Source organism: Haemorhous mexicanus, chromosome 4, assembly GCF_027477595.1.
Source record: "Haemorhous mexicanus isolate bHaeMex1 chromosome 4, bHaeMex1.pri, whole genome shotgun sequence".
NCBI lineage: Eukaryota > Metazoa > Chordata > Aves > Passeriformes > Fringillidae > Haemorhous > Haemorhous mexicanus.
Window position 1 is genome coordinate 77,150,151 of NC_082344.1, and position 109,592 is coordinate 77,259,742.

At 59.7% G+C, this 109,592-nt stretch overlaps 7 protein-coding genes across 11 annotated transcripts; 4 read left to right on the plus strand and 3 right to left on the minus strand.

The window, feature by feature from the left end:
- Window positions 1-3,673: 3,673 nt before the first annotated feature.
- Window positions 3,674-6,146, plus strand: LOC132327015 (homeobox protein not2-like). The gene is made up of 3 exons (XM_059845686.1): window positions 3,674-3,866; window positions 4,966-5,150; window positions 5,913-6,146. Exons 1-3 carry the CDS (start codon window positions 3,674-3,676, stop codon window positions 6,144-6,146), a joined length of 612 nt encoding a protein of 203 aa, XP_059701669.1.
- Window positions 6,147-16,901: 10,755 nt separating this feature from the next.
- On the plus strand, window positions 16,902-21,213 carry NOTO (notochord homeobox). Its single transcript, XM_059845687.1, has 4 exons — window positions 16,902-16,967; window positions 17,097-17,463; window positions 19,996-20,204; window positions 21,017-21,213. Exons 1-4 carry the CDS (start codon window positions 16,902-16,904, stop codon window positions 21,173-21,175), a joined length of 801 nt encoding a protein of 266 aa, XP_059701670.1. The 3' UTR covers window positions 21,176-21,213.
- Window positions 21,214-24,656: 3,443 nt separating this feature from the next.
- On the plus strand, window positions 24,657-31,460 carry SMYD5 (SMYD family member 5). The gene is made up of 13 exons (XM_059845580.1): window positions 24,657-24,808; window positions 24,977-25,085; window positions 25,692-25,831; window positions 26,041-26,162; window positions 26,786-26,855; window positions 27,014-27,118; window positions 27,558-27,620; window positions 27,779-27,849; window positions 28,462-28,568; window positions 28,792-28,848; window positions 29,112-29,206; window positions 29,468-29,538; window positions 30,066-31,460. The coding sequence occupies exons 1-13, from the start codon at window positions 24,743-24,745 to the stop codon at window positions 30,202-30,204; spliced, it is 1,215 nt and encodes a 404-aa protein (XP_059701563.1). The 5' UTR covers window positions 24,657-24,742; the 3' UTR covers window positions 30,205-31,460.
- A 350-nt stretch (window positions 31,461-31,810) lies between these two features.
- On the minus strand, window positions 31,811-35,400 carry PRADC1 (protease associated domain containing 1). Of its 3 annotated transcripts, none has more exons than XM_059845581.1 (5): window positions 35,355-35,400; window positions 34,166-34,266; window positions 33,742-33,843; window positions 32,952-33,119; window positions 31,811-32,267 (listed from the first exon to the last, which is right to left on the minus strand). In XM_059845581.1, exons 1-5 carry the CDS (start codon window positions 35,383-35,385, stop codon window positions 32,076-32,078), a joined length of 594 nt encoding a protein of 197 aa, XP_059701564.1. In that variant the 5' UTR covers window positions 35,386-35,400; the 3' UTR covers window positions 31,811-32,075. The 3 variants fall into 3 exon arrangements, with proteins under 3 accessions (XP_059701564.1, XP_059701566.1, XP_059701565.1); XM_059845583.1 differs by having other exon boundaries at window positions 33,742-33,851; XM_059845582.1 differs by lacking the exon at window positions 35,355-35,400 and adding an exon at window positions 35,243-35,310 and having other exon boundaries at window positions 33,742-33,851.
- Window positions 35,401-35,452: 52 nt separating this feature from the next.
- CCT7 (chaperonin containing TCP1 subunit 7) lies at window positions 35,453-50,820 on the plus strand. Of its 3 annotated transcripts, none has more exons than XM_059845578.1 (13): window positions 35,453-35,587; window positions 37,134-37,287; window positions 38,831-38,937; window positions 39,598-39,723; window positions 40,314-40,366; window positions 41,952-42,123; window positions 43,095-43,259; window positions 43,877-44,065; window positions 44,560-44,657; window positions 45,318-45,450; window positions 46,860-47,066; window positions 49,558-49,829; window positions 49,975-50,820. In XM_059845578.1, exons 1-12 carry the CDS (start codon window positions 35,582-35,584, stop codon window positions 49,798-49,800), a joined length of 1,653 nt encoding a protein of 550 aa, XP_059701561.1. In that variant the 5' UTR covers window positions 35,453-35,581; the 3' UTR covers window positions 49,801-49,829; window positions 49,975-50,820. The 3 variants fall into 3 exon arrangements, with proteins under 3 accessions (XP_059701561.1, XP_059701560.1, XP_059701562.1); XM_059845577.1 differs by having other exon boundaries at window positions 49,558-49,814; window positions 49,961-50,820; XM_059845579.1 differs by having other exon boundaries at window positions 49,558-49,814; window positions 50,400-50,820.
- Window positions 50,821-51,551: 731 nt separating this feature from the next.
- Window positions 51,552-71,048, minus strand: FBXO41 (F-box protein 41). The gene is made up of 12 exons (XM_059845576.1): window positions 70,327-71,048; window positions 66,548-66,776; window positions 65,687-65,769; window positions 65,262-65,569; window positions 64,267-64,535; window positions 63,756-63,871; window positions 63,350-63,502; window positions 60,313-60,408; window positions 59,059-59,177; window positions 58,088-58,246; window positions 57,010-57,125; window positions 51,552-56,241 (listed from the first exon to the last, which is right to left on the minus strand). The coding sequence occupies exons 1-12, from the start codon at window positions 71,046-71,048 to the stop codon at window positions 56,179-56,181; spliced, it is 2,433 nt and encodes an 810-aa protein (XP_059701559.1). The 3' UTR covers window positions 51,552-56,178.
- Window positions 71,049-76,876: 5,828 nt separating this feature from the next.
- On the minus strand, window positions 76,877-79,495 carry EGR4 (early growth response 4). Its single transcript, XM_059845659.1, has 2 exons — window positions 79,105-79,495; window positions 76,877-78,825 (listed from the first exon to the last, which is right to left on the minus strand). The coding sequence occupies exons 1-2, from the start codon at window positions 79,241-79,243 to the stop codon at window positions 77,513-77,515; spliced, it is 1,452 nt and encodes a 483-aa protein (XP_059701642.1). The 5' UTR covers window positions 79,244-79,495; the 3' UTR covers window positions 76,877-77,512.
- Window positions 79,496-109,592: the final 30,097 nt, after the last annotated feature.

A 109,592-nucleotide genomic window follows, 5' to 3' on the forward strand; every position in this document is an offset into this window, starting at 1 on the left:
GGGGAAGGGGAAGGGGAAGGGGAAGGGGAAGGGGAAGGGGAAGGGGAAGGGGAAGGGGAAGGGGAAGGGGAAGGGGAAGGGGAAGGGGAAGGGACCCTCAGGAATCCCCACAGTTCCAAAAGCCCCAGGACAGAAATGAGGAAGATTGTGGAGAAAAGCCCAAATCATCATCAGGTGCAGGGAAGAAGCTTTGAACACCACACAGGCTGTTCTGCTGCCCCAGTTCCTGAAGGATCCATCCCAGCCCTGGGGTGATCACACCCAGCCTGGGGGGCCCTGTCCCAGTCCCAAGGGTCCCCCCCAGCACCCAGCTGCTCAGCTCTGCTGCAGGACCCCCTTTGGGATCTGGGGCACATTCAATCCCATATCATTCAGCTATGGTTGTCATTATTTGCAGAAATTCCTCTGTTGGAGCTCCCACCTTCCAAAATCTTCTGTGCCAGGAGTTTCTCAGGTCAAGCAAATCTACCAGGGCTTACAAATAATTTTTTTTCTTTATTTTTCCTGCATTTCCACCCTCAAAGAGCCGGGGTGACCTGTGCACATCCAAGTCCTGCTTGGGAAAACCTCCCTGGAGCTGGGTCAGGTCTTTGGAGAGAAGAAGTGGAGCTGCATATCTTAGGATGCTTAGGGAGGGCTTTGCTTGCATCCCAAATGCGGCTGTGAGACCTTTAATAACTGGAAAAAAGAGAGGATTTTCTTGGGGGTGGATGTAGAACTCTGATAAAATGATCCCACAAAGGACTGGGGTCAGGTCTGGACCCTCCTCAGCCACTTGATGGCAGTGGGTATCCAAACACTTCCCTCTTTCCCAGTGATTTTGGCTGAATTGGTAGAAAATGTCTCTTTTCCCCCAGACTGGGGGTGTCCCTGGCCCCACAGTGCAGGGCTGGCAGTCGGATGCAAAGGGGGTTTGTGGAGGAAAGGGATGGACACGTGGACAGATGGACAGATGGACAATGGACAGAGGGATGCTGCAGGACAGGGGGTGGACACAGAGCCCAGGGGGGTCCTGGGGCTCTGGGATCAGCCCGAGCCTGTCCAGGGATGGAGCTCCATCCCTCTGCAGTGCACACCCCAGCCAGGGCTAATGAGCAGCTTTGTCACTAATTAGCTGAGGAGCCTTCAGCAATTAATCCTCAAACTCAGGCACAGCCATCCCTGGGCTCACATCCCAGGACCCAGGCCTGCTGGAAGGAGTCCCTGGGTTGGGGGGCTGTGACCCCAGTTCAGCTCTCCCTGCTCCTCGCCTGCACAGCAGCACCCCCAGATTTCTGACACCTCCCTTCCCTCTCTCCAGGACAGGATTCTCCCACCTGCAAAAGAGCTGAACCCAAAACTGCTGGGTACCTCTGTGTCCATTTCAGCCCATGGGGTCACTGGGATCCCCTCCCATGGACCCCAACACCAGCTTGGGGCACCGGTATCCCCATTCAGCCCCAGAGCACCCCAGTGTCCCCATTCTGGCCCCATACCACCTGGATCCCAATCCCACAGGTGCCACCAGTGCCCCACCCAGCTCAGGGACGCTGAGCACCCCCATCCTGGGGCTGTGTGGGGGCTCAGGGACACTGAGCACCCCCATCCTGGGGCTGTGTGGGGGCTCAGGGACACTGAGCACCCCAATCCTGGGGCTGTGTGGGGGCTCAGGGACCCTGAGCACCCCCATCCTGGGGCTGTGTGGGGGCTCAGGGACACTGAGCACCCCCATCCTGGGGCTGTGTGGGGGCTCAGGGACAATGAGCACCCCAGTCCTGGGGCTGTGTGGGGGCTCAGGGACACTGAGCATCCCCATCCTGGGACCACCTGGCCGTGTGAGAGCTCCAGGGGTGTTTGCTGAGCTCCATCAAACAGGGGAGAGGAAAAAGGGAATAAAAAAGGAAAAGCACCTCCTATCCAAACACAGCCGGGCCCACCAAGGGCCTCCTGCCTTTTTATCTTCCCAAGGCCGTCATTAAGGCTCAGCAACACCAAACCTGCCACCTTTTCATCTGTGCCCCCTCCCCAGGGCCGTTATCTGCCCCCAGGGCAGTGGCAGGGCCGGTGGGAGGGGTCCCCGCGCTGCTCCAGGGAATGAATGCGGTGCCCACCGCGGGATTTTGGGGAATTTTTTGGAATTTTTTGGAGTCCAGACCCCCCTGGGGAGCTTCCTCCTGCAGCTCCCGGCTGGGGGTGCCCCAGCAGCGCGGCCCTGGGGGTCCCCTGGGTGCCGGGGGAACAGAGCAGAGGGCGCCCTGGCCACGGCACAGCCCCTGATGACTTTTCCAGCGACACTCGGGGTCGTTCCCAGCCCGGAGCAGTTCGGGTTTGTCCCCAGGCCGGAGCAGTCCAGGGTTTGTCCCCAGCCCGGAGCAGTTCGGGTTTGTCCCCAGCCCGGAGCAGTTCGGGGTTTGTCCCTAGCCCGGAGCAGCTCGGGTTTGTCCCCAGCCCGGAGCAGTTCGGGTTTGTCCCCAGCCCGGACCAGTTCGGGGTTTGTCCCCAGCCCGGAGCAGTTCGGGTTTGTCCCCAGCCCGGAGCAATTCGGGGTTTGTCCCCAGCCCGGAGCAGCTCGGGTTTGTCCCCAGCCCGGACCAGCTCGGGGTTTGTCTCCAGCCCGGACCAGCTCGGGTTTGTCCCCAGCCCGGAGCAGTTCGGGGTTTGTCCCCAGCCCGGAGCAGCTCGGGGTTTGTCCCCAGCCCGGAGCAGCTCGGGGTTTGTCCCCAGCCCGGAGCAGCTCGGGGTTTGTCCCCAGCCGGGAGCAGTTTGGGGTTTGTCCCCAGCCCGGAGCAGTTCGGGTTTGTCCCCAGCCCTAAGCAATTCGGGTTTGTCCCTCGGGAAGGCCGGACGAGGGGGCTGCTGTGGCTGCTGCGGTGCAGATGTGGCCCCGGGCCAGCTCCCCCTGCCCCATTTCCTCCCCAGTAAAGCCCCGAGCCCCGGGGGAGGCTGGGACCGGCCGAGGTGTGACTTTTCCCAGCTCATTAGGACAAGCTGCGGGGTTTTTAGGAATCTCAGACCCTAATGACCATCTGAATCCCATCAGCCGAGCTGGGGGGTGCAGGGAGAGCCCCAGCTCCTCGGGGCCGGGCTGTGCTGACCCCCCAAAATCAGCTGGGGGGGGGGTGCAGGCTGGGGACAGAGCTCAGGGGGCCAAAGGGGACCCCCAAGTCCTTGCCCTGGGAATTTGGTGGCCATGGGGTGACACTGTGTTCCTGTGTGGTCCCACTGAGTGATTCAGGGCCAATGTCACCCTGTGGGAGGACACGGGGGTCTCCGCCCCAGGGACAGGGGGACGTGGGGGACATCCCAACGAGGGGCAGGGGAACAAGGGGGGACACCCAGTCTAGGGCAGGGGGACATGGGACAACACCTCAAATGGGGACAGGGGCCATGGGGGGGGGTACCTCCCCATCGAGGGTAAGGTGACACGGAGGGACACCCAGCCGAGGGCAGGGGGACATGGGGGGACATTGCCATCGAGATCTGGGGACACCGCGGTGGGACATCCCTGCTGAGAGCTGGGGGACTGGAGGGGACACCCAAGGAGAGCAGGGCAGGGCGAGGGCACATCGCCAGGCGGGCAGAGGGACACGGAGCGGACACGGAGCGGGTGCGGGCGGGGCAGGGGCCATGCCGCGGTCCCGCCCCGGTGCCCCGGGCGCTATAAAGGGGCGGCGGCGCTGCCCCCGGCCCCGCCATGCCGCCCCCGGCCCCGGCGCCCCGCGGCCGCTCGTTCACCATCGCGGCGCTGCTCGGGCCCGCCTCGCCCCCCCCGCCGGCCCCGCCGCCGCCCCGGCGCTGCCCCCCGGTACCGGGGCCGCCGCTGCCGCCGCTCCGCGCCCCCGCCTGCGGGCTGCCCCCCGCCTGGGCTGCCCGCCTCGGGGCTACAGGTACCGCTACCGGACCGCACCGGGACCGCCGCTGGTCCGGGACACCCCGCCGTGGGACCCCGGCCCGCCCCCGGGGGTTCCTCCTTCTCCCTGGGGACACCCCGCCGTGGGACCCCGGCCCGCCCCCGGGGGTTCCTCCTTCTCCCTGGGGACACCCCGCCGTGGGACCCCGGCCCGCCCCCGGGGGTTCCTCCTTCTCCCTGGGGACACCTCGCCGTGGGACCCCGGCCCGCCCCCGGGGGTTCCTCCTTCTCCCTGGGGACACCCCGCCGTGGGACCCCGGCCCGCCCCCGGGGGTTCCTCCTTCTCCCTGGGGACACCCCGCCGTGGGACCCCGGCCCGCCCCCGGGGGGGTTCGTCATCCCTCGGGCACCCAGAGCCGCCTCTCCCGGGGACCCCCCGCAATGGGGACCCCTCCCTGCTCCCCTCTCCCCACATCCTCCTCTGCCGGGGGACACCTGCAATGGGGACCGTCCTCCCCAGGGGGCACCCCCAAACGGGGACCCCCTTCCCTCACTCCAAGGGGGGACCTCTGGCCACCTCTCCGAACAGGGAATCCCATTCATGGAAATCTTTTCAGAGGGATCCCAGGTCCCTGGCCAGCGGGAATACCCCCAAATGGGGACCTCCTTCCATCCTCCAGGGGCGACCCTTGCCTGCCCCTCCCAGGGACCCCTCTCAAGGGGAGTTCTCCCACGGGAATAGCTCCAAACGGGGGCCTGAATCCACCTCTCCTGTGGGGCCATCTGCAATGGGGATCTCCTTTCACCTCTCCAAAGTGAGGGATCTCTTCCAGGAGAATCCATGCCCATCTCTCTTGGGACACCCCCAAAAGGGACATCTCCAAATGGGGGCGCTCCTTCCACCTCTGCATGGGAAATTCCCTCTAAGGGATATTTCTCCATGAGGGACCTGTGTCCACCTCTCCCAGGAGATCCTCAGGAAATGCAGCACCCTCTTGAAGAAAACCCCTTTAAAGGGGACACCTCCAAATGGGAAGATTCCTTCTGCCTCTCCAGGAAAGAAGGACCCCAGGACACTCTCGAGGGGACCCTTCAAGGGCTCCTCTCCACCCTGCCCCCTCTCTGTGTCACCGCAGGCTTCCTGATCTCCGAGTGCTGCTTCCCCCTGCTCAAAGCCGAGCCTGGCAAAGCCAAGCGAGCCCGGACCACCTTCAGCAGCCAGCAGCTGGCGCGGCTGGAGCAGGAGTTCTCGCGGCAGCAGTACCTGGTGGGGCAGGAGCGCTGCCTGCTGGCCTCGTCCCTGCAGCTCACCGAGGAGCAGGTGAGCCCCGCCTCGCCCCCTCCCGGGCCACCGGCAGCTCCAGCAGCTTCCCAGGGAGCTGGGACATGTCCCTCAGGGAGCTGGGACGTGTCCCTCAGGGAGCTGGGACATGTCCCTCAGGGAGCTGGGACATGTCCCTCAGAGAGCTGGGATGTGTGACCTGTCCCCCAGGGAGCTGGGACATGTCCCTCGGGGAGCTGGGATGTGTCCCTCAGAGAGCTGGGACACGGTCCTCAGGGAGCTGGGACATTGGGGCATGTTCCTCAGGGAGCTGGGACATGTCCCTCGGGGAGCTGGGACACTGGGACATGTCCCTCAGGGAGCTGGGATGTGTCCCTCAGCTCGGCACAGAGCCCCGGGGTGCTGATTGCACAGTTTCAGTTAAAAGGGTGGTGGATGGTGGGTGGGGAAACTGAGGCAGGGTGTGGCTGTCCCAGAGCCAGGAGCTTGTGTCCCTCTTCAGGCTGGGCTCCTCCAGCAGGGGCAGGTGCAGCTCCTGGGATGCAGGGAGCAGTTTTCCATCTTGGCAGGGCCAGACTGGACTCTTCTGAGCCCAGGGGGCCGTGGAGCAGCCAGGCTGGAGAGCCAAGCTTGACCCTTTCCCGAGGGGGAATTGATGGAATCTCCATCCTTGGAAGTGCTCAAAAACACGAGTGTGGCACCTGGGGACACAGTTCAGTGGTGAAGGTGGTGCTGCTGGGCTCATGGTTGGACTCACTGACCTTTCCAGACTCAGTAACTCCAAGATTCTGTGATCCCAAGGTGAAAGTCTGGTTCCAGAACCGGAGGATCAAGTGGAGGAAACAAAGCCTGGAACAGCAACAAGCCAACCTGGCCAGAATGGCTTTGGGCACCCCAAAGAGGAGCCCAGACTCACAGAGGCACCACGAGGAGGACAAGGACTGCCCGGCAGAGTCAGGGGACAGCCAGGAGGACATGTCCTTGTCCCCTGGCCCAGGAACAGCCCCTGCACAGACTGTGACAAAGAACTGCTGAGCCACCACGGGCCCTTTGTGTGTGTGTATTATAGGATGTATCATAGCTGTAATATCTAATATATACAGGATATACGGGGCACTCCTGGGGCTTGGGGGTGAAATAAATTATTTATGCAACTCTTGGGCTCATCTTTGCAGGAATAGCCCTCATCCTGCAGGGCTTCTTCCTGGGAGCTGACCTGGGGGAGTGGGAGCCACTGCAGCCTCAGCTCATCCCAGAGGTGTTGGGAGCCTGGAAAGCTCCCAGCTCAGGAGCTTCACAGAGCCCCTGAATCCTGGAGAGGATCTGTTCCCCACTACACCCTGCTCTGCCCACAGCTCATAAATCTCAGTGCTGCCTTCCTCTCCAGGGATGTAGAGCCAGGACAGCAGGGAAATGCACCTGGAGACAGAGCTGGAGAGAGCTCCTCCACCTGAGCTCCTGGGGTGACATCTCAGCTGGGCAAGGATTAGCCAGGCTTTGATTTTCGTTGCTTGGCTCTGCTTAGGCAGAGGTGGAGGTCTCAAATCCAGCAGTTTTGGGATGCACACTGAGCAGGGGGTGATCCAAAGGTGGGATCCACGGGAGGCTGGGCAGCTCCTTGAAGGGTGCGAAGCAAGGGAGTACCTGGGGTGTGCCAGAGGAGAGCAGCAGTGGGGACGTGGGGCACTCAGCTGGGCAGTGCCAGCTCCTGGAGCTCGGCTGTGTGTCTGGGTTTGGAGCTGGGGGAGGAAGAGCCTCAGGTGTGGGATTTGTTTGGGCAGGTGTGAAACGTGGGGCAAGGACAGTGGGGACAGTCCAGGAGAGGGGGGACAGTTAAGGGGATGGTGCAAAGAGAAGAGATCAGTGCAGGGAAAAGGGGATGATGTGGGGAGAGGGGATGGAGCAGGGAAAAGGGGATGGTGCAGGGAAAGAAGACAATATCAGCAGAAGGAGACGCTGCACGGGGAGGGGGAATGACGCCTGGATGCCGCAGGAGAAGGGGACAATATAAGGAGGGGCAGTGCAAGGAGAGGGGGAGTGTGAGAGGGGGTGATGCAGGGAAAGGGGACAGTGCAAGGACAGAGGGACAGTGCAAGGAGAGGGGGACGCTGTGACGGAAGCTGCCCTTTGTCCCGGCTGTCGCAGGGATTAGCCAGCACATCTCAAAGAGCCCAAACTGTGCTAATGTCTTCACACGTCTGCGGAGCGCGGGCTGGGCGCGGCTTTAAGGCGCTAATCTCGCATGCCGGTGCTTCATTACAACCAGCCCCGAGACAAGAGGGCTCACGGGGCTGTTTCAATCCCGCCCGGCCGGGGGCTGAGCTGATTGCGGCAGTCTCGTTGTTCTCAGGACACCTTTAATCCCCCGGGAGCTGGCGGGGCTCAGCACCGGGCTCCTCCCGGGAGCAGCGGGGGACCCGACCCCGCTCCGGGGATGCTCCCGCAGGGTCTGCCCGGCTCGGCCCCCCCTGCGGGGAATGTCCGAGCCGGGAATGATTTAATTAAAACCGCTGGGCTTGGTCGGGTTTTTAAAATTGCGTATGAGACGGATTAAATCACATTCCTCTGGCACCTCGGGATTTGAGCGGGAGGTTTTTGTCATGGGGGTTGATAACCCCTGAGGGCTCGGGATGGCTCTGTCCCCTCGGGACTGCTGAGCCACAGGGAATGCCGTCCCTTGTCTTCCTCCCGGCCAGCGAGCGACCTGTTCGCAGGTTCCTTGGGGTGGGGAAGGGACTGTGCGGGACAAAGCAGGGGATGAGGAGAGCCTGATGGCCTGCAGAAAAGCTGGATTCATCCAGGTCATTTCTGTCCTGCTGAGCCCTGCCAGCCTGGCCAGGGGGTAGGAATGCAGTTTCCTTCCTCTCCACTGCTGCTGTCCGCAGCTCAGCCCAGCTCCCGGCAGCTCCACCGGGGCCCGCGGGTTGGGATCAGATCTGGGCACTGATTTGGCACTGTGGAAAATAAGGGAGAGAGATGCTTGGGAAGGTCTCGTTGGGGCAGAGCCTTGGTCCTCTCATCCCCCAGGAATCCGTGTATAAAGAGGAAGAATGAAGAAAGAATAAGAGCTGTGTGTCCTTACCCAAATCCCCCCACATCCCAAAGACCCTGCCAGTCTCTTCCCCATCCATGGCTCTCAGAAAGACGCTGGTTTTTCACCTGTCTGCAGAACCCGAGGTGGCTTTCAGCGACAGATAATTAAAAGGAAGTGAGAATTAAGCAGCTTTATTAAGGGGATAGAGGTTATCTGCCAAAGGTGCGGCGCTGAGCCCTTCCCGGCAAATCTCTCGGCCGCAGCGATAAGCGGGAGGCTCGTGGGGCAGGCAGGGATGGGTGAGGCTGACCAGGGAGAGGCGCTTCCCGAGGGGGCGCAGAGGGGCAGATGGACGGGGGATGATTGGGATGAATGCAGGGCGCTGCTGAAGAGGTGCAAACGGCCTGGCTAAATGGGATGGGCCTGGGCTGGAGAGATTGCACGGAGGATAACCGGGCGGAGCTGAGCGCTCAGGCTCTCGGGGTGCCGCCGTTCCTGCGGGGATGGTTCCCGCCGTGCGCATGGAGCGGGCGCTGTTTGCAGGACGGGGCGTTTGGAGCAGCGGGACCCCCGCACCCCCGTCCTGTGGCCCGGCTGCTCTGCAGGCACCTGGCGCGTCCCTTGCCGGGCTGGGAGCGCCGTTCCCGCTTTGGAGAGGGTCCCTCAATGGGATTAGCGTGTCCCGAGCCGGGGCCGGCTGCCGGGGGGAGCCGGGAGCCGCGGGCGGAGGTTCAAGGCAAAGCCCGGGCCGGGGGCGGCCGTGCGTGCTCCGGGCTCCATCCCCTCGTGTAATCTTGTTAAGTGGTCAGGGAGCATTTCCCCTGCCTCTCCCTCCCCGCTAATTCCAGAGTGAAACATCAAATGAGTTTCCCGAGGCTGCTGAGCGGCTCGGCCCGGTTTCAGTGGGAATATAAAAGAGACATCATGAGCAGTGGATGGAAATCCCACTACATCCCCTATTCTCCGGACTGTCTGGGATGAATTTACCCCAAGCTGCCTTGTACAGGGAGCAAAGGCATCACATTTTAAATTAAACCCTCCTGGATACATGAAAATAAGGATGAATTGGAGTGACCTGCCTGGAAATGCAGCAGGGGAACCGGTAAACTGAGGGCTCCCCTTTATGGACTGAGACCAAAATCTTCGGGGTTAAAAATCCCGGCTTTAGACCAGTTCTGGTGAAATGAGCTGTTATGGGGAAAAAAAAAAAAAAAAAAAAAAAAGGAGGAAATTTCACCATCTCCCTCTTCGCAAATGGTTTGTGGCAAAAAAATTAACCCCCTTGTCCCTGTGGCACTGCCATCGCAGCATGGATGAGCCAGGATTTCCTGGGGAGAACCTGGCACCAGACCTCCCTGCCTAGTGTGATTTTTATGGTAAAGGCTGAATAAATCGTTCGATCAAGTGATGTCTGCTGCTGTGGAATGAATTTGGGTGACCTTGGCACCATCTTTGCATAAAATCTGTTTGATTTTATTGTAAAAACGGATTAAATCGTTAAATAAGAGAGCGCTGGTGCTGTGGGATGGATACGGGGATCCTGACGAAGGTGTGGGACTGGGGGGCAGATAAAGCCCTTCCCAACCCTGCTAAAACCTCGTCCTGGGGCTGGTTTCGGCTGTGAAGCCCCCGTGCCTCAGTTTCCCCGCCGCAGGAGCTGGGTGAGCAGAGCCCCGGGGGCCGGGCCGGGGGTGACCCCGCTCCCAGCCCGCACCCCGCGGAGAGCAGAGCCGGATCCGAGCCTGGATCGGCCCCATCCTCCCCCCGCTCCATCTCTATTGATTTAATAAGATGGAGAGGAATTAACGGGGCCGGAGCATTGGAATAATGAAAGATGAACAAAGGGGCAGCGCTAGCAAAGATGCTGCCAGCTTTTAATGATGAGGCCGGGCAGATCCCCCGCCAGTTGTCCCTTTGGAGTGGCGATTAAGAACATACTGTTATTGTTAAGGCCGAGAGATAAATCCCTGCACCGTTTCTGATGTGATCAGCCGGGGTTTCTCCCTACAATTTGCGATCCTATTGTGGACGGTGTTTGCCCTGGGCAAGGAGAGTCTGGGAACCACTTATGAACCATCCTTTGGTCATTAGTCTCCTCATTAGGAGAGAACAATGTGGGAAAAAAAAGATAATTGAAGGGAGCAGCGGGCTGATGGCGCACTCAGGCCCGGCCCAAGGCTGCCTCAATGCTTAGTTTGTTTATAATTCCCAATTAATTTTAAATGCGCAGGTTTGGGATGCTCTCGACACCTGGAATTGCAGCCCCCGTGAGCAGGGTCTCCGGGGCTGTGCGTGACGGGAGGAGCGCGGAGAGTCTTGAGTGTTAATTGATTTTTGGGGGTTCTCCCAGGCTTCGCTGTCAGCTGGATGCAGCCCCATCACGGAATCACGGAATTCTAGGCTTGGAAGAGACTTTTAAAGGTCACCCAGACCGTGGACACAACTCACGCGGTGTTGGGGAGGGACCCCGGGGAGCCGCCGGGCGAGGGCGGGGGTGCAGCACGTCCCGCTCCCTCACTCCACATCTGGCTGAAGTATGGGGCCAGATGTGCACCGAGGAGCGCGACACGCAGGAAGGAGCCCGCTGGGATCGGGGGATTCTCGCCGAGGAAAGGCAGAATGCGGTCCTGCCCGCCAGGCTCCGGGGGCTGCCCGCGGCTCCTGCCTGGACATGCCCGGGTGCCTGGGTGATGAATCAGCCCCGGCTGGGGAGGAGGGGGAAAAGCCCTAATTCCTCAGGATGCTCGATATTATCAAGTGCTAATGAGCCTGGATGGGGCTGAGGTGCTTTGCAGGCCATTATCCCAAATTAACCTGACAATGAAGCCGGGCAGCGGTGTCTGAGGGGCGGCCCGGGTGTGTATTGGCTGTCTGGGCTGGGCTGGGGGGCTGCTGTCCTCTGCCTCCCCCAGCACAAACCCAGGGCCCTGGGCACTGCAGGGAATCCTCCACTGCATGAACACAGCAGCACGGAATGGCTGGGGCTGGAGGGGACCTTGGGGACCATCTCGTTCCACCCCTGCCATGGCAGGGACACGTGCCACTGTCCCAGGCTGCCCCAAACCCCGTCCAGCCTGGCCCGGGACATGTTGAGTCAGCTTGGGGACGTTTGACAGGCAGGACACAAAATGAGGTGACAAGGATGGAGAGAACCTGCTCGACCCCTCTCCAGACCAGCCTTTGGGATGACCTATGACACTGGCATGTCCCCAAATTGTCCTGTCCATGCCATGCTTTACTGACACCTGGCTCTGGCAGGGTCCTTGGGGGGTGGCCTTGCCCTTGTCACCTGGAACCCCCTTGCTCCTATCCTCACCCAGTCTGGGGCTGTTAGTGGGACCCCGTGAGGTGCTGAGGATCCAGAAGGAGGCTTGGATCCTCCTGCAAAGGGAGAGACAGGATTCACCAGGGGCAGACAACTCCAGCACCATGGCTTGCAGCTCCCTGCAGCTCCCAGGGGCCTGCCTGAGGGGGACAGAGCAGAGGCAGGGTGGCTGCTTGGCTCCTGTCACAGGAGGGGGACAGAACTGAGGGCAGGGTGGCTGCTTGGCTCCCTGTCACACGAGGGGGACAGAACTGAGGCAGGGTGGCTGCTTGGCTCCCTGTCACAGGAGGGGGACAGAGCAGAGGCAGGGTGGCTGCTTGGCTCCCTGTCACAGGAGGGGGACAGAACTGAGGCAGGGTGGCTGCTTGGCTCCTGTCACAGGAGGGGGACAGAACTGAGGCAGGGTGGCTGCTTGGCTCCTGTCACAGGAGGGGGACAGAGCAGAGGCAGGGTGGCTGCTTGGCTCCCTGTCACAGGAGGGGGACAGAGCAGAGGCAGGGTGGCTGCTTGGCTCCTGTCACAGGAAGGGGACAGAACTGAGGCAGGGTGGCTGCTTGGCTCCTGTCACAGGAGGGGGACAGAGCAGAGGCAGGGTGGCTGCTTGGCTCCTGTCACAGGAGGGGGACAGAGCAGAGGCAGGGTGGCTGCTTGGCTCCTGTCACAGGAGGGGGACAGAGCAGAGGCAGGGTGGCTGCTTGGCTCCTGTCACAGGAGGGGGACAGAGCAGAGGCAGGGTGGCTGCTTGGCTCCTGTCACAGGAGGGGGACAGAGCAGAGGCAGGGTGGCTGCTTGGCTCCTGTCACAGGAGGGGGACAGAGCAGAGGCAGGGTGGCTGCTTGGCTCCCACCTCCAGGTGCTCCCGGTGCACAGAGCACCCACAGCTATTGCTGTGAGCCAGAGGAATTTACCTTTTGTAGGTGTTACTCTGGAGGAATAGGAACACATCCCTCATCCTCCTCAGATAAAACCTGCTCCTCTTCCCACTGCAGAGAGGGATCCCCATTCCCCTCTCCTAGAGGACACAGTGGGATCCAGTTTGGAAAGGGGCAAAGCACCAGCCCAAGGAGCCATGGGGCTGAGAGCATTCCTAATTTCCCATGACTTGTTCATGGGTTATCATTTACTGTCACTTTGGATTAGCACGGGAGAAACCTTTGCAAAAATCTGATGTAAGGCCAAAACCTGGTGCTCAGAATCCCATTATTAAGGCAATTTTCATAAAAAAAACATGAGCTCAGGATTTCAGCCCCCTCAGGCTGGCAGTGTTGGGCCATTTATCCCAACGAGCAGGAGCACCCTCCTGGCTCAGCAGCACGGGCAGCCTGGGATCCATCCTCTCTCCTGATGGCAGGGAGCCTGGGATCCATCCTCTCCTGATTGCAGGAAACCTGGGATCCATCCTCTCTCCTGATTGCAGGGAGCCTGGGATCCATCCTCTCCTGATTGCAGGGATCCTGGGATCCCTCCTCTCCTGATTGCAGGGAACCTGGGATCCATCCTCTCTCCCTGATGGCAGGGATCCTGGGATCCATCCTCTCTCCTGATTGCAGGGAGCCTGGGATCCATCCTCTCCTGATTGCAGGGAGCCTGGGATCCATCCTCTCTCCCTGATGGCAGGGAACCTGGGATCCCTCCTCTCCTGATTGCAGGGATCCTGGGATCCATCCTCTCTCCCTGATTTCAGAGAACCTGGGATCCATCCTCTCTCCCTGATTGCAGGGATCCTGGGATCCATCCTCTCTCCAGATTGCAGGGATCCTGGGATCCATCCTCTCTCCCTGATTGCAGGGATCCTGGGATCCATCCTCTCTCCCTGATTGCAGGGATCTTGGGATCCATCTTCTCCCTGATTGCAGGGATCCTGGGATCCATCCTCTCTCCCTGATTGCAGGGATCCTGGGATCCCTCCTCTCCCGTTGCAGGGATCCTGGGATCCATCCTCCCCTGACCGCAGGGGTGCTCCCGATGGATCGCTCCCGGCGGTGTTTCCCGCTGGCAGGAGCACTCACGCTCGGATTACAGATGCACCAAATCCCCGTCACGTTTTCGCGTGTGCTTGCTGCGCGTTTGGGGAAATTTCCGCCGCCCCTCTCGCCCCGCTGGGATGGGTTTGCGGCTGGGAGAGGGATGGAAGTGGAGCCGGGCTCTCCCCACCGGCCAGAGGCGAGGTGTGAAATTTCTCATGGGCAAACAAGTGAGAGCTGCGGGGTGCCCAGAAGAAGGGGGACAGAAAAGATGAAGCGGGGAGGGGGGGAATGAGGAGGAGGAGGAGAGAAAGCAGCAGCCAGGGAGGAACAAAAATCCCTAAAGCACCAACCTGGATTGAAGAGTGGGGCGTTTTCTATGGGGGGATTGTAAAATGCGCTCTCTCTTTCCCCTTGGCAGGGGGAAAAAGGGCCCCCCCTCTATCTGATAGTCATTAGCATCAATTAGCCCCGTTTGAAGTAGGCAACATCTTTGTCTCTTTGCAAAAAAAAGAAATAAAAAAACCTTTCAGGGAGCCCATAATAACATCTGGAGTAGGAGAGGCTGAACTGAGTTCCCCACTTTCATCTCTTGTCGAGGGACTTGGAATGTTAATGCAGCCTCATTCTTTAATGGAGTTATCAGGAAATGCTTTTCACCTCCTTCCCTTTGCTCAGGGGGGATGTTTACAAAGGGCTGGGGGCTTTTTGGGGGGCTTTTTTGGGTTGTTGTTTTGTTGTTGGGATTTTTTTTTTACCCCTTCTCTAAGAAACTCCCCCTAAGAAATTCCCCCCTTCCCCTTTTATTTTCTACACTCTCGAAAAACAAAACAGGAATAAAATATAATGAATAGAATAAAGTAAATAAAATAAAAAAATCACCACCACCAGAAAACCAAAGAGGATCAGATCCCATCCTTTCATGTCCCCTCTCTGGAGGGTCTGGGGTGGGTGGCTGGAGCAGGTGTGGGCAGGGGAGGTGGGGGGTCCTGGCCAGAGACCCCCGCCCTGCCTGGCTGCTGGGTGCTACATTTCCCAAGTCATTACCAGCGGGTGAAAATTTCCAGCTTTCCCACCAAAATGCATTAGCTGAGCACACAGCACTAATGGGAAACAGGACACGTCGTTAGGCAGCGGCTGCGGCCGAGCACGAGGAGTGAAGGGAAAAGTCAGCTGGCCTTTGGCTGCTGGTGCATCCCTCCGTCCATCCTTGGGGCTCCCTGTCCATCCCTGGGGCTCCCTGTCCATCCCAGCAGCTCCCTGTCCATCCCTGGGGCTCCCTGTCCATCCCAGCAGCTCCCTGTCCATCCCTATGCTTCCCTGTCCATCCCAGCAGCTCCCTGTCCATCCCAGCAGCTCCCTGTCCATCCCTGGGGCTCCCTGTCCATCCCAGCAGCTCCCTGTCCATCCCTATGCTTCCCTGTCCATCCCTGGGGCTCCCTGTCCATCCCAGCAGCTCCCTGTCCATCCCTGGGGCTCCCTGTCCATCCCAGCAGCTCCCTGTCCATCCCAGCAGCTCCCTGTCCATCCCTATGGTTCCCTGTCCATCCCAGCAGCTCCCTGTCCATCCCTATGGTTCCCTGTCCATCCCAGCAGCTCCCTGTCCATCCCAGCAGCTCCCTGTCCATCCCTATGCTTCCCTGTCCATCCCAGCAGCTCCCTGTCCATCCCAGCAGCTCCCTGTCCATCTGTCTGTCCACCCATCCTGTCAGGGGGATCCATCAGCGTCCCTGCCCTGCCTGCAGCTCGCCCATCCCAACAACCCCAACACAGATCCTTTAATCACTGCAGCAGCTCTGACATTGCTTTCCCTGGGAATCACAGCACCAGTCAGGACTTCTGATAAAGAGCAAAAATCATGAATTGATTTAATAACCTTTTAATAACCCTAAACCTCATCTAATGACACCCATGTTCAACCCCACACATCCTCTGTGCCAGCAAGGCCAGGAGCTGTGAATCTCTGAGGATGTTTTTTTTTCCCAAGGTGACTTTTTCTGGGAGAGGCTTCAGCACTTGCCCAGCTTTGAACGTGTGATTCCAATTAAGGCCGTGGCTCCACGGCAGCAGGATCAGAGCTGCCTGTTTGGATAAGGAGCAATAAAGCAGCAGCTGTATTTATTCACTTATTTGGAAGCTGCTGGGGAAGGGAGGATGCTAAAAGGCAGAGAAAAAACACGTTTTAAAGGCAAACTTCAGGGACTCTTTTGTCTCCTGTAGCATCCTCCTCCCTGAGGATCCTGTAGCCATCACCAGGGTGCTTCCTCATGAGCAGGATAATCCTGCCTGTGTATTCCCATCTGCTTTGAAATGCTCAAAAATACAGAGATTTTTGTAATTATTTCTATGCATTGTGCAGGGAAAATAAACTTTAATGGCATGAATCCCTGTTGAAGGCAGGATTTACTGGATATGGCCTGTGAGCCTGTGCATGCAGGGGTGGCTAATGCCAGGTTATTAAAGCACAGGGGATTTTTGCTCTGTGTTTATTAACCTGGAGACTCCAGGGTTTCTCTGTGTTTGTACACACCAGAGTGAATTTCCAGTGAGAATTTGGTGGGATTTGAGCAGGAATCCCACCTGGAAGAGGTGTCTGTGCCATCCACAGCTCCCCACCAGCCATGTGGCTGTGCCCAGCTCTGAGGGTGTCACACAGGGATGGCACCAGTTCCATTCCCAGGGCATGGTCACCTCAGATCCTGTGTGAGCTCCTGAGGTGCTTGTCCCATATCCCAGATATTCCCACTCACTGTGGCAAACCTGGGCAGGTACAGACACATTCCCCTTGGCACAGGGGCACCATGTGATGTGCTGGCACAGCCTGGGGTCCATAGGCTGTGCCCTGAGGAGCGTGGCCAGGAGATGGTGTGGGGGGGTCCTGTGAGGCCTGGGGATCTCAGGGGGAGTTTGGGAGTGGGACTGAGGGATATATTTGGGAATGGGACTGAGGGATATGTTTGTGTCCCTGTGGGTGTCCGTGGGGAAGGGATTGGTGCTGGTGTGAGGAGTCCATCGGGAAGGGGTTCAGGTGCTGTTCTGGATGTCTGAGGAATGAACAGGTGTTGGTGTAGGGGTCCATGAGGAAGGAACCATTATCCATGGGGCATCCTTGGGGAAGGAGGGAGTGCCAGTGTGGTGATCCATGGGCAAAGAGTGCAGGTCACTGCAGGGGAAGATGCAGGGCAGGTGACACTGGAGGTGACAGCATGGAAAGAGGGGTGTCCGTGGGGTGCCAGGGCAGAAGGAGCAGTGTCTGTGGGAGTGCTGCCATGGAATGTGGGGTGACTGTGGGGCTGTCCGTGGGAACAGGGGATCCGTGGGGCTGTCACTGTGGAAGCAGGGCTCTCCATGGGGGTGCTGGTGTGGAAGGAGGGGTGTGCATGGAGGAGCTTGAGTGTAAGGAGGGTTTCCATGGGAGTGTCGGTGGGGAGGAAGAGGTGTCTGCAGAAACTGGGGTAACCTCGGCGATGTTGACAGGGAAGCAGGGGCGTCAGAAGGGAAGCAGGGGTGTCGGTGGGGAGGCAGGGGTGTCGGTGGGGTGTCGGTGGGGAAGCAGGGGTGTCGGTGGGGTGTCGGTGGGGAAGCAGGGGTGTCGATAGGGGTGTCGGTGGGGAAGCAGGGGTGTCGGTAGGGGAGCAGGGGTGTCGGCAGGGGTGTTGCAGGCGGCCAGCGGGGTGTGTGCAGCCCCCGCCGCCCCCCCGCCGCCGCTTTGCATAGGAGCACGGCTGTCCCCGGCCCCCGCCCTCCATATAAGCGGCCGGGGCGGCGGCGGCCGCACCGGCCCGGCCATGCTGCAGAGCCCGGCGTGCCCCCGGCCCGGGCCGCCGCCCGCCAAGACCCCGTTCCACATCGAAGCGCTGCTCGCCCGGGAGCCGCCGCGCCGCGGCCCCGCCGCCCCCGGGAGCCCCGCGCCGCCGGCCCCGCGCTGGCCCCCGCCGGGACCCGCAGCCGGGCCGGCCCCGGCCGCAGCAGCGGGGCTGGGGCCGCTGCCCGGAGCGTGGGGCTGGCCCTGGCCCTGGCCCGGTGCAGGTGAGCGGGGTCCGTGGGCGGGAGCGGGGATGCCGCGCACCGGGACGGCGCTCGGCCGGCACCCGAGCGGGGAAAGAACGGGCTGGGGTCACCCCAAAGCACTTCGGTCCCCGCTGCCGCTGGGGTTTCATCCCTGCAGCCTCTGGAGCGGCCCCGAGCTGAAGCGGTGGGCTGCGGGACAGGGACGAGGCAGAGGGAAAACTTCCCTTGTAGTTTTCTCCCCTCTGTAGGTGATCGATCTAGCGAGACTAAAAATGAACGGTTTGTGTGGGGGTTTTTGTTTGTTTGTTAATTTTGCGAGGCAGTTCCTAACACACACCTGGTGTCTCTAAAGAGTTTGACAAAGAAAGAGCCTGCGGTTGATTCCGAAAGATGCTGCAGGATTTTACTAATCCGCTATTCAGTCCCCAGTCCAGAACCTGGTGCAGAATATCCAAACGCACTGTTTGCATTTGAGATGGAGCCAGAAATTTGGAATAGATCGAATAGTGAAGGGCAGAGCTAAAACCAGTATTGCAGTGCCTGGGCTAGTGGAAGGTGTCGGAGGTGGGAACTGGATGATCTTTAAGGAGCTTTCCAACCCAAAGCAGGCTGTGGTTCCATTCGATTTTACGGGTGGCTTTACACACGCTGGCATTTATTTCTCCTATAGCAGGAAGGCACTTCACTGCCAGAGTTTTAATCAAAAACCTGCTGTAATTTCCCAAAGCCTCGCTCCCAAAATTAATTTCTTCACCTCTGCTGCTGTGTGGGTCCCTCTTCTCCCAAATTTGCCCTCAACCCTCTCTAATTTTGCTTTCCCTGCAATTTTTCACTCACTAAAGTGAAACTGCCAAGTGTTTTTCAGCACTTGGCCCTGAAAACTGCATATTTTTAGTGCAGAAGCATCTATTTTCGCTGGAACTTTATAAGGACAACGACCAAGTGATTTTAAGAAAGTATCTCTATTCAAAGTATTTTTCTTGCAATTAAGTATTTCGTTTTTAGCATTCAGAGCGTGATCTTGCTGTCGTCCGGGCAAAACCTGCAGCCGGGTTTTGTATAAAGAACTCCAGATTTGATCCTGATGCTACAATATTCAGACTCCAAAAGCATTTGCTGGTCTTTTATTAAGTACTTAGCACAACTATTTAATATATTATTTATTTCACGAGACAGCATCTGCAGAATTGTGTTAATCTTTGTATTATATCAAACATCCAGGTATGAAAACACAGTTAAACAATTTGCAGAGCGATTTCCACTCAGCGTTTCATGTTGGAAATTACACTTGCTATTATTCCAGTGTTAAAATAGAAACAAAAAGTGATGGGTGAAAAGATTTTAATGATGAAAATAGTTTAAAGTGCAATTACAGCTGTTAAGCTGTCAGGTCTCCGTCCCACAAATCCTTAAACACACGCAGAACTTGCACCCAATTAATAAAAATAAGTAGGTCAAGGTGCAGGTTTGTGCCTGGAGAACGTGACAAGATCAGTCATTAAAGGAGAGATAAGTAGCAGGTGTGAATGGGGATCATTATGTGCAGTATTTCCATAAAAGCTAGAGAAACCTGGCTTGCCACAATATTTAGGAACAGCAGAGATGGGGACCATTAATGATCTGATCCTGCCAGTGCATTCGGTGCTTTCCACAGGGAAAATCCCGCTGGCTGTAATTAGTGGGTTATGTTAAAGGGAATCTGGTGCTGGAGAAGCCGCGGTGCCATCAGTGCTGGCCTTCCGTGGCTCCTATGGCTCCTAAACCCTCCAGGCAGTGCTGGGAGCCCTGGAGGAGCTCTCCAGTGCAATCACCTGGGCCTGGGGTCACGGTGGCTGGGCTGGGAAGGGATTTCCAAGGACCTGCTCGGCAGTGAGCAGGGCCATCAGCTGGATCAGGGAGGATGAGGGGTTGGGGAAGGCAGACCTGCTCTCAGTCAGGTGCCAGTGGCAGTGCTGGTGCTGGATTGTATGTTAATTTATGCTAATTACGGTTATCCTTAGGCCACAGCTGGAAACCAGACAGGTCAGATACACTTGTTAGTCCTGCTAAATCATCAGCAGCCCTGGGAACCTGATGGGGAGCAGAGGGGCAGGATGTGGTCCTGCATGAGAGCTGGATCCTGGACACTGAGCCCGGGTGCCAAGGAAAGGGGAAAACCAGAGGCCAGTCTGGGGTCAACTCCCCCAGACTTTGAATATTTGTGTTTCGGTGATTCTGGAGACACATGGGAGTTTGTGTTCTGCAGCTCTTGATGCAATTTATTATCCTGTTACGAAGGTCCTGTGCAGGCAAAGGTCAAATCCTGCCCACCTCACTGAGTGCTCATTTCTTTGGGTCTGGCTGCTTGTCCAGGACTGTCCTTGGTGGGCCCTGAGGGTAAAACCACAGAACAGGCCCTCAAAAGTTCTTCCACTCCAGCTTTTCATGGGGGAAAGAGCCTGGATGATATTATCTGGGTAGGGACAAGGCAGGCACATCTCTGCTGGGTTTGGTGCTACTTTCTCCCAGCAGACCCTGCAGACCCCTTCAATTTTTGCTTCTTTCTGACAGGTCTGGAGTTGTCTCACTGTGTGGGGACCACCCCGCTGGGTTCTGCTGGGCCTTGGAGGTCGGGAGGGCCCTGCAAGATGAAGAGAGTGCGCACGGTCTTCAAACCAGAGCAGCTGGAGCGGCTGGAGCAGGAGTTCCTCAAGCAGCAGTACATGGTGGGCACAGAGAGGGTGGACCTGGCTGCAACTCTGCATCTCACAGAGACCCAGGTAAGGCATGGGGGAGCTGAGCTGTGGAACTGATCCTGGGGCTGCTTTGTGCTGATGGTCCCGCTGCTCTGTGCTGACCTTCCCACTGGGGAGTGTGGTGGGAGGAGGACACTGTGCAAAGTGACCTGTGGGACACCCTGCTGCCAGGTGACATTGAAGAGATGTGCCTGGAGTTTGGATGGTTTCTGGATAAGACTTCTGAATCCACAAAGTGGAACAAAAAGCATTCAGGAGCACAAGCCTGCTGTGCTTTAGAGTTCGAGCTGGGTTGGTTGCTGTGTCTGCATTGTCATGGTCCTCTGGAGACTGTTTCAAGTGTCCTTTTATGACACTGGATATAATTATTTCCCTGCTCTGCCCTGTGAGCTCCTGCTCCTCCCACAGTAAACTGCTTGATTAGTGGGAAAAGAAGGAGCCAGGTGATCTTCCACAGTGGAATCTAAATTCAGCTGGGAAAAAGGGAGAGCAAAACAAGGCCATTTCCTGGGGACAATGGATAATTATTGGGGGTCTCATGCCCTGTGGCAACTGCAGTCCTGGGGATGGGTTCAGGGGCTCCTTAGGGAGCTGCTTTCTTCACTTCCCTGGCCAGAGCCTTCTCAGTGTAGCTGCTGTCCCCTTATCCTTTCACATCACTGCTCTGCCCTCTGTAGTTTCACCTCCTCCTGCTCTCACTCACTATTCCCTGAGGGAATAATGCACGTCCCCATTTCAGGAACCCTGCTTTTTGAGGATACCCACCTCAGAAGCACGTGGATTGGAAAAGGGCATCTGGAGCCCTTGGATTAAGCTGTTGTGCCATTCCCATCCAGGTCAAAGTGTGGTTTCAGAACCGGAGGATCAAGTGGAGGAAGCAGAGCATGGAGCAGAAGGCGGCAAAGCTGTCCCAGTTCGGGGTGATCCAGCCGGCGAGCGCCGACTCCACCGACAGCAAGGACCACGAGGAGGACCCCGTGGACGTGGAGCTTTGAACAGCCCAGGAGACTGGGCTGGTTTTTGGTGCCTGGGGACATGTCTGGGCTGCTTTGGTCCAAGTGAGACTGATCTGAGAGCTGGAGCCACAGGACTAAACTGCAGCTGGCTGGAAGGAACCCCTCGAATTCCTTTGGTTGCTGTAATTCCTGGGGCTTCAACACTTGATGGCAGGTGATCTCCTGTTTGCTCATGAAGCACCAGGACACACCAACAGTTTCCAGCAGAGAGGCTGGGCTGACAATCAGGGTGTCTCTGGTGCTGAGGTGAGAATCAAGAGTGACTGATACAGGCGTGACAATCAGAGGGTGATTCTGATGTTGGGTGACAATCTGCTGGTTTCTCTGGTGTGGGGGTGACAATCAGAGGGTGTCTCTGGTGCTGGGGTGACAATCAGAGGGTGATTTTGTTGCTGGGGTGACAATCAGAGTCTGTGATGCTGGACAGGCAATGGGATGCTGTCTCTCATGCCTCTGAGCACAAGGGCATTTCAAACCAGAGTCACTCATGTTATGTGTGGCTGTGTGCCCCAAGGAGGAAAGAGGAGAATCTCCCTGATCACTTCTTCCTCTCAACTTGACTCCCATGTTTGATGTTCAGATCAATCACAACCAGATTACCCCAAAGAGGGAAGCCCTTTGCTGCCACACTCAGACTCCTGGATGCGAGGAGCAGGGTCTGCCCCTGCCCTGGAGCAGAAGTGCCTCCTCCGTCAGTGCCTTGCTGTGTCTGTGCCTTTTCCATGGCTCCCCAGAGCAGGATCCAGCCCCAGCAGTGTGTGTCCCCTGGCACTGCTGTCCTTGCCCAGGGTGTGTTTGTGTGCTGCTGCTGCTGCTGCTGGCCGAGGTGCAGGGCTGGAGGCTGCAGTAAAAACCAGCTCCAACACTCAGCTGCTGCCCCAGACAGCCCCCTGCCCTGCGGCCAGATGTGCCACTGTGGCCCAGACACAGGCAGCTGCTCTGTTCTCTCCTCATTATCCCTGACACCGCACCTGGAGCGCTCCGAGCACATCTGGAGCGGCCTGATGCAGTTAACAGCTGGATTTTTGGGGGTAGGGAGGGCTTTGGGGGGCCAGGACTAAGGACTCAGGCTGTCACCTTGCCTTCCTAAGGCAGCGACCACAGCCCATCAGCTCAGGATAATTTATTCTGTCTCTTTCTGACCTAGAACACTGTATATCACTTTACTCTTACATTGTTATTTATAGAAATACCTTTTTTTTTTTTTTGCCTTAATATGACTCACTTATTTATTTACTTTGTCTCTTGATAAAAATCGAGTTAATTTTAAAAAGAGATAGAATGAGTGTAAAAACAAAAACCAGATAGAAAAATTTCCAAGTACTCACTTAAATTTTCAATTGAAATTAGTAACAAAAAAAAAAACCAACCAAATATATTTTCATCTTTCTCAAAAGAGTTTGAGGGTTTTTTTCTTAATAAACTATTTTGGACAAAATATATACTAAAGATCTTTTTTTCAATTGATTGATGAGCCCATATCAAATAGATGTAGGGAGTTACTATCTCTGGGCTGGTTCCTGTCAAGATAAAACTACATTTTCAGGAAGAGCAGTCATGCTGGGTGAGTATGGGGTGCTCAGGCTCCTGGAGAACAAGAACTTGTGTCTGCAGGATGTGGCCAAGCCTTCTCTGCAGCTCCTGTTCTGCCAGCCTGAGGGGCTGGAGCATGGCCAAGGCAGGGAACAGAGCTGGGAAGGGGCTGGAGAATCCCTGAGGGAGCTGGGCAGGGGCTGGAGAATCCCTGAGGGAGCTGGGCAGGGGCTGGAGAATCGCTGAGGGAGCTGGGCAGGGGCTGGAGAATCCCTGAGGGAGCTGGGAAGGGGCTGGAGAATCCCTGAGGAGCTGGGCAGGGGCTGGAGAATCCCTGAGGAGCTGGGCAGGGACTGGAGAATCCCTGAGGGAGCTGGGCAGGGACTGGAGAATCCCTGAGGGAGCTGGGCAGGGGCTGGAGAATCCCTGAGGAGCTGGGCAGGGGCTGGAGAATCCCTGAGGGAGCTGGGCAGGGGCTGGAGAATCCCTGAGGAGCTGGGCAGGGGCTCAGCCTGGAGCAGAGGAGGCTCAGGGGGACCTTGTGGCTCTGCACAGCTCCTGCCAGGAGGGGACAGCCGGGGGGGTCGGGCTCGGCTCCAGGGAACAGGGACAGGAGGAATCCCAGGATCATTGAGGCTGGAAAATCCCTCCTAGGTCACTGAGCCCCAACTCTTGAGTGCCACGTCCTGGCCTTCCTTGGACATCTCAGGGGATGGGGACTCCAAACCTCCCTGGGCAGCCCCTGCCAATGCCCATTCCACCCCTTTCCATGAAGAAATCTGAGGAAATGGCCTCAGGTTGTGACAGGGGAGGTTTATATTGGATGTTGGGATAAATTCATTCACAGGAAGGGCTGTGCAGCCCTGGCACATCTGAAGTAGTGGAAAACCCATCCCTGGTGGGATTTAAAAGCCGTGTGGATGTGGCACTTGGGAACACGGCTCAGTTGTGGCCTTGGCAGTGCCAGGGAACACTGGACTCATTACTCTTAGAGGGCTTTTCCCACAGAAATATTAATATGAATCGCTGAGGATGTAATGGCGAGTGACAGCAGCATTGCCCACACTGTGCTTGTCCCTGCCATGGGCACAGTGTGATGGAGCCCAGCCTGCGCTGGCCCTGCCTGCCCTGGATCCCACAGCACGGCCAGGGGACGTGGCCCTGGCAGCCTGTTTGTCCCTTGTCCCCCCGCCGGGTGGCCGGAGCAGCGACCAGCCCTGCGGCCGCGCCGTGGGTCAGCGGCCAGTCCTGAGGCCATGCTGCAGCTGCTGGCCCCAGCATGGAGGTGGCAGCTCCCGCCTTGTCACCCGGTGTCGTGTCCCCGCCACGAGCCGACAGTGACATCTAGTGACACTAAAGCACTGCCCAAAGCCCCGAACACGGAATCCTCCCGAATTCCCAGCCCTGCTCCCGCCGCCTGGCCAGCGCGGAGCGGGGCTGAGCGCTGCGCTGTGAATTAGTAAATACAACCAAACACGCATTTCCTTGGGCTTTAAGGCTTTGCAGACCCCCAAGCAGGAGGCAGCGAGGGCAGAGTGGCCACAGTAGCGTGTCTTGAAGGCTTTTTGGGGGAAGTCGGGCCAGTTTTGGGTGGGCAGGGCAGTGCGCGATGCCTACTCTCTCCACGAGGGGAGACCTCAAGGTGAGGGGGGAACTTGTGCCTGACAGGGCTGTGATGGCTATTCCTCTACCATTAAATAATAATAACTGACGGGGGAGAGACAGCAAACTCCTGTACGATTTGGGGTGGCAGCGGCAGCGCCCCGGCCCCGTTTTGGTGTGTTTTGGCGCTGTTTTGGGGTGTTTTGGCGCTGTTTTCAGACGCTGGCAGGGGGCTGTGGAAGGGGGGCCAAGATGGCCGCCGGCCCGCGCGCCCCGCGGCTGAGGGGGGCGATGGCGAGCGCGGACCCCTGAGGGGCGCAGGGGGCGGAGGAGGAGGAGGAAGAGGAGGAGGAGGAGGAAGAGGAAGAGGCGCTGCCCGGCGGGTCAGGGCGGGGAAGTCGCCGCCCGAAGATGGCGGCCGCGGCGGGGCCACACGCCGGGGCTGCGGCGGAGGCGCGGTTCATCAGCAGCGCCAAGGTGAGCAGCCCGCGGTCTGCCCTCCGTGAGGGGCCCTCCCTTCCCGCCCGGCCTGGGGGGCACAGCGAGTAGAAGCCCGCAGGGATGGAGGGCATGGAGGGATTCCCTCAGCTCCCGGGTATGACTCGGCTTCGGGCGCGTCCCTGACCCGCGGTCGTCCCTCGGCAGGGAAAGGGGTTGTTCGCCACTAGAAACATCCGCAAAGGGGAAACAGTCTTCGTGGAGAGGCCGGTGGTGTCATCCCAGTTCCTCTGGAATGCCCTGTACAACTACCGAGGTGAGCGGCTGGCGCTGGTGGCGTGTCCCCATCCCTGTCACCTGTCCCGGTGGGGTGAGCGCGGGGCCGCAGAGGTACCGAGGGAAGGGTTTGGGTTTGTCTTAGCGTCTCTGTAAAGGTGGCCCTGCTGCCTTTTCTGCCTCTGCACTAAACTGTTGACAAGTTCAGGTGTCATCTGAGGGATGGTGATTTCCATCTGCTCTGGAGGAATGTGCCAGATGGAATGTGCTACCATAGAATCTTGGAATGGGTTGGGTTGGAAGGGGCTTTAAAGATCATATTCCACCCCTAGCATGGGCAGGGACACCTTGCCCTAGCCCGGGTTGCTCCAAGCTCCATCCCCTTTTTCCTCTCTGGTGTTGGTACCAGTTGTGTTGCTTTGCCCTGGGTTCTGGTCCGTTTGCTTTCTTAAGGCTTTCCTTTGCCTGCCATCCATCCATCCATCCATCCATCCATCCATCCATCCATCCATCCCTCCATCCCTCCATCCATCCATCCATCCCTCCATCCCTCCCTCCCTCCATCCATCCCTCCATCCCTCCATTCCTCCATCCATCCCTCCATCCCTCCATCCATCCCTCCACCCACCCTTCCTGTCCCCCACAGCCTGTGATCACTGCCTGCGTGCGCTGGAGACAGCCGAGGAGAACGCCCAGCGCCTGCTGGGGAAGAGCTCCCTGGTGCTGCCTCACCCGGAGCAGTGCAGCATCAGGAAAGACCTGCACCAGCAGTGTCCCCGCTGCCAGGTACGGGGCTGCCAGGAGGGACTGTGCTCTCCTTGGGATCCTTGGATCCTTCCCATCCAGCTGGGCTCTTGTGCTGTCTGTCTTTCCATGCCACGAGCCAAAGAGCCAGGGCTCTGCTGGTCAGGGAGGGGGCACAGCTGGCTCAGCTGGATCTAGGAGCCCCTTTTCCTGCTGCCACAGCCAATTCCAGCGCTGTCCCCTCGCTCTAGGTGACGTACTGCAGTGCAGAATGCAGGCAGGCAGCTCTGGAGCAGTACCACCAGGTCCTCTGCCTTGGCCCGTCCCGGGACGACCCCACGCACCCCCTCAACAAGCTGCAGGAGGCATGGAGGTAGGGCCTGACCTGCCTGTGGGTCCATGGGCAAGGGAGGTGGCTCTCCTGGGCTAGCTCCTTGCTGTGCATCCCTGCACAAGGTGGCTGGAGGGTGGAGGTGGCCGTGGTGCACTGCCCAGCTCTTTCTCCTGGTTGGGTGTTGTGACGTTGGCAGCCCAAGGGTTTGCACACACAGCTGAGCACTCCTTATCTTTCTCCCACTAAAGAGCTACAAAGCGCTGAGCTATGCACATCCCTCACTCCTGCAGTTTTATGGTGCTCCTGCAGATCTCCAGCCTCTGGGAGATCCTCCTTGTAGCATCCCATGGGCCCATTTCTGTCCCTGCTTAAAAAAAAAAATGGTTCCAGAGGGGATAAGCAGCATCCTTGACCCAAATCTTGTCCCAAGCCCCAGCAGAGTGAGCAGGATGGAGGGAGATTGTTTGTGTGGGTGGAGCAGGAAGGTGGGTGCAGGTTTCTCTCCACTGGGTCCCCACAGAGCAGTGCTGCACTGACCACTTTGGTGTGCTGGCTCAGTGCAGGCCTGACCACACCTATGGCAGCTGTTTCTGCCTCTCTCCAGCTTTTCATTCCCATGCCAGCCCTGATCTGCTCATCTCTTCTCTATTTTAATTCCACAGAAACATGCATTACCCCCCAGAGACCTCCAGCATCATGCTGATGGCCAGGATGGTCGCCACCATCAAACAGGTACGGTGGGTGGTTTTGTTACCCCACTGTGGATGTTATTCCCAAGGCTCTGTTTCCTTGGCCTGGCTTTCTCAGCATTTATTCTGACCATCCTCCCTCTCTCTGGGCTGGGGAGGAAAGTGGTGTTGGTGCAATGCCTCTGTTGATTCTTGTGTCAGGCTAAAGACAAGGAGTGGTGGATCAAGGCTTTCTCCCAGTTCTGCAACAAGACAGCAAATGAAGAAGAGGAGATTGTGCACAAGCTGCTGGGGGACAAATTTAAGGTAAGACCCAGCAGCTCTTAAATCCTTGAGGCTTCCTTCTCCTGCCTGTGTCTGTGAGCCCACAGATGCAAAAGCCTCATTACAGCAGGGATAAGAAACACTGGAAACTGCAGGCTTAAGGGGAGGGCCCTGACAGTGAGGAAGTTGTTGCTTGGAGGGTTTTGGCCTTGTGATGCTTTCATGGGCTATGCTGCTCCTTCCTGTGGGGGAGATGTTCCTGCTGTGGGCTGGGACAGCGTGATATTTAGCTGCTGAGTGGGTGGCTTTTGCTGCTAGGATGGGTGGATTTCATGGCTGTGAGGGCAGCAGCCTCCAGCCATGCAGGGCAGGCCGGGGAGCCTGAGCCCTTCTGGAGCCTCTGGCCTGGGCTGGGCTCAGCCTCAGCGTGGGACTGGCACCCACAGCACCCCCACCCTGACTGTGCTCTGTGTCCTGCCAGGGCCAGCTGGAGCTGCTGCGGCTGCTCTTCACCGAAGCCCTTTATGATGAATATCTCAGCAGGGTGAGTGGATCTGCCTCCCAGATAGCCCAGGAGCGTTGGCCAGGGCTTCCCCTGGGACTCTGCTGGTTCCTTGCTTCCCCAAAGCTCCCTGAAGCATTGCAGAGCAAGGTGTTCCTGCAGGCTGCTGGCCTCAGTTCCTTTGTCTGTCCCTTCTGCAGTGGTTCACTCCGGAAGGCTTTCGGTCCCTCTTTGCCCTCGTCGGGACCAATGGCCAAGGCATAGGAACCAGGTAACGGTGCTTTGTGGGTGCTCCTTGCCAGGCAGTGCAGATGTGGAATGTGAAAGAGGTGGGGAGAGAGGGGCAGACTTCAAAAAACTTCATCTTGGCTGTGTCCAACCCTTTCACATCCCTCTGCCAGACCTTGGCTGCTCTGAGCCGCCTTGGGTCACCTCTGCGAGGTCTCACTGTGTGCTGACAGCACTATGGGAGTGTAAAAATGTTCTGCTGTTTCTGACAGCACTGTAGCACTGTGACAGTGTCCCACTGCTCCCCAAGCACTGTGACACTGTGACAGTGTCCCACTGCTCCCCAAGCACTGTGACAGTGTCCCACTGCTCCCCAGGCACTGTGGCACTGTGACAGCGTCCCACTGCTCCCCAAGCACTGTGGCACTGTGACAGTGTCCCACTGCTCCCCAAGCACTGTAGCACTGTGACAGTGTCCCACTGCTCCCCAGGCACTGTGACAGTGTCCCACTGCTCCCCAAGCACTGTGGCACTGTGACAGTGTCCCACTGCTCCCGAAGCACTGTGACAGTGGCCCACTGCTCCCCAACACTGTGTCACTGTCCCCCAGCCCCTGAAGCCCTGTGGCACTGTCGCATGTCCCCTGTTCCCCCAGCTCCCTGAGCCAGTGGGTGCACGCGTGCGATGCGCTGGACCTGCCCATGCTGCAGCGGGAGGAGCTGGACGCCTTCATCGACCAGCTCTACAAGGACATTGAGAAGGGTGAGGCTCTGGGAGTGCAGGGACAGGGCAGGCAGCCTCGGGATATGAATCTTTGTCTTCCATCCCCTCCCAATAGGAGGGAAAGGCTCTTGGGAAATCCCTCTGCAGCGCCCAGGCCTTGCTGGCTGTGGGTGTTCCCTGTTGATGGATGTTCCTTCGTGCTTGTGTGTGGAAGAGCTGGAATGGGCCCTGCAGAGCTCTAACCCCTCTCTCTGTGCTGCAGAGTCAGGAGAGTTCCTCAACTGCGAGGGATCAGGGCTCTATGTGCTGCAGAGCTGCTGTAAGTAACACAAGGACTGGGAGGAAAACCAGTAGTGAGGAGGGAAATGTCCCGTGCTAGGCTGGCTCACCTCTTTCTCTGGAGAAAGGGGTTTGTGCTTGCCATCTCTGGGATGGGATGGGATGGATGTGATGGGTACTGCTCTCAGTGTTCCCTGGCACTTTGCCCAGCTGTGGAATGGCCAGTCCTGCCTTGGATGCACTCAGATGTGGTGTGGTTCCAGGAGTCACTCAGGCATTTAGCAGAGATTGTATTGCCTGTAGGTAACCACAGCTGCATCCCCAATGCTGAGACATCCTTCCCAGAAAACAACTTCCTCCTGCATCTCACTGCTCTGGAGGACATCGAAGCAGGAGAGGTGAGACAGCAGGGCATGGGTGGACCTGAGGTGACATCACACCTTGGCATCATCCCTGTGTCCCCTACATCCTCCGCAGACCCCAGCCCCAAAACCTCCTGTGTTCTGCATCATCTTGGCAGAGGAATTCAGTCCCCATCCCATGGAGGGGCTGCCAGACCCCCTGTTTCTGCCTGATTCTGAGAGGGACTGGGGCAAATCATGCTGCTTTGGGATCATGGGGAGCGAGTCTGAGCCCAGCCCATTTCTGTTTGCTGCCAGGAAATCTGCATCAGTTACTTAGACTGCTGTCAGAGGGAGCGGAGCAGACACAGCCGCAACAAGATACTCAGGTAGGGGCTGCCTGGAGCCACCTGGGGGGCACCTTCACACCCCTTGACACCCCAAACATCCATCAGGGCAGCATCCCCACCCCGGGGCTGTGTGTGCCTTGGGGTGTGGCTGTGCACGGGCTGCTGTGAACTTCAGTGGGCTCATGGCAGGGGGTCTGTCAGCACATGTGGTGCTTCTGGTGCTTTGAGCTCCTTGTAATGTGTTGTAGGATTTGGGTTCCCCCCTCTCTCTGCAGGCTCACACCTGCAAACCCTTCCTTTTCCTTCCCTGTCCCTCAAGGGTAGGGGTTCCTGCTGGGGGTCACTGTCCCCCTGTCCCATCACCCCCGTGGGGCTGAGAAATCCCCCTCTCCACCCGGGGTACCTTTACCCTGCCTGAGCCAGCAGCATGGAACCCCCAGACTCCTCTGGGTCTGACACATTTAGCCCCTTCCTGGCTGTTCTCTTCCCGACCCCTGGCCAGCAGCAGTGTGGGAGTGTACCTGTCTCTACACCATGCCTCTGTCTCCTGCCTGCCCTCCTGCCAGGGAGAACTACTTGTTTACCTGCTCGTGTCCCAAGTGCCTCGCGCAAGCCGACGACGCCGACGTGACGTCGGACGAAGAGGAGGAGGGCGAAGGAGAGACGGACGATGCCGAGCTGGAGGATGAGATGACTGATGTGTGATCCTGGCCCCGGGCGAGAGGAGAGGGAAGGGATGGGACAGGAAGGGAAGGGCCTGGAGGCTCCTCCAAGAGGCAGCAGCTTTAATTTAGAACAGGGTTGTGTTGTGGGGTTGGGTGGCCGTGTCCCGAGGTGCCGGAGCGTGACAGCCGGGAGCAGGAGGCAGGCCCTGCTCCCGCCTGTCCGTGTTGTCCCTGTGTGTGTGTGTGTGTGTGTGTCAGACTGTCCCTGTCCTCCCTGTGAGGACAAGCTGTGAGCCAGTGGCCCTCCAGCACATCCCAGTTCCCGGTGGGGCTGGCTGGTGCTTGCAGGGGAGGCTGGAGGAGAGTGGGATCCAGCCAGCCCCTGAGACACCACGCTGGTCACCTGTGAGGTGGCTCCGCTGTGTCTGTGCAGGCTGTGGATGTGGAGGAGCTTGTCCTTCCACCCTGCAGGGACGAGGGGAATGTGTGTGTGTGTGTGTGTGTGTGTGTGTGTCCGTGTGTCTGTGCACGAGGGTACTATTTAATGTCTATATTAGCACTATCTACACACTATGGAGCTGGGGCCCTTATATATCCTCCATCCATGCCTTGGCCAGCAGTGAGGGGCAGGAGGATCTTGCAGGGGATGCCTCAGAGGGTGGCCCAGAGCTTGAGTCCAGCAGGGAGAGCAGAGCTGACCCTGCAGACACCTCCATCCCAGCTTGGCTAATCCTTCCTGTGACACAGAGCCCCGGGCAGCGACTGCAGGAGCGTGTGGGGATGGAGAATGGCCAGGAGCTGACATGGGCTGGGGTGTCATCCCAAACCCAGAAGACATTGTGGGTTTTGTAGGGAGGGAGTTGTCCCTCCCTCCTGCTGGCCATGGGATGAGGATGTGCCCAGGGACGCAGCATGAGCTGGGTGCTTCCCTGCACCCAGTGCTTCCACACAGAGATGTGCCAGTGCAGAATGGCCCCCCTGGATGTCCCCTTGTTATCCACCCCATGCTGCCACCATCAGGGCCACACAGTGCTGTCCTTGTGTGCAGACCATGTGGCTGGAGGGACAATGGCTCCAAGACAGGAGCAGGTCAAGGATGCACCCAGGGTTTATTTCCTCCCTCCACGGATTTTGGGGAGCTGTGTTCCTGTTGGGTCCGTGGCAGCTGGATTGTGGGACTGAGGGTGGCACACCTGTGGCACTGCTATCACTGCCAGCCCTGCCTCCCGCTGCTTGTCCCCAGCCGTCCCGGGCCACATCCCCTTCAGTGTTCCTAATAAACAGAGACTGGTGACAGCTGGGGACCTGTGCTTTGTATTGCTGGGTGCTGAGTGCAGAGAGGGCTGTGAGCCAGGGGCTGGTCCTGTGGGGGCATGGGGCTGGGGGAACAGACACCTGTGCAAGCATGGGCTCTGGATTTGTGACCAGCCCACCCCTGCTGGAGGCTATGCTGTCCCATGAGGCTCTGACCGAGCCCTGCCCCAGTTGCAGGAGGTACTTGGAGAATTTTGCTAGGAAAAAATTTGAGGATGAGATTTATCCCTTCATCTGCTGACTGATGGAAATAAAAGAGAAACTTCCCCTTCCCTAAAACTTACTCAGACTTCATTAGCTCAGACAAAAATATACAGACATCAGGTGAGCCCTGCTGGTACAGACCAAGCCTGTATTGCTCTCCCCCCATCCCTGCCAGTCCTGCATCCCTCCAAATCAGCAGCACAAGGTCAAATGTTTCCAGGGAAGTGCTGGCCTGCTCTGGGCCCTCACTTCCCTCCCACAGTCACAGCTTGGAGCCAGGCTCAAGGTTTCCCCTGGCATTGGTGTTTGCCCTTGGCCACCCACCGGTGCCAGCAGAAAGATTCCCTGTGGCTGAATCCAGTGGGATCTCTGGAGCATGTTGGGATCCTTTCCTCAAACCTGGTCCTTAGGGCAAGATCCTGGGATGCACCAGGAAGTCCTTGATCCGCCACAGCCATCTGCTGCTACCAGAAGGTCCAGGGGGGCTGCATCATCTCGTAGGTGGGAATGCTGGTGACGTTGACAGGGATGGAGATGACGGCCCAGGGGAGCCCGTGCTGCTCCAGGGAGCGCCTGATCATGTACCTGGGGGATGGAGGGGTGACAGCTGTTCCCAAGCTGCCAGGGCTGCGAGAGTGCAGCCAGACCCCAGCACAAACCACAGCCCAGCTCCAACTCTGCCCATTAACCAGGACTGAACCCAACCCGATTAATTATTAAATTTCAGCATTTCCTCTCACTGGGGTCTGAACCTCTCGGATTTCCCCTCTGATCCACGTACATTTCCCATCACTGCACCCCAGCTCCATTGCATTTCCTGCTGCATCTTCATCCAAGTGCATTTTCCCTCAGTGCCTTGTGACCCTGGTGCATTTCCCCTGTGTTCCCCTTGGTCTGGCTGCCTATCACCCCTCTCCCCTCCATGGTCCCGCAGCATCCCCTCGAACACCCAAATTAACAGAACCCAACCTCCCTGCTGTGAGGTTGTCACTCAGCCGTTTGTGAGCTGTCCCACCCCGGGAAGGGAGCCTGGCACGTACCCGTCCCTGCCCAGCAGGGAGAGCTGTCCCACCCCGGGATGGCAGCCTGGCACGTACCCATCCCTGCCCTGCAGGGAGAGCTGTTCCAACCCAGATATGCCAGCCTGGCACGTACCCGTCCCTGCCCAGCAGGGAGAGCTGTCCCATCCCGGGATGGCAGCCTGGCACATACCTGTCCCTGCCCAGCAGGGAGAGCTGTCCCACCCCGGGATGGCAGCCCGGCACGTACCCGTCCCTGCCCAGCAGGAAGAGCGCGGGGATGTCGGCCGTGCGCCGGGAGCTGTCCTGGATCATCTCGATGTAGAAGCTGTCGTTGTCGTAGGCGTTGTCGGCAATGATGACGGCCCGCCCGCCGTGCTCCTGGATCACTCGTGTCTTGGACAGGAACGAGCAGCCCCTGTGGCACAGAGGGACCACGCTGTCATCAGCCTGGGGTGGCCACAGGTGGCTCCAGAGCCTGCACCTGCCAGAGCTGGCCTGGAGACACCCAAACTAGGGATTGTCTCCCTGATTCCACACCTCCTCCAAACCCTGCTCCTCTGAGTCTGTATTTTAGGCACAAGCCACCCACACTCCTGAAAAAAAGTGAAATAAAATCTTGGATGGTTTGGGTTGGAAGAGATCTTAAAGCTCATCCAGTTCCACCCCTGCCATGGCAGGGACACCTTCCACTGTCCCAGGCTGCTCCAAGCCCCAGTGTCCAACCTGGCCTTGGACACCTCCAGGGATACGAGGCATCCAGAACTTCTTTGGGCAACCTGTCACAGAGAAGAGTTCTTTGCCACTGTCTAATCTAAACCTCTCCTTCAATCTGAACCCAGACAGCGTTTTTTTTCTACCTTGCCACAGGCTAAAAACCACAAGCTGCAATTCTCCAGGGTAGGAACACCCTCGCATTTTCCTGGTTTTTCTATGTGGAGAAAGCCTCAGGATGAATCTGGAGGTGATGGAGAGATGTGGCCAGGGCCCCCCTCCTGCCCAGCAGGGTCGCCCAGCAGCTGCCCTGATGCCAGACCTACCCCCTCTCCACCAAGGCGATCTGGTCCTGGATGAAGACCCCATTGTTGAGCTCTCCACAGGCCTCCGGAGGATCCGCTGGCACCAGGTGGATCTGGTCGTACCTTGTGTTCTCCGAGGAGACAGGCAGGGGTGAGCCGGGGGATGGAGCTGCTCCCCCTCCCCAGCCCTGCCCACCTGGGCTCTCCCACACCCTGCTCATCCCTCTGGGGGCTGCTTGGGGGAGATTTTGGGCTCCCACATTCAGGGACACTCAGAGCCAGGCCCAGGGCCAATCCCTGCCTCTGGAATCCTGCTGAGGCCAGGGATGTTTGTGCAAGAGCAATGAGCTCCATTTTAATCCAAACCCCAAACCACTGAGTCCCGCGCAGGAGCAATATTGGGATGGAGGGACCCAAAGGGGCAAATTCAGTTTTTAATACTTACAAACACGCCACCAAAATCCTTGGCTGGGGTGGCAGTGAAGATGTAGCGGATGTCTCCGGGGCTCAGCACTTGGAAGTACAAATATTCATGGATGCGTAATCCTGGGGGTGAAAGGACAGAGCTGAGGCAAGGGAAACTGAAGGCAAATTCCCCAAAAAAAGGGGAGAAGTCCCAGTTGTCACTCCTGAACCACGGGGAAGAGAACAGGCCCCCCAGCAATGCCAAATCCTGGCTCAGGACCTAAAACACCCCAAAGGTTTTGGGGTGTTCCAAGGGCAGATGGGGCAATTCCCAGGGGCTGAGAGGGGATGGGGGCGAGAAAAGCACAGGGACTGGGGTGCTCAAGGGGAAGGGGAAAATGCTGCTGGACCATGGAGGGGAGAGGGGTGATAGGCACCCAGACCGAGGGGAACACAGGGGAAACGCACCAGGATCACAAATGGGAGGGAAAATGCACTTGGATGAGGATGCAGCAGGAAATGCAATGGATCTGGGGCGCAGTGATGGGAAACGTACCTGGATCAGAGGGGAAATCCAAGGGGCTCAGACCCCAGCGAGGGCAAATGCTGCTGGATTGGGGTGCTGGGTGGGGGAATGCAACTAGGTCGAGCTGCACCGGGGGAATTGCACCAGGATGGAGATGCAGGAGGGGAAATGCACCCACGTTGGGATGCAGGAAAGGAAACGCATCCGGATTGGGGTGCAGGAGAGGAAATGCACCCGGATCGGGATGTAGGAGGAGAAACGCAATGAGGTGGGGGCGCACCGAGGGGAAATGCCCCCGTACTCCGACGGGGTACAGGAGAGGAACGGCAACGGGGCCGGGCTGCCGGGAGGGGAAACACACCGGGGAGAGACACAGGAGGGGAAATGCACCGGGATACAGACACGGGAGGGGAAACACACCGGGAGAGAGACACGGGAGGGGAAATACACCGGGATCGCGGTGCGCCGAGCGGGGAGGCGGCCGGCCCGGGATGCCTGGGGTGTGTGCGGGGTCCGGGTGCGGGGTGCGGGTGGTGGCGGCGCGGCCCGGGCCCTCTCCCCGCTCCGTGCCTCCCCCCGTCCCTCACTCACCGCGGGCCGGCCAGCAGCAGACGCAGAGCCAGAGCCAGAGCCAGAGCAGCATGGCTGCGCCACGCCCCGCCCACCGCCCCGCCCCGCGCTCCCCATTGGTGGATGAGCTTACCGCACTCCTTTCTATTGGTCTGTACTGCCATCAATCAGGCGCGAGCCGGAGCGGGCAGCTCGCTGTCACCGCGGCGTTCGCTGCCTAATAGTGATCCCTCGCATTTCCCCACGCTGCGCGCCCTCTTCCCTCCCTGCCAAATTGTGCTCCCGCCCCCGGCCCGCCCCCGGGAAGGTTCTGGGCGTGCGCGGTGCATTGTGGGGGGCCGGGAGCGAGCAGCCGCCGCGATGATGGTGAGTGACCCGCGCCATCCGCCGCCATCCGCCGCCGTCCCCGCATCCCGCCGCCCTGCCCGGGCCAGGGGGCCCCCGCCGGCTCCCAGGGAGCGGCGGCGGCGGGGTCGCGGCGGGCCGGGCCGAGCGGATGGAGCCGCCCCGGCGCGCAGGCCTGGCGGTAGCCGGGCTGTGCCGCGGCCGCGCCCGCCGGAGCCTCAGCCGGGCTGCGCTGGCTGCGGGCCGTGGGAGCGGGCAGCCCCGAGCTCCATCCCGCTCCGGAGCCTCCGCCCGGCCCGGCCCGGCCCTGGCCCCCGCAGCCCCGCGTCCCCTCGGGCTCCGAGCCCCGCGGTGATGCGGGAGGTGTGTCCAGCCGGATTGCCCCGGGAACAAACGGTTCCTTTTCCCTTGGGGTTCCTGCTCTGCTGGGTGTGGAGGAAAGCTGTACGTTTTCTTCCGCAGAATCTTTCCAGGTTTCAGGGATCACAGACTAGTCAGGGCTGGAGATCACTCAGTTCAGCCCCCTGCCCAGGCAGGGTCACCTGGACCAGGTGACACAGGAAGGTCCAGGTGGGCTTGGGATGTCTCGGGTGGGGGGGATGACACTCCAGGCCCTCCCTGTGCAGCTGTCCCAGGGCTCTGTCACCCTCCATGGCAAGAAGCTCTTCTTCGTGTTGAGGTGGAATTTCCTGTGTTTTAATTTATGTCCTGATACTGGGCATCGCCAAAAAGAGTCTGGCACCAACCTCTTGGCACCGCCTCGGAGAGATGTGTATGGATTGATGGGAGAGATGTGTATGGATTGATGGGATCCCCCTCAGCCTTCCCTTCTGCAGCCTAAGCAGGCCCAGCTCCTCATAGGAGAGGTGCTCCAGAGCCCAGGATGCTCTTTGTGCCCATCACTGAACCCTCTGCAGTAGCTCCTTTTCTTGTGCCTGTGCCCCCTCAGAGCACCAAGCACAGCTCAGTTCTGCTCTGTGCCTGCTGGCTGCTGTTTCGAGCCGGTGCATCCCAAATTTGGGCAGTGTTTGGGCTTTGCCTGGGCTCTGCCTGTGAGATGGTTGCAGCTCTCATGGAATGGTTTGGGATGGAAGGGACCATAAATCCCATCGGTGCCACCCCTGCCATGGCAGGGACACCTCCCACTGTCCCAGGCTTCTCCAAGTACCAGTGTCCAGCCTGGCCTGGGACACTGCCAGGAATGCAGGGGCAGCCCCAGCTGCTCTGGTGCTTCCACCACCCAGATTTGTTTGGTTCCTCAGTGTCTCTGTAATTCCTGCACGCTCTGTCTCCTCCAGGCCAGCATCAGATCAGAACCTGAGTGGGCCAGGCTGCCCCAAAGAGCTGCCCTGTTGTTTTTGGGACAGTCCTTGTGTGTCTCTGAGCCTGTGGTGGGGCAGTTGTGAATTCCCAGTGCTGTGGGAGCAGTGGGTGGTGTGGGGCAGAGGAATTAGAGCGAGGCTGTGTTCTTGGTCTTGTTCCTGCCCACTGGTCTCTCGTGAGCTGTCAGGAGTTCTCTGCGGCTCCTTGGGGTCGGGCTGACAGCTGTGCTGTGCTCCTCGTGCAGCCAACGCCGGTTATCCTGCTGAAGGAGGGCACGGACACCTCGCAGGGCATCCCGCAGCTGGTCAGCAACATCAACGCCTGCCAGGTGATCGCCGAGGCCGTGCGCACCACGCTGGGCCCGCGCGGCATGGACAAGCTCATCGTGGATGATCGGGGTGGGTACGGCCGGATTGCTGGGCAGCCCTGATCCCACCTGGGGCATCTGGGGCAGCCTGAGCTGCCTCAGCCCCTGCCACGCTCGGCTCTCGCAGCCAAGGGAGACTGTCACTCTGGGGGGCACTAGAGCACCTCCGTGTCCCCTGGAGGAGGCACGAGGATTGCCAGTCCAGCCTGACGGTTCCCTGATTGCTCCCCTGGGCAGATGTAGAGTCAGGGGGGATGTGATGCCTTGGGAAGGCTGCCCTAGAACAGAGGCTGGGCAGAGTTAAAGAATAAATTAGGGATTTATTAAAAGGATCCCCTCCATGGATCCACCTTGGGCAGCACAAGAGCCCAGCCAGGGCTGCAGCCAAGATGGACCAAAATGGTCCCAAAATAAACCCAAGATGGACCAAAATGGTCCCAAAATAAACCCAAGGTGAACCAAAATGGTCCCAAAATGAACCCAAGGTGAACCAAAATGGTCCCAAAATGAACCCAAGATGGACCAAAATGGTCCCAAAATGAACCCAAGGTGAACCAAAATGGTCCCAAAATGAACCCAAGATGGACCAAAATGGTCCCAAAATGCACGATCAGTCACGAGGTCTCTCACTTCTAGAACTTCTGCTCTATTTGCACCTTGCAGTTCATTGTCCCAGCCCAGCTTTAGCCCAGGCACTCCCACCCTGCTTGTTTTTCTCTCTCCAGCCCACGGGGTTTGTGCTCCTGGGCTGAGATTTGGATCATTTGTCCTTGGTCCCAGCTGGAGCAGGAATTGTTTTGTCTCCCTGCTCTGTGCACAGAGCTCACCATCCCATAATGTGAACCCAGACTCACACACTGAAGCAGCACAGAATGTGAAAAATAGAAAAAGCTAAAACCTGAGGCATCAGTTGGATGCATCCTGTGTAAATCTGTGCCAGACAGGGGAAGCAGAGGCTTGAACCTGTTTTCAGGTATTTTTGATCATCTTTATTTTTAAATGAGGCTCATGATACCTGTGGAGTCACTCAGCAGTTGTGGCTGAGTGTGAGGTCAGTGGATGTTCTGGGTTGATTTTTAATCTTTTTTTTTTGGAGTGTGATTTAAGAGATGAGCTTTGCCATCACTCTGAAAACTGTGAAGTCACCAAACTAATTATTTATTATTATTGTTACTAAAGGGTGGTGTGAAAAGGCTTAGTATTATCTTTAAATAGTTTTCACACATAGGAACTATAAGAAATCCTTGTTCAGAAGGATAACTGGATTTAAATTTCTCCTATGATAACTATGTGATTTCTAGGCTCTTTGTTCATGAGAGTCTCAGACTAGGATATGTTTTATCTGTCTGGGGAGGCCTTTGAGAAGAAGGAAATGAATTCCAAACCTTTGTTAGTGTGGAAACTTGTTCTGCTCTCAGACTGACTTCACTGAACCTGCTGCACAAATGGGCTGGCAGGACTCAGTTCTGGTGGAGCAGAGGAACCTGCTGCGATCTCCTGAGAGTCCCCAGAGACAGGGCTTGCCCCTGCTGGTGTAAAGCTGCCTTTAACTTCCTTTTCTCCATGAACCCCAGGCAAAGCCACCATCTCCAACGACGGGGCCACCATCCTGAAGCTGCTGGACGTTGTGCACCCGGCCGCCAAGACCCTGGTGGACATCGCCAAGTCCCAGGATGCCGAGGTGGGAGGGGAGCCTGGGGGTGAACACGGAGCAGCCTGAGTGCCACTGCTGCCCTGGGCTCAGTGTTAGCTCTGGGAATTGCTCTTGGAGTCCTGGGGTTTGTTCTGCCTGCTCTGGAGCCAGGCTGGAAGAGCTGGGAATGTTCCCCTGGAGAAGGGAAGGCTCCAGGCAGAGCTCAGAGCCCCTGGCAGGGCCTGGAGGGGCTCCAGGAGAGCTGGAGAGGGACTGGGGACAAGGGACAGAGGGACAGGAGCCAGGGAATGGCTGCCACTGGGAAAGGGGAGCTTGGGCTGGGATCTTGGCAAGGAATTGCTGTCTGGGAGGGTGGGCAGGGGCTGGGCTGGAATTCCCAGAGCAGCTGTGGCTGCCCCTGGATCCCTGGAAGTGTCCCAGGCCAGGCTGGATGGGGCTTGGAGCAATCTGGGATGGCAGAAGGTGTCCCTGCCCAAGGCAGAGGGTGGCATTGGATGGGCTTTGAGGTCCCTTGCCACCCAGACCACTCTGAGTCACTGAGGAATTCAGGCACAAATCTGTGAGCAGAGAAAATCCTGAGCTCTGCTTCCCCTGGAAGCTCTGGAGTGGTTTTGCAGCTGCTCTCAGGCAGTGTCAGTGTGGGGGTGACACAACGTGGGCGTGACACAGTGTCCCCTGTCCCTGCAGGTGGGAGATGGCACCACGTCTGTGACCCTGCTGGCAGCTGAGTTCCTGAAGCAGGTGAAGCCCTACGTGGAGGAGGGGCTCCATCCCCAGATCATCATCCGCGCCTTCCGCACGGCCACGCAGCTGGTGAGGCACGCAGGGACAGGGCTCCCTGGGGACAGCTGGGCCTGCCCCACCGGCACAGGGACACCTGCCAGGGACAGCCCACTGGGGAGGGGCTGTGGGGAGTGCCAGCAGCCATCTCCTGCTGCCTCCCTGCCAGCAGCACTGCCTCTCTGTGCCAGGCTTGCTGTTAGCACTCCGTACCTCTGGAGTGCTGTCACTTCCTCTGGGTTTTCTCCCAAGGAATAAATGTAAAAACTCATTTCCCATTCTCCTGCTCCTCCTGTTCTCTGCTGCTTCTTAGTAACCTGTGTCTCCTGGAGCCTGTTGGTGCCATTAAGCTGATTTTTGGAGGTTCACTCCTCAACAGCCCTTTGATTCCCAGGGTCTCTGCTGAAAAGAGAAGCAGCAGAGCAGCTCTGAGCCTCCTCCCACTCCTCATATATTGGTGTATTCCTTGGAATTACTGCGCTGGCAGGGGTGGAATAACTTAAACACTTGGAACTTCAGTGACGTTGGTGCAGAGAACAAAAGATAAAATACAGAGAGAGGGGTTGGAGGTTTCAGCAGCTTGGGAGCATAAATCATTAATCCAGCTGTTGCCTTTCTGCCAGGCTGTGAACAAGATCAAAGACATCGCTGTCTCTGTGAAGAAGGAGGATAAAGAGTAAGTTTGCCTTGGAGGTGACCTGGTTGTGTTCTGGGCTCCAGCTGACTGCTGTGAGGGTGCTCCTGGATTCTGTGGCTCTGGCTGACTTCTCCAGGTTGGGACCTGGAGCTGCAGCCCCATGCTGGGGCTATTCCCAGTTTCCCTGGAATTTCCAGCTCCTGCAGGGGCAGTGCTGTGCTCCCACTTGGCTGCAGGGATGATGTAGGGCAGTGTCTCCCAGTGCTCATGGAGGAAGCTGGGCACCAAAATAAGTGGCCTGATTTCTTTTTGCAGCGGTGGAGTCTTGGAGCTCTTGCTGCAGTCAGTGGCAGTGTTAAATCTCAGCATTCCCTGAGGATCAGATCCCCTTTTAGCTGTCACACACCAAGGTAGATAGCTCATAGCAGTGATCCCTTCAGCTGAGGTGAGAATACTGGAGTTCCTTTTCTCCCTGGATTTTAAGCTCTTGTCCACCTGACCTTGCTGATACCTGCAGTTAATTAAAAGTATTTCAACTTCATAAGCATCTTGAACCAACCAAAATGGGTTGTCCAAACCAAATTCTGAAAAATGCCAGAAGAAACCCCCCAGATGTGGTCCTGTGGTCCTGTGATGAGAAATAGATTGATTCCCATGGGGGACAGAGCCTGGCAGCTGGATCCACATCTCCCTGGTGTCTCTGTGTCACCCACTGCTGCACATACTCTGCCTGAGTTAGTACTTCAGGGAATGTGAACCCTGCCTTTTGAGAGTTTCAGGAACATCTCCTGCCTCTGGATGAAGGAAAGCACCTGCTCTTTTCTGATTTTAGGTGCATGAAAGCTGATCAGCCTTGTCAGTGCTGGGCTGATGCTCGAGCTCTAAAAAGGAGACTGGGATTTGTCAGTCTGGGATTTGTGCCTTGTTCTCCCCCTTGACAGGAGGGAGCTGATCTTTGCCTCTGTCAGAGAGGATTTTGGGCCCTTCATGACAAACAGCCCCTGAGGGGCTGGAGCTTGGCCAGGGCAGGGAATGGAGCTGGGCAGGGGCTGGAGAATCCCTGAGGGAGCTGGGCAGGGGCTGGAGAATCCCTGAGGGAGCTGGGCAGGGGCTGGGGAATCCCTGAGGGAGCTGGGCAGGGGCTGGAGAATCCCTGAGGGAGCTGGGCAAGGGCTGGAGAATCCCTGAGGGAGCTGGGAAGGGGCTGGAGAATCCCTGAGGGAGCTGGGCAGGGGCTCAGCCTGGAGCAGAGGAGGCTCACGGGGACCTTGTGGCTCTGCACAGCTCCTGCCAGGAGGGGACAGCTGGGGGGGTCGGGCTCTGCTCCAGGGAACAGGGACAGGAGCAGAGGGAACGGCCTCAGGGGAGGGTCTGGGTGGGCACTGGGGACATTCCTCATGGAAAGGGCAGGGGTAGAGTCCCCATCTCTGCAGGGATTTCAAAGCCCTGTGGCTGTGGCACTTTGGGACATGGGGCACTGGTGGCCTTAGCAGTGCTGGACTGAATGATCTTAAAGGTGTTTTCCAGCCTAAACCTGTGATTGACAAAGCCACATATGGTGTTTGGGGCTTGTGAAAAGGTCTGGCAGCTGGCCAAACCTTTGTTTTTCCTTCCCTTTCTGCAGTGAGCAGAGAAGTCTCCTGGAAAAGTGTGCAGCCACAGCCCTGAGCTCCAAGCTCATCTCCCAGAGCAAGGAGTTTTTCTCCAAGATGGTTGTAGATGCTGTGATGATGTTGGATGACTTGTTGCAGCTCAAGATGATTGGGATAAAGAAGGTGCAAGGAGGAGCTTTGGAAGTAAGTGCTGGAGCCTTCCTGAAAGGGTGGGAGACAGGGTCCCAGCTCTGGTGGTGCCTTGGCTCTAGCAGAAGTGCAGCCTGGCTTGCCAGTGCCTCTTGGGGAACTCCCAAAGTGGAACAAAGCTGTTGGTGTGAGGAGGAAGCTCAGCAGATAGGGCTGGGTTTCTTTTTCACAGGCAGAGTTTCTGGTTTTTGAGCTGAATACACTCTTCACCTCACTGCAGCAAAAGTTGTTACTGATAAAATTCCATTTTTCTCTCCACAAAAAATAATTTTTTTGTGTGTGTGAAGTCTTTGTTATTTCTGGTTGCAAAAGTCCTGGTTGCATGTAGGATTACTGGGTTGGGAAAAATGCAAGGCAAACCTCATGAAGCTGATTTAGTGGTGGGCAGGGAGGTGGGGTGTGTGGTTTATGCCTCAGTGCTGGAGAACCTGTTGTGTCTGGATGTGTGGTAGGGGATTGATCCTGGCTGGGGGACAGCCCCTGTGGAGAGGGAGATTCAGATCCTGATTTCTTCACCCAGGAAATTGAGGAGCTCATGCCAGGGAATGGTGTTGGACAGGGCTGTCCTGCTGCAGAAAATCAGGAGATGGTGATGGAACTTGGAAAGGCAAACCAGAGCAAAACCAGCCCCCAGTGGGACTGTGGATGAGAAATATCCAAAAGTTCAAAGGGGAGGAATGGGAGAGAGATCAGGGAGAGAACTGATTGCTCCATTCCTTGATCTTCAGGTTGTGTGAGGAGTTCTTGGCTGTGGAGCTTTGAGGGGTGGAGAGGAAGATGCTTTTGTGAGCTGAAAGAAAGGCTTGCTGCTGATTTCCTCTAGAAGTGTGTTAACCAAAGGAGACAGTGCTGGGAAGGCTTTGTAAATGAGGCCTCTGGAAGCAGGGAGTGTCCTGTGGGAGTTGTTATTAACCCTGTGCAGAAAGCCTTGGGGGCTGAGCCTGAGGCAAATCCCTGTGTTCCAGGACTCACAGCTGGTGGCTGGAGTTGCCTTTAAGAAAACCTTCTCCTACGCTGGCTTTGAGATGCAGCCCAAGAAGTACCAGTCCCCCAAAATCGCCCTGCTCAACGTGGAGCTGGAGCTCAAGGCTGAGAAGGACAACGCCGAGGTCAGAGTCAACACGGTGGAGGTAAGAGCCCCAGGGGAGCTGGAGAGGGACTGGGGACAAGGGACAGAGGGACAGGAGCCAGGGAATGGTCCCACTGGGAAAGGGGAGATTGGGCTGGGATCTTGGCAAGGAATTGCTGGCTGGGAGGGTGGGCAGGGGCTGGCACAGGGTGTGGCTGCCCCATCGCTGGCAGTGTCCAAGGTGAGTTTGGATGGGGCTGGGAGCAGCCTGGGGTAGTGGGAGGTGTCAGTGCCCATGGCAGGTGGTGGCACTGGGTGACCTTTAAAAGGTCCCTTCCCACCCAAACCATTCCATGATAAATGAGTTTGCCTCCTGCCCACCCTTCACTTTTGGAAACACCTGGTGGGCTGTGCTGCCCTGTGGGAATGGGGGTCCAGCAGACTGGGAAGCACAGCAGGGTCAGGACACGTTGGTGAGCTGTCCCTGTGCCCCAGCTGTGCTGAGCCACCAGCTCTGGGGTGATTGCATTGGCCCTTGCAGGGCCAGCTCATGCAGCAGTGCCCGGGGTTGCAGCAGCCATTTGGGCAGTGCCATGGAACAGGGCCCTCGTGACTGTGCCAGGGCTGCACGTGGGACATCCCTGGCACTGGAACACCTGTGCCCCTGTCCTCCTCCAGGATTACCAGGCCATCGTGGATGCAGAGTGGAACATCCTGTATGACAAACTGGACAAAATCCACAAGTCAGGAGCCAAGGTGGTGCTGTCCAAGCTGCCCATTGGGGACGTGGCCACGCAGTACTTCGCAGACAGGGACATGTTCTGTGCTGGCCGTGTCCCCGAGGAGGATCTCAAGAGGACCATGATGGTGAGCTGCCCTGGCTTGAGGAAAGCCTTTGGAAAGTGCTGACACCCCAGGCTGGGCATTCCCAAACAGCTGCTCACTGCTCTCACTGCTCCTCACAAGGGTTTGAGAGCTCAAGGCTGTTCCTCGTGGGCTGAGCACTCACACCCTGACAGCCTGGTGTTACATACAAAGATCTGATCAGTGCATCAGCAGGGAGTTACTTTCCTGTGTTCTTCCTGTTCCATCATGAGTGGGTTTTTTCCTGAGCTTTCTTTGTGTATCTCCTGGACTCTGGAGCCTGTGAGTCAGCACCTTGAAGCTGCACAAACTTATTTTGCTGTCGAGGGTTGGCTTGGATCCGTGAGAGGGGAGGGAGGGAGAAGGGTGTTCCTGAATCTGCAGGATGGGTTTGCAGCGACTCAACAGCTGGGCTGTCCCTGAAGGGTGGAGCCTGCTGGGAGGTTGGTGTGGGTTGTCAGCAGTGGTAACTCCTTGTTTGTCCCCATTCCCTGCAGGCCTGTGGGGGATCCATCCAGACCAGTGTCAATGCCCTGTCGGATGATGTGCTGGGCCGCTGTGAGCTCTTTGAGGAGACCCAGATTGGGGGAGAGAGGTAAAAACACCAGCTGCAAACCTGTGCTGCTGTGCAAGCCCTCTCCTAGCAGGTGGAAAAGTTGGGGTCAAAGCATTGGCAGGGTCAACATCTCTCAAGCTGTTGAGATGAAAACAAGGTTGTTACAAAATGTATATTTGATTGTATATGTTATTGTAGCCAGAAGCTGCTTATTGAGGCTGAGGGAGGGGGCAGGGGCAAGATTTCATTGAGGTCCTACCTCTGTAAAACCTTTTAAAATACAGGTTTTTTCTGCAGTGCCTTGTAAAAAGCACAGTGGTACTGTTGAATTTGTAATGGAAAACCACCACATTTTGGGGTTGATTGTGGCACTTCTGTGATGTTCCAGCTTGACACTTCCCTGTCAGTGCAGGAGAAGCTGGGGACGGTACTCTGGGATCCTTACAGTCTGTTTGGGGCTGGCTGCTGCCCTCTGTGCTCCTGCCAAGTGCAAACTGGGAGCACCAGTTCAGTGTGAGTCCCTGGCAGCAGGATGAGAACAGATTCTCCTGGATTATCTGGAACGTCACTTCTGTGTTCTCTGGCCCTGCTCCTCCTTGGTCCCTTGGGGCTGCGAGGGGGACACGGCTGCAGGGCTGGCTCTGTCCCACACTGCCTGTCCAGCAGCAGTTTCTGCATGGCACACCCTCCCTCTGGCAGGTACAACTTCTTCACGGGCTGCCCCAAGGCCAAGACGTGCACCATCATCCTGCGCGGGGGCGCCGAGCAGTTCATGGAGGAGACGGAGCGCTCCCTGCACGACGCCATCATGATCGTCAGGAGGGCCATCAAGGTGAGCCTGCCCTGCCCTGCCCTGCCCAGCCAGAGCTGCTGCACACTCACACACACCAGGGCTGAGGGCTCTGCACGGTGAGCACATCTCGTGGATGCTCTCGAGTGCAGTTCCTTGGCTGGCTCAGTGGCTCTGGCAGTGTTTGCAGCTGCTCTCCAGGCACGCCTGGGTTCTGCCTGAACTTCTGTGCAGCTGTGCCTTGTGCTTGCTCCATCCTCCACCCTAAAGAGAGCAGTCTCCTGGCTGTGCTGGGTGGATCTTCAGGAGATGGAACAGCAGATTGATGGCACATGCATGTCCATGCCCATAGAGCCACTTGACCCCTCTCTTGGTGCCCAGTCTGAGGGCATGACAGTCCCGTGGCTCTGAGGGCAGGCTGCGGGCACCAGGAGATGTCCAGGGCCTCTCAGGATGTGTGTGATCCTGGGTGACACTGCCAAGCTCTGGGTTACACAAAGAGGTGTCGCTGTAGGAAGGGCTTCTGGTTAAAAGCAGCTCTGAGGCTGCATGTCCTGGGGGCTGGAGAGAAGCATGTCAGGAGTTTTGGAGCTGTTGCTTCCAGGAAGAAGGTCCTGATCTCTCTCCTGAAAAAGCAGCAGAACTGAGCTGCAAGGTGCTGCTGCCAATAGCTTTAGTTTTGGACGCTTGATGAGGGTGAGGAAGTTTCCCTGGCCTGAGCTGGCTGTGGGCTGCCATCCCTCCCTTTGGGTGTAGTGTCCCCAAACCCCCCTTTGTCCTGTGCACAGCTGGGCTGAGCTGCTCTAGCTGCCCCTGGAGGTTCTTGGTGTGTCCCTGCTGCTGCTGTCAGACAGTCCCAGGGACAGCAGCAGCAGGGCAGGGGCTGGCAGGGCAGGGGCTGGCAGGGCTGTGCTTTGCCATGGGCTGGCAGGGCAGGGGCTGGCAGGGCTGTGCTTTGCCATGGGCTGGCAGGGCAGGGGCTGGCAGGGCTGTGCATTGCCATGCCTGCAGGGCTGTGCATTGCTGTGGGCTGGCAGGGCTGTGCATTGCCATGGGCTGGCAGGGCTGTGCATTGCCATGGGCTGGCAGGGCTGTGCTTTGCCATGGGCTGGCAGGGCTGTGCATTGCCATGCCTGCAGAGCTGTGCATTGCCGTGGGCTGGCAGGGCTGTGCATTGCCATGCCTGCAGAGCTGTGCATTGCCATGGGCTGGCAGGGCTGTGCATTGCCATGCCTGCAGGGCTGTGCATTGCCATGGGCTGGCAGGGCAGGGGCTGGCAGGGCTGTGCATTGCCATGGGCTGGCAGGGCTGTGCATTGCCGTGGGCTGGCAGGGCTGTGCATTGCCATGCCTGCAGGGCTGTGCATTGCCATGCCTGCAGGGCTGTGCACTGCCATGCCTGCAGGGCTGCAGGGCCCTGACAGAGCCCCTGTGCTGTGCCTGTCCCTGCAGAACGACTCGGTGGTGGCGGGCGGCGGCGCCATCGAGATGGAGCTCTCCAAGTTCCTGCGGGACTACTCGCGCACCATCCCGGGCAAGCAGCAGCTGCTGATCGGCGCCTACGCCAAGGCCCTGGAGATCATCCCCCGGCAGCTCTGCGACAACGCCGGCTTCGACGCCACCAACATCCTCAACAAGCTGCGCGCCAAGCACGCCCAGGTACGGCCCGTGCCCCTGCCTGAACAGCCAGGTGGCTCCCCTGAAATGGAGAATGGAAACCCCTCCCTCTGAATTGCTGTAATTTGGAAATTAAGGGGCTCTCAGGCAAAGGTGTGGGAATAGGAGTAACAGTGCTTTACTGGGAAATTAGAAATACAAATGTAATAGTACAAAAAACCCACTGCCAGAGTCAGACAGGCCCTGAGCCCCTGTGGGTCAGGGTGGTGGCACAGTCCCATCCCAGGGGGGCTCAGGCTGGTGGCACAGTCCCATCCCAGGGGGGCTCAGGGTGGTGGCACAGTCCCATCCCAGGGTGGTGGCACAGTCCCATCCCAGGGGGCTCAGGGTGGTGGCACAGTCCCATCCCAGGGGGGCTCGGGGTGGTGGCACAGTCCCATCCCAGGGGGGGCTCAGCCCTCCTGCAGTGCCAGCTGTGGTTCTGCTGGAGCAGGGATCCTGCACAAGGGGGGAGTTTTCCTCTGCAGCTCCAGGGCTGCTGGAGATGGGCCTGCTCTCCCTCTGGGAATGCAGGGCAGCAGAAAGCTGCTCCTCTGAGAATGCAGTGGGCAAAGGCTGCTGTGCTGTTCCCAGAGCAGATTGGATCCAGGTAGGAATGCTTGGCTCCTGCCCTGGGTGGAGCATCTCCCCATGGGATGCTGGAATTTGATCAGCCCTGCAGGGACACTCAGTGGCCATGGACAGCACATAATTAATAATTAATGGCCCATTGACAGCAGAGATCTCCTGGAGGGAGGATTTTTTGTGGAACAGATAAAAAAAGCTGCCCCATGAGCAGCAGATACCTGCCCACCTCTGACAGGTGGCAATAGAATACACACCCTCAGCTGCATCTTTCAACCTCAGACACCTGTGCATCCCAGAGGCAGTGTGTGTGGTTCCTTTGTCCCCAGTTCCCTCCTGGAGCCTGTCAGAGCCAGTGTAGCTCAGCTGAGCCCGTGTTGGAGCCGTGTCCCCTTTGATTAAGCACCGTGTTTGTTTCACATCATGTGTGGGCCTGGCACTGGTGGCTATAAATGGAAAGGAGCTGATTTCCCTTTGATCCCAGCTGTCAGGTGACTTCCTGAGCTGGGAGTTCTGATTTGCTCCTTAAAAACTCATCATTTGTCAGGTAGGAGCTGCTGTGTTAAACATTAAAGGAAGCAGAGTGCAGGAGCTGGCTGAGCTGAGCATTTTACACAGGAGCTGCAGGCTCAAGGTCCTGAGTGCTGGTCTTGTGGAGATCCCAACTCCAGGGCTTTCAGGTTGTCCCTTGGGTTTGGTCACTCCCAGCACATTTCACCCTGCTGCTGGTGTGGGGCTCAGGGCAGCAGCAGAGGGGAGTCAGGCCTGGGAGGCTTCTGCAGCTTCATGGCAGGGGCTGCCCAGGGAGGTTTGGAGTCACCATCCCTGGAGGTGTCCAGGGAAGGGCTGGAGGGGGCACTCAGTGCTCTGGGCTGGTGACAAGGTGGGGATGGGGCACGGCTGGGACTGGATGGTCTGGGAGGGCTTTCCCAGCCTCAGTGACTCTGATCCTAAACTGGAAGGAGCCTCCTCTTCATGAGGCTCTGCTGGCACTGGTGGCTGAAAGCAGAGTCTGCTCAGCTTGGATTTCTTGTGTTTTCCTTCACCATGGAATGTGAGGGTCCAGCCTCTCCCTTCACCTTTGCCTGGCCTTCCCTCCCAGGCTTTGCCCAAGTCCCACCCAGCCCCATGATCAGTCCCTGTCCCCTTTGTCCCCTCTGTCCTCTCAGAGTGGGATGGGGCACTGATCCCGGTGTCACTCTGTCCCTCAGGGCAGGATATGGCACTGATCCCTGTCCCTCAGCAGGATGTGGCACTGATCACTGTCCCTCAGAGTGCAATCTGGCACTGATCCCTGTCCCTCTGTCCCCCAGGGCAGGATGTGGCACTGATCCCTGTCCCTCTGTCCCCAGAGCAGGCTGTGGCACTGATCTGTCCCCCAGGGCAGGATGTGGCACTGATCCCTGTCCCCAGAGCAGGCTGTGGCACTGATCTGTCCCTCTGTCCCCAGAGCAGGCTGTGGCACTGATGTGTCCCCCAGGGCAGGATGGGGCACTGATCCCTGTCCCCAGAGCAGGCTGTGGCACTGATCTGTCCCTCTGTCCCCAGGGGGGGATGTGGCACTGATGTGTCCCCCAGGGCAGGCTGTGGCACTGATCTGTCCCCAGAGCAGGCTGTGGCACTGATCTGTCCCTCTGTCCCCAGAGCAGGCTGTGGCACTGATCTGTCCCTCTGTCCCCAGGGGGGGATGTGGCACTGATGTGTCCCCCAGAGCAGGCTGTGGCACTGATCTGTCCCCAGGGCAGGCTGTGGCACTGATCTGTCCCTCGGTCCCCAGGGCAGGCTGTGGCACTGATCTGTCCCCAGGGCAGGCTGTGGCACTGATCTGTCCCTCTGTCCCCAGAGCAGGCTGTGGCACTGATCTGTCCCCAGAGCAGGCTGTGGCACTGATCTGTCCCTCTGTCCCCAGGGGGGGATGTGGTACGGCGTGGACGTGACCAACGAGGACATTGCTGACAATTTCTCGGCGTGCGTGTGGGAGCCGGCCGTGGTGCGCATCAACGCTCTGACGGCCGCCTCGGAGGCCGCGTGCCTGATCGTGTCCGTGGACGAGACCATCCGCAACCCGCGCTCCAGCGTGGAGCCCCCTGCTGCTGCTGCTGCTGCTGCTGCCTCCCGCGGCCGCGCCCGCGCCCGGCCCCACAACCACTGAGAGCTCCGGGACAGCTGCGGGAATCAGTGGCTGCTCCTTCCCTGCCCAGGGCTGCCAGCCCCACAGCCACTGAGAGCTCCTGGAAACCCACCGGGATCGGCAGCTGCTCCTTCCCCGCCTGGAGCTGACAGCCCCACAGCCACTGAGAGCTCCTGGAAACCCCTGGGATTGGCAGCTGCTGCTTCCCCTGCTGAGGGCTGGCAGCCCCACAGCCACTGAGAGCTCCTGGAAACCCCTGGGGTCGGCAGCTGCTCCTTCCCTGCCCAGGGCTGGCAGCCCCACAGCCACTGAGAGCTCCGGGAAACCCCCGGGAATCAGTGGCTGCTCCTTTCCTTGCTGAGGGCTGACAGCTCCACAGCCACTGAGAGCTCCGGGAAACCCTCTGGGATCAGCAGCTGCTCCTTCCCTGCCCAGGGCTGGCAGCCCCACAGCCACTGAGAGCTCCTGGAAACCCACCGGGATCGGCAGCTGCTCCTTCCCTTCCCAGGGCTGCCAGCCCCACAGCCACTGAGAGCTCCTGGAAACCCACCGGGATCGGCAGCTGCTGCTTCCTCTGCTCAGGGCTGCCAGCCCCACAGCCACTGAGAGCTCCTGGAAACCCCTGGGATCGGCAGCTGCTCCTTCCCTGCCCAGGGCTGACAGCCCCACAGCCACTGAGAGCTCCGGGAAACCTGCGGGAATCAGTGGCTGCTCCTTCCCCTGCTGAGGGCTGCCAGCCCTGGGCTGGGGGCGGTCATTGGCAGCTCCTGGTGGTCACAGGCAGCTCCTGGCGCTGGCAGCCACAGCCCTGGAGCTGCCCTGCCCAATGCTGCTGCTCTGGCCTGGGTATTCCCTCGGGAGCATTCCCTGCACCAGACCCTTCCCTCCTGGGGACCCTTCCCTCCTGGGGACCCTTCCCTCCTGCGGGCTGGAGCCAGCACGGGCTGGCTTTGGGGCCTGTTTATACTGGTTTGTGTTTTGTTCTGCTGGGCAGTTTAAGGCCAGGCTCCAGCACAATAAAAGGAGTTTGTCTCAGTGGCAGCTGGGCTTGTCCTCTGTTCTCTGCTTCATTCCACACAGGGAGGCCTCAGGACTGGGGTTAGGAATGAACCTTTCAGGCTGGTTTTGGCTGCAGGGCAGACTCCAGGGACAGCCCAGGAGTGCTTCTAGGATGGAGCACCTCTGTGTGTGCTTGGAGCTCTCGAATAATGCTCAGTGACATTGAATTGGCTTCTGTTCAGTGGGGCATGTCCATTTTCCACTTTCCTTCATGGAAGGAGGTTCAGGGCAGCAGCTGTGTGACAGCTCCAAGGATGGATCCAGGCACCTGGGGGGACTCAGAGAGGAAAACGGTGCTGGGAGAATGTGGGGAGACTTGGGTCTGGTGGGTTACAGGTGTCAAAGGAGGACAGTGAAAGAAACACAGAATCATGGGCTGGTTTGGGTCAGAAAGAACCATAAAGATCATCCAGGGACACCTTCCCCTGCCCCAGGGTGCTCCAGGCCCCGATGTCCAGCATGGCCTTGGACACTTGAGGAACCCAGGGGCAGCCACAGCTGCTCTGGGCACCCTGTGCCAGGCCCTGCCCACCCTCGGTGCTTCCCCCCATGCTGTATCCCTGTATCCCATTTGGTCCCTGTGATGCCAGAGCAGTGCTGGTCCCACGGACCTGCAGAGGGAGTCAGGAGGACACTTCCAGTACGCCCCAGACTGCAACTGGTGTCACTGGTGTGGGTCCAGTGTGAGCCCCGGCAGAGTGAAAACCCAGCTCGATCTCCAGAGTCTTTATTCAACACTGAGTCATAAAATAGCTCTTTACACGCTTGGCTGGGGGTCGTTTCTCTGTAATTCTTTAAATACACATTGTTTACACTTGCCAAAGTTTCAAAGCAACAACATCAAAGTGCGTCTACAGGTGAGAGTTCCAACCAAAGTGCTAAACCCGCGGGGGCCGGCCGGAGCTGGCCCTGCCCCGAGCCCTGCCCACCCAGCCCTGCTCGGCACATCTCACACCTCGCCCGGTTTAGCATCCAGGGACCACGGGGTGGGGCAGGAAGGGATGTTTGGTTCTCCAGACACTGGCACATCGCTGCAGAAAGACTAAAATAGACCTAAATTTATAGAGAGTTAAAAAAATAACTTGGGAGGGAGGCCACGGGAAGCTCTGGGGAGGGGAGGTCGCTGTACACCGCTGCCATCCAGGGCTGTAGGGAATGATTCCAGTTCCTGATTTCTATATCTCTATCCTCTGCACTGATTATCTCCTCTGATTATCTCGAAGCAACTGTGCATCACCCCCTCGCTTCCCAAAAACTGCCCCACACCATTGCACCCACTTGTCCCCGGCCCCAACCTGCCTCGTTGGCCTCCACGGGCTCAATCCCGAGGCTGCATTAGAAAATCCCTTTTTTTCCCTTGCTTTTGGGCAGTTTTCCCTCCTCGCTGCTGCAGCAGCTTTCCCTCAGTGCTCTCCCACCCTCCCCAGGGATTATTTTGCCTCCTGCTGATGGAGAAGGTCCATCACCACCTCACAACACCCTGCAATGCTTCGCAACAAACCATCTCTGCTTCCCAAAATCTCCCTGTGCCCTGGGATTTTTTCCCTCTTAAAGCACTTTCTCATTTGGCACCAATTCCCAAATGCTTTTGCTCCACCTCATCCTGCTTTTTCTCACCCCAAAATGAGGCTGAAGCAATGTTCCAACTCCTGGGCTGGGGCCTCCCCTAAAAGCTGAAGGAAAACATCTATTAACCTCTTCAGGAGCCATTACCAACACTTCTGGTTTGTTCTTGTTCTGTTTTCCCTAAATCCAGGCTCCTCTGGGCGATCCAGACAAGCCCCTGCCATGGCCCTGCCCTTGGTGGCAGCAGGGACCAGGACACCTGGCAGGAAGAGGGACAGAGCAGTTTAAGACCCTGGTGGGGCAGAGCCAGTCTGGGGGTCCCATTTCCCCAGCCCCTGACACCCTGGAGCCCCAAGGCAGAGGGACAAGGCAGGAGGAGGCCCCTGATCCCCAGAGCATCCCTGGGGCTGGGCGTGAGGGGAGCCAGGGAAATCCAGCCCCGGGAGACACAAACCCAGGGATCTGGGATGGCTTTGGCCCCCGAGCTGCCTTTGGTGACAATCCCTGGCCAGCCCCGAACGCAGGGAAGGGGAATGCTGGCAATGTCAGCCACGGGGAAACCTTGGGAAAACCACGAGAAAAGGAATAAACCTCCCCAGAACCGGTCCTGCAGGAGCCAGGCTCAGAACCACTGTCCATCCAGCTGCTGCCAGCTGTGGCCATGGCTGGGACCCCAGTCTGTCCCCGGATCCCTGGATTTCACTGGGATTGTCATCGCAGAGCCCCTCTGGCACTTCTCCTCGGGGCTGAGCTGAACGGGCTGGGTGGCTTCAAGGCTTTCCCAGGAAATTCGGCATTTCTGGGTGTTCCCATCGCTTCCAGAGGAGATGGGGCCGAGGCTCCGGTGAATCCAGGGCTGAATCCGGGGCCAGGGTGGCCGGAGCCTCCCGCGGGGATGGGGCCTTGGGGAGCCACCCCCCGGCGGGACAGGGCAGAGGAGGCAGCAGGGGCAGGATCCTCTGACATTTCAGAGCCGTTAATGAGCTCGTTAACAAGCTGGGCAATTAGGAGCCACCAGGAGGGCCCTCCTTCCCACCGCTCCTGTCACTGTGCCAGCTTCATCCCCAGCCGAGGAGGAGGAGGATGAGGAAGGGATCCATTCAAGCCCAAGCAAAACAGGAAGAAACCCCCACTTTCCATCTTCTAATCCTTGAACCTGCTCAAGGTCTTGTGTCATCAGAGGATTTGTGGAAAAAGGTGCCTTTGCTGAGCTGGGTTTTCTGGGAATGCCCCGAGGAGAGGTGAGGGTTTGATCTGGTCCTGGGATGCACCAGGAATCCAGGAGAGGGTCCTGGGGACGCACCAAGAATCCAGGAGAGGGTCCTGGGATGCACCAGGAATCCAGGAGAGGGTCCTGGGGATGCACCAGGAATCCAGGAGAGGGTCCTGGGATGCACCAGGAATCCAGGAGAGGGTCCTGGGATGCACCAGGAATCCAGGAAAGGGTCCTGGGATGCACCAAGAATCCAGGAGAGGGTCCTGGGATGCACCAGGAATCCAGGAGAGGGTCCTGGGATGCACCAGGAATCCAGGAAAGGGTCCTGGGATGCACCAAGAATCCAGGAGAGGGTCCTGGGATGCACCAGGAATCCAGGAGAGGGTCCTGGGATGCACCAGGAATCCAGGAGAGGGTCCTGCCGTGCCTCCAAAGCCCCGGGGGCAGCGCAGGGATGGGGGTGTCACAAGGTCACCAAGGCCACCACACACGCAGCGACTCGCTGACCCCTTCTTCTGGCACAGAAGGCTTCTCTGAGAGTCCTCACACCTCTCCTCTTCCCATCACCTCATCCTCGCCCTCCCCACAGCCCCAGGAGCCGGGAGGGGCTCCAGGCACACCCGGAGCAGCCACCTCCAGGCTTGGGCCACCACTCTGGGCCATGAGAGTCTTTAAGCATAGAGTGTATAAACATGCTGAGTATATAATTTTCCTTTAAAATCTTTTTTTTTGCCTTCTTCTCTTTATAGAAATAAATAGGTTCTTTGTTTTGTTTTTCTTTTCAAGGGATTCCGTGAGTCCCTGTGCTGTGGTGCTGCCATCTCCACTGGGCCAGGCTCCTGCTCCAGACGGTCCCTGGGGGTTGTAGCTCTGCTGGGTGGTTTTTTGCTGGTCGGGGCATCCCTTGCTCCTCTTGCCCCTGGGTCAGGAGTGTGCCAGGCTCCCCAGGGTGGAGGTAAACCCACGGTGGGCACGGCAGGGAGCCGGGAGCTCACCGGTGGGACCTGGGGGGCACAGGAGCTTCTCGCAGGCATTCTCGGGCTCCCACATTTTGTGCATTCAGGAACAGCCTCCTCCTGGAGAGCTGCATGGGAGGGGGAGCAGGGCTGCTTCCCACGGGGCTGGGGCCACAAAACCCCACCCTGCTTCAGGGCAGGCGGGATGGAGGGTGGCTGGAGGGTCTCGAGCTGCCTCCAGCCCCACTGGCCTCAGCGATTTGGGGTGTTTTTCCTTGCTCTGGGGATCCCCACGGGCTGTGTGGCAGCTCCAGCTGAGGTCAGCAGCTCTTGTGCCATGGGCGAGGGACGTGGTGCTGGATCTGCAGCCCGGTCCCTCCTGGGGGGATGCTCCACGTGAGCCCGTTGCTGCAGGAGGGCTGGGCAAGGGACAGGCTCTGGGAGCTGTCCCCTCCCAGCCAGGCTGGCCAGCAGGCACCAACACCTCCAGCGCTGGTCTAGAGCAGAGGGAAAAGCCCCAGATCCACTCCCCCAGTCGCTTCCTCTGCGCTCAGCCCGGTGGGTCCCAGGACAGGGGGCTGGGGCTGTCCCCACTGCTGGCAGTGCTCTGGTGGGTGTCCCCAGTCCCGGGGTCACCTCCTGGTCCCTTCTCCCCAGGGTGGAGGAATGACATGCCTGACCCTGCTGGATGCCCTTCCAAAGCCATTTCCCATGGAAAAGGGATATTTTGGAGATGATGATGTCCTTGCAGGCTGAGGACACTCAGAAGAAAAATCAGATTTGGAAAATGGTGGCTGTAGATAAGGGTCAGCTCTTGGTTGGTGCTTTTCCCAGGATCATTCCAGGATAATCTGGCCAGGTTTCTCCTTCAGGCTGCTCGGGAAGGCAAACGTGGGTGTCCTGTGCCAGTCTCTCTCTCCACGTGGGACCACGGACCCCGGCTGGAGTCTGGGTGAGGGTGGTGGGGACAGGAGCGTGACCCGTGTTTCCTGCTGGGTGAGGATTTGGAGGTGGTTTATTGCCTTGGCAGGAGGGGTGTGGTGGAGAGGAAGTGAGGCTGGAGCCCTCTGGAGGAGCACCCTCTCTCCTGGTGTCCCGTGGCTCCCGAGGTGCAGCTCTGCTCCTGGGCTTGTGCTGTGCTGGCTGCTGGTTCCTGGGAGCGTCTCCCGGGTTCGGGGGCCCCTCTGCCAGATCCCAAAGGAAAAGGAGCAGAAACCCTGTGGGAATGCTGGGGGAGGAGCAGCCCCTTCCCACCCCAGGTCCAGCACCATGGGGCTGCAGTGGCCAGCCCAGCCAAGAGCCCCAGAACGGGGTCAGGGATCCCCAGAGCAGAGTTCTTGCAACAGCCGGCCCCAGAGGCGGACCCTCGGCGGGGAGCAGCCGCAGGGCTGCACGGCCATCCTCCCTGCTGGCAAAGAGCACGGGCCTGGCTCTGGGGGCAGCCAAAACTTGTCCTTGAGTAGCACCTTGTCACCCGGCACGGCCCCGAGGGCTGCGAGAGTTTGGGGGTCCTGGTGCCCGAGCCGGGGGTCCCCGTCCGGCCCCGCCGGGGCTCTGGGCTCAGGGACAGAGCAGGGAATGTGCTTTGGGCTCCCTGAAGGGCTAACAGCCTCCTTCCACCTTGATGTGTAAAATCTTGGAGAAGCCAGGTCTTTTCCTCAGGGCCTGGAACAGGAGAGAACGGTGTGGTTGGGGGGAGCCAGCAGGGCCTCTGCTCCGTGGGGAGGGGGAAAGGAGCGCCCCAAATCCTGCCCAGATCCTGCCCAAATCCTGCCATGGGCTGAGGGAGGGACAGGGAATGCCCCAAATCCTGCCAGGGGCTGAGGGAGGGACAGGGAATCCCCAAATCCTGCCAGGGGATGAGGGAGGGACAGGGAATGCCCCAAATCCTGCCAGGGGCTGAGGGAGGGACAGGGAATGCCCCAAATCCTGCCATGGGCTGAGGGAAGGAAATGGGAATGCCCCAAATCCTGCCAGGGGCTGAGGGAGGGACAGGGAATGCCCCAAATCCTGCCATGGGCTGAGGGAGGGACAGGGAATGCCCCAAATCCTGCCAGGGGCTGAGGGAGGGACAGGGAATGCCCCAAATCCTGCCAGGGGCTGAGGGAGGGACAGGGAATGCCCCAAATCCTGCCATGGGAAGGAAAGGGGCAAGGGAGGAACAGGGGAATCCCTGCCATGGGAAGGACACAGGGCAAGGGAAGGAAGGGAGGATATCTCCAATCCCTGCCATGGGAAGGACACAGGGCAAGGGAAGGAAGGGAGGATATCTCCAATCCCTGCCATGGGAAGACACGGGGTGGGGAAGGGAGAGGGGGAGCATCATCTCCAATCCCTGCCTTGGGAAGGAGGGAGAGGGGGGACGTGTCTGCCCCTGCCTTGGGAGGACACAGGGCTGGGGACACCCTGGGAGCTGGGACAGGGCTCCTTTACCTGCAGTTTGTTCACCATTTCTTCAAACATCTTCCTGGCTTCGGGGCTGTGGGGCTCCTTGAAGTAGTCCACAATGCCCACCTGCACCACGATGGACTTGAGGTTCCTGCACACACCTGGGGGCACAGACAGCACCTGGATCTCCTCACCTGGGGACAGAAGCCTCCCCATGGCCGGCAGGGACCCCAGACCCCACCCTGTGCTCCTCAAGGCTGCCTGGGTGTGGGCACTCCTCTCCCTGAAGACAGAGGAGGCCTGGCCAGGGTCTGGGCAGGGGGGACCACGGGCTGGGAGATGTTCCCTGGATGCCCTGTCCTGTCACTATGATGTTTTTTGAAAAATCTTCTTTGCCCAGGATCTTTCTCCTGAGAAGCTGAGAGTCCTCAGAAAAGAAATGTAAACAATGTTTGTCATGGTGCTTGGAATGTGCTCTGGAGGTTGCTCACCAACAGGTGCATCTTAGATTGGTTCCATGTGGATTGTTTTTAATTAATGGCCAATCCCAGCCAGCTGTGTTGGACTCTCTGGTCAGCCACAGGTTTTTATCATTCATTCTTGTCCAGCCTTCTGATGTCTCCTTTCTATCTCTTCAGTATAGTTTAGTATATCATCTTTTAATATAATGTCATATCATAAAATGATAAATCAGCCCTCTGAAAATGGAGTCAAACTCTCATCTCTCACCTCGTCCTGAGGACCTCACAACACCACACCATCCCAAACTGGTGTCCTCCCTCTGCCCTGGGGATCCCTGCCTGCCACCCACAGGGGTGGGCTCCAGCATTCCAGCCACAGCTGTGACCTCCAGGACAGGCCCTCCTGGGGCTCTGCACCCTGCCCTGGCCAAGGGCTCGGGTCTGGCACAAACACTGAGGCCCTGGTTACCCTGGGGGCCATGCAGGGAGCATCTCCATCCTCCCCATGGCCCAAGGCAGGATCAGCTCTCCTTGGCCCATCCCTGGAGGGGCTGCTGGACGCCCAGAGAGCTCCCAGCAGCTCCCGTGGGTGGGCTGGGAGGCTGTTCTGCCCCTGGGTCTGGGTGCCAGGCCGTGCCCACGGCCCTGGCAGTGCTACTCACTGTTGAAGTGCAGCAGGGCCTTGGGGGTCACCGGCGTGGAGGTCAGCACCAGCATCTCCAGCCCCTTGAGCCCCTCCCGGCACACCTCAGCTGCCACCTCCTGGTTGATCTCGGCCACGTGGTCCAGCTCCAGCACCTGCAGCCTCATGCAGTTCCGGGCTGGGGGACACAGCACTCAGCACCACGGGGGAGGGACCAGGACAGCTGGGGGCACCAGGGGGGCAGGAGCACCCATGGAGCTTGGGGGGGGTGGGCTTCTGCACAGAGACCCCAGGGAGCACCTCCCTGCCCTGTCCTTGTCCCTTCAGAGCAGGAGGGAGGTGGTGCCCGGGGAGGGCTGGAGTCCCCACCCCTGGAAGTGTCCAGGGAATGCCTGGAGGTGGCACTCAGTGCCCCGGGCTGGTGACATGGGGGCATTGGGCACAGGGTGGACTTGGGGATCCCAGAGACCCTTCCCAAGCCCAGTGACCCATTGTGTGACCCATGATTGTGAGTGCTGGGCTGGGGACGGGGTGGGCATGGGGCACAGGGTGGTTTGGTGGCCCCGGAGATCCTTTCCAGCCCAGTGACCTGTGATCCCAAGTGCTGGGCTGGGGACAGGGTGGGCATGGGGCCCAGGGTGGTTTGGTGGCCCAGAGCTCCTCCCAAGCCCAGTGACCCACTGTGTGACCCGTGATCCCAAGTGCTGGGCTGGGGACAGGGTGGGCATGGGGCCCAGGGTGGTTTGGTGGCCCAGAGTTCCTCCCCAGCCCAGTGACCCACTGTGTGAGTGCTGGGCTGGGCACAGGGTGGGCATGGGGCCCAGGGTGTGTTGGTGGCCCAGAGCTCCTCCCCAGCCCAGTGACCCACTGTGTGACCCATGATTGTGAGTGCTGGTCTGGGGACAGGGTGGGCATGGGGCCCAGGGTGGTTTGGTGGCCCAGAGCTCCTCCCCAGCCCAGTGCCCCGCTCTGGGAGCCAGCAGTGCCTACCTAGGGACGCCAGGCCCTGCACGCCGCAGCCGGCGCCGCCGACGCCGAGCGCGCGCAGGTGGGGCCAGCAGCGCCCGATCATCTGCAGGCAGCGGTTGCTGAAGCGTGTCGGCTGCTGGCTGGGGACACAGGGACAACAGCTGGGGTGGCACGGCCGCCAGCCCGCCCAGGCACGGCTGGGAGGGGCTGCACCGGGAGCTCTCCCACCCCAGCAGCCTGGGGGTCACCCCGGGGTGTCCCCACTGCCATGGGGACGGGGCAGCTCCGTGTGCCCAGCGCCCCAAACCCTGCCCAGAGCAGCTGGGGCTGCCCCTGGAGCCCTGGCAGTGCCCCAGGCCAGGCTGGAGTGGCTTGGGGCACCCTGGGACAGTGGGAGGTGCCCCTGCCACGGCAGAGGTGGCACTGGGTGGTGTTCAAGGTTTCTTCCAACCCAAACCACTCCAGGATTCTGTGATCCCAACCTTGGAGACCCAAATCAGGCCCTGAACTCTGCTGCTTGCAGGGATCAAAGCAGCAGCAGGGCCTGGGCTCTGGCTCAGGTGGAGAAGCCACATGCTGCTCCCCCAGGGCAGCCACCAGGCTGTGACACCTGGGGGTGACATCCCCTGGGGGTGACATGGCCATGAACAGAGCCCAGGGACTGTCCTGAGGCACAGAGCTGAGTGTCCTGCCGTGTGAGCCATCAGCTCCTGGGCACCCAGACACTGTGGGGTGGAGATGAGGCTCCACCAGCATCTCCCCAAAATGCTTTCCCAAAATGAGAGCAGCTGCTGCGGCCCCCCAAGCAGTGACACCCTCTCAGCCACACCCAAGCCCTCCAGGGCTGCTGCTGCTGAGCAGGCAGAGCTCAGACAGGCCCTGGATGCTCAGTGCCACCTCCCAGACCCAGCACAGATGCCTTTCATCGGGATGTGAGCAGCCTCCCTGGAACATTCTGGCTCAGCAGGGAGGGGCAGACCCCCAGCAGCTCCCAGTGTGCATGGGGAGGGGTGGGCTCAGCTCCTGTCCCACGGGCTGGGCTCCAGGACTGCTGCTCATCCCCTAAGCAAATCAGGTTCTGGCACCCAAATCCTCTCCAGCTCAGTGGTGCCCCTCACACTCAGCGTGGCCTCCTCCTAACCCAGTTCCACCCCTGGCAGTGTCCCAGGCCAGGCTGGACAGGGCTGGAGCAGCCTGGGACAGTGGGAGGTGTCCCTGCCATGGCAGGGGGGGCACTGGGTGGGTCCCTCCCCATTCTGTGGCTCCAGGCCTTACCAGGGATGCAGAGGTGCGACCTGCAGGGAGATGATGTCCCTGCAGCCTGCTCCAAGGGCCCAGATCACTTCATGGCCCACGGGGTCCGTGGAGCTCCTGCAACAACACAGGGGACACGTGATGGCCCCAGCAGCAGCAGCAGTGCCACCCCTGGGCTGGGGCTGCATCCCCCAGGAGCTGCCTGGAGAGCCAGGGGCACCAGTCTGGGCATTATTTACAGCCCAGGAGCTGCCTGGAGCAGCCAGGGGCACCAGTCTGGGCATTATTTACAGCCCAGGAGCTGCCCCTGGAGCAGCCAGCCCAGCAGGACCCTGTGCAGGAGGTCTGGAGCATTCCCCCCTGGAATGGTGCAGGGCAGGAGGGGGGCTGGGGGAAGAGGGGCAGGGGGGAGGAAGGAGAGGTTGAATGTGGAAGGTTCTGGAGGTGAAGGGGGGCAGGGGGGATGAAGGAGAGGTTGAACGTGGAAGGTTCTGGAGGTGAAGGGGGGCAGGGGGGAGGAAGATGAGGTTGAATGTGGAAGGTTCTGGAAGTGAAGAGGGGCAGGGGGGATGAAGGAGAGGTTGAACGTGGAAGGTTCTGGAGGTGAAGAGGGGCAGGGGGGATGAAGGAGAGGTTGAACGTGGAAGGTTCTGGAGGTGAAGAGGGGCAGGGGGGATGAAGGAGAGGTTGAATGTGGAAGGTTCTGGAGGTGAAGAGGGGCAGGGGGGATGAAGGAGAGGTTGAATGTGGAAGGTTCTGGAGGTGCACCTTCCACATGCCCAGGTGACAAATGACTGGCTGAGACTGCCAGGCCGTGTGTCCCTGCAGGGGACAGAACCTGTCCCTGTCCTGCAGGTCACACTGTGTTGGTGTCCCTTGCCACCTGCCTGGCTGGGATGGGGACGGTGCCAGGGCTGGAAGGACACCCCAGCCAGGGGCAGGGGCTGCTCTGTGGCCTCTGTCCCTGCTCTGTGGTTGTGCCACCGTGGCTGTAGGTGGCTCTTGGCCAAATGTCCCTGCAGGGGATTGCTGTGGCTCCTCCTTGGTGTCCTTGGAGGTACCAGGCGAGGCCTCCTGAGACCTGGGCAGGGGCTGGGGCAGGTGTGGGTTTGTCGTGAGCTGGGGTGGAGCCCAGCTTTGGGGAGAGGTGCCAGAGAGCACCACCCTGATGCCACCAGCCCAAACAGTCCCCAGGCTGTGCCACCACACCAGGAGCCTTCCAGGGACCGAGGCCACCACTTCCCAAGTCTAAATGTCCCACTTCAGAACTTCAGGCAAGCCTAAAAATAAGGCTGGGTGTTATCTGGGGTGCCTCACACCTCTGCTGGAGCAGGGTGCCAAGAGCAGCAGGTTAATCAGAGCGTGTCACAGGCACAGCTCAGGGTGTGCCAGGAGAGCTCAGGCTCGCTCTGCTGCCCGGGGAGCAGCCAAAGGAGCAGCCTTGGAGTCCAGCCTGGCAGCTCTGAGCTGTCTCCTGTCTCGTGGGGTGGGTCAGAGCCGGCTCTGGGCTCCTGGGGGTCACGCCAGGGAGTGGCTGGATGTGCTTTCCCACCTGGAGGATTCTCTGTCCTGGCTGCATGAGGAGCAGGTGGAACAGACACCAAGGCTGAGGTGGCTGTCTGCAGCTGCAGCACAGCCAGGATCATCCTCCTGGAGGGTACAGGGGAGGCCAATCCTGTCTCCACAGGTGGCCAAAACTAAGGAGTGGCCAGTGATGTCCTCCAGGACCTGTGACCTCCTCCAGGGTCATCATGAGTCTTGTGTCCTTGACCTCAGGCAAGGTGCCCAAGCTGAATCTTAGCTCTCCCTTGGCAGAGCTGTTCCTCCCTCCCAGGACAGAGGGACTCTGAGCCTCTCCCCTCCACTAGGATCCTCCATCAGGGGTGACAGCCAGGTGGGACCTCACTGGGCACCTCCTCCTCACCCTTCTCTACCATGAAGTGGTGCCTCCTTGCCAAGCCCCCGGCCCATCCAGCCAGGATGAGATTGGTAATGGGGGGTGGGGATGGAGCTGGAAGTGAAACACCTGCATGGGAGCAGCCTGGAAGGGATGGCAGCTGCAGGGACAGCTGGCACTGGGGACACTGGGCTGCCATGGACAGGCAGGTCCTTTGCAGCCAAGCAGGTGGGCTGTGCTCTGCCAGGGAATAGGGCTGATCCCAGCACACCACGTGGTGTCCCCAGCCCTGTCCCCGTGGTGTCCCCAGCCCTGTCCCCGTGGTGTCCCCAGCCCTGTCCCTGTGCTCTGCCAAGGAACAGGGGTGATCCCAGCACACCCCGTGGTGTCCCCAGCCCTGTCCCCATGGTGTCCCCAGCCCTGTCCCCGTGGTGTCCCCAGCCCTGTCCCTGTGCTCTGCCAAGGAACAGGGGTGATCCCAGCACACCCCGTGGTGTCCCCAGCCCTGTCCCCATGGTGTCCCCAGCCCTGTCCCTGTGCTCTATCAGGGAACAGGGGTGATCCCAGCACACCCCGTGGTGTCCCCAGCCCTGTCCCCATGGTGTCCCCAGCCCTGTCCCCGTGCTCTGTCAGGGAACAGGGGTGATCCCAGCACACCCCGTGGTGTCCCCAGCCCTGTCCCTGTGCTCTGTCAGGGAAAGGGGGTGATCCCAGCACACCCCATGGTGTCCCCAGCCCTGTCCCCATGGTGTCCCCAGCCCTGTCCCTGTGCTCTGTCAGGGAACAGGGCTGATCCCAGCACACGCCGTGGTGTCCCCAGCCCTGTCCCCATGGTGTCCCCAGCCCTGTCCCTGTGCTCTGTCAGGGAACCGGGCTGATCCCAGCACACCACGTGGTGTCCCCAGCCCTGTCCCCGCGGTGTCCCCAGCCCTGTCCCCGCGGTGTCCCCAGCCCTGTCCCCGTGCTCTGTCAGGGAACAGGGGTGATCCCAGCACACCCCACGGTGTCCCCAGCCCTGTCCCCATGGTGTCCCCAGCCCTGTCCCCATGCTCTGTCAGGGAACAGGGCTGATCCCAGCACACCCCGCGGTGTCCCCAGCCCTGTCCCCGCGGTGTCCCCAGCCCTGCCCCGCGCTGTGGTGGCCCTGGTGGCCCTGCTCACCGGTAGGTGACGGCCTGCAGGGCGCGGCAGTAGCAGCTGGCCAGCCAGAGCGAGCGGTCGGTCAGCACGTTGGGGCAGTGCGAGATGCGCAGGATCAGCAGGTTGCTGCCCGTGGCCTTCAGCAGCGACTCCAGCCCCGCTTCCAGGCAGCCCCTGCCAGGAAAGAGCCAGCATCAGCCCCAGGAGCCCTGCTCACGTGGCACGGGCACCCATGGCTCACATGACACATCCCACGGGCACCCCTGGCTCCGGGACACCCCAAAGCCACAGTGGATTTGGAGTTTGTCGTGGAAACGGATGTTGGGGCTCAGGGAGCTGCAGCAGCAGCCCTGAGGGGCAGCAGCTCCGGCTGTGGGAGGGGGACAGGGTACACGGGGACAGGGGACACGGGGACAGGGGGACTCACCGTGTGCTCTTCATGTAATCCTCCTTGCTCTCCTTCTTGCCCCGCTGGCGCGGCTTCAGGTTTTGGAGGGTGAGGGAATGCATCTGGGTGCACCACTGGGACAGCATGGCCAGGAACTGGGGCACAGCGGTGGCAGTCACTGCCAGGGACACCCCAGCACGTCCCACACCACCCACCCTGGCTGTGCACACACGTGGCAGAAATGTCAGGAGAGGCACACAGGAGGCCGTGGCAAAGCATGCGCCACAAATTCCTGGGTGTGACCACAAATTCGTGGGTGTGACCACAAATTCGTGGGTGTGACCACAAAAGCACATGCAAACCTGTGCCAGCGTGAACTCCTGTCCTCCAGCATTCACCTGCAACACCTCCAGCACCGGAGCAAGCACCCACCTGTGTCCCCCATGACCGTAATGGCACAACCATCCCAGCCACCAGGGAGCTGCTCCCCCAGCTTCACCCTTCTGGAAGAAGGGCCGTGCCCCAGGCGGTGCCACCCCCTCCCCAGTACCTTGGAGGAGACCCTGGCGTTCTCCAGCAGCACCCGTGTCCACACGGCCGGGTGCCGGGCCACGAACTTCCAGTCCTTGCACACCTCGGCCGCGCGCAGCAGGGTCTTGGTGTCCAGGTAGGTGAAGATGCAGAAGAGAGCCGCCCGCATCTTGAGGATCTCGGGGCTGATCACCTCGCTGCAGTGGCCCGGGCTGCCCCGCTCCAGCCGGCACACCTTGCCCCCGGCCCCCTCGGGCCTGCCCGCGGGACACACAGCGTCGGTGGCCACTGGGGAGAACAGCGGGTGAGGGAAACTCCATCCCCATCCCACGGCTTCAGCTGCCCCAGCCTTCACCTCCCGGCCCCAGGACCCCCTGTGCTCTCACCCCTTCACCTCCTGGCCCCCAGGACCCCCTGTGCTCTCACCCCTTCATCTCCCAGCCCCAGGACCCCCTGTGCTCTCACCCCTTCACCTCCCAGCCCCAGGACCCCCTGTGCTCTCACCCCTTCACCTCCCGGCCCCAGGACCCCCTGTGCTCTCCCCCCTTCACCTCCCGGCCCCAGGACCCCCTGTGCTCTCCCCCCTTCACCTCCCGGCCCCAGGACCCCCTGTGCTCTCACCCCTTCACCTCCCAGCCCCCGGACCCCCTGTGCTCTCACCCCTTCACCTCCCGGCCCCAGGACCCCCTGTGCTCTCACCCCTTCACCTCCTGGCCCCCAGAACCCCCTGTGCTCTCACCCCTTCACCTCCCAGCCCCAGGACCCCCTGTGCTCTCACCCCTTCACCTCCTGGCCCCCAGGACCCCCTGTGCTCTCACCCCTTCACCTCCCGGCCCCAGGACCCCCTGTGCTCTCACCCCTTCACCTCCTGGCCCCCAGGACCCCCTGTGCTCTCCCCCTTCACCTCCTGGCCCCCAGGACCCCCTGTGCCCTCACCCCTTCACCTCCCAGCCCCAGGACCCCCTGTGCCCTCACCCCTTCACCTCCCAGCCCCAGGACCCCCTGCGCTCTCACCCGTCAGGCGGCAGCTGCCGGGCGGTCGGGACGCGGCGGATCCCGGTGCCTCGGGCTCCCAGCCCTCGGCCTCGGACTCGGTGGTGCGGGAGCCCACGTCGGACACGTCGCCCTCCTCGCCCTCGGTGCTGTTGCGGTAGGGCCGGCGGTGCCAGTTCTGGATGGCCTGGCGGCGCAGCCCCGAGCCCCGCGCCTCCCGCGCCGCGTACGGGTGGCCCTCGGCCGTGTCGTCCGTGGGACACGGCTCCGCGCTGTCGCTGTCGTAGCAGCCCGAGCTCTGCGACACGGCCTTGGCCCGGCTCGAGGCCCTGGGGACGGGGATGTCGCAGCTCAGGGCTCGCCGGGCGTGCACCCCTTCCCGCCATCCCGTTAAATTCCCGTTAAATTCCCGTTACAATCCCAGAGCGGCGGCGCCGGGCACTCACCCGGTGCTGGAGGAGGAGCGCTGGTTGCACACGCCGCCGTAGGGACCGTGCACGGCCACCGCCGGGCCCGGGTGCCGCTCTCTCTGCGGGGACAGGGGACAAGAGCGGCCGACGTGGCACAACCCAGCGTGGGCAGCCGAGGGAGGGCACCCCGCTCACCCACCGGTGCCAGCTGCCCTTGGGGGACCCCTCACCCAGCGGCACCTCCAGCACCGCCCAGCGCCACGGGAACACCGACCCACGGGGAGACAGCCCCTCTTTGGGCCCCCCAGGATTATCCATGCCCCCCGGGACGGAGGTGGGGTCCCTACAGAGCCCCCTCGGCCCCTGGCACCGGAGACCCAGGGGCGCACTCCCGAGGCCAGGGCTGCCTATTGGAAGGCCAGGGCACATTCCTGAAGCAGAAGGTGAATTCCCGAAGCCCCGGGCGCATTCCCGAAGCGAAGCTCCGGACCTATTCCCGAAGCACCCCCGGACGCACTCCCGAGGCCCCCGGGGACATTCCCGAAGCCGAGGGTGAATTCCCAAAGCAGAGGATGAATTCCCGAAGCCCCGGGCGCATTCCCGAAGCAGAGGGTGAATTCCCAAAGCAGAGGGTGAATTCCCAAAGCCCCGGGCGCATTCCCGAAGCAGAGGGTGAATTCCCAAAGCAGAGGGTGAATTCCCAAAGCAGAGGGTGAATTCCCAAAGCCCCGGGCGCATTCCCGAAGCCCCGGGGACATTCCCGAAGCCGAGGGTGAATTCCCAAAGCAGAGGATGAATTCCCAAAGCCCCGGGCGCATTCCCGAAGCCCCGGGGACATTCCCGAAGCCGAGGGTGAATTCCCGAAGCCCCGGGCGCGCTCCCGAAGCCGTGCCGTGCCTGTGCCCGCAGAGGTCCCGCTCGGGCGATGGCCTTGGTGGCCGGGGTGCCGCAGCGGCCCAGGCTGCCGTTGGGGGTGGTGCCGCAGCTGCTGCTGATGATCTGCAGCTGCTTCTCGGCGCGGTCGGCGCGGTCCAGCAGCTCCTCGATGAAGTGCTGCAGCCGCACCTTGGCGTTGGCCTCCCGCGCCGCCGTCTCCTTCAGGAACTGGTCGATCTGCAGCACCTCCCTGGCACGGGGACCCGCCGTGACACCCCGGGCTGCCCACGCGTGCCCGCAGCTCCATCCCCACCCCGCCCAGCCCCTCCAGCCCTGTGTCCAGCTGGGACACACCCGAGCTCAGCGGGGTTGTTCATCCCCAGCCCGGTCCGGGTCTGTGCCAGCCCAGGCGGCCCCTGGGATGGGCTGGGGCAGGACGGGGATGAAGGGATGCTCCCAGCATGCAGGGGGGTGGTGTTGTTTTAGGGGTGAGGTGACATCCCCAGCACCTCATCCATCGCTCCCAGGACTGGAATCAGGCTCCTGAGCACGATGGAGCAGAGGGACGAGGATGATGATGGTGTGACAGGGTGAGGGAGGAGGATGGCAGTGACACCCTTAAACTCTGCTCAGCCCGGTGGTTGCAGGGCCCCGGCTCCCTCATTAACACATTAATTAGCAGGTGCTCGGGAGCTCCGAGCCTGCAGCAGGGCTGTTTCCCCCAAAAAGTGACAGCAGCTCCATGACCCCAGCTGACCCCACCCCAGTACAAACACCCTCTGTCCTCATCCGCTCCCCAAAAACCAGGGAAGCACACGAGGGCACGGCACAGACACACCAGCGAGGCCACACGGCCCAAACACCTGTGGCCACCACAGCCCTGCACACCAACATGTTCCAGGAACACCCAGGTGTGCAGCAGGCACACACACACACACACAGCCCTGTCCTGCACACCTGAGTGCCCCACACAGCCCCAGGAGAGCACAAAGCCAGCACTCAGCGTGGCACACAGGGCCAGGCACACACACAGCCAGGCAGCATGGGGAGGGTGTGAGGCCCTGGCACAGGTGCCCAGAGCAGCCGGGGCTGCCCTGGATGCCTGGCAGTGCCCAAGGTTGGACACTGGGGCTGGAGCACCTGGGACAGGGGGAGGTGTCCCTGCCATGGCAGGGGTGGCACTGATGGGATTTATGGTCCCTTCCCACCCAGCCATCCCAGGAGCACCCACGTGAACACACCCCAGGTACAGCTGCTCACACCTGCACTGCTGGGGTGCACACACACACAGCTGCTCACACCTGCACTGCTGGGGTGCACACACACACACACACACACACACACACACACACACAGAGCTGCTCACACCTGCACTGCTGGGGGTGCACACACACACACACACACACACACACACACACACACACACAGAGCTGCTCACACCTGCACTGCTGGGGGTGCACACACACACACACACACACACACACACACAGAGCTGCTCACACCTGCACTGCTGGGGTGCACACACACACACACACACACACACACACACACACACACAGAACTGCTCACACCTGCACTGCTGGGGTGCACACACACACAGCTGCTCACACCTGCACTGCTGGGGGTGCACAAACACACACACACACACACACACACACACACACACACACACACAGACACACACAGATCTGCTCACACCTGCACTGCTGGGGGTGCACACACACACACACACACACACACACACACAGAGCTGCTCACACCTGCACTGCTGGGGTGCACACACACACACAGAGCTGCTCACACCTCCCCTCAGCATCCAGGAAGCCCTGAAGAGGCACAAACCCAGCTTTGCACACCTGTCTGGGGCACACCTGGCCTCGGACAGGCACACCTAGCTCACAGCTGAGCACAGAAACCCAAGCACACACACAGCTGGCCTTGGACACCTGATTACACACAGGTGACCCCAGAGCCCTGACTGTGCACCCCTGGACACCAAACCTGCTCCTGCACACTGACCTTGGACACCTGGACACAATGATCCGCTCAGAAGCACAAAGGGAAAGGAGGGAGCAGCTCTTTGTGACACGATTCCCACTGCTGGCTATCAATTAGCAATTAATCACCAATTAATTATCAATTTATTTCTCCCCAGCCTGCCGCTTGCAGGCAGAGCCTGGGAGCTCTGGGGATGCTCTGGGGAGGATCCTGGAAGGGGTCCCAGGGGATTTGGAAGGCAAATGTGGAGCTGGGCAGCAGCTGTAAGGTGATGCTGATGGTTATCACCTGTGTCTCTCTCATTCCCATGGACTGGGTGGAAAAACACTCCTGGCAGAGGAAACGGAGCCCAGAGCCAAAGGTCTCCCAGGAGGACAACGGCTTCATGGTGTGTAGGAGCTGGCAGGGCTGGGAAATGTCCCCACAGTGTTTTCAGGGAAGGCTTTGCTGATTAAAATGATTTCTGATGACTTCCTCACATCCAGGAGAAAACCTCCTCCCACCACCAGCGCTTCCCATGCTCTCCCTGCAGCCTCACAAAGGATTTTGTCTCTTGGGGTGGAGGAGTTTGGGGACTGCTGGGGACAGTTGAGGGGAAGGAGGGTGTCTCTAAGGAATGGGAGGTCCAGGAGGTAGTTTTGGGGCATAAACCCAGGGTTTTAGGTGGTAACATTGTTCAGGTTCCACCAAGAGACATGTGACCCTCTATTTACCCTGTGTAGCTCTCTCCAGACCCTGCTCCAGACACATCCACGCTGGTGTCCTCAATTCCCTCACCACACATCCCCAAGGTGCCCCGGGCAGCACCCACGAGGCAGCCCCCAAACCCCTCAGTGCCTGTCCCACAGCCGTGCCCCCAAACCTGGGGGTGCCCTTATCCAGCCCCAGGCTCAGCCCGCTCCTCACCCAGGCCATCCCCCCATCCTGGGAGCCCTGTTTCTGAGCCAGGTCATTATTTTGGAGTCAAAGTCATTCACCAATGTGCAGAGGATTATGGGAATCAAAACAATTCCTTCAGGAATCCCAGCAGTGCTCCCAGCCCAGCACAGCCATGCCTGTCCCCCACAACCTCCTCACTGATTTGGGTCCCACCAGATTTGCTCCAGCTCCTGAGGAGCGAGGTCTGGTTTGCTTGGACAGCACCAAGGGGCAGAATGACCCAGCACTGGACTGGAGAGAACCTTGGGGTGGGCAGGGGGTGTTGGGTGGGCAGTGAGGATGGCAGTGCCACATGCTGCACAGCAAACGGGGTGGCACTGCTCGGGCTGCCCCACCCTCCCTCTGGGGGAAAAACCTGGACTTTGGCACGGCCATGGCAGGGATGGGAACGAGGTGGGATTTAAGGTTCCTTCAACCCAAACCAGTCTGTGGCTCAGTGATCCCCAGCCTGGCCATGTCCTGGGAGCACTGGTGGCCCTGGAACAAGGTCTGGCTCACCATGACCCGGCCATGGAGGGGGCCAGGTCTGTGTGGACACTGAGTGGGTGGGAGAAGATGCAGAACCTGATAAGGGAGGATGCTGATGGGCATCACCAAGGGGCTGTCCCTGAGCCCTGGCCCTGAGGTGAGGTATTGGGCTCCTCTGGACTTAGGGGAATTGTTTGGATTGGAAGAGACCCAAAGCTCATCTCATTCCACCCCCACATGGGCAGGGACACCTTCCACTATTCCCCACTGCCCCCAACCCTGTCCAACCTGGCCTTGAGCCCCTCCAGGGATGGGCAGCCACAGGTTCTCCAGCACTCACTGCCAGGCACCCCTTTCCTCCCGCCCCGTGGTGGGGACAGGGACAAAGCACTCACTGCTGCTTGCGGGTGAGCTCCTGCTCCTTCTGCACCAGGTCCTGCTTGAGGGACGCCAGCATCTCCACGCTGACGTCCACCTGGCGGGACAGCTCCGACGCCCGGTCCTCCAGCTCCTGCTTCTCCCGGCTCAGCCGCAGGCTCTCCTGCTTGGCCTTCTCCAGCTCCGAGCTCTTGCGGTCCAGCTCCACCTGCAGCCGGCCCACCTGCGAGGCGATCTTCTGCTCCACCTCCTCCGTCAGCTTCTCCAGCCTCTTGTCCACCTCCAGCTTCTCGAAGGCGCGGATCTTGAGGCGGGCCAGGCCCTCCTCGTAGGCCGAGTCCGCGGCGGCGGGCGGGACGGGCGCGGGCGCCACGGCCTTGCCGCGGGTGAAGATCTCGCTCAGCGGGATCTCGATCTCGTGCACATAGCGGGGCGAGGGCGACGAGGACGGCGCCGGCTCCAGCTCGTCGGCGGGGACCAGGTCGCAGGAGAAGCGCTGGTCCTTGCCCTGGAAGGAGGTGCTCTCAAAGTAGTCCCTGCGGGCGGCCGGGGCCAGCAGGGCCGCGTCGGCGGCCAGCGGGAAGACGGCGGCGTCGCAGATGCTGTTGGTCTTGGAGAGCACGTAGAGGGTCTCGTAGGTGTGGTTGTACTCCAGGTGGGCGCGCAGCGAGGACAGGCTGCGGAAGCGCTTGTGCTCGCCGCAGCGAGGACAGCGGTAGGGCAGGTCCAGCGAGGCCATCCCGCAGCTCGGCTCCCCGCCGCCGGGGCCCGCTCATGGCGCGGCGCCCCGGGCCCGAGCGGGGCTGGCCGGGCAGCCCCCGGCAGAGGGGCGGCGGCTCCGCCGGGACATGGCGTGGGGACGGCCCGGGAGGGAGCGGGGGGATGCGGCACTCCGTGGGGGGCGTCAGCATCGAGCGGTGCCGGGCGCTGGAAGAGATGGGGGTCAGTGATACCGGGGTGGGGTCCCCAAAAATCCCTCCTTGGTTCTTCTTCTGGGTGCCCTCTGTGCCTCCATGGCAGCCTCCCGTGTTCCTCCCACCCACGTGCATCCCTTGGGAGGGCACTTGGTGATAAAGAGGATGCAGAGCCCTGGGAATGCACAGAACCCTTGGGAATGTGCAGAGCCCTGGGAATGTGCAGAGCCCTGGGAATGTGCAGAGCCCTGCAGAGCCCTGGGAAGCTCTGGAGCCGTTGGGAAGTTCCACAACCCTTGTGAAGACCCACAGCTTTTGGGAAGCTCCACAGCCCTTGGGAAGTTCCACAGCCCTTGGGATGTTCCTGGACTCGATGATCTTAGAGGGCTTTTCCAACCTGAATGGTCCTGTGGTTCTACAAACCCTTGGGAAGATCCACAACTTCTGGCAAGGTCTCCCACCCCTTGGGAAGGTTCACAACCATCTGGGGGAACACAGTGAGAGGAATCTCACTCCATCCACCCTGAGCTTGTCACAGGAGGTGGCAGGGGTGACCCTTTTGCTCTCTTGCCCAACCACTGCCCAACGAGTCCCTGCAGCATCAGGGGTCCCCAAGGGCCAGGACCATCCATGTGTCCAACACCAGGAGCAGGTGCTGGGATCCCCCTTCTCCAAGAGAAGGCCAACCCACTCCTGCTGGATCAGCCCATGAAGCCTGGAATGGGATCAATCCCAAGAGCTCTCATCCATCCCTGGGCTGCCCGGGGGACATGGTGGCCTCTCCTGCCTGGGTGGGTGAGGGTCTCGGTGGGACCTGGTTCACCCCCCACTCACAAAATCCTCCACGACATCACTGGGGGGAACCCCACCCCTGTGAAATGGGACAAGCCAGTGAAAATCCACCCCAGGAGGCTGCTGAGGTCCCCTCCAGGCTGGGGGGCACAAACACAACTCAGGGCACAACATTTTTCATTCATTTGTCATACAAACATGGAAACTGCCATGCTTTTACCCCAGAACACCCGGGGCACCCGTGGGTGGGAGTATCCCCTGCTCATCCCTCTGCAATATCCCACAAAGGGGGATATATCCCACCACCCCAACAGCCCTCAGAGCCCTCCTGCATCCCACAACCACCAGCTGGTGAGCCCTGAACTGCCAGGGAACCTCCATCCACCCCTGCTGGTCCCAGGGCAGCATCCCTGGTGGCTCAGCATGCCCTCGGAGGGACAACCAGGCCACGAGGCTGGGAAACCATTTTTTAAGGGAAAAATCAGCAAAGGCAAGAAATCCACGGCAGAAATAAACCCAGGATGAGCCGGGAGGGTTTGTGACCCGCTTGGCTGCCTTTTGGGGTGGTTACCAAACACACCCTCCCGCTTCGACCCCACCCGGGTGAGCACCGGCCCGGCCCGGCCCGGCCGGAACCCGAACCGCGGCGAGCACAAAGCACGTCCGGCAACTTCGGCCGCTGCCGGGGCGATGAGAAAGCGCTTTTCCAGCGCAGGGATGGGGAATCGTGCCGTGCTGCCTCGGGCCTGGATCCCTGCCCGCGTCTCCCGGGGCACCCGAGCAGCCTCAGCCCGAATTTCCCGGCCGAAATCCAAGGCAGGATCGGCCCAGGTGGATCGGGAGGCACATCGAGCCCGCTCCTTGTGCCGGGCAGGTCCTACCCCGGCCGCAAACCTCGCCTCGCTCCCATCTCCACGGCAACAACCGGGATTTGAGGGGATGGAGTCGTTCCTACGCTAATAAAACCCACGGGCATCCGGAGCCGGGAAACGCCGCCGGGATTGCAGCATCCCCGGGCTGCTCCGGCGCCGCTACCTGCGATCCATCATGGAGCCTTCCTGCCTTCCTTGGCATTGTTTAACGCTCCTCTGCCCACCCACCCCCAAAATATCAGCGGCAGGCAGCTCCCTGCCTGGCTGGAGAGGGAGGGGGGTGCACAGGAGAGGAGAGGTGGTGGGGGCTGCTGCGGGCGGGGGGCGATGCCGGCCTGGAGGGCGATGTCCGGGCGGATGGATGGAGATGCCGGGCTGGATGGAGATGCCGGGCTGGATGGAGATGCCGGGCTGGATGGAGGGTGCTGCCCGCCCCGCTGGTGCCCATCCTTCCCGGCGCTCCAGCGGGGTGGGGGCACCGAGGTGGGCGAGGACGGCTGGGGCTGAGGCACAGAGGGCTTGGGGGAGGTGGGCATGAAAATCAGGATGCTTTTTTTCCCCCCCAGCCCCTGGAGCAGGGAGCGGCGGGTCCGTCCTCAAATTCTGGCAGCGGCTTTGTCCCCGCCGCGTCCCGCTGCTCCCGGGGGCCCTGGGTGAGGAGCATCCTGGGGACAAGCCACCGCCTCCCAGGGCACCGTCGCCGCTCCATCCCATCTCCTGTCGCCCCATACCTGCTTCTGGCCGCCGACCTCCGGCGCTGGGCTCCTCCGGCGAGGGCAGCATCTCTCCCGCTCGCCCGCGGGCCACCCCCGAGCCGGGGGTGCGGGGTGGGGGCCGGAGCCCGCTCAGCCGCTCCGCCGCACAAAGGAGGCGGCTGCCGGGCGGCTCAGGGCTCTGCCGGGGCGGGGGGACGCGGGGCACCGGGGATGCGGGCACGGGGATGCGGGGCACCGGGGATGCAGCCCGCGGGAAGCATCGGGCTCCCCGCGGCCAGCACCTCCATGCCAGGCAGGCCCCGGGGAAGGAGGGAGGGAGGGAGGGAGGGTGGTGGCTGCGGGGTGGGGGGAGGAGGAGGAGGCGGAGGAGGAGGAGGAAGGAAGGAAGCCGAGGCTGAAGGCCCCGGCGGGGTGCTGGGAGGGTGGCGGTTCTGGGCACCCTGGGGATGGCGGGTCCCCGGGGCGCTGGGGGCTCAGCGCGGGCTCAGCATGGCGAGGGAGCGAGGGAGGATGCAGGGATGGAGGGAGGCGGAGGGCGAGCGCCGGCAGCCGCCTCCTCCCCTGCAGCCGGAGCCGGGGCTGCTCGCTGCCGGTTCCTCCCGCACAGCTCCCTCTGCCTGTCTCCCCACGAACACGGCGGGCCCGGCTGCCATGGCAGCCCCCAGCCCGGACCCCCTGTGCCCACTGCCCGTGGCAGCCCCCAGCCCGGACCCCCTGTGCCCACCGCCCCTGGCAGCCCCCAGCCCGGACCCCCGGGGCATCCTCCCGGGATTGCAGTGCCGGGTGTGGGGCCCAGCCTGGGCACCTGCGCTGCTCCTGCTCCATCCCAGGCTGGGCACACAGGTGCCAGGACACGGGCTGGGCCCCAGGATAGTCCCTGATCATCCTGTCCTCATCCCTGGGTTGATCCCAATTGAGTCCCCAAGTATTCTGCCTTGGTCCTGGTCCTGTCCCTTACATCCTGGCTTGGTCCCTGGCGGGGTCCTGAGCTGGTCCCTGACCATCCTGGCTTAATCCCCAGCTTGGTCCTGGTCCAGTCCCAAGTACCCTGGGCTGGTTCCCGGCTTGGTCCTGCTCTGGTCCCTGAATGCCCCAGTTTGGTCCCCAAGCCCCTGCTCTGGCCCCAGTCCAGCTACCTGGGGTCTCCCTGGGCTGGTTCCCAGCTTGGTCCTGCTCTGCCCCAAGGCTGCCCTGGTTAATCCCTGCCTTGGTCCTGGCTGAATCCTGAGCATCCACTTTGGGCCCTGGCTCCATCCCCAGCTGGTCCCTGAGCACTCTGGTTTAAGCCTGGCTTGATCCTGATCCAGCTCCCGAGCCCCACAGCCTGGTGCCCGTGCCAAAGGCATCTGGCACTGCCGAGTTCTCACTCTGGGGTGGGCACAGGGTGGGCACAGGGGGATGGCAGTGCTGGGCCCAGGGTGCTGCTGACACGGGGACAGGTGGGTGTCCCCATCCCCTGGGACCCGGGGTGCCACCCCTGCCCCCCTGCACGTGTGCAAACCCAGTGCCAGCCCAGTGCCAGCCCAGCCTGGAGCACCTGCCCCAGAGACTGTGGGGTGGCTGTGGGGTGGCTGTGGGGTGTGTAGGGTGTGTGGGGTGGCTCTGGGGCGTGTCCCATCCCTCCCACCTGCCTGGCAGCACCGCCCAGAGGAGCAGAGGCCCAAGGCTGGAGCGGTGCCCCTGCAGAGCTGCAGACTCACATCAATTATGGATGGTTTCCTGAGGGGTATTAATCAAGGCCTCGTGCATCATTGATGGCCAGCGGTGCAGGGAGAGCTGGGCTCTGCTGCCCAGCAGGATCCTGCACCCCCCAGAGAGGGGCCAGCCCAGCCCTTCCCAGAGGAAACCTGGTTTTCCCGGGTGTCTGGAGTCACCTGCACCCCTTGGAGTGGTCCTGGCTCAGGACTGGGCTCCCACAGCCTGGGAGGGGTCACTGAGGGTCACGAGCACCCTTGGGTGCTATTGGGGAGCGAGAATTTAGGGACACATCTGAGGGGAAATTTGGGATTTCCCCCTCAGCCAGGTTTCCTCCTGGCCCCTTCCCACATCCCATCTCTGCTACCAACCCCCCCATGCCCTGCCCAGCCTCCCAGCCCAGCTCCACAGAGCCTCCACAGCCCATGGGAGCTCGGGTTCTGCTGGGACACCTGGGACCCTGGCTTCTGCTGGGACACCTGGGACCCTGGATTTTACTTGGGACACCTGGGACCCTGGGTTCTGCTGGGATTACTGGGACTCTGGATTTTACCTGGGACACCTGGGTTCTGCTGGGATTACTGGGAGCCTGGATTTTCTGGGATTACAGGTGTTTAGCCCCGGAATGCTGCAGCCCACATGTTGGCAAGGGGCTGAGGGGCATGAGGGAATAAGGCAGGGTTACCCCTCTCTCCTTCGTAATGTGGCTGGGAGGAGATCTCCCCCTCCAGGGCTGCAGGAGCGGACAAAATCCATCAGGAAAGGAAAGAGCAGATCGCAGCTGTGCCCCTCCCTCTGCCAGCAAAGGAGCATCACCCCTAAATCACCTGAGCATCCATGACAATGGCCCTGGCCCCGCTCCTGAGGAACGAGATTAACCAAAGCTCCGCGTGCCCCATCGAGCACCTCCCCTGAAGGACGGGATTGTGGGATTTCGGGATTGTGGCTGGTTTTTAACCACCACAGGAGGGAGGTTCTTCCATGGGAGGGACGTTCCCGGCTGCAGCAGCGTCTCCTGTGCCATTCCCGGAGAGGGGAACCAGCATCCCTCCACCATCTAAAATCCCAGAAGGGAGGAATAAACAGCCTCCCTTTGTGCAGGGCTCCCCATCCTGCCTGCCTGCATCTCTCCAGCCCTGGGGCTGAGCCAGCCTGGAAATGGGGAACGGGGACCTCACCCCATTTCCTGAGGGTGAAGTGTGGGACATCCACGTCCCACCGGGAGCCAGGATCCTGGAATGGGGGCTCTGGGCTGGGCTTTGGGGGCCCCACGGGAGAGGGGCAGACTCCTCCAGGACCCAGCCCCATCAGAACAGACCCAGAGCCACCTCCTGTGTTCGGAGGGAGACCCAGCACAGGGAGCAGGGATCCCGGATCTGCCCCAGGATGGAGCCCTCCTCCCGGGATGAGACCCACCTGGGGGCTGGGGATGCTCAGGAGCTCTCTACACTGATGGATTTTTTCTCCCTGCTAATTATGGAAGCAATTTTTTTTTTTTCCCCCCAAAATGCAGCAGCAGAGGTCAAAAACCCAACGGAAATGCAAGATGGAAAGGCAGAGAGCAACCTCAGCAAGGGCTTGGATCAGCTCAAATCTTTAATTAGAAAAATAGACACGTATTTGAAATATTCCCTATAGAGGCCATTTCTTTTTACAAACATAATAATAATAATAATAATAATAATAATAATAATAATAATAATAATAATAATAATAATAATAGTAGTAGCACTGAAATCACCTTTCCCAAGGGCCTGTTAGCACCGGTTGCCAGACCTCGGCGGGCTCTCTCTCCCTGGGGAGAAAGGACGGGAGCAGCCGCAGCCCCGACCGTGCCGGCCGGAAAATCTCCAGGCAGGAACATCCTGGGAAGCGCTGCCTCGGGAAATCACAGCGGGGCGCTCCGAACGCCGAGTGTCCGACGCGTCCCGTCGGTGGTGATCTCTGTCTGTCTGTCTGTCTGTCTGTCTGTCTGTACAGGGGTTCTCCGTTCCCCTCCTCGGAACAGGAGCTGTAGGATGGCTCAGTCCCCCGGCCCGGATGCCGCTCGCCATCCCCGCCGGCAGCACCGCCTCGCCTCCCGCGGGCCGCGCTGGGCCCGCACGGCTCCGCCGCCTCTCCCCGGGGCCACCCGGGAGGGAAGCCCCAGCCCGGCTCTCCGTGAGAGCTCGGGGCGCCTCGGGACCGCCGCCTGGCCGCGCTCGGGCCGCGGGCTCAGAGGGTGCCGAAGGAGAGCCCCACGGAGAAGAAGCCCAAGCCCTTGAGCTTCTCCTCGCTCCGCGCTTTCTGCTTGAGGTGCACCTTGCTGTGCCGCTTCTTCTCGTCCGAGCGGGCGAAGCGGCGGCCGCAGGTGTCGCAGGAGAAGGGCTTCTCGCCCGTGTGCGTGCGGATGTGCGTGGTGAGGTGGTCGCTGCGGCTGAAGTTGCGCAGGCAGATGCGGCACTGGAAGGGCTTGTGGCCCGTGTGGATGCGCAGGTGCCGGTTGAGCTCGTCGGAGCGGGCGAAGCTGCGGATGCAGTTCTCCACCGGGCAGGCGAACGCCTTCTCGTGGGGCTTGGGGCAGAAGCACTTGGAGGAGCACTTGCTGCGCCGCGCCTTCTTCTTGGGCTCGGCCAGCGCGGGAGGGGTGGCGGGCAGCAGGGAGGGCAGCGAGGGCGCCGCGGCGTGGCCCAGGAACTCCGGGGGGGGCACGGAAGGAGAGGGGTGAGGATGGAGGAGCTCGGCGGAGCTCAGCAGGCCCGGCAGGACCTCGGGCTGGGCCAAGGAGGCGTCGAAGTCCGGCATCAATGGCCCGGGGAGGGTGTGGATCTTGCTGTCGGCGAAGTCCCCGCGGGCCGGGAAGTTCTCTGGCTCGCAGCCGAAGCCCAGATGGGTTCCAAAGCAGGCGGCGTCCTCTGCCAGGCTGCCGAGCTCCGGCTGGCAGCTGACGGACAAGACGCTCTCCATCTTGGAGCCCAGCGGGGGGAACAGCCCCTGGCTCTCCGTGGCCGGGAAGCCTTCGGGAGAGTGGAAGCCGGCGGGCAGGTAGGCCTGGTGCTGCTGGGAGAGGGGCTCCCACTGGGCACAGGTGCCTTTGAACTTGTCCAGGGGCGGGGAGCCGGAGGACAGCTTGATGTCCTGCTTGCTGTCCAGGAGCTTGGGCTGGAAGAAGCACTGGGAGGTGTTTCCCGGCAGGGGCTGAGCGCCCTCGGCCGCGGGGAAGGCGCCGTAGCCCGGCTCCGGGAACGGGGCCGGGCTGGACCCGCTCATCTCGGGCTGGCACGACGAGTACAGGTCCAGCTGGCTCGGAGCCACCTCGGGACAGGGGTAAAGAGCGTCCAGGTGCCTCTGGTGGCCCTCGGAGGAGGCGAAGGGGGAGATGCCCAGGATGCCCGACATCAGGTTGAAGAGGGATTCCTGGTCCTGCGGGTGCTCCGGGACCGCCTTGATGAAGAAGCTGCCGGTGTAGCTGAGGGAAGGGGAGGGCTGGCTGCCCAGCAGGGAGTAATCCACGGCCCCGCCGCTGCCGGGGACACCCAGCAGCTCACCTGGGGAACAGAGGGGACGGCGGTGAGAGGGCTGGAGGGATGCGGGGCCGGGGGCGGGATGCAGGGAGCAGCGGGAGCTGTTGCGTCACTGCGAGGTCTCCGTCCCCGAAACCGCACAGGGAGCCCTGGGACTCATCCCCCTCCTCCAGCGGGACCCTCAGGACCCCCGCCCCCCGGGCCGGGGCTGAGGGCGGAGGAGGGGCAGGTTCCCGACTCCTGGATGCAGCGATCGTTCCCCGCGGGGTCCCTCATCCCTGCCCGGCTCCCGCCCGCCCTTACCTCCGAGGAAATCGGCCTCTGCCAGAAGTTGCTGCTCAGGCTGCCCCAAGCCCTGCAGGTCTCCGGTTTTCATCTCGCAGCTCTCCTCGTACTTGGAGTAAAGCGGATCCGGGCAGGAGAAATCCATAACGTTGAGCATCTTCCCTGGAGACGCGGCCGGAGCGGGGGGGCCGGGCTGGGACGAGCCGGGGATGCTCGGGGAGAGCCGGGGGGCCCTCGGGATGAGCCGGGGAGTGCCCACGGAGAGCCGCTGGATGCTCAGGGGCGAGGCAGGAGATGCTCCAGGCGAGCCCGGGGATTCTCGGGGCGAGCCCGGGATGAGCTGGGAACGCTCGGGGCGCCCGCACCGATCCGAGGGATGCTCGGGGATGAGCCGGGCCACGCTCGGGGAGCCCGGACCGCTCCGAGGGATGCTCGGGGCAGGTGCCGAGGACCCTCCAGGTGACGCTCTGGGGTGCGGGGGGCGGTGCGGGGGGTGCTGGGGCGGGGGGCCCGGGCGCTGCGGGGGCGCTGCGGGGGCAGGGCCCGGGCGGGGGGGGCAGGCAGGGCCCGGCGGCGGCGCAGCCCGAGCGGACACCCGGCGCTCCCTCCCCGCCGCCCCCTTTATAGCGGGAGCGGGGCTGCTCCGACCTTCCGCCGCAGCCATTTCTGGAGTCCCCAGTGAGGCTGCCGTGACGTAAATGCCCATATATGGACTCAGGATGTAGGCTAGGGAGTCCCAATAAGGAAATCTCTCCCGTGACGCGATGCCCTTCCCTCCCCCTTCCCTCCTCCCCTCCCCCTTTTCTCTCGCTCTGTTTTTCATTCCCCCCCCCCTTCCTTCTCTCTTTTTAACTAATAATCGCGATATTTTTAACAAATCTCTGCTGCTCTGTGCGCGCGTGTGCCCAGCATCCCCTCCCGCAGCCGCGGGTGTGCACACAGGTGTGCAAGCCCCGGCTGTGCAGAACGAGCCCAGGCTCGCAGCCTTTGCTCCCCCCGGCCTTTGGGAGGCTGCGGGGCATCCCCGCGGCTCCAGCCCTTGCTCCGCAGCCTTGGCTCCTGTCCCACCGTGGGCTGCTGCTCTCCCGGATTTGCATCTCCCCAGGCTCTCCTTCTCCCCGCGCTATTTTTTCCCGTGAATGCCTTTTGCTGCTCTTGTTCCTTCTAGAAGCGCCAAAGGTGCCGGGTTTGCTCTTCCTCCCCCCTGCCCTGCCCTCCCCTCCCCTCCTCTCCCGGCCGGATTTTGGATTCTCTCTGCCGGCATGCCGCGGCTGTTGGATGTGAGCGGGAGGTGATGCCGGCTCCTCCTGCAGCATCCGAGCGGCCAGGAGGAGCAGGCACAGGAGGAGCAGGCACAGGAGGAGCAGGCACAGGAGGAGCAGGCACAGCCTGCCCGAGCTCAGCCATCGCAGCCCTGGCTCCCACCCAGCCTGGCGAGGGCAGGCTCGGAGCTGGGCTGGGGAAGGCAGATCCATCCTGCAAACCCCACCGTGTCCAAGGGGAGCTTTCCGAGCGGGCTCAGCGGGATCGGTGCGATCCTGGCAGCGCCCCCACCCCGGGCATCCTCAGCCCGTGCCGGGGTGAAGGCTCTGCCAGCCCGGGCCGTGCTGCCCGCCCCGCTCGGCTGCTCCGGGATCTCCAGCGCTGATCTGGAGCGGATCCTGGGCAGGCAGGGATCTCCAGCCGATCCTGGACAGGCAGGGATCTCCAGCCGATCCTGGGCAGGCAGGGATCTCCAGCCGATCCTGGGCAGGCAGGGATCTCCAGCCGATCCTGGGCAGGCAGGGATGCTCTGGGGAGGGGATTGTCACCGGCCTCCGGCACGGCGGGGCTGGGGAGGGGAAGGTTTGCTCTGGGCAATTTGGCTGCTGGGCCCAAACCCGCTGTGAAGGATGTTCAGACAAATATTTGGGGTGTAACCCCTGATCACAGAGCACACAGCTCAGGTGTAACCCCTGTTCACAGAGCACACGGCTCAGGTGTAACCCCTGTTCATAGAGCACACGGCTCAGGTGTAACCCCTGTTCATAGAGCACACGGCTCAGGTGTAACCCGTGTTCACAGAGCACACAGCTCAGGTGTAACCCCTGATCACAGAGCACACAGAGGGGTGTAACCCCTGATCACAGAGCACACGGCTCAGGTGTAACCCCTGTTCACAGAGCACACGGCTCAGGTGTAACCCCTGATCACAGAGCACACAGCTCAGGTGTAACCCCTGTTCACAGAGCACACGGCTCAGGTGTAACCCCTGATCACAGAGCACACGGGTCAGGTGTAACCCCTGATCACAGAGCACACAGAGGGGTGTAACCCCTGATCACAGAGCACACGGCTCAGGTGTAACCCCTGTTCATAGAGCACACGGCTCAGGTGTAACCCCTGATCACAGAGCACACAGAGGGGTGTAACCCCTGATCACAGAGCACACGGCTCAGGTGTAACCCCTGTTCATAGAGCACACGGCTCAGGTGTAACCCCTGATCATGGAGCACACAGCTCAGGTGTAACCCCTGTTCATAGAGCACACAGAGGGGTGTAACCCCTGTTCACAGAGCACACGGCTCAGGTGTAACCCCTGATCACAGAGCACACGGCTCAGGTGTAACCCCTGATCACAGAGCACACGGCTCAGGTGTAACCCCTGTTCATAGAGCACACAGCTCAGGTGTAACCCCTGATCACAGAGCACACGGCTCAGGTGTAACCCCTGATCACAGAGCACACAGAGGGGTGTAACCCCTGATCACAGAGCACACGGCTCAGGTGTAACCCCTGTTCACAGAGCACACGGCTCAGGTGTAACCCCTGATCACAGAGCACACGGCTCAGGTGTAACCCCTGATCACAGAGCACACGGCTCAGGTGTAACCCCTGATCACAGAGCACACGGCTCAGGTGTAACCCCTGATCACAGAGCACACGGCTCAGGTGTAACCCCTGTTCACAGAGCACACGGCTCAGGTGTAACCCCTGATCACAGAGCACACGGCTCAGGTGTAACCCCTGATCACAGAGCACACGGCTCAGGTGTAACCCCTGATCACAGAGCACACGGCTCAGGTGTAACCCCTGATCACAGAGCACACAGAGGGGTGTAACCCCTGATCACAGAGCACACGGCTCAGGTGTAACCCCTGATCACAGAGCACACAGAGGGGTGTAACCCCTGATCACAGAGCACACGGCTCAGGTGTAACCCCTGTTCATAGAGCACACGGCTCAGGTGTAACCCCTGATCATGGAGCACACAGCTCAGGTGTAACCCCTGTTCATAGAGCACACAGAGGGGTGTAACCCCTGTTCACAGAGCACACAGCTCAGGTGTAACCCCTGATCACAGAGCACACGGCTCAGGTGTAACCCCTGTTCACAGAGCACACAGCTCAGGTGTAACCCCTGATCACAGAGCACACGGCTCAGGTGTAACCCCTGATCACAGAGCACACAGAGGGGTGTAACCCCTGATCACAGAGCACACGGCTCAGGTGTAACCCCTGATCACAGAGCACACAGAGGGGTGTAACCCCTGATCACAGAGCACACGGCTCAGGTGTAACCCCTGTTCACAGAGCACACGGCTCAGGTGTAACCCCTGTTCATAGAGCACACGGCTCAGGTGTAACCCCTGATCACAGAGCACACGGCTCAGGTGTAACCCCTGATCACAGAGCACACGGCTCAGGTGTAACCCCTGATCACAGAGCACACGGCTCAGGTGTAACCCCTGATCACAGAGCACACGGCTCAGGTGTAAACCCTGTTCACAGAGCACACAGAGGGGTGTAACCCCTGATCACAGAGCACACAGCTCAGGTGTAACCCCTGTTCATAGAGCACACGGCTCAGGTGTAACCCCTGATCACAGAGCACACAGCTCAGGTGTAACCCCTGTTCATAGAGCACACAGAGGGGTGTAACCCCTGTTCACAGAGCACACGGCTCAGGTGTAACCCCTGATCACAGAGCACACAGAGGGGTGTAACCCCTGATCACAGAGCACACGGCTCAGGTGTAACCCCTGTTCACAGAGCACACGGCTCAGGTGTAACCCCTGATCACAGAGCACACGGCTCAGGTGTAACCCCTGATCACAGAGCACACGGCTCAGGTGAGCTGGGTGTGCAGGAGGGGGACTGGACATGCAAGGGGCTGGAGAAGAGGAGGGAGACCCTCCCTAAATTCCTGTTTCCCTGCCTCCAACAACTTACAGCCCTGCTGGCAGGCCAGATGTGCCCGGGCTGTGTCCCAGATGTGCCGGGGCTGTGTCCCAGATGTGCAGGGGCCATGCCCGTGCCCAGGGCCGTGCCCAGCTGGCAGCAGCAGGGGATAGCCCCAATCCTGAGCTATTCCTGGCTCCAGGATGAGTCACGACCTCACCTTGGGCAGATCCCCGGGATTGGTGTCTCGCAGCACCTCCCCTCACTGGGGGCAGCTGCTGCCTCTGCAAACCCAGGGCACAGGGGCAAGGAGGCAACAAGCCCCTGGGCATTCAGGGAATGAGCCCTGAGGGTCAGGCTGCAAACAAAAGAGGGGATGGAGAGGTGCAGGCAGTGCCCAGAGTGTGGAAATGTTCCATGGCATCCCATTATTCCCCACTTGTCTCCCATTATTCCCTGTTTGTCCTCTCACAGGAGATGAGGGGAGCCCAGGCCAATGGGTTTCAGTAAATCAAAGGTGAAACTTCACCCTGCAGTGCTCAGCAACCCTGGAATTCAGAGCTTCAGGACATTGTGGGGACCAGGATGGTGACCAGGCTGGAAATATTCCCCTGGCCACTGAAGACAAGCCCAGCCTGCGGTGCTGGATGCTGCTGGGATCCAGCCAGGGCTGGACCTGGGGCTCCTGGATCTCTTCACCTCTCCCTGGCTGCATCCCTGGGGCCACCTGGCCTGGGTCACTCTGGGCTATTTGGCTGAGCCCATTTTGCTGTCAGGGCTGTCAGCCTCGGGGATGTGGGGGAGCTCCAGGCTGGGCCTCTGCCATGCACACCCTGGGCCAGCCCTGCTGCCAGCACAGGCAGCTCCCCTTCCCTCCCAGACATGGAAACACTGTCCATCCTTTGGGACAACACCACGGGAGCCTCCCTGCCACAGCCATGGTCACAAATCTCCCCTCACCCTCAGAGCTGGTCCTGAAATAGTGGCAATGGTTCAGCTCCCCAGGGGAGAAAATCAGCCTTCATTGTGTGGGTTATAAACCTGTGCAGGAGTGGCTGCAGAGGTCCTGCCTAACGTCCCCACCTCCCCTGGATGAGTGCTTTCATCCTTTAAACCCGATATAAATAGAGATTTCTATCTAAAAGCTCTTTCTGTTCTGTTTTTATGTGGCAAACCGAAGCCGTGTGGAGCGACCCTCGGGGATGGAGCAGTGTGCTCTGCAGGTGACACCACACATGAGGTAATGGGAACGTGACCGCGGCCGAGCCAAGCCTGGAGCAGGTGCTGGCACCGCACCTCCCGAGCCAGAAGGGGCTCCTGGCTGCCGAGGAGGCGGGATTGCCTTCCTGGGGGGAATTCTGTCGTCACCAGGAGCGGGAGGAAATCCGCGCCGTGTCCAGCTGGATCGCCGCTCCCGGCCCGGGCTGCAGGCTCGGTCCTGCCCCGCTTTTGGGGTTCTCTTTTGGGGTCTTTCCCCGGCCCCGGAGACGCTGCAGGAGCCTTTCCATGAGGTGTTGGGTCTGGAGACTCCCCGGGGTCCGTGGGGCAGCTCCCAGTCCAGGGCCAGCCGGGCGGAGGGATTTGGGCTCCCTCCGTGAGCCGGGAGCATCCTTGGGGCAGCAGAACGCCCCCAAAGCCGGGGCTGGCTGTGCCCCACATGGACCTGGGGGGCTCGGGGCTTTCGGGGGGCTCGGGCGGCTCCAGTCCCCCCGAACGCTCCGAGGGCTCCCCCGATCCAGCCACCTACCCCTGCCTGGAGCCGCCCATCTACCCTGGGCTCCTGCCTGTCCTGGGCTCCTGCCCTGGGCTCCTGCCTGCCCTGGGCTCCTGTCCGGGGCTCCTGCCTGCCCTGGGCTCCTGCCTGTCCTGGGCTCCTGCCTGTCCTGGGCTCCTGCCTGTCCTGGGCTCCTGTCCTGGGCTCCTGTCCTGGGCTCCTGCCTGCCCCGGGCTCCTGCCTGTCCTGGGCTCCTGCCTGCCCTGGGCTCCTGCTTGTCCTGGGCTCCTGCTTGTCCTGGGCTCCTGCCTGCCCTGGGCTCCTTCCCTGGGCTCCTTCCCTGGGCTCCTGTCCTGGGCTCCTGGCCACCCCCAGCTCCTGCCTGGCCAGCTCCTCGCTGCTCCTGCTGGCCCTGCTGGGTCACTCACCGTTGTGCTGCCACCAGCCCAGCGCAATGGCCCAGCAGCCTCCTTCCCTCCCCAGTCCCAGCTGCCCAGTCTGGCCAGCCTCCTTCTCAGCAGCCTCCCTCCCTCCCAGCTCCCACCCATGCTCCCAGCCGGGGTCACAGCACAGAAACCCAGCCCCAGCTCCTGGCTCTGGCTGCCTTCCCCCCTGGTCTCCATCTCTGGAGGCCTGGCGTGGCCCTGCCCCATCACCTGGCAGGTTTTGGCAGGGGTTGGGTGCTCCCGGGACTCCCAGCCCTGTTTAAGGGAGAAGCTGCCATGGAAAGGAGGAGAACCATCCTCTTCCTCCTGCCCTGCCGTGCCACAGTCAGGAGTGGGGGGAGCTCTGGGAATGGCTCTTCCCTCTGGAACACGAGCCCCAGGCAGGGGCAAGGGCAGAGATGGGCAGCGCTGATGTGAGGCTGGAATTCATTTTTCCAGAGGGATGGGCTGAGGGTTGGCCCATGGCCCTGCTGCCTTGGCAGCCAAACCCGGGGCTGCGTGCCCAGAGCCTGCAGGCAGCTGGGGAAAGGTGCAACTCCCAGGTGTGTGCCCCAGCCCCTGAATGAGCATGGCTCAGGCACCTCTGCAGCACCCCATGCCCCACATCCAGGGCTCCTCAGGGGATTTTCCCACTGGTTCCTCTTGGAGCCCTCTCCATTTCCTGTGCTGGGGCATGATGCAAGTCTTGGGTGTGAAGAAATCCCTGTCTGTGCCTTTGGAGCATTCCCAGTGTTTCCACCCCTGCAGGTTCAGAGCCATGGGTGTGTGCTGGGTGCTCAGTGCCCTCCTCCTGGGCACCAGAGCCCTCTGTGCTGCTGGGCAGGGCTGGGAATCCCTGCTGGGACACTGAGCCCTTCCAAGGCTTCTCCCAAGGACAAGACAAGCCCTGCTGGCTCTGAGCTGCTGGTCCTCCATATTCCAGAAGGTGCTTCTGGAACTCCAAAGTGGTTTTTGGCCCTGGAAGCCGAGGGAAAGGCAGCAAGCCCCAGCCCCTCCCAGCTCCCCAGCAGGTCCATCCCTCATGGAACAGCATCCCTTGGAGTCTCTGCCCCTGCCCAGGTCTGCTCTGCAGAGGGGGCGGAGCAGCCCACGGGATTTTAGGGGAAACATATTTTATTTTAAAGGGAAGTGCTGCTGATTCTGCCCGTGGCATGAGGGCAGGGGCAGGGGAGGGCACCCAAAGGGCCCTGCAGCACCCAGGGCTCAGCAGCTGCTGTTTGGGTGCTGCACCCAAGCCTGGAATTCCCTTCCCACCTCCCCGATGCATCTCCTTTGTGCCACCCCCTCCAAAGCCACAGCAAAGGCAACCCCAGAGCCCAGAGCCCTCAGGGACCAGCCCAGAGCTCCCTCTGCCAGGGCTCAGCATGCAGAAGGGAAGGAGCATGCCAAGCTCTGGGAGCTGGCCTCGGATTTCCAGGGGCTGGGTGGCACAAGGTGACAGCAGTGATTCCTGCTGGGATGGCCACAGGGAGCTCAGGGATACTGGATCAGAGAATCCCAGGATGGTTTGGGTGGGAAGGGACCTTGAACCCCTTCCAGAGGGGCAGGGACACCTCCCACTGTCCCAGGTGGATCCAACTCCAGTGTCCAGCCTGGCCTTGGGCACTCCAGGGATCCAGGGGCAGCCCCAGCTGCTCTGGGAATTCCAGCCCAGCCCCTGCCCACCCTCCCAGCCAGCAATTCCTTATTCCCAAGATCCCATCCACTCCTCTGGAGTGAGGATCTCATCTCCCTGCCCTCTCTCTCCTGCTCCATCCATCTCCCCTGCCAGGAAAACTTCCAGAAGAAGGCAGAGCTCAGCATTGCCATGGAAACCAGCCCGGGCCCAGCTCTGCCTGCGCTGCTCCTGGTGCCTGCAGAGGATGCTCAGAGGCACAGGAGCCACCCCGGGGAGCTGCCAGGGGCTCACAGCCCCTCCTGCTGCCCCCAGCCCCGGGCACGGCAAGGGATGCTCCAAGGGCAGGGGGATCCTTCTCCAGGGAGGATTTGCAGGGGGATCCTTCTCCAGGGAGGATTTGTAGGGGGATCCTTCTCCAGGGAGGATTTTCCTCAGGCCTGTCTGTGTCAGGGCAGCCTCAGCAGATCCAGCAGCCCTGAGGCTCTGTCAAACACCTGCCCAAGGGGCTCTTTGTTTTCAATTGCTGGCCAGAGGCTGGAATTTCAGAGCCAGGGCCGGGTGCAGGTCAGGCTGGATGGTTATCTCCCTCCTGGTTTTGGGTTGCTGCACATCCCCACATGCTCCAGGTGCTCTGCTGGCCACCACAGCTCACCCTGCCCCTCCAAGTCACAGATCCCTTCTCCAGCATCCCTCTTTTCACCCCAAGCTGCTGATTTTGGGGTGAAACCCCTGAAATGTGGCAGCTGCCTGCAGTTCTGGAGTGGCACTGAGCATGGCAATGGCAGAGCAGCTTGGCAAGGCTCCTAAAACCAGGCAGCAGTGGGGACTAATCTGTGCTGCCCCCCAAAGAACCCAGTCCCCCCTGACCGAGGGCACAGCTGATTCTGGCAGCTCTGGCAGCAGCAGAGGCAGAGCAGGGGTTCCTGTTCCCTCCTGCCCCCCACACCCCAGTCCCAGGGGTTTTCCTGTGGTTTGCACACAGCAGGCAGGCCAGGAGCACTAACCAGCCCCAGGGTGAGCACGGGGCCAGGCCAGGGCTCCCAGGAACAGGATTTGGCTCCAGCAAAGGCAGAAATTGCAGGGGACCATTTTCTCCACTTCTTTCTGAACTCACCTTTCATCCTAAGAGCTCGTGTGCCTTGGCAGAAGGGCTGGGAAGCTGCAGACATTTCCATGTCTTTCAGATTGAATGAAGTGATTCATGGAGCCCCAAATAGGTTTTTCTTCATTTATCTCACGCTGGTTTTAATCACCTCTAAACAAATTGGGCATATTTTTAAATAAACCATGTTTTGAACCAAATCACTGGACTGCTTTATTTAGAAAAAGCCCCAAGCAAAACACTGAACTTTAATTTTTTAGTTTTCAGCTTTTAATTTTTTAGTTTTCAGCTGAAGCTCCCCAACAAGCCCTGGGCATCGTTAGGCTCCTAATTAGCTGCAGGCACCCCAAAGCCCACGGGGGTGCAAACCACGAGGGGTGGGCAGGGCTCTTGGGGGAAGGGCTTTTGGGGGAAGGGGTTTTGGGGCAGGAATTTTGGGGGAAGGGGTTTTAGGGAAGGGCTTTTGGGAGAAGGGGTTTTGGGGGAAAGGGTTTTGGGGCAGGGCTTTTAGGGGAAGGGCTTTTGGGGCAGGGCTTTTAGGGGAAGGGCTTTTAGGGGAAGGGCTTTTAGGGGAAGGGCTTTTGGGGCAGGGCATTTAGGGGCAGGCATTTTGGGGCAGGCAGGGGCTTGGGGGCCCTGGGGGCTGCCAGGAGAGAAGGTGGGAAGTCCTGGGGTGACCCAGCTGTGCTGGGGACAATGAGGTGTGCTGGGATGGCACAGGCATTTTGGGGATAGTGAGGTGTGCTGGGATGGTATAGATGTGTCAGGATGGCACAGGTGTGCTGGGGACAGTGAGGTGAAGGGGATGACAGAGGTGTGTTGGGGACAACGAGGTGTGTCAGATGGCCCAGGTGTGTTGGAATGGCCCAGGTGTTTTGGGGACAATGAGGTGTGTTGGGGTGGCAGAGGTGTGTGGGACAGTGAGGTGTTTTAGGAACAATCAGGTGTGTGGGGATGGCACAGGTGCTTTGGGGACAATGAAGTGTGTGGGGACAATGAGGTGTGCTGAGATGGCATAGAGCATTTTGGGGACAATGAGGTGTGTTGGGATGACAGAGGTGTGTTGGGGACAATGAGGTGTGTCAGATGGCCCAGGTGTGTTGGAATGGCCCAGGTGTGTTGGGGACAATGAGGTGTGTTGAGATGGCCCAGGTGTGTTGGGGACAGTGAGGTGTGTTGGGATGGCAGAGGTGTGTTGGGGACAATGAGGTGTGTCAGATGGCCCAGGTGTGTTGGAATGGCAGAGGTGTGTTGGGGACAATGAGGTGTTTTAGGGACAATCAGGTGTGTTGGAATGGCCCAGGTGTGTTGGGGACAATGAGGTGTGTTGGGATGGCAGAGGTATGTTGGGATGGCAGAGGTGTGTTGGGGACAATGAGGTGTGTTGGGGACAATGAGGTGTGTTGGGATGGCCCAGGTGTGTTGGGGACAATGAGGTGTGTTGGGATGGCCCAGGTGTGTTGGGGACAATGAGGTGTGTTGGGGACAATGAGGTGTGCAGGGCCACTGCCCAGCTGAGGTGCCAACGCCAGCCCCACAGTCAGATCAGAGCGTTCCTTCAGGAGCCATCGGAACCAGCCCCTGGCGAGGGACAGGGCACAAAGGCTGAGCTGGCCCGGCAGGGAGGAGCCCTTTCCTCACCCCGCGACAGGAAAAAGCCCCCGGGTGGCTCTGTCCCCTCCCTGCCCGGGCAGCCAGCCCGTTCCACACCCGCTTTCCCGGTGCCCACGGGCATTGCTGGGAACTGAGGCTGCTCTGGGAACGGGCAGGGAGCTCGGCAGAGACTGGAGCGGGGTGTGCCTGCTCCTGCAGGCTGGGCACAGCATCCCTGCAGCTCTCGGGGCCGGGAAGGGCCCTGGGCAGCTGTGCCAGTGGCTGGACACCAGCCCAGGTGTGCCCAGGTGGGCAAGAGGCCCCTGGGCTGTGCCAGCTCTGGGGTGGCAGCAGTGCCAGGGCAATGCCCTTGTCCCCTGTGCTGGCACTGCTGGGGCACCTCCAGCACTGGGGCAGCTCTGGAGAGCCCTGGAGGGGCTGGAGCGTGGCCAGGGCAGGAGCAGAACTGGGAAGGGGCTGGAGAATCCCTGAGGGAGCTGGGAAGGGGCTGGAGAATCCCTGAGGGAGCTGGGCAGGGGCTGGAGAATCCCTGAGGGAGCTGGGCAGGGGCTGGAGAATCCCTGAGGGAGCTGGGCAGGGGCTGGAGAATCCCTGAGGAGCTGGGCAGGGGCTGGAGAATCCCTGAGGGAGCTGGGCAGGGGCTCAGCCTGGAGCAGAGGAGGCTCAGGGGGACCTTGTGGCTCTGCACAGCTCCTGCCAGGAGGGGACAGCCGGGGGGGTCGGGCTCTGCTCCAGGGAACAGGGACAGGAGCAGAGGGAACGGCCTCAGGGGGGGTTTGGGTGGGCATTAGGGACATTCCTCATGGAAAAGGGGGTAAAGTGCTGGAAGTGCCCAGGGCAGGAGTGGAATGTCCCTCTCTGCAGGGATTTCAGAGCCCTGTGGCTGTGGCACTTGGGCACATGGGGCAGTGGTGGCCCTGGCAGTGCTGGAAGGAGAGCTGGACTTGCTGGACCTGGAAGGACTTTTCCAATCAAACAGTTCTGGGGTTCTGTGTTTGTGCAGCCAGTGAAGTGGCCTGGGGTGTTGCAGAGGCTGCAGCTGATCCCATGCAGTTAATTAATGCCATGCAGTTAATTAATGCCATGAAGTTAATTAGTGCCATGCAGTTGATGCCAGGCTCCCTGCAGCCCTGGGTGCTTCTCCAGGCACCGTTTCCTGTGGTGCCCATGGCCTCCCTCTGATCAGCAGGAGGGAACACACACCTGGCCCAGCCCTCTGACATGGATTTATCCAACAGCTCTCATTAGTGAGAGTGATTTGCTTCCCTGACCAGCTCATTGCTCCTTTTCAGGAAAGCTTCCAGGAATGTGGAGAGACCTCTCCAGAATCATTAATCAGGGCAGCAGGGAGGTTGATTAACTCTGCTCCCTGTGCAATAAACCCGTCGGGCTCCGAGGGCAGCTCTGCCATCCATCCCTGCTCCTGAAGGCTGCCAGGCAAGGCAGGTCCATCCAGCCAGCCCTGACTGACTGCTGTGCCTGCAGGGCTGTGACCCTGACTCAGCTCCAGAAGCCAGGAGGGAAATGAGAGCAGTCCTGCTTTTCAGCATTAATTACATTAACCAAACTCCGGGATATTGGTGCCAAAGGCTGGGAGGGCAGGGACGCTGTGGAACTCCTCAAATGAGCTGCTTTGCATTGTAATTAGGAGAGCTCTGAGCTGGAGTGTGGGGTGTAAATGAACACAAATTAAATCTGTTCTGCCACAAGAGGAGCAGAATTTCCCCTCCCACTCTGCTGGGCTGCCCAAGCCTGAGGGAGAGGGGAAAAGCAGGGCCAGAAGTGCAGATGCCAGAGGGCATTTTTCACCCCCCAGTCCCCTGGGGTGGGGAAGGTGGCTGGATCTGTCCTCAGCTGGACTCGAGTGATGGACCCTGGTCCAGGACCTGCCCCCACCCCTGAGGGGCTGGGACAGGGACATGTCCCTGGGCTGCTCCAGCTCCTCCTGCTGCACCACACACTGAGCACCCTCGGGCTTTGGGGCTGGAATGATGGGAATGTTTCTGTTGGAAAAGCCCCCTGAGGCTGTGGAGTCCATCCCCAGCACTGCCAGGGCCACCACGGCCCCAAGTGTCCCCGCGGGTGTCCCCAAGTGTCACATCCACAGGGCTCTGAAATCCCCCCAGGGATGGGGACTGGGCAATTCCAGTGCCTGAGCCCCCTTTCCATGGGGAAATTCCTGCTGTGCCCACCCAGACCCACCCTGGGGCCGTTCCCTCTGCTCCTGTCCCTGTTCCCTGGAGCAGAGCCCGACCCCCCCGGCTGTCCCCTCCTGGCAGGAGCTGTGCAGAGCCACAAGGTCCCCCTGAGCCTCCTCTGCTCCAGGCTGAGCCCCTGCCCAGCTCCCTCAGGGATTCTCCAGCCCCTGCCCAGCTCCCTCAGGGATTCTCCAGCCCCTGCCCAGCTCCCTCAGGGATTCTCCAGCCCCTGCCCAGCTCCCTCAGGGATTCTCCAGCCCCTGCCCAGCTCCCTCAGGGATTCTCCAGCCCCTGCCCAGCTCCCTCAGGGATTCTCCAGCCCCTTCCCAGCTCCCTCAGGGATTCCCCAGCCCCTTCCCAGCTCCCTCAGGGATTCTCCAGCCCCTGCCCAGCTCCCTCAGGGATTCTCCAGCCCCTGCCCAGCTCCCTCAGGGATTCTCCAGCCCCTGCCCAGCTCCCTCAGGGATTCTCCAGCCCCTGCCCAGCTCTCTCAGGGATTCTCCAGCCCCTGCCCAGCTCCCTCAGGGATTCTCCAGCCCCTGCCCAGCTCCCTCAGGGATTCTCCAGCCCCTGCCCAGCTCCTCAGGGATTCTCCAGCCCCTGCCCAGCTCCCTCAGGGATTCTCCAGCCCCTGCCCAGCTCCCTCAGGGATTCTCCAGCCCCTGCCCAGCTCCCTCAGGGATTCTGCAGCTCCCTCAGCCCCTCCTGGGGCTGCAGACCATGGCACAGCACCAGGTTTGCCCTCAGGACTCTCCTCCCTGGGCAGACCTGGAGCTCCAAGCCCTGATCCCATCTCCAGGAGGGAGAAGGAAATGCTCCTGTCCCCCTGCTTTGTGCCCAGAGCTCTGCTGGGTGGCTCCAGGGGCACTCTGGGGTTACAAGGATTTCAGGGGGCTCCTGGGTCACCCCAGCTGGGCAGAGCAGGGCCTGGCCCTCGCTGCCCTTTGCCAAACTCAAATAAAGAGAATTAGCAGGGAGCACCGAGTGTCTGTGACCCCCAGAGGCACTGGCTGGTAGAAAGCCCTGGCAGGAGAGGCTGGTGCTGGTTTAAGGGCAGTGCTGGAGCCTGGTTTTGCTGTAGAGCTCCTTCTCTGAGCTCCCCTGAGCACTGCTGTCCTGAGGGAAGCAGGACCTGGTCTCTGGGGATGCTGCTGGAGGCAGGCAGGGCCAGGCACGGGCTGGGGTGAGGTGACAGCCAGGGATGACAGACACAGCTCAGCTCCTGCTGACTTCTCCTTCCCTGCTCCAGTTCACAACTAAAAATAAACAGGAGAAGGAGCTGAGTCTGCTTCAAGGAATTCTGGGGCAATAGATAAATAAAAATAAAAAGTGTGTTCCTGAGGGGAGACACTTCTGAAAGTTGATCACCTCTTTGAGTGCTGGCCCTTTAAACCACCTCTGCCCAGGGAAAAATCACCAAATCAACGATTGTCTGTGAAAAACAACCATCTCCTTCCCTTACAGATGGGGAAAATACCCAGAAAGGAGGATTCAGTCAGAGCTGTGGACCCAAAGTGCTCAGGTAACACAAAGGTGACTCCCCAGATTGCTGGGTCTGCATACAGAGAACAGAATTTTAGTTCCCATGTTTGAAATGCTTTCTGCTTTCAGCTCTGGGAGCAGTGGTCACCCTCAGCCCTGGCTGTTGTGAATCCCAGAATCTGGGTCAGGCAGTACCTCTGTGCCAAAGAGAGCCTTGATTTTAACTGGGAAATCCTCTGGAAGCCCTGGCTCCATCCCAGCTCCTGATCCAGGCAATCCTGGCCAGGCCCTGCCTCTCCCTCTGCTCCTCTGCATCCCTGAGTGCCAGGACAGCCTGGGAGCTGTGGGGGTGTCAGGGTCCTGGGGCACATCCAGCCAGCTCCCACTGCAGCTCTGGGAATGGCCCTTGGAATGGCAGCTCCTCCTGCAGGGACTGCAGCTTCTCCTGCAGGAACTGCAGCTTCTCCTGCAGGGAGTGCAGCTTCTCCTGCAGGAACTGCAGCTTCTCCTCCAGGGAGTGCAGCTTCTCCTGCAGGAACTGCAGCTTCTCCTGCAGGGACTGCAGCTTCTCCTGCAGGGAGTGCAGCTCCTCCTGCAGGGAGTGCAGCTCCTCCTGCAGGGAGTGCAGCTTCTCCTGCAGGAACTGCAGCTTCTCCTGCAGGGAGTGCAGCTTCTCCTGCAGGAACTGCAGCTTCTCCTCCAGGGAGTGCAGCTTCTCCTGCAGGAACTGCAGCTTCTCCTGCAGGGACTGCAGCTTCTCCTGCAGGGAGTGCAGCTCCTCCTGCAGGGAGTGCAGCTTCTCCTGCAGGGAGTGCAGCTCCTCCTGCAGGGAGTGCAGCTTCTCCTGCAGGAACTGCAGCTTCTCCTGCAGGGAGTGCAGCTCCTCCTGCAGGGAGTGCAGCTCCTCCTGCAGGAAGTGCAGCTTCTCCTGCAGGGAGTGCAGCTCCTCCTGCAGGGAGTGCAGCTTCTCCTGCAGGAACTGCAGCTTCTCCTGCAGGGACTGCAGCTTCTCCTGCAGGAACTGCAGCTTCTCCTGCAGGAACTGCAGCTTCTCCTGCAGGGAGTGCAGCTCCTCCTGCAGGGCGTGAAGCTTCTCCTGCAGGGATTTCAGTGCAATGGCTGACTGCCCAGGGTCCTGGGGTCCCCCTCCCCAGCAGGGCAGGACCCACCCCAGGGCTCTGCTGCTGAAATCGGGATTGTCTCACACCTGGATCCTGCCTTGGCCTCTGGGGAGAAAGGACCTGGCTGGACATCCTCACTCCAGGAAAGGACCTGGCTGGCCATCCTCACTCCAGAAAAGGACCTGGCTGGACATCCTCACTCCAGGAAAGGACCTGGCTGGCCATCCTCACTCCAGGAAAGGGCCTGGCTGGCCATCCTCACTCCAGAAAAGGACCTGGCTGGCCATCCTCTCTCCATGAAGGGAAAGGACCTGGCTAGACATCCTCACTCCAGAAAAGGACCTGGCTGGCCATCCTCACTCCATGAAGGGACCTGGCTGGCCATCCTCACTCCAGGAAAGGGCCTGGCTGGCCATCCTCACTCCATGAAGGGAAAGGACCTGGCTGGCCATCCTCACTCCAGGAAAGGACCTGGCTGGCCATCCTCACTCCAGGAAAGGGCCTGGCTGGCCATCCTCACTCCAGAAAAGGACCTGGCTGGCCATCCTCACTCCAGGAAAGGACCTGGCTGGACATCCTCACTCCAGGAAAGGACCTGGCTGGCCATCCTCACTCCAGGAAAGGGAAAGGACCTGGCTGGACATCCTCACTCCAGGAAAGGGCCTGGCTGGCCATCCTCACTCCAGGAAAGGGAAAGGACCTGGCTGGCCATCCTCACTCCAGGAAAGGACCTGGCTGGCCATCCTCACTCCAGGAAAGGACCTGGCTGGCCATCCTTACTCCATGAAGGGAAAGGACCTGGCTGGCCATCCTCACTCCAGGAAAGGACCTGGCTGGCCATCCTCACTCCAGGAAAGGACCTGGTTGGACATCCTCACTCCAGGAAAGGACCTGGTTGGCCATCCTCACTCCACCTGGCCACCTCTGAAGAGGAAATCAGGTGAGTGCTCCAGAGCCCTGGGTTATCCAGCCCCTCAGGCTGAGGCTCCAGACACCTCCCATGAGACAGCTTTGGGAATTCTGGAGTGGTTTGGGTTGGAGGGACCTTAAATGCCACCCATCCCACCCCTGCCATGGCAGGGACACCTCCCACTGTCCCAGGTGCTCCAGCCCCAGTGCCCAGCCTGGCCTTGGGCACTGCCAGGGATCCAGGGGCAGCCCCAGCTGCTCTGGGCTGAACCCAGGAAGGTTTTCTGATGCCCTGGTGCAGAGGAAGGGTGAGATTGAATTCAGTGGAGTGGAGAAGTGTTTTAGAGGGACTGTGGGGTGAAAACGCCCCAGGCAGAGGGGATGGGTTGGCTGGAACTGGGCTGGATGATGTCCAACATCCATTCAGCCCTGACCACCTGGGATGATCCTGCCCTGCCTCCCACTTCACTCACAGACATTTGGGGCTGTGCACAGCTTTGTTTCCTCGGGGACTGACTGGTGCAAATTGTCCCTTCCTCTTTTCCCAGTGGAAGCAATAAAGTTGATTTCTCAGGAAATACCCATTTCCTGAATTTCCTGCTTTGTCAAGGCATAATCCCTGCATCCTCAGGGTCTGAATATGCTCATGACTATTTACTCTTAGCTCTGAAACAACCCCTTGTGGCACAGAACATTTAAATATTTTCTATTTTAACCTCCACATGGCATTTTCTTCTTTTTTTTCCCGTGCTTTTAGAGTTGATCTTCAAACAGTGGCAGTAGAAGCTGTAAAGCCCAGGAAGCACTGGAAGCTCCAGGATTTCCAGGGAAGACACGTGCCTGATGTGCAGGAGATGAAATGAGGTCACATTTTCTGGCCCTGCTGTGACCTTCCCGTGGTGCAAGGCTTTGAAGCAGTGACATCAGAGGGCAGAGATCATTTCTGCTGGTGATTGCAGCTCTCCCTGCACTCGGGAATGAGGTGATGGGTGATGTTTGCTGCTTCTCTGTGTGATCCATAAAACCCTGGGCTCCTTTCCAAGCGCCAGGCTCCTGCCTGAGCCCAGCCTGGAATGTTTGGTAGCTGCCAGGTTTCACTTCCCCTTTGTCATGGGTAAGTTCATGGAAAACAGGGAATACATTCCCATTTCCACGGAATCCCAGGGCCAAGGCAGGCCCTGGAGCCCTCTGGCAGCGAGGAGCTGACTCACAGGGCTGGCTGGTGCTGAGTTACCCCTCCCTGGAGGGGCCAGGCTGAGGCTGTGACTGCCCAGAGCTGTCCAGAGCCCTCTGTGCTCGGTGAGGAGCTCTGTGTGTGCTGTGCACGAGCACAGAACCTTCACACAGCACTGCAGAGCCCTGGCTGGCTCGGGCTGGAAGGGACCTGAGAGCCCACCTCACCCTGACCCTGCATGGCCAGGGACACCTGCCACTGGACCAGCTGGACAAGGAGAAAAGCCAGATTTTCCAAAGCTGTTCAGGTGGATTTTCCTGGGACAGGTCTCTCCACTTTTGAGAGCACTCCAAAACATTTTCTAATTTGGCAAAACAACGTTTATTTCCTCCTTTCATTCCTGAAAAACCACAGAACTGTTTTATCAGAAACTTTACACAAAATCTCAGGTGAAGAGGAACATTTGTCCCAGAAAATACTTGTCCAAACAATTCCAGGTTGGCAGAAGTTCTGAGCAGGTGGAAGGAAGTGCTGGAAAAGGGAAAAGCCAGGATGCCTTAATGAGCAGCTGGGGCAGGAGGAGCCAGCAGCAGGCTGTCCATGCAGGGCACAAAAAACCAGCCTCACATCCAGGGAACAGCACTGGAAACATTTCCCTTCTGTACCAGCAGGACTGGGACTTTTCAGGGCCTGGAGGGGCTCCAGGAGAGCTGGAGAGGGACTGGGGACAAGGGACAGAGGGACAGGAGCCAGGGAATGGCTCCCACTGGGAAAGGGGAGATTGGGCTGGGATCTTGGCAGGGAATTGCTGGCTGGGAGGGTGGGCAGGGGCTGGGCTGCAATTCCCAGATTTGCTGGGGCTGCCCCTGGATCCCTGGCAGTGCCCAAGGCCAGGCTGGATCCACCTGGGACAGTGGGAGCTGTCCCTGCCATGGCAGGGGTGGCACTGGGTGGGCTTTAGGGTCCCTTCCCACCCAGCCCTCCTCTGAAGGACACGTCCCCTGTGTGCTCCCTGCCTGCCCTGTCCCGTGGACACTGTGACCCTTTGGCTCAGCTCCACTGCAGCAGAGAGAACCCAAAGGCAGGGACTTCTCCTTCCCAGGCAACTCAGGGGTCCCAGGCCCTTCCACACCTGGGCTTTGTTCTGCTACAGAAAACCCCGAATTCAGGTCACAGGGATTTTCAAAGGAGCTTCTAAAACCCCAGCAGGGTGGATGGCAAACAGCTCAGGCAAGGCCAGGCACAGAAACCTGCTGACAGAATTGCTGGAAGCCCCCACACCCCCACACCCCCACAGCACCCAGGCCAGCAGAGCTGATTCCCACAGGCACATCCTGGGGGATCCCACGGCCAAAAATGGGATGGAAAAATGGAAAAGCACCCGGGGGGACCCAGCTCCTGCAATTCCTGCTGTAACTGAGCCCAGGAGTGACGTGGTGCTGCACCCGTGCTGAGCCAGAGCAGTGACTCAGAGCTGGCCCCTCCAGGCACTGCCAGGGATCTCAGCTGGGGTTGGCACATCGTGGGCACCTCGGGGAATGGCAACCCCACAGGAAAAGGGCAACGGAGGGAAAGAGGGGCTGAGAAGGATTTGGGGGTGGCAAGGGCAGCTTCTCACACAAAGAATTGTCTGGGAGATGGGAGAGTGTCAGCCCAGGCAGGTGGGGATGGGCAGGGGAGCAGCAGGGGCAGTGCTGGGGAGACCAGGGAGCTCTGAGGTCCTGCAGAGCTGCAGCTCTCCGTTGGGTCCCTGAAACCTCCCAGGCCTCTCATGAAGAGACTCTACAAAAATCTTCCCATGCTTGGCACATTCACAACATTTGGGTTATAAAATTATAGAAAATCCTCAGCTGGGAGGGACCCACAGGATCATCCAGTGCCACCCCAGGCCCTGCCCAGACCCCCAAATCCCACCCTGGGCATCCCTGGAGCTCTGACCCAACGCTCCAGGAGCTCTGGCAGCCTCGGGGCTGTGCCCATTCCTGGGCAGTGCCAGCACCTCTGGGGGAAGAACCTTTCCTGAGATCCAACCTCCACCTGCCCTGGCCCAGCTCCAGCATTCCCTGGTCCCTGTTCCCTGTCCCAGAGCTGGGAGCTATCCCTGTCCCAGAGGTGGGACTGTCCCTGTCCCAGAGGTGGGAGCTGTCCCTGTCCCAGAGCTGGGACTGTCCCTGTCCCAGAGGTGGGACTGTCCCTGTCCCAGAGCTGGGAGCTGTCCCTGTCCCAGAGGTGGGACTGTCCCTGTCCCAGAGCTGGGAGCTGTCCCTGTCCCAGAGCTGGGAGCTGTCCCTGTCCCAGAGGTGGGACTGTCCTTGTCCCAGAGCTGGGAGCTGTCCCTGTCCCAGAGCTGGGAGCTGTCCCTGTCCCAGAGGTGGGAGCTGTCCCTGTCCCAGAGCTGGGAGCTGTCCCTGTCCCAGAGCTGGGACTGTCCCTGTCCCAGAGCTGGGAGCTGTCCCTGTCCCAGAGCTGGGAGCTGTCCCTGTCCCAGAGGTGGGAGCTGTCCCTGTCCCAGAGGTGGGAGCTGTCCCTGTCCCAGAGGTGGGACTGTCCCTGTCCCAGAGCTGGGAGCTGTCCCTGTCCCAGAGGTGGGACTGTCCCTGTCCCAGAGGTGGGACTGTCCCTGTCCCAGAGCTGGGAGCTGTCCCTGTCCCAGAGGTGGGACTGTCCCTGTCCCAGAGCTGGGAGCTGTCCCTGTCCCAGAGCTGGGAGCTGTCCCTGTCCCAGAGCTGGGAGCTGTCCCTGTCCCAGAGGTGGGACTGTCCCTGTCCCAGAGCTGGGAGCTGTCCCCACTGAGCTCTGCCCTCAGCCATCCCTCATGTTGGCTCCCCCTGGACCTTCCTCATCTTCGTGGCCCCGTGGCTGAAGCTGCCCAAGGCTCCCAGGAATTTATTCCTGTCCAATGTGGAGTGTGAGCAGCAGAGGGATGGGTGTGCAGCCACTGAGCCTGGCTTCCAAGGGAGCTGAGCCCAGGGACCATGAGGCAGCCCAGGGGATGGGGATGGATGGATGGATGGATGGATGGATGGATGGATGGATGGATGGATGGATGGATGGATGGATGGATGGACAGGCTCTGAGGCAGCCCAGGGATATGGATGGAGGGATGATGGATGATGGATGGATGGATGGATGGATGGATGGATGATGGATGGAGGGATGGACGATGGATGGATGGATGGACAGGCTCTGAGGCAGCCCAGGGGATGGATGGATGGATGGATGGATGGAGGGATGGAGGGATGGATGGATGGATGGATGGATGGATGGATGGATGGTGAATGGATGGATGGATGGATGGAGGGATGGATGGACGGACAGGCTCTGAGGCAGCCGAGGGATGGATGGATGGATGGATGGATGGATGGATGGATGGATGGATGGTGAATGGATGGAGGGATGGATGGAGGGATGGATGGAGGGATGGATGGAGGGATGGATGGAGGGATGGATGGACAGGCTCTGAGGCAGGCCAGGGATGAGGATGGATGAATGGACAGACAGACTCTGAGGCAGCCGAGGGGATGGATGGATGGATGGATGGATGGATGGATGGATGGATGGATGGATGGAGGGATGGATGGATGGATGGACAGACAGGCTCTGAGGCAGCCCAGGGATGAGGATGGATGATGTCTGACACCTGCCAGGTGCTGGCTCACACCCCCACACTCAGGAGTGCCCATCCACTCCCAGACACCAGTGCCCATCTCAGGTTCCTGGTGCCAGCTCTGCCAGGTGTGTGAAGTGCCAGCCTGGGACTGGAACAGGCAGCAGAGAAATGAAATGCACTTTTGGAACCAATCCCCATTTTAGACTGGTTTCTGTACTGAAGGGAGCAGGGGAGAGCACAGAAAGGCTGGGGCAGCACAGCCAGGCTGGCTCAGCAGGGAAGGGGCTGAGGTGGGGATGGACAAAGCTGGGACCTGGGCCTGGCTTTAGGGGTGCAGATCTGGGCCTGGCTTTAGGGGTGCAAACCTGGAGCTGCCCTGTGGGTCACTGTGAGACCCCTCCCAGCCAGGGCTGCATTTTGTCTTTGCAGCTGGAAAGAACCTGGAAGGGCTCCCTGAAGGCATTTGGCTCAGCAGCAGCACCTGCACAGGGCAATGACAAATCCCATTTTAAATCAGGAGATGAAGTCCTGTGCTGATGCACATGGGCTCTGCCAGTGTCCCACACGTCCCTGATTTGCTCAGCTGGGGTAAAAGGAGCCCAGCAAAGGGAAGGGCCCAGTCTAGGGCCCAGTTTAGCCAGTCTAGGGCCCAGTTTAGCCAGCTCAGGGCCCAGTTTAGCCAGCTGGGGCTGTGGGTGCTCCTGAGGCTCCAGTGCCTGAGCACACTGCCCCTGTGGGAGCTCAGAGCCATCCAGGAGGGACAGCCAGGTGCTGGCAGGACAGCTGGACACCTTGTGTGCCTGCTCTGCTTCAGCCTGGGCCCAGGGATGTGGAGTTGTGCTTCTGCACCCTGAAACCCGAGGGGGAGCTTCTCCTTGTTAGACCATGGGCAGGACCCAATGACAACACCAGGGAAAGATAATGGTGCTAGTGGTGGCAAAAACGGTGGGGCAGCAGGGTGGGGACAGCTGTGACTGTGACCATCCCAGCAGTGACCACAGCTGTGCCCAGGGCACCCAGGGACGAGCCTCACCCCAGCACTGCTGGACCTGGTTCCTGCAGGGGGATCCCAAACCCTCCCTCCTGCTGGATCTGGTTCCTGCTGGGGGATCCCAAACCCTCCCTCCTGCTGGACCTGGTTCCTGCAGGGGGATCCCAAACCCTCCCTCCTGCTGGACCTGGTTCCTGCAGGGGGATCCCAAACCCTCCCTCCTGTGGGATCCCGTTCCTGCAGGGGGATCCCAAACCCTCCCTCCTGCTGGACCTGGTTCTTGCAGGGGGATCCCAAATCCAGCAGGGATTCCTTCACTACAGCTGGGAACTGCTGGGCTGGAGGAGGATGAGGATGAGGATGGTTTCCTCTCCTGTCTTCTGGAGATGTTGGAGGGTCCCTGGAGCTACCAGATAAATGCTGCTGAGGGCTGCTGGTGGGTGCTGCCCTGGGGGCAGGAGCAGCACAGCTCAGGCTCCCTGCTCTGGGCTCTGAGCTCCAGGAGAGCCCTGCAGTGCCCAGGGGGCTCTGCAGGGAGAGCTGGGGTGGGATTGTGGGGGTGAACTGAACTGCCAGGGGGCAGGGATGGATGGGATATGGAGCAGGAATTGTTCCCTGGCACAGGGTGCCCAGAGCAGCTGTCCCTTTAAGGGGATTCAAGGTCCCTTCTAACCCAAACCATTCCAGGATTCCATATTTATGGGATAGGTATCCCAGAAATGTTTCACATTTTGGATGCAGATTAACTCCAGAGAAATCCAATAATAAAATCAATATTTCTGCCTTGTGGCTGTAAAAGTCCCAGCCAGCAGCAGAGTGCTGAGCACTCTGAGGGGAGGAGGAGGTTTTTTTATTCAGCTATCCACCAAAGCCTGGGACAAGGAGCAGTTCCATTTGGGATGGCACAGCCACCTCTCCAGAGGCTGTGGCTGTTCAAGAGTCCTGGGAAGTTTGGCTTCACCACCAAAGCAACCTTCAGGGAGCAGCTTCCTCTGCAATTCCCACTGTGGGAGCCACTGGGAGCTCTTCCCAATTATTGCATCAGGGAATGGTTTGGGCTGGGAGGGAGCTCAGAGCCCCTCCAGTGCCACCCCTGCCATGGCAGGGACACCTCCCCCTGTCCCAGGGACACCTCCCCCTGTCCCAGGGACACCTCCCACTGTCCCAGGCTGCTCCAGCCCCAGTTTCCAACCTGGCCTTGGGCACTGCCAGGGATCCAGGGGCACCCCCAGCTGCTCTGGGCACCCTGTGCCAGGGCCTCTCATCCTCACAAGAGGAATTTCTTCCCAATATCCCATCTAAACCTTCCCTCTTTCAGTTTAAAGTCGTTACCCCTTCAAGAGAGAATAAAATGAATAGTCCATGTAGGAAACATCTCCCAGTTCTAATTTCTGTGCAAGGAAATGCCATTGCCTTGGTTCCTGCACTGGGAATGACCAAATGGGACACGTGGTTCCTCTGAATCCCTTCCTGGAACTCTGCTGCTCTCACAGCATCCCCCCTGCCCAGGCACCCCAGCTGTGAAACCCTCCACACATTTGTTATTGGCTCCACGTTTGCTTTAATTGCTCTGGTAATTTATGATGCAGTTTCAGACTGAAATAGATAACCTGCTTGGCAGCCTGGGCTCCTAAAATAATCAACTTCATTAATATGATTGAGAGCAAAATCTTTTACTGCTGCAGGTACTCAGTACTAAATTAAAGAATGAGCATTGAATAGTTCCTCAGGCAGGTCTCATTTTTACAAAGTATAAAAACTCAGTTAATTTTAAAGGTTTCTGTCCCAAAATAGTCCTGTACTGTACTTTAATAATAAAGCAATAAAAAAACATTTCCATGAAGAAAGAAAGAGAGAAAGAAAGAGAGAAAGAAAGACAATGTAAAATATTACAAGTTCCCAGACACCCAGGGCATGACTAACACTGGGATGAGGATTTTCTGACTGGTCAGAAAGCAAGAAATAATGAGAGGATGCTCATGCAATTAACACAGGGCGACGGTTTGTGATTTGTGGGATTTTAGTTACCAGGCTAAATTTAAACCCTTAATTTACCTAAATTAAAATTGCTCAGTCTGGTTACAGCCTTTTCTCAGCCAAGTCTGAAAATGACCTCCAGTTGCACGTTATTGCTCTTACTTTGGAGGTTTATAATTATAACTTCACAATTTCAGCATGATCAGATGGTTACAACTGAGGCAGTCACTCGTTACCCTGGGGAGGATTTGGGGAGCTCAGGTCTTGGACAAATGCAGGGCTTCTCTTTGCTCCTGCAGGCCCCCGTTGGTGAGGGTTCAATGAAAGGAACTCTTATTTCTGTAGCAATGCAATAAAATAAAGGTTTATTTCCTGGATTTCCTTGTGAAGGTGCCCGTTAGCTCCTGGCCAGGCCAGGCTGCAGCTCTGGCTGCTCAGAGCCAGAACAAAAAGCACAGTTTGTGTCTGAGACGGGTCCAGGAGCAGAACCAAGAGCACAGTGAGACAGGTCTGAGAGCAGAGCAGATGGGGCTGGACAGATGGACAGGAGGGGACAGCGAGGGCAGCGCTCTGCTCGCCGGGGCTCCGGCAGGAACGGCAGCACAGCAGGGACAGGGGAGGGCACGAGGGGCTGGAGCAGCTTCGAGGGAACGGCGGGAGCCGAGCTGGGGCTGCTGGGGAACCAGGGACGGGCTGCTGGAAGGGACCCCACGGACCAGGAACTTCCAGCCTCTGCCAAGCTGCCAGCACTGCTCCAGCCCCATGCCCGACCTGGCCTGGGACACTCCAGGGATCCAGGGGCAGCCCCAGCAAATCTGGGAATTCCAGCCCAGCCCCTGCCCACCCTCCCAGCCAGCAATTCCTTGCCAAGATCCCAGCCCAATCTCCCCTTTCCCAGTGGCAGCCATTCCCTGGCTCCTGTCCCTCTGTCCCTTGTCCCCAGTCCCTCTCCAGCTCTCCTGGAGCCCCTCCAGGCCCTGCCAGGGGCTCTGAGCTCTGCCTGGAGCCTTCCCTTCTCCAGGGGAACATTCCCAGCTCTCCCAGCCTGGCTCCAGAGCAGAGGGGCTCCAGCCCTGCAGCAGCTCCGGGGCCTCCTCTGGGCTCTCTCCAGCAGCTCCACGTCCTCCTGCTGTTGGCCCCAGGGCTGGGGCAGCTCTGCAGGTGGGCTCTCACCTGAGGGAGGGGCACAGGGACACAATTCCCACCTTTCCTTTGGGATCAGCCCAGGGCTGAGCAGGGGCTCTGGGTCCCAGCACACACAGCCAGGGCAGGTCCAGTTCTCTTCCAGCTCATGAAGGGGGGAGGAAATCCTCCAAAGCCCACACTGAAGGCATCTGCCCGAAGGAGGCACTTGAGAAAAAGGAAGGTTCCAGAGAAGGACAAGATTTCAAGGTCAGTGGAACCTCTGGAATTGACCCAGGGAAGGTGAGGATGAAGCACTGTTTCTGAGATTTAACTTTTTAACCTTTTATTCATTTAACTTCCCTGAGGGACTCTGGAATGAGCATCCTTTGTCTCTTGGAAGGGATGGGCACTGGAGAATCCTGGACAGGCTTGGCCTGTCCCTCCTCGGAGGTGTTCAGACCTTCACTGGACCCAGTCCTGAGCAGTCTGGTGCAGGTGGATCTGCCAAGCCCTGGCACTCCTCAGTGTGGGGCAGCAATGGCTCTGTGTGCTCAGGGACCCTGGAGGGGATGGGCTGTCAGGGGGGGGTCAGGGTGGAGGGCTTTGGCCAGGAGGGAACCCAAGTGTGACTGTGAGGAGAAATTCTCTGTCATGGGTGGGGTGTGGGGCAGGGCAGGGGTGAGAGGGAGAGCCAAGGAGACACTGTGAGGTGCCTGAGGGAAGGGAACTGCATCAGGAGGAGAAGAGGGGGAGGCAGGGGAGCTCCAGAGGCAGGGAAGGGTCACCACAGATGTTGTCCATAAATCCTTGGGAGCTGTAGGCAAGATCCTGTCCTTGGCAAGAAGCAGAGCAAAGAGAGGGACCCCGAGGAGTGAGCAGTGCCTCAGCCAGGCAGCAGAGCTCGAAACTGAGTGGATCCCTCAAAAGAATGCATAGATGATGGGTGAAGTCACCCTTCCCCTTCATTGTGAGATCCATCTGCCCAAAGATAGACTTGCCTTGCACAGACACCTCCATTCCAGCAAGTCACGCTGGGCTCCCTTTGAAGTCAACAGAGAAGAACAGCAAATTTGAGGACATGCTTCATCTCCTCCCGAAATAGAGACTAAAACAGATTAGCTGACTCATGCCCTAAAAGACTGATTTTCCCCCACAGATTACAGAGAGAGCTCACACAGCTGGGCTCAGATTAATCTGTGCTGAGGGAGCTGAACTCTCCTTAACTCCCTGCTCCAGTCCAGCCACGGTCTCTGCACGGGAGGTGGAGCAGAATTCCAGGGCTGGGCTGGGCTGGGCCACTGGAGAAGGACAGGGAGTCACAGGGAGAAGGGACCAAAGAGAGGGGACAGGGCTGAGCACAGAGCCCACACTGGTGATGGGGCCCTTATGGACACACTGCCTGATGGGCAGGGAGCACAGGGAGCAGCTGGCCCCAGAGCTCAGGGAGCTCAGCCCAAGGTGTGCTCTGCAGCTCTGGTCCCCTGAGTGCCACCTGGGCAGGGCACACGTGTGACAGGCAGCCTGGCCAGCCTGGGAGTGAAGAACATGCTGGAAATTTAACACTTGGCAGTGTTTCAGGCTCTAAATAATAAAAGAGATAGAAAAGAGAGAGAAAACAGATATAAAAGAGCTATAAATGAGATATAAACCAGATATAAACCAGATGTTAAAAAGATATAAAATAGGAATAAAAGAGCTATAAAAGAGATAGGAAACAGATGCCATGGCTTGCCCAGGCCCAGCCCAGAGCCCTGATGCTGCAGGCTGGATCAGGGAGGCCAGAGTGAGGATGTGGGCAGTCCTGGCACATCTGGACTGGAGTGCCTAACATGCTCCTGTACAGTTAAAGAATCATGGAAGGGTTTGGGTTGGAGGAGATTTCCAAACACCATCCAGGGCCATCCCTGCCATGGCAGGGACACCTCCCAGGCTGCTCCAAGCTCCATCCAGCCTGGCCTTGGGCACTGCCAGGATCCAGGGGCAGCCCCAGCTGCTCTGGGCACCCTGTGCCAGGGCCTGCCCACCCTGCCAGGGGCTGTGGATGTGCCTGTGGCAGCTGGGGCAGCACAGAGAGCAGGGGCTGATGGAGCACGAATAATTCCACTGCTGGAGCAGCAGCAGCAGCAGCTGATGGGGTGGCACAGACAGAAAATGTTCTGCAGGAGCTACACTGCACCTGAGGGCGAGTGAAAATCTCCAGTTCCCAGCACTGCCATTTTTCATCTCCATGAAATTCAGTTATTTTCTTGTTTAAACTTAGCACAGAACTCAGGGAACGCAGCGTTTCAGCTTGACAAGTGGTTTATTCAGGAGCTGATTTACCAATTCAAAGGCTACTCCCTACAGACTCCTACCAGGAACGTTCACTCATAAACCTCTGATTTAATTAAAGACTTAGGCCTTCAAACATGATCGCAGCTGGAAAATCCATAATTAGCTGTGCATTTTCTGAAGGAACTTTCCCCCGATTTGCCTGAAAACCTGGGGAAGGGCTCCATATATCCATCACCATTCCCACCACTTCCAGCTCAGGCATTAGAGACGCTGTGTGGGCAGATTTAATCGGTTCCTTCTCACTTCCTGGGGAGGAGAGGGGTTGCATAAGACATGAGTCAAGACACCCGTCCCGAAGCTGTGCCCGTGGCAGTGCTGGATGTCAGGCCAGGGGACATTTCAGAGCAGCTCCCAGCCCACGCTGGGTCACTGGAGGAGCTCCAGTGTTCCCCTTTAGTCTGGAATCGGGGCTCAGCAGTACCCAGGAAGGCTCTGGAGCTCCTTCTCCCATCCCAGACTGCACCCAGAGCCTGCTGGCCCTCAGGGTAAAGCTTCACTGGGGATGTGAAGCTGCTCCTGCTCCCTCTCTTAGGCTCCTGCTCATCCCCAGCCCCCTCCTGGAAGGTGTTTTCCCCCAGGTCCAGCCCTTGCCAATTCAGGGCTCTCATCACTGCACATGGAATAAAATTTTAAACAACTCAGGCACCATTCACAGGAAGGAATGCCAAGCTTTCTCTAGATCCAGGTTCCCTAGAGCTGGGTCTAGTTACTCTAATTTTGGACATCTTACCAGAGTACCTAAAGCAGGTGGGGGATTTTCCTGGGCACCTTCTGGGCTCACTGGAAGGAGCTGTGTCCCCTCACAGGCTGCACCTTCCTGTGTCACTTGCCCCATGGCACAGGTGCCCAGAGCAGCTGTGGCTGCCCCTGGATCCCTGGCAGTGCCCAGTCCAGGTTGGACATTGGGGCTGGGAGCAGCCTGGGACAGTGGGAGCTGTCCCTGCCATGGCAGGGGTGGCACTGGGTGGTTTTTAACCACCCAGACCTTTCCATGATCCTAAGCCCTGCTGTGGACTGCGAGGCAGCTGCCATTGCCCCTTCAATACCCCAGTGTGAGCCTTGCTGGAGGGCTGCTGAGCCCAGGTCCCTCAGATCAGTCATTAAACTGTTTTCCTGATTTAATCCTGATTTAATCCTGATTTGCTCTTTTCGGCTCAGAAACCTCAGCTAAGCCCAGATCCCCTTTATCCCTCAATCTGATTGAGCTGAAATCAGCCAATAAACCCTGCAGCCTTTGGATTGCAGTGATCAGGGCACTTTGCTGGTGCTGCTGCAGGCAGCCAGGAGCAGGATCAGCTCCCAGCGTGGCTGGAATGCTCTCCCAGCCCCAGTGCCCCGTGCTGCTGTGTCCCACTGCTCCCAGCACAGAGCACAGCCCCCATTCCTGTGTCCCCTCATTCCTGTGTCCCACTGCTCCCAGCACAGAGCACAGCCCCCATTCCTGTGTCCCACTGCTCCCAGCACAGAGCACAGCCCCCATTCATGCTTCCATTCCCTTTTTCTCCTCAATTCTCCCCGAGCCTGCGCTGTGCTCAGGAGCTCTGCCTGCCATCAGCCTCCTCTCCTAATTCCTGGTTTCATGTCCTGCAGCCCCAGCCGGAGCTGCTTCCCTGGCACTGATCACAGCCAGCCCAGCTCCTCCTGCCGCTGGGAACTCCCCCTGCCCCTCGCTGACTCAGTCACCTGCCCATCACTCTGCCGTGCCAGCTGGCTCCCCCTGCCCACCCTTCTGACACACCTGATCTTCCCTCACTCGCCTCCTCCTCTCCGTTTTTACCGGGAGCTGGATGTAGAGACTACCTGGATCTCTCCCATGGAACCACATCCATTTTTGCAATCACAAACCAGGGGAAAGGCTCAGTCAGGTGCCAGTGTTCCTGATACTGAAATACACAGGCACTAAAGCAGCTGAGATTTGTTTCCCAGAGCAGCTGAGGAATCCTGTTGATCAGATCCCAGCAACGATGAGTTTCCAACTACCTCGGAGCACAGAAATCCTCACGTTGAAAACTTGGCAATTAACATGTCACTGGCACCAGCCAGGGCCTGATGTTCAAACCTTCCTTTTCTCCAAGGTACCTGAAGTCACGATTGTATTTTATATTCTCCCCTGCAATTAGCACATTAATCAATCCCTGTATTTTAATACACTGCATGTCACCTTTAAAAGCCCCTGAGGCTGACAGAGTTTTGGGGGAAGGCAGGTTCTTCTCTCTCCAAGAATCTCCCCCAGCGATGGCCTTTCTAAAAATTCCTCTGCCATTTTCATTTCAAGTGACATTTCACTGGAAAGGATTTGAGCAGATTCCATCTGAGCCTGAGTAAGTCTCTGGATATTGTTAGTCAATTAATAAAAATGTGAACAGCTTCCTGTGTGATGTGCGAGCGATAAACACTCAGCCAAGGCTTCCTCCTCCCCTCCCTGCCTGTGAATCGCTCTGCTAAAAATAAAGGCAGTGACAGAATTTGGGGCTGGTGTGACGAGAGGAGCCCTTCAGTCCTCGGCAGGTTCCTCGCAGGTGCCTTCGGGAGCTGTTCTCAGCACCACAGCCGCCTCGGCTGCTGGCCCTGGCAGCGCTGCAGCGAGGGGGAGCCGGCTCTGGAGCCGAGCCGGGCTCCTCGGGCTGCCAGGGAAGTAAAGGGAGGAACTGCTGCCTCTTCCAGCGGGATTTGCTGCGTGGCTGCCGCCTCTGCTCCCCCCGGCAGGCAGCCCCACGGCGGCTGGTCCCTGCAGCCTCTCCCAGCAGCTCCGAGGGCATGGTTTAGGGATGGCACAAACCAGCGCCGGGACGGGCTGAGCCCAACACATTTAATTGCATTTGGAGCGGGAGATGGCTCTGAATATCAAGCTGCGTTTTCTTGTCAGCATCTTAATTATTTCAAGGAATGCTTGCCTAGCTGCATTTGAGCATTCACATTTATCTGGTGCTG

Bases quoted from the DNA above. Each gene is read 5' to 3' on its own strand.
- LOC132327015 (XM_059845686.1), top strand. From the start codon at position 3,674: ATGCCGCCCCCGGCCCCGGCGCCCCGCGGCCGCTCGTTCACCATCGCG. The intron at 3,867-4,965 runs GTACCGCTACCG...GTGTCACCGCAG, and splicing joins TGCCCGCCTCGGGGCTACAG to GCTTCCTGATCTCCGAGTGC. The intron at 5,151-5,912 runs GTGAGCCCCGCC...TGTGATCCCAAG, and splicing joins TGCAGCTCACCGAGGAGCAG to GTGAAAGTCTGGTTCCAGAA.
- NOTO (XM_059845687.1), top strand. From the start codon at position 16,902: ATGTTGACAGGGAAGCAGGGGCGTCAGAAGGGAAGCAGGGGTGTCGGT. The intron at 16,968-17,096 runs GTGGGGTGTCGG...GGGGTGTTGCAG, and splicing joins GTGGGGAGGCAGGGGTGTCG to GCGGCCAGCGGGGTGTGTGC. The intron at 17,464-19,995 runs GTGAGCGGGGTC...TCTTTCTGACAG, and splicing joins CTGGCCCTGGCCCGGTGCAG to GTCTGGAGTTGTCTCACTGT.
- SMYD5 (XM_059845580.1), top strand. From the start codon at position 24,743: ATGGCGGCCGCGGCGGGGCCACACGCCGGGGCTGCGGCGGAGGCGCGG. The intron at 27,621-27,778 runs GTGAGTGGATCT...TCCCTTCTGCAG, and splicing joins ATGATGAATATCTCAGCAGG to TGGTTCACTCCGGAAGGCTT. The intron at 28,849-29,111 runs GTAAGTAACACA...TATTGCCTGTAG, and splicing joins CTATGTGCTGCAGAGCTGCT to GTAACCACAGCTGCATCCCC.
- PRADC1 (XM_059845581.1), bottom strand. From the start codon at position 35,385: ATGGCAGTACAGACCAATAGAAAGGAGTGCG. The intron at 33,844-34,165 runs GTAAGTATTAAA...GGAGAACACAAG, and splicing joins AGGATTTTGGTGGCGTGTTT to GTACGACCAGATCCACCTGG. The intron at 33,120-33,741 runs GTAGGTCTGGCA...TCTGTGCCACAG, and splicing joins ATCGCCTTGGTGGAGAGGGG to GGGCTGCTCGTTCCTGTCCA.
- CCT7 (XM_059845578.1), top strand. The intron at 40,367-41,951 runs GTAAGTTTGCCT...CCCTTTCTGCAG, and splicing joins GTGAAGAAGGAGGATAAAGA to TGAGCAGAGAAGTCTCCTGG. The intron at 43,260-43,876 runs GTAAGAGCCCCA...GTCCTCCTCCAG, and splicing joins TCAGAGTCAACACGGTGGAG to GATTACCAGGCCATCGTGGA.
- FBXO41 (XM_059845576.1), bottom strand. From the start codon at position 71,048: ATGGCCTCGCTGGACCTGCCCTACCGCTGTCCTCGCTGCGGCGAGCAC. The intron at 59,178-60,312 runs GTAAGGCCTGGA...CTGTGTCCCCAG, and splicing joins GTCGCACCTCTGCATCCCTG to CCAGCAGCCGACACGCTTCA. The intron at 56,242-57,009 runs GTAAAGGAGCCC...CTCCTGTTCCAG, and splicing joins AAATGGTGAACAAACTGCAG to GCCCTGAGGAAAAGACCTGG.
- EGR4 (XM_059845659.1), bottom strand. From the start codon at position 79,243: ATGCTCAACGTTATGGATTTCTCCTGCCCGGATCCGCTTTACTCCAAG. The intron at 78,826-79,104 runs GTAAGGGCGGGC...TCTGTTCCCCAG, and splicing joins AGAGGCCGATTTCCTCGGAG to GTGAGCTGCTGGGTGTCCCC.